This window comes from Macrotis lagotis, chromosome 2 (assembly GCF_037893015.1).
Source record: "Macrotis lagotis isolate mMagLag1 chromosome 2, bilby.v1.9.chrom.fasta, whole genome shotgun sequence".
NCBI classification, from domain to species: domain Eukaryota; kingdom Metazoa; phylum Chordata; class Mammalia; order Peramelemorphia; family Peramelidae; genus Macrotis; species Macrotis lagotis.
Window position 1 is genome coordinate 135595554 of NC_133659.1, and position 115121 is coordinate 135710674.

The 115121-nt window shown below is 37.8% G+C and overlaps 1 protein-coding gene and 1 long non-coding RNA gene across 3 annotated transcripts; both read right to left on the minus strand.

Moving 5' to 3' along the window:
* Positions 1-6518: 6518 nt before the first annotated feature.
* LOC141513235 (uncharacterized) lies at positions 6519-46243 on the minus strand. The gene is made up of 3 exons (XR_012475744.1): positions 13864-46243; positions 13303-13514; positions 6519-8787 (listed from the first exon to the last, which is right to left on the minus strand). It is a non-coding gene; the product is annotated as an uncharacterized LOC141513235 (long non-coding RNA).
* Positions 46244-49694: 3451 nt separating this feature from the next.
* DESI2 (desumoylating isopeptidase 2) lies at positions 49695-89448 on the minus strand. 2 transcript variants are annotated; one of them, XM_074222859.1, is made up of 6 exons: positions 88963-89446; positions 70552-70651; positions 61116-61188; positions 58834-58927; positions 57257-57398; positions 49695-51565 (listed from the first exon to the last, which is right to left on the minus strand). In XM_074222859.1, exons 3-6 carry the CDS (start codon positions 61180-61182, stop codon positions 51332-51334), a joined length of 537 nt encoding a protein of 178 aa, XP_074078960.1. In that variant the 5' UTR covers positions 61183-61188; positions 70552-70651; positions 88963-89446; the 3' UTR covers positions 49695-51331. The 2 variants fall into 2 exon arrangements, with proteins under 2 accessions (XP_074078960.1, XP_074078959.1); XM_074222858.1 differs by lacking the exon at positions 70552-70651 and having other exon boundaries at positions 88963-89448.
* Between the last annotated feature and the right edge of the window lie 25673 nt (positions 89449-115121).

Genomic DNA, 115121 nt, shown 5'->3' on the forward strand with positions numbered 1-115121 from the left:
ATCTCTTGAAGTGTGCACTAATGGTGAAAAGGAGTTATCATTAAACATTAATTGCCCAGCATAGGCTGGGCTCTTAATAGATTATAAGATAGATGGTTCTGGCCAAGATGCAGAGGGAGGCATGGACTGTCAGAACCCATCTGTTCAGTTTGACCAGCTTTCTGATGGATGACAATAGCCATATCTAGCTATAATGTAGATGATTTTAGAATACTGGGATACAAAGAGATCCTGCTATACAGAATTCACAGAACTCTGCCTCCAGTACAGTAAATTTTACTGAATATTTTGTTAATCATGTTTTGAAATACCACTTTCATTCCTGAATTTGGTCCTCCCCCACCCAGAGAGGTATCTCTTGTAGCAAAGAATTAAAAAAAAGAGAAACGACCATTTCAGTAAAACTAACCAACACAATGACAGCATTTGCAGTATTCCACAGTCATCATCACCCACGTTTGCAAGGAATGGAGGAATGTGTATTCTCCTATCTCTTCTTCAGAGATAAATTTACAAGTACATAGCATTCATTACTTGTAGTCACTGTGCATGTTCTTCTGAATCTGCTTGATTTACTTTGTACCAGATCATAGAAGACCTCTCAGTAAGTGAGATAGACTCATCTGAGAGTTGCAGTTTGAGAACAAGAAAGCAAGGGATAAAGAAAAAGCATTCTTGGAATAAGCCAGGTCATTCTTCAGATTGCATCATTTTTTAATAGGAGTTATATAATTATTACATTCATGTACCATAATTCATTTGGCCATTTGGCAAATGGACATTTATTTTGTTTTCTGTTCTTTGATACTACAAAAATGCTGCTATAAATATTTTGGCATATATATGAGTGTGTGTGTGTGTGTGTGTGTATGTTTTTTGGTTTCTGACTTTCAAGCATGGCACTTTAATGATAGTCTTTTTTTTTTTTTTTTTTTTGCAAGGCAATGGGGTTAAGTGGCTTGCCCAAGGCCACACAGCTAGGTAATTATTAAGTGTCTGAGGCTGGATTTGAACCCAGGTCCTCCTGACTCCAGGGCTGGTGCTCTATCCACTGCACCACCTAGCCACCCCAAGCATGGGCACTTTAACAAAATGTCTTATAGAAAAGTGTTAGGAAGTGATACAAAAGAAGATATGTCCTCTATTTTAATGATATATATGCTACTGGCCCAGATTATGGCTATAATTTTGAATCACTTGTATTGATTCCAAAATAAGATACTAGTAAAAATTTAAGTGCGAATAAAAATAATTTTGTGGTCTATCTATAATAGAACAGTCTTTTTATTAGAATTTTTAGTATGAGAAGAAATTGGACCTGGGAGATGAAGAGCTTATATTGTTGTTAGTGTTCATCCTTTTTTTTTTTCCTAAAGAAGACCAATGACATCACAAGATATGTCTTGATGTGCTGTAAATTAGATTTAAACAAGTTAGAGTTGAAGAAACTTGTCAGTCTCACTATCTCTTCCAGAATCACCGAAGTCCAATGACAAGACTGGTGATGGGCCAAGATGCAGTGAATGAAGCTGATGTCTTCAATGTCTGACCAAGCTCCAAGTGCTCAGTATTTAACCCTTAAGAACTCATTCATAGGGGCAGCTCGGTGGCACAGTGGATAGAGCACCGACTCTGGAGTCAGGAGTACCTGAGTTCAAATCCAGCCTCACACACACTTAATAATTACCTAGCTGTGTGGCCTTCGGGAAGTCACTTAACCCCATCTGCCTTACAAAAATTGAAGGAAAAAAAGAACTCATTTATGCTATGATCACTTTAATGGTGTGTGAAGGAGTAATATATGTTAACAAGTCATAAGTGTTTGAGTTGGGATTCAAATCTGAGTCTTCTGTCTTGAAATCTAATTCTCTTTTTACTGAACCATACTGCCACCCCCTATGTTTGGAGTGGGTTCTTTCTACCTTTTGAAATCCTCCTCCTTCAAGTTCCTATTTAGCTATCACTTCCTTCATTAAGGTTTACAGAGTCTCCTAGGCTGAAAATTATTTCTCCCCCCCTTTTTAGGTTTTTACAAGGCAAATGGAATTAAGTGGCTTGCCCAAGGCCACACAGCTAGGTAATTATTAAGTGTCTGAGGCTGGATTTGAACCCAGGTACTCCTGACTCCAGGGCTAGCGCTCTTACCTACTGCGCCACCTAACCGCCCCATATTTCTCCCCTTTTTCAAACTATCCTTCCTCTAGATCTCTTCTTTGCCTCTGTTACTCTCTACTTTTATCATACCTAACTTGTAAATGGTGGGCAGGGCCACAGAAAGAACTAGAATATAGTTATTAAAAGTCAAAAGGATTAAATATGGAAGATCATTTTCCTAGCAGCAAAAGAAGTCCTATTAAGGGGAGGTTAGGTGGCGCAGTGGATAGAGGACCAGCCCTGGAGTCAGGAGTACCTGGGTTCAAATGCAGCCTCAGACACTTAATAATTACCTAGCTGTGTGGCCTTGGCCAAGCCACTTAACCCCATTGCCTTGTAAAAACCTAAAAAAAAAAAGTCCTATTAGAGCTCTAGGAATCTTAGACCAGATGGAAATCCCAACTAGGTTGTTGTTTGGTCATATCCAACTCTATGACCTCATTTGACTTTTCTTGACAAAGGTACTGGAGCGGTTGGTCATTTCCTTCTCCAGGTCATTTTATAGATGAGGAAACTGAGGCAAACAGGCTGAAGTAACTTGTCCCTAGGGTCACACAGTAAAGATCTGCAGCCAGATTTGAATCAGGAAGATGAGTCTACCTGATTCCAGTCCTGTATTCGATCCATTGTGTCACCTGGTAGACTGTAGAAGGGAAGTCTCTACTTAGATTCCCATATGTCATAGTGAGGGCCAGAGTAGCTTAAATTCAAGAGTAAATAATCACTCAACATCCAGGGTCATCTCCAGTCATTCTGATTCATAGCTGGCCCCTGGACCCAGGTGACTCTGGAGGAGAAAGTGAGGCACAGTACCCTTCACTCAAATACAATTCACGTGCTTGTCATGGCATCACCTCCCTGATGTCATGGTCTTCTTCCAAAATGAAGGACAAACAACACTCAATAGTATTAAGGACCCATTATGGTCCAGGACTATGTTAACCACAAAAATGAATCAGTCCCTCTCCTGAAGGAGTTTTCTAATAAGGGAACAACATATATAGATATAAACACATATAGATATATATCTAGATTTATCTACATATGCACATACAGATATAAGTGCATCTACACACATTTACATACATGAATACACATATCCACAAATATAAGTGCATATATACACAGATCCAACCACACATAAACATACATATAGTTAAAAGTAGACATAGTTACACATATAAAAGTGCAGATATTCACACAGATACAGATAGACATGCAAATATAAGGACATAGATAAACCCATATAAGGACATATATACACATATACATACATACACAGATATAAGGATATACCACACACAAAATTAATAAAAAAATTAGTTTTGGGGAAGGGCTCTAGTTGCTGAGTGGAATCAGGAAAGGTTTCCTCTAGAAGCTGAAAACTAAGTCTTGAAGGAAACCAAATATTTCAAGAGACTAGGGGTTGGAAGTGAGTATACAATCCCGGGAGATAGAAGAGATCTTGTGTGCAGAATAGGTGGTAGGACAGTGTTGTTACATCATAAAGTCCATGGAAGGGAATGCTATATAGGAAAAGTAGGAACAGGGCTGGTGGTGAAGAGTTTTAGGAGTTAAACATTGGAATTATATTTAATAACAGGTAATAGGAAGTTATAGAAATTTATTCAGTTGGAGATGATGGAAATAACTTTGAGTCCTACATAGAGAAGGTCCAGTTGGTAAGAAATAACCATTGAGTGCTTTCTAGTCAATTATATATCCATGGAAGTAAACATTAGTTTATATAAAAAAAAAAAACCCTTTATTTAATGGATTTAATGGCAGGAGGGACATGGTGGAGGATCAAAATGAAACTTTTAATAACTTTTATAAATGTTGATTATTAACTTGTTCATTCTCATTGCTTCAGCCTTCTCCATTCTCACTTTTGTTGTAAGGTCCTCTATGAGACTTCATATTGTAAATTTTTTAAAATGTTGGCCTCAGAGAGCAGAGCACATCATTTAGTAGAGAAAATTTGTGGGTCATTTCTCTACCTGGGATATGGAATAGAGGGACTCTGGTAAGAAAGGAGCAATGGCAGCAGCTTGAAACCTGAAGGGAGGACCCCGGTGATCTGAGACCTGAGTTGAAGGGAGGTATAGGATACAATAACCAATGCAGACCACTGAGGAAGCAAAACAAGGAACATATTGCTTCATGTTTGGGGTTAGCATAATAGGTAATAAGAGGAAGAACTCAATGCCATGTAATAAAAGATTTTATAATAAGGAAACCTGGGAGGTGGAAGGGGGAAATATAGGAGATATAATAACAGAAGATATCAATGAGTTTGCTTTAAAAATAATTTTAATTTCTAAGCACTCTGAGGTTTGCAAAGAACTTTATAACTGTAAGTTCCTTTGATGCTCACAACCAGCCTTTATCTTAATTTTTCCCTATCAATTTAATAGGTATTATCCATATATATATGCATATATGGTGGGCCTATCTTGTGGACTTTTGTTCTCTCCAACCTTCGGTCGCCCATACCTAAACTAACCTGACAGGTTTGTGCTGAATGGTTTGACCAAGTTGGTCAAATTAACTGGTGGGTTGACACTTTCATATTATGAGTATCATTTAAAGAAAATGGGGGTGTTTAGTCTGGAGAAAACTGAGGAACACTGAGGAGGGGAGGCAATGAAATTTTTGTTGTTGTTGTTGAGTCATTTCAGGCTTGTCTCAATCTCTATGACCCCATTTGCCATCTTTCTTGGCAAAGATACTGGAGTAGTTTGCCATTTCCTTTTGCAATTTATTTTATAGAAGAAGAAACTGAGGCACAGGGTTAAGTGACTTGCCCAGGGTCACACAGATAGGAGGTATCTGAGACTGGATTTGAACTCTGAGTTTTCCTGACTTCAGACCCTGCATTTTATCCACTTTGCCACTCAGCAAGTATGTGAAGGGCTGTCTTGTTGAAGAAGAATTAGTCATGTTTTACTTGGTCCTAGAAGGAAGACAGAATTATAGGTAGATGTGGCAATGAAATAAATTTAAACTTATACACAGTAAACCTTTTTAATGTTTAGAGTTGTCCTAAAGAGAAAAGGGTTGCCTTAGGAGGTGTGATGAAGGTTTCTTCCCCTACTCCTTGGAGTTCTTCCAATTTATCCTGCATATCAATTTTTTTGTATATTATTATTATTTTAGGGGTTTTTTTTGCAAGGCAATGGGGTTAAGTGGCTTGCCCAAGGTCACACAGCTAGGTAGATTATTAAGTGTTTGAGATCAAATTTGAACTCAGGTCCTCCTGACTCCAGGGCTGGTGCTCTATCCACTGCGCCACCTAGCTGCCCCTTTTGTATATTATTTTATACATGGTTATTTCCAATAACATACATTTTTATCTCTGCCATTAGATGGTAAGCTCCTTGAGGGCAGAGACTGCTTTTTACTTTTCTTTGTAGTCATACTGCTTAGCACAGTGCCTGGACAGAGAAGTTGCTTAATAAATGTTCACTGACTGAATTCAACAAAAGTTGGATCCATTCATTGGATATGTAGAGATTTTTTTTGGGGGGGGAGGGCAGGGTATGGGTTGGACAAGATGATTGCTGAAATCTCAATATAGAGATTTGGTGATTCTGAATTAAGTCAGACTAAGAGAAACAGGAGAGAGTTTTTAAAAAAATATGTGTGGATGGGGGCTGCCTTGTTTTCCATTGATGGTCTGGAGAACATTCTCTGGCCAAGAGAAACTGGATTTTGCAAATTCTTGCTCCCTCCTTCTAAGGGTCCTGTTATTTTATCATATTACTGTACAACTTGAGGTCAGAGACTATTTGGATTTTGCCTTTGCATCCCCCCCCCCAGGACTATCAGAGTGCCTGCCTTTAATATAGCAGATGTATATTTACTATTTGCAATAATAATAGCTAGCTTTCAGATGTTTTACAAATATTATCCTATTTTACCCTTGTAAATTTCCTCTGAGGTAGTTGCTAGGATTATCCACATTTTAGATATAGGGTATCTGAGGCAGGCAGTCCTTAACTGACAAGGTTGAATAATGAATAAGTGTTTGGGGTGGGATTTCTTGCCTCCAAGTCTGGAGCTTTATAATTGTGCCAACTAGATGCCATACATATAACACAACAGTTCAATTAAAAACATCATAAATTCTAAGAGCTGGTCAGTCTAGTAGTTGTACAAACTAGACACACTTATTCAAACAATCAAGCTCCAAAGTCTCCGTATTTTAAAATCACTCCCTTCTACAATTTTAAAAGAAATATAATTTCACTAAGATTAGGAAGAAGGTGAAAAACAAGGTGCAAATTATTTTAGTAAATATTCTAAAGGATTATTTATTAAATTATTAAATTCACAATCACTTGGAATTATATTTGCTAAGATTTCAAAACATGTTGAGTCATCAAAATGCAATTAAATATATTACTTTCCTTCTACCTACTCATGTCATTAAATAGATCAATCAAATGTGATAAAAATAGTTGCTCAAGCCTTTTTAAAATCTGTTTTTAAATGAATTGCCTTAACTCTACATTATTTAGAGACAAGTATGCTTAGTCACTAATGATGACATCTCTTTGATTGAAACACAATGGATTCTGGAACTTTATCTAAACAGGATGATCTCCTGTCATATGAAAAGCCACATGATTTTGATCTGGACATTGACCCTCATGCACTAAATGTTGCTATGTTGGAAATGCATGTGTAAGTGCTATGGTGAGGAAAGATGCATAATATGACATATAATATAAGGGCTATTCCTTCTGCTCTATTCAAGATTCACTTTTTTTCTTTTTTGGACTTAGGATGCTCCCAGGAAATTTGCATATATAGTCACTGTGAGTGGAAAACTATCCTTGAAGGGTTTTCTGTCCCTTGATGTTATAATCTAAATAAGGAAAATATTATTATTCCCATAATACAGTCTAGATAGCAGAAGTTCTAGAAAGCAAAGGGATTTGTCTGATATTAGGAAGTAGTAGGTACCAGAACTGGAACTAGGACTTGGGTCTTTTGACACCTACCACCAGGGCTCTTTCCACTGACTATATCATGATATCTTCAAATGAGAAAAGAGGATAAAAGGGTGATGTAAGAATGATGACAGAGGGATGGCTAGATGGCATAGTGGTTAAAGCACAGGCCCTTGGAGTCAGGAGTACCCAGGTTCAAATCCGGTCTCAGACACTTAATAATTACCTAGCTGTGTGGCCTTGGGCAAGCCACTTAACCCCATTTGCCTTGCAAAAACCTAAAAAAAATCAAAACAACAACAACAAAAAGAATGATGACAGAGCAATGCAACCCCAATTATTAAAATGAAAGATTAAATACACTAAGGGGTCAGAGGGCATGGAGGGCATAGGCTAAGGAAAATGAAGAGGTGTAGACAGATTTAATTTGATGATAATGCAGCAATCTAACAATCAAACCCAATTCAACATCTGGAATTTCAAAAAAACAACAACCCCAAAACCAAACCCAAATAATTAAAACTTGGTAGTCAGTTGATTTCTCCCTGTTTCTTTTCCTCCTGCTATTTTTTTTTCTTTTAAATGTGGAAGTTTTCCTCCATAAATATCTCCTGATTGGTTGCAGCAAGCTAGCTCTCACACCTAGCCCCTAGGAGTATAGTACCCAGGATCACAGCATTGAAAGGGGCCTTTGGGATTCATCTGGTTCAACTTCATTATGGTACAACTGAGGTCTAAAAAGATGAAGTGATTCACCCAAGTTCATGCAGTTATTTTTGGAGCAGAGCAAAGATTTAAAACCAGATCTTCTGACTGAATCCAACTCACTTTCCATTACCCTGTAGTTACCTCCTCTAGCTCTCTGAGGGTAGGGGACACCTAGGAGCAAAGGGGGGAAGGTGGGAAAGACATTTGGAACCAACAGAATTAGTCACTACCCTAAAACGTAATAATTCATTGATCAAATATTCATTAAGTATTGTTGTTCAGTTGTTTCAGTTGAATCCAATTCTTTATGACCCCATTTGGGCTTTTCTTGGCAAAGATACTGGAGTGGTTTGCCATTTCCTTCTACTATACTCCAATCCTGTGAGACATGTAATGTTGTATACAAGAAAAGTTATTACCTAAAGTATCACCATAATTTAGCTGGCATCTTACTAACAGACCACAGGAATCATGTTGAAATAGTGAAATATTTAATTGAGATAGAATTATGAAACAACACAATAGAAAAAATGTCTCGACATTAATTTCCAAATAAGCAAAAGCTCATTTCTGATTCTTATCAAAGTAACATGGGAAAGCAATTTATCCAGGGAGGAGAGCTTTTTTGGCAAGACCATTTTTTCTCTCTGTAGTATTAGAACAAGGCAGGTGGAAGTCTCTAAAGCAGGTATTTTTGGCCTTGAAGATTAAGTCTGTTGGTGTTAAGATGGTTTGGTTCATCTCTTCCTCTGGGTAGCTATTCTTGGTAGGTTCTCTCCTTGTTCCATAGGGTCTCAGAAACAAACCAGGAGTCTTGGGTTCCTGGACCCTGACAACACAATCACAGACAGCCCCTCACTCAAACCTTATGGACTTGCTTCTTTTTTTCTTCTCTCATCAAGCCATGACCGATACTCCAGTGCCACAGATACAAAATCTGATGAGAAAGAGCAATTGCTCTCTGGGCCTAAAAAAAAAAAAATGAAGTTTCTTTCCTACCTGGGCCATAATTGTTGAATAATTACTAGACAATTCAGTGTTATTCTGTATTGACTTAAAAATAAAAGGAGTGTGGAAAAGGGAGAGGTCAGTGAAGGCTTGAATGGGGGAAAGGTTTCCTGCAGGAAGGGGGCCTTGAATTAAGGACTCAAAAGATGAACAGGATTTGGTAATGCAAAGGAGAAGAGGGAGGCTATTCCAGACAAGAGGCTTAATTTGACTAAAGTCAGAGATGAAAATAAGCATGCCCCAAAAACTGAGTGTGAGTGTGTATGTGTGATATGAAGAGTCCACACAGTATACGAGAAACACTACTGGATTTGGAATAAGAAGAAATGGGTTTAAAGTCAATGTCTTGGGGGTGGCTAGGTGGCACAGTGGATAGAGTATTGGCCCTGAAGTCAGGAGTACCTGAGTTCAAATCTGGCCTCAGACACTTAATAATTACCTAGTTGTGTGGCTTTGGGCAAGCCACTTAACCCCACTGCTTGCAAAAATCTAAAAAAAAAAAATAATAAAGTCAACGTCTGTTGTGGATAACAGGGTTGGGAGGAAGGTCAGCATAATGAAAACATTTTAATTAGATTAGTTTGAAAGGGGATGGATTAGAGGTGTGAATTTATCTCAATAAAAGAGTAACAATTAAAAAAAATTCTTTTCAGTTTCAAATTCTCTTCCTTACTCCACCCCCTTATTGAGAGTGCAAGAAATAGGAGGCCAATTATACATTTAATTTATGTAAAACATATTTTCACATTAGCCATATTCTGAAAGGGAAAAAAATGCTTTAATTTGCACTGAATCCATCAATATGATGGATGCATTTTACATTATGAGTCCTTTAGTGTTGTGGCGAATCACTGTATTGACCAGAGTTAATAAGTCATTGTTGATTAGCTTCAGTATATTGCTGTTATTATATAGATTGTTTTCCTGGTTCTGCTCCCTTCACTTTGTACCATATAAGTTTTCTAAGGTTTTTATGAAACCATTGAGGGGTATCAATTTGAATTGGTGCGATTTCTTTGTGTTCTCAGGATTAAATTAAATTAAATCCTCAGGATTAACTGAGCAGTGCCCCCCCCCTTAAATTTCTGCTTTTGTTGCAATTGTCTCTTCAAATGAGTGATTCTGTGGTAAATTATTATTCATAAAAGGAAGGAGGAAGGAAAACAAAAACAACTGCACAAAACTTACATTACATATTCAAGTGAAATTCACTGAAAAAATTCTATGGATTTCAAGCTTTCCCCTTGCATATGTGAAAAGTTTTATCTCTGATGTGTATTAAAGATGCTTGCTCATTCCCATGTGTAATAAGACAATTAGTGGGGAAAGGCTGGGGGAATAACACCTCAGAAGATCTGCATGGTTTTGTCTTCCCAAACACCATGCCTCCTGAATGGATAACCTGGTAGCCCACTCCCCAATTCTTCCTTCCATTAGATTGCAAGCTCTTTCAGGAGGGGCTATGTTTCTTTTTTTTATTTGAATCCCCAGTGCTTAATAAAGTGCCTGGACTATATAGTAGGCATTTAATTAGTATTTGTTGAATTGAATTATCTTTTACTTCAGCTCCCAATCTACCCTTATGAGCTCTAAACACAGTTGTTAGGATAAAAGGGTAGAGAAAGCTAAGGGGAAGAATGAATGACTTCATCCTATGGCTAGTTCTCATAGCCACAGGAATCTGCTCTTGGGGCTTTGGCTGGATGGACTGTGAGCAACTCTCCCCTGGGTCCACACAAAGAGACAAAATTCGTGATCTGAATTTAGGAGTAAACTCTTAACTCTCTTAAGCCAAACTTCAGACTCTAAAGTGGGGGAGAGGACAATGATTGTTCATATTGACTGGGGGCTTTTTGTTAAGTACTTCCTACTGGAAGGTCTGGCATCTATAAAGTGGGCCAGTGGAAAACTGCTCAGGATTAGACCTGACCCCAACAGAGATGTGGAAATTCCTTGAGGGCAGGCATGATTTCTTATTATCTTTGTCCCTCCAGAGCTTTGGATGTAGGAGGCAGCTAAAAAAAAGTTGCGTGGTTCAAGTGGGAGAGGTTTAAGTCAGCAAGACCATCTTGGAGGCCAGAGCAATAATTGAAGAGATGGGGGATGAGAGGGCTAGACAAATGTGGTAGCAGTGGCAGAGAGGAGATGAGAGAGAGAGAGAGAGAGAGAGAGAGAGAGAGAGAGAGAGAGAGAGAGAGAGAGAGAGAGAGAAGCCTGGAAAAGGTAGTAGCAGATGACCAACCAGTTGTGTAGAGATCCTGAGAAATGTTAGAGAGGCACAGAGACAATGACAGCTAGTCATATGGAATTCTGGGCCAGATGAAGTGAAAACTCCCTCATCAGTGGCTGAGACCAGATAGTTGGGAATGGAGTAGAGGGAAGATAGGAAATAAGAGGAAAAGAAGAATTAATGGGCTCTGACAACTAACTATTAGTATAACAATAACAATAATAATAGTTGTCCTTTCTTGAAGAAGAACATGACATCAGGGAGGTTGTTGTCATGACAAGCACATGGATTGGGATAAATGTGAGGAGGGTTGTATTAAGTTGTATTAAGTCACCAGCCTCACTTTCTCCTCCAGGGGGTCCTCTGGGTCAGATATGAATTGAAATGACTGGAGATGGCCCTGGATGAGAGACAGTCAGGGTTAAATGACTTGCCCAAGGTCACTTAATAATTGTCCAAGGGTGGATTTGAACTCCCATCCTCCTGACTGCAAGGCCAGTGCCCTATCCACTGCACCAACTAGCTGCCCAACTGTTAGTATAGGCAATAAAAGAGTAGTTTGATAAAACTAATGTGCTTCCCCTAAGTACTTTGCTTAGGGTCAGGGAAGGGTTAGGATACTAAGAGATTGGGTGGACTGTCCTGAAAGGCTTATGTGTTTTGTTCTTCTCCCTAGCTCTCTCATTTGGTCTTTGGAAATTCTTACTATGATATGAAAAAAAGCAGGTTTCAGATGAAGAAATTAAAGCTATCTATAGACATGAAAAAATGCTCTCTCAGTATTAATTACAGAAATGCAAATTAAAACTCTGAGGAATCACCTCACACCTCAGATTGGCTAATATGACAGAAAAGGGAAATGATGAATGTTGGAGGGGATGTGGGAAAAATGGGACACTAATGGAGGAGTTATGAACTGATCCAATCATTCTGGAAAGAAATCTGAAACTAGTAATACTGTGTATATCTTTTGATCCAGCAATACCATTACTAGGTCTGTATCCCAAGAGATCAAAAAAAAGGGAAAAACCCACATGCATAAAAATATTCATAGCAACCTTATTTGTGGTAGCAAAAAATTGGAAAATGAAGGGACACCATCAATTGGAGAATAGCTGAACAAGCTTTGGTATATGTATGTAATGGAATGTTATTGTACTATAGAAAATGACCAGGCTGATTTTAGAAAACTCTGGAAAGATTTACATGAACTGATACCCAGTGAAGTGATCAGAACCAGCAGAACACTGTACATATTAACAGCAACATTATGTGATGATCGACTTAGCTCTTCCCAGTAACACAAAAGCCAAAGACAATTCTAAAAGATTTGTGATGGAAAATAACCAACCACACCAAGAGAAAGAACTATGAAATTAGAATGCAGATTATTTTCACTTTTTAAAACTTGTTTTTTGCTTTTTCTTTCTTGTGATTTTCTGTTTTTGTTCTGATACATCCTTCACAACATAAATATGTTAACTAAGTATGTCCCATAACTAAGAACACAATTGTGCATATAAAACTATATCAGATTACTTGCTATCCTGGGGAAAGGAGGAGTGGGAGGAAGAAAATACAAATACGAACATTGAAGGGCAGCTAGGTGGCACATTGGATAGAGTACTGACCCGGAATCAGAAGGACCTGAGTTCAAATTTGACCTGAAGAGATGTGTGACTTTGGGCAAGTCACTTAACCCCACTGATGCAACCCCCCCCCCCAAAAAAAAGAATATTGAAAATTATCTTTACATGTAACTGGAAAAACAACCAAATAAATAAATAAATAAAAATTCTTATTAGTTAAATTACTTGGATTATTTAAATTTATGGTTCACTCAGTTCCTCAGTACAGAGATAGGAAGAACCAAAGAGACTTAGTAGATAAGCAGTAAATGAAGAAAATGTGAAGAATTCAGAAAATTAGGAGAAGATAGAGGCAGCATGATATAGTAGATAGGGAATTCTATCTTGATACTTGATAGTTGGGTGAGCCTGGTTAAGATGCTTGCTCCTCTGAGCCTCAGTTTCCTTATCTGCAAAATGAAGGATTTAATGGCCTCTAAGGTCTCTTACAGTTCTAAATCTATTTGGTTGATGCTGATTGATATGAGCAAAACCAGGAGAACAATAGATGACCAGAATAATGTAAATGGAATGAACTAAAGGATGAGAAAACATTGTGTAATTATAATAAACAATGTAGACAATAGAAAAAAAAGAGATGAGAAAATGTACCTACCTTTCTTTTTTTTCTTTTTTTTCTTTTTTGCTTTGCAGAGAGGTAGGGTAGTATGGAAGTGGAATGTTGTGTAGACAGGGCTTCCTAAAAGTCTTACTGCCGTTGTAAGTTTCTAAAGCTTAAAACTGCAATAAAACTTTTGGGACACCCTGTACCATTAGGTGCAGCTGAAATTTTCTTCTCTTCTTTTTTCTTCTTTGTTACAGGGTTTTCTGGGTAGCAGGGAGGGATATATTTAGAAATGCAGTTAACAACAAAAAATGAAAGCTGTCAATAAAATTTAAAAAAAATAGCAAATGAAGGAAAAACCATAGGAAGTAATAGATAGAAAGTGCTGGATGTGGAATTGGGAAGATCTGGGGGAGGGGAGACATCTGACCCGGGGCAAGTTATTTAACTTCTATGGTTCTCAATTTCTTCATCTGAAAATCAGGGAATTGGATCTGATGACCTGTAAGGTTCTTTCTAGCTCTCTATTTATAATTCTATGCCATTAGTCAGGTAATAAATGTTTATTGAGTGCCTCTGACTAGCTGTGTTGACCTTGGACAAGTCACTTACCCTGATTGTCTCCTCGCATTCAGGGCCATCTCCAGTCATCCTTATTCATCTCTGGCCACTGGACCCAGATGGTTCTGAAGGACGTGATACTGGTGACTTAGCACAGCACCCTCTCACTCCATTCATGTGCTTCTCATGGCATCACCTCCCTAATGTCGTGGTCTTCTTTGAGAACAAAGGACAAGGACAAATTAAGTGCCTACCATATGGCAGGCACTTGTTTACTACAAAAAGAACAAGACATAATCCCTGCCCTCAAGGAGCTCACAATCTAAAGGAGGAGAAATGCAAACAAATATATACAAACAAGTAATATATACAGAATAATTAGCAAATGATTCAGAGAAAGAAGGTATTAGAATTAAGAGGGGTTGGGAAAGGTTTCCTCAGGTCAGATTTAGTTGGGACTTAACACTGACAGAACCATGGAGGTGGGCAGCCTACCTGGGAAAGTTGGCAGCTGAGGACACGCCGATGGGGCTGTCCTTCAGAAAACCTGTGGCCAGAGATCAAATGACTTGAGTTTGAATGAATGGACCTTTGGATGAAGTCTTTGTTGTTTGTGGGGAATGAATGTCGACTTGAAGAGCAAAGGATTCAAGGCAGTGATCAAAGCACTGCCAAAACCTGCAACTAAATGGGAGGTGGTTGCCTGGCAACTAGAGCCAAATGGATTGTGACCTTAAAAAAATTACGCCAGGGCCCTGCAAGAAAGAGGTTGGATGGGCTTCCCTCTCTGCTCCCACCTCCTCCATGGAGATGGAGCTCTCAAGAGCTAATCATGCCTAGTCTGCGTTTACCTATGTTTACCAGTGTCCAGCTCACAGGAGACAATGTTGCTTGGATGACCGACTGCTTGGGCTGGCTGCCCAGAGTGGGCAGGTGTTTGCCCACTCACCTGTTGGCTGGGGAATGGAGATATATTGAAATCATAAACACAAGAAACAATGGATATTTACTGAGAACCTCCTACCTATAGAACTCTGTTGTAATAGGTCCTGGTTATATTGGGGTGATTCTCAGCTTTTTTCTGTAATGGATGGTATAACTGTATTACTACTACTAAGAATAGCAAATCTCAGATTTATAAAGATTTTGTGGGATAGGGCAAAGGGTATTAGACCCACTTAACAGAGAAGGAGACTGAGGCCACGCAGCTAGTAAGGGTTACAAGTAGCTGGTGCTTCCCAACTCTGATTTTTGGGTTCTTGCCCCTAGAATAGTCTCTCACTAAATACACTCAAGATGCAGTAATAACATGGTGCTTTTTTAGACAAAGGTCAAGCTGTTGCTTCCCCTCCCCAACCCACCTGTAGCTTGAGACAGACATTGTTGATCTTGTCCATAACCCTTTGAATCATTCATTGATTGACCAGTCTTGCCTCCTTGGAGTCAGAGACTGATGTGTGAGGAGGATGGCTGTGTTTAGGGGAATGGTTTGTGGAAAGAAATCTTTAAAGTGACTGACTGACCAGGAATTCTGGTCTAATGTTTCTAAAGCTTTGACTCTAAGGAATGGTTGGTCAGGACAGAGAGTGACAGCCAGATGGGTTTTCCTGTGCTTACAGATGTGGATATCCCTATGTTGTTTAGATCCCTGAGGGGGTTTGCCATCTGATGTTTTTTTTTTAATATTTAAGGCAATGGGGTTAAGTGGCTTGCCCAAGGTCACACAGCTAGGTAATTATTAAGTATCTGAAGCTGGATTTGAACTCAGGTCCTCCTGATTCCAGGACTGGTACTGTATTTACTGTGCCACCTAGCTGCCCCCCAATGTTCTATACTGTGGGTTGTTGGTTGTCACCAGGCCCAGGCTTTGCAGAGGGTTGTGTCTTTTCTTCCCTTAGGTATCCCGTGACAGGTTGTGGGCATTTATCTCATTTATAAAGGCTATTTATCTCATTTATAAAGGCTGCATTGTATAGTCCACTCTGGGGTTGCTCCAGCTCTGGAGTCAGGAGAAGCTGGGCACGTCATTTAACCCTGTTTACCTTATTATCCTCAGTAAAATATCTGGAAAAGGAAATGGCAAATCACTCCAGTGTCTGCCAAGGAAACTCCAAAGTGAGGGTCATGAAGATCCAGGAAAAAACTGAAACAATTCAACAACAATAAATAATCCACTCTCCTATGATGTTCTGAGTCTTCCTGAGTCTCAGAGACTTTTTCATCACTCTTCAGGGTATAACTTCTTCTTCTTCTTCTTTTTTTTTTTTTAGGTTTTTGCAAGGCAAATGGGGTTAAGTGGCTTGCCCAAGGCCACACAGCTACGTAATTATTAGGTATCTGAGACCAGATTTGAACCCAGGTACTCCTGACTCCAGGGCCGGTGTTTTATCCACTGTTCCACCTAGCCGCCCAGGGTATAACTTCTGGAGATATTTTGTATCCTTAGCATTGTGGTGCTTGGTGTTTGATGCCCAGAAAAGGAAAAGAAAGGACAGTAGAGGGATAAAATAGAATTCCGATTTGTAGAAAAGGATTTGAACATTCTCAGTTATATTATCTCTCCTCGTACGTTTATTCACTTGCACACTAGACACTGGAATAAAAACACTTTTGAACTAAACTTCCTTTCACAGAGTAACAGAATTCTGGGAGGAACCCTTAGCAATCATCTGGTCCAGTCTTCCGTCCTCATAAATTAAGACTAATCTCTTCCTTTTCCTGAGGCCTAGGGAGATCAGATGACTTTCCCAAGTTCACATAATTAATCAGCTATTTTTTTTATTATTAAACTTCTGTTATGTTCTATCATAAGCTAGATGCTGGGGAGGTAGAGACCAAAAAACAAACAAATGCCAAATAAAATAAAAAACCCAAATCAAATCAGTCCTTGACATCAAAAAGCTTACATTCTATCCAGGGAGATATGTGCATAAAATGTTCATTCAAAATACTATCCACATCCAGAGGGAAAAAACCAGGGAGTCTGAATGCAGACCAAAGCATCCTATTTTCCATTTTAAAAATCTTTATATTAAAAATGCTTTATATTTCCCCCCCTCTCATGGGTTCCCCCACCCTTGTTCTGATTCTTCTTTCACAATATGACTAATATGGAAATGTTTAACATAGTTATACATGTATAGCCTATATCAAGGGGAAGGGGGACGGGAGGGAGAAAAATGTACAACTCAAAATCTTACAAAATATGAATGTTGAAATCATGTAGTTGGAAAAATAAATTTATACCAAAAAAAATATTCATAGACCACGAGATAATTTTGTGCATTTGTAGAAGCTACTAGGGTCAGGGAGGATCTGGAAATGTTTCATGTAGAGGGTGACAACTGAGCTTAGCTTTAAAGGACACTAGAGAGAAGGGAAGGAGGGAATAGATTCCTGAATGGGGGACTGCCTGGAGGTAAAGGATAGAATGCCATATTCAACAGATCTCTTGACTCTAGGCTATAACAAAAAGTTGGGACAGATGGTATCTTCTTCTTAATGAGCTCTGGGGGAGGGGGATGGTGGTGGGGAGATAGTGAGATCACTCAGATAGCCAAGACATCTTAGGATCAAAGATATAGAAGGCACCCTGGAGGTGCTTCTTCCTCTCAGCTCTCCCCCAACCCAATCTATAGATGAGGAAATTGAGGCTCAAGGAGGCTAAACAGCTTACTCAAAGACACATGTAATAAGCACCAGAGTTGGGATTTGGACCCCCTCATCTTCTGATCCTAGAGTCAATATTCTTGTCAAGACATCACTCTATGACGCCATTGGTCCTCTTCAAAACCAAAGGACAAACAGCAACAATTTTTCCTTTTTTTTCCCATTGGATCACAATTCTTATGGATGACTGAGAAACACCAGATGCAAGCAAACTAAGCTAGAATATGGTTCTTTTTTGAGTCAGTGCTTCATATGAAACTAGGAGACAGAATATCAGAAGGAAATGACTCTTTAGTGGGTGGCTGTGGCTGCTCTCTGCAATCTTCCAGTGTAGTCTGTGAACCCTAAAATTATGAACCTTAAAACTTGGGTTAAAAATAACATAACTATAAATATCTATCTATCTATATATAGATAGATATAGATATATTTATAGATGAGACAAGAAGTTTTGTTCTCTGGGTTTTACCAATTCAGCTCTAGGGAATAGAGACTAACTAAAAATGATTCCCCCCAAGCTGAAAGAGATCAGAAAATTTATATAGCAACAAGGGAGGGGAACAGAATATACATAATAAGAGTAGACAAAACCTTAAACTGGCTTGGTGATTATTCTATTATTTGAAATCAAAGAGGCCCATCCTTCTACAATTCTATTTTACCTTGAGGGAGGTAACTTTTTTTTGTTTTGCAAAGCAAGTGACTTGCCCAAGGAAACAAGGAGGAAACATTTTTTTGATGAGTTTAAGTATCAGGAGGGAAGGATAAGTTTTTTTTAGGTTTTTGCAAGGCAATGGGGTTAGGTGACTTGTCCAAGGTCACACAGCTAGGTAATTATTAAGGGTCTGAGGTCAGATTTGAACTCAGGTCCTCCCCACTCCAGGGTCTATGCTCTATTCACTACACCACCTAGCTGCCCTAGGATAAGTACTTTTCTCAAAATATAAAGCTCACAATTCTTTTCTGGACTAAGGAAGACACATTCCATTCCTTATAATAGCTAAAAAAAAAAAATTCACCTTTGACCAGAAATTGTTGTAAAGACTTATAGTAATCATTATACTCTGACAAGTCTAATGGAAGTTTCTGGTCAGATAGTGTTCTTTGCAGGAGGTTAGCTCAAGCTCTCCTTGAAAAATGAGTTCTTTCAGAGGAAAAAGGAAATGTAATGTCTCATATCTGCCCAACTAAACATCCCATCATGGAAATATTCATGAGTCTGTCACTTGAGGGAAAAACTAGGGATTGCAAAGACAATCTTATTCTTTTGGCTTTCCCCAGTGGATTCAAGTTCTTTGAGGGTTGGGCCTGTTTTTATATTTCATTTTTTTTCTAGGGTCTACCCAGTGCTTATATAGTAAGTATTTTAAAATAATAGGTATTTAAAAAATGTTGACATGCTAAAGGAATGTTCCATTCTTCATGAAGAATGTTAGACATGGGTGGAGGCTAGGTGGCACAGTGGATAGAACCAGCCCTGGAGTCAGGAGTACCTGAGTTCAAATCTGACCTCAGACACTTAATAATTATTAAAAATTACCTAGCTGTGTGGCCTTGGGCAAGCCACTTAACCCCATTGTCTTGCAAAAACTAAAAAAAAAAGGTTAGACACAAACATACTTCTATGAAAGAATAAAAAATATTTATGTTTGCTTCTTTTTAGAACTACAAAGAAAAAAAACAAATCAACCTGTAGTCCCCTTGGGCATCACTGCTATTTCTGACTCCAAAACACTTGGTTAGCCATTTTTATAGCACAGATCCTATCCTGTCAGTGAGATTTCCCAAGCTCTGAAGAACCAAAGACCTGGAAGGAACCTGGACACATCATCTGAGACATAAAAATAGCTACCTCCTGACAGAGCTACCCAGCACAACAGGATCAGGAGCACTGTGATTTTCTTGTGAATTTGGCCTCTGTGGTTAAGTCCATCTGGAAAACTCAGTCCCTAAATTTGCTTTTCCTTAATTCACACCAGCAGGTTTTTTTTTTTTTGGCGGGGGGAGGGAAGGGGCAGGCTAAGTGAAGAGTGATTTCCTCTGGATAATTGCAACCATATAACCTAGAAATGAGAGAGGCAGTCAGGTTTTTTCTGAGGGTACAATAAAAATAAGACTCTGGCTTTGGAAAAACCCAAGTCCAAATCATACTTATTTTACTGAGTTATCGCCTTTGTTCTCTTTAAAAGGAAAGAATAAGTTTTCTGCCTGAAAACTAAAGGAATTTTGAATAGTTAAAAAGGAAAAATGTATATTTGTTTATATGTGTTAACAAAAACAAATAAATATAGATATAGACATCTATACACACATACTTATATAGGTACATATATTTCCTGTTAGCCCCTACATGATGATTGATGTTTATCCTTCCTTCTGAAAGACCATGACCTTGGGGAGGTGATGTTAAACCATGTAGGTGAGTTGGATTTAAATGAGGGGCTGCTGTGCAAAATTACCAGCTTCACTTTTTCCTCCAGAGTCCTCTGGGTTCTGTGGCCAGATATGGATTAGGACAACTGGACATGGCCCTGGATGCAGTGGGAGTCCTTGACCTATTAAAACTAGGGCCTTTCCTAGGACACTGAGATAATGCCTATCCAATGATTTAAGGTTAGGTAAGAAAGAAATGAGGCCAAGAGGTCAAGAATGGCTATTCCCCTCTTCAAAACAAATCTCAACCCGGGAAAGTAAGAACCCCAGAGGTTCTGGTCCAAACAAACAATTTCTATTTTTATTCATTCTGAATCAATCAAGGCTCAAACAATGACAGAGGGGGCTTAACCTGAGACCCACTGCTGGTCAACCAAAGAGAGTCAGAGTAATTTGGGTTTGTGAGCTTCCATATACTTGTATGTCAAGAGATGACCTTGAGGAAAATGAAAATAATTGATCCAGGTAGGTACAGGCCAGAGGTAATTATAGAAAAGTTTTGGTTCTGGCCAGGGCCAGAGGAGCTGGGCCACAAGGTCACAGGCGGTATGTAGAAGTTGCCTTTCTCAGATCCACTTTTCTTGACCATGGATCAGCCCCCAAAAGAGTATGACCCTGAAATCAAGGTCCAGTACCCTGGCAGAGTACCTTAAGACAGTATCTTAGCTGGCAGAGCTAAAAGCACAGAGACAACATCTGTTTCTTTCTAACAACCTCCCTTTCTCCTCCTCATCCCCCAAGCTCTCAGGCGTGAGAATAGCTTGAAAATATTCCTCTGTAAAAGATAGTTAGGGAGGGGAGCATCCCCAAATAAATGTTTGTTTTTCCTCGCAGCTGCAACTAGGTTTCCTTATGGAAATATTTGCCACCCACACAAATGTTTTCTTTTGGAAGTATGTTGGTTATCAAAAATGTTAAATATTTGTTTGCTAAATTTTGTTAGGGTTTCCTTGAGATAATGCATGACAAATACAAATTCTGGCCAGGTCTCAATGACATATGATGTTTCTTTCTTTCTTTCTTGACTCCAGGGCTGATGCTCTATCCACTGAGCCACCTAGCTGCCCCCCATATGATGTTTCTTTCCCCTCCCTTCTCTACTTTTTTTTGTATGTAAAGAAGCTTTTAAGTTTATTTCTGCAATGTTTCTCAAATTTTTTTGCTCACATTATTTCATACAGCATTATATGTGGGTGAAGGGAATTGTGACTTATTAGGGGAGTCTCATATGCACATGTGATTTTGCAATTACAAGTTCCACACAATTGGAGGTAATCAGGCAGGTGATTGCAGATGTAGCTTAATATAATTATTCCCACAGCTTGGATCCTATGAGAGCCAAGGGAGAATTCAGGGCCAATACTCTTGAATTCTGGGCATACTCTTTGAGTATCAATGATGTTAGGGGAAAGAGAACTGAACCTAGAATCAAAAAACGTGTATCTAGACCTGGCTCAGTCTCTAGTTTATCCAGTTATGTAACTTTGACCCATGAGTCTAAGTTTCTTCATCTGTAGAGTGGGAATAAAAATCCTAGCTTACACCATAGGGTGGTTGTATTGATCAAGTGATATCATGGGTGATTAGATACCCTAGTGAAAAAGTGCTGGGGGTTAGTGGACTGCAAGTTCCAAGAGTCAACAATATGGTACAGCAGCCAAAAAAAGCTAATATGTGCTTAGGCTGCTCACCCTCACTGTTGATTTATGTAGGGTCACAGATTTAGAGCTAGAAGAAATTTCAGACCATGTCATTTTTATAGGTGGGGGAGGAAGGTCCAGGGCAAAATTTGAACTCAGGTCTTCTGATTCTATGACCAGTGCTGTTTCCATTGATGTTTGGTAAATATTAGTGTCCTATGTCTTGCAAAGATATTATTACATTATTATCTATGTAATCTATATCTTGAGTTGCATAAATTCTTAGCTGCTAAATTAGTTTAAAGTGAGTTTTGCATTTAATTTTTTGTTGTTAATCAGGGATTTTAGTCCAACTCTTCATGACCTCATTTGGGTTTTTCCTGGCAAAGATACTGGAATGGTCTGCCATTCCCTACTCTAGCTTATTTTGCAGATGAGGAGGCAAATAGGGTTAAGTGCCTTGCTCAAGGTCACACACTAATAAGTGTCTGAGACTGAATTTGAACATGATGAGAGACCTTCCTGATTTAAGACCAGTGTTCTATCTACTGAGCAATTTAACTGCTCAACGGTATCTTCTACAAGATGCCTTTAATAATCCCTCCAGATCTGGGCATCTTCTCCTTCATGAAGTTATTTAGTATTCATTGTATTTACTAATTTGTGTGAATGATGTATCCCCTCAACAGAAAGGAAGCTCCTTGAGAGCAGGTTCTATTTTTTGCCTTTTTAATTCCCCAGTCTCCTATTATGGTATTTTTTTTGTATACAATAGAGATGCTTAAAAAGTTTGTTGAACTGAATTATCTCTAGTAATATTAGGCTTAATGGCTTGAACAGTTTGATAAATTGATTGTTGTTAGATTTGCTTGATGAACCTATCTGATAATTTTTCCAATTCCGCATATCACTTTTCATGGAGGAGCAGTTAGTAGGGTCTGCATAGCCCCGAGTGTTTGTGAAAGGAACTAAATGATTCAGGCTGGTGGATTTTGTAAGAATTTTCTAGCTTGGGTCCTATGAGAGCCATGGGAGAATATCATCCACCATAAAGTCTGCAAGGCTAATAAAGGATCAAAAAGGGGAAAGTCAAATTGGGGGAAAAAGACTGATTAGAATGTCATGGAAGATGGCTTGAGCTAGTAGATGCTTCTAAGTCTTAAAAGTGTAAATTGGATTTTTTATAGCTTTTTAGGATAATTAGAGTATATAGCCAATGGGGTGACATTCAATGGCAGAAAGGAAAATAGAGGAATTCATCACCCTTGCAATCCTAAAAGTTGATAAGCATCAAGTGGATCTTCAAGTGGGAAAATACATTTCTTTATAGCTCTTCACTTTTGAGATAGTAGAGGCTTCCTTCAAGTTTTGCTAGGAAGGAGGGGAATAAAATATCACCTGAAGATTTCCATTAACACACATTTATATCTCTGTGCTTTTGGCCTAGTTTTTTAAAAAAATTATTTATTTAAGGCAATGGGGTTAAGGGACTTGCCCAAGGTCACACAGCTAGGTAATTATTAAAGCAAATATGATGCTTGGTTCTCAAAAAATGCTTATGGACTATGTTGATGGTTCACTGATTTCATCACATTCATAGATCCTTCAAGTTAGGTATCATTAATTCAACTTCACTGAAAACCGTCTATTTTATTGGTGGTAATCATAACAAGAAATCATATTCCTTTATCATGTTATGATTTTTTGCAAAACACTTCTTTCACAACAATGTCATGAGGAAGAAGGGGTAAATAGTATCATCTCCCTATTGCTCATGAAGAAACAAACTCAAAGAGGCTGTGATTTGCCCAAGATTACTCACCCAGTGAGTGAGCATAATTACTGAAGACAGGACAATACAACGCAAAGAGCCCTGTCTCTATAGTCAAAGGAGTTGGGTGTGAATCCTAACTCTGATGCTTAATACATCCCTGGGCCTCAATTTCCTCATCCATAAAATGAGGGAATTTGATTAGAAACCAGGAGCTCTTAACTTTTTTTGTATTATGGACCCCTTTGGTGAAGTCCATAGACCCCTTTTCAAAGAATAATAGTTCTAAAAATGTATAAAATAAAATAAAAGGATTAGAAAGAAAATCAAAAGTTAGAGAAAATAAAAATCCACATTTACACTACCTGAGATGGCTCTCTAAGGTTAAGAACCTCTGAGGACCCTTACAGCTATAGAGCTATATTGTTCTTAAAGAGTAAGCCACTGATTTTATGGAACTTCTATTTGCAATGGAAAAGCCAGAGTTTTTTCCTCAGTGAGCGACAAATCTTCTTGACAGAAAAAAAATTCTTTCTATTCTCCAAAGAGAAACAGAGGAATTCCATTCTATGAACAGGAACAGAAGAAGTTTGTTCTATGAGCAAAAAAAAGCTGAGAACCACCCAATAGAGTAGATAAGAAGAAAAGAAAGATTGGGGCAAGGCTATATGAGGGATTTGGGAAGGGAGAGAGAAGGGTCTCTTTCTCCTATGTACATTTGGGAGTAGCCTTGAGAATGAGAGCAAGGCTTCATAGAGGAAGTGGTCCCTGATTTAGACCTTAAGGTGTACGATTTCACCAGATAGAGATGGTAGAAGGGGGTGGCTGACCATTTCAGGTGTAGGGGACAGAAGGAAAGAGGAAAGAATATAGGGGAAAAAGTCAGGGCAGAGGAAAAGTTGGAAGACAGCCCATAAAGGGGAGTAGTTTTGAAAGGTAGGTCAAAGGAGGTATATTGTTGTTACCCTCTTTCAGTGAGGGGGGAGGAGGTGGCTTCCTGGGGCTGGCTGGTCTACCTCCACTCACCATAAATCACCAAGACTGAAACAATCGGCTCTGATTTGTTCCTAAATACAGTTCAGGAAAGTTTCCGAGAGGGAAGGATTACAGAAGCTGTGATAACAACCAACCAAATAGTCTTAGGTATAGGAGCTAGAGAACATCTCCAGAGAAGACTCTAGTCCTAACCCAAGTACCCAAGGCCATTTTGGTTCCCTCTGGAGTCACCCAGAGCACCAGACTGAGGGCTGGGGGAAATCTCGGTGTGAGCTTCCCCAGCAAAGGAAGCCCTGGAGTTAGCAGAATCAAAGGCACCCCACCAGTGTTCATGAGCTCAGGGCCTGCAGAAGCTGGAAAGAAGCCCAAGGTCAGGGAAGCTGATGAATATACTCTTGCAACAAGGAGAAGCAGCTAGGAGCCAGGACCTTTCACAAGGCTGATTCATTCAATGTCTGAAGTGCCTTCCTTGGGAAAGCTCACATCGACTGAATAGAAGGACCAGGGATCATTTGGAAGATTGCACACAAGCATCTCAAACAAGGGAGAAGCTTGCAGGCCATTAGGGAGTATAAAGAACCAACAGAGGGAACTTTTCCCAGATAATAAATAATGTTAAGGATATACCCAGAGGTGATGAGGAAGCTGGGCTATTCCCACAGTCATTTATTTTCACTCTCTCCTTGTCTACTGGCTCATTTCCTGTCTACAAATGTGCCCATGTCAATCCTCTATGCAGAAAAAACCCCTTCCTTGATCCTTTCATCCCTGCTATTGCTCTGTATTTCTTTTGCTCTTTGTGGTTAAAATCCTCTAAAAAAGTCATTTACAAAAAAGTGGCTCTAGTTTCTCTCCTCTCATTCTTTTTAACTCTCTACAATCCAATTTCTGACTTTTTTTCCCACAGAAACTGCTCTCACCAAAGTTACCAATAATCTTAGTTGCTCAATCTCCCTCCTCATCCTCCTTGATACTCTCATCATTCTCTCCTGGTTCTTCTTCTATATATCTGATCACTACTTTTCAGTCGCTTTTCTCATTCAGATATTGCCCTCTATCTGTAGGTGTCTCACGGAGTTTTGACCTGGGTCTTTTCATTTTTCCTCTTTACTATTTCACTTGATAATCTCATAAACTTCTACAGATTTGAGTACCATCTCTATGCTGAGGATTCTCAGATTTATCTAACCTTCCCTGTCTGCTGACCTCCAATCTCACATATCAAACTGCCTTTCAGACATCTCAAACTGGCTATCTAATTTTAGACAATTTAAAATCAACATGTCAAATATGGAATTCATTATCCCCCCCGCTCCAAACCCTCCTTTCCCCTCCTCTTGTCCTTTCCCCTCCTCTTGTGCACTCCCTATTGCTATAGAGGATACCACCATCCTCCTGACCCTCAAGCTTGCAACCTAGGAGGCATCCTACCCTTCACCACCTCCCAGCCTCCATTTCCACTCTGTTGTCAAGGCCTATTGATTTCATCTTTATAACTCTTTCAATATGCCCCCATTCTCTTCTCTGACACCACCACCATCATGCTAGTTCAGAACCTGGACTATTAATATCCTGCTGGTGTGACTGTCTGCCTCTGGTCTCTCCACATTTCAATCTCTCCTCTATTCAGTCGCCAAAGTGGTTTTCCTTAAACTGTAGTCTAACCATGTCATTCCACTATTTAATAAACTCCAGTGGCTCTCTATCACCTCCAGGACCAAATTCAAAATGCTCTATTTGGACTTTAAAGTCCCTCTTAACACCCCCCCCCCCCATTCCAGTCTTACACCTTACTCTCCAACACATGTTCTTTAGTCCAATGACACTGGCTTCCTTCCTTCCATGAACATGATTCTCCTCTTAGCTCTGGGCATGTTCTCTGGCTTCCTCCACCTAAATGTCTTGCCTGGCTTTCCTTCAAATCCCAAGTAAAATTTCATCTCCTACAGGAAGCTCTTCCCAACTCCTCTTCATTTTAGTGTCTCACCTCTAAGAATAACACATTTCCTGTTTACCCTGCATATATATATATATATATATATATATATATATATATATGTATAGCGCCTATATGTTGTCTCTCCCCTTAGACTGTAAGTTCCATGAGAGCAGGGATGGTTTTTTGCCTCTTTTTGTATTTCCAGGTTAGCACATTGCTGGCAAATGGCACATGCTTAATGTTAATTAACTAAATGATTCTCCAGATCAGAAAGAAGTTAGAAATGCTCTTAAAGATGCTATTGGAAAGCATTCTGGTTAGCTGATCTGGCTTCTATTTGTTCCTATTTGAGATGCAATTAACCACAAGTGACATGAGCACAGCCTAGGAGTCATTTTATTGATATGGGTCCCTCAAGGTTGGGCTGAAGAAACTTTTGGGCTGAAGTACTCTGAAAGAAAAAATAGCTTCCTGAGATGTTGTTTTGTTCTTCATTCTTGAAGAGGACCATGATATCAGGGAGATGACACTGCGATTTGCAAGTGAACTGGATTTGAATGAGGTGGGGTGCTGTGCAGTCACCTACCTCACTTTTTCCTCTGGGGCCATCTGGGTCCCGTGACCAGATATGGATCAGGATGACTGGAGATGGTTCTGGATACAGCTTCTTGAGATGCTGTTTGTCCTTCATTCTCGAAGAGGACTATCACATCAGGGAGATGACACTGACATGTAGGTAAGTGAGGGGAGGCTTTGCAGAGTTACCAGTCCCCTTTTCTTCTTCGGGGTCATTTGGGTCCAGGGGCCAGATATGGAGATAGCTTTCTGAGATAGGGGATTACTGAAGATTGTACAATTAGGGTTTGTTCACATCTACTTGGAAGCTAATTTTCTAGAAATTAGTCTCATTGAAACAAGTGGGATACGAGAGTTCTCCTATTCCATTCTTTTGTCTTCCAGGAATAAAATGCCAAAAGTTCAATATTTCTTCCCTACTGTATTTCAAGTCAGCTGGACCACTGTCTATGAACACTAAATAGAGACAATGAATAAGGATGACAATAAATTACCAAGGAGGGTTATGGAATCACCTCCTCTGAACACTGTTTAACAAAAAGTACTCATCTAGTACAGTCATACTTCAAAGCTGTATGGTATAAGGGCACTGGATGTGAAATCAGAGGACCTAGCTTTTTTATTACAGAACTGCCACTGAAAAGCAGATAGCCCTAGCTTCTACTAACCCCCTCAATTATCTCATTTATTTTATATACTTATTTCTATATGTGTTGTCTCCTCTAATAGAACATAAACTTCTTGAGGGCAGGGGCTATTATATTTTTGTTTCTAAAACTCTGTCTAGCACAATGGCTGGCATTTAGTTGGTGCTTTATAAATGTTTGTTAATTTTAAGACCTTGAGCAATTCATTTTCTCTCCCTAAGTTGCAGTTTCTTCCTTTATAAAATTGGAATTTTGATCAGTTAATGTCTTAGGTTTCTTTCAGTTTTAAAATCTATGATTCTATGGGTTTTCAAAGTCCAGTCATCTCAGGTCATGTCTATAGAATACTAACATCCAGCTGACTTATTTGTTGATTGAAAAAATTATTTTATTTTGCAGCAAAATAAATCTCAAAACTAGTATTCTCTTTGCTTGTGACTATTTTTCAAAAGAGGTTGTGTTGTTTAAGTGGAAATAGTTCTGGATATAAACTATAAACTAAACAACTGGTTGAAATGATTTTTTAATGGAAAAATTTTATTTTCTGGAAAAATCCTCCAAAGGAATACTCTCCTTCTCCCTCACATCTATTTACAGGAGAGAGCTTTGCAATGTACAAAGAGTATTATCTATGGAGTCTGAAAACCTGGGTTCAAATTCTGGTTCTGCCATTTACAATCATGTATGACCTTGGGTGAGTCACTTAATTTTCTAGGTCTCAATTTCCTCCCTTGTAAAAAAGAAGAGTGGAACTAAGAAAATTCCCCTCTAGCTCTACACTAGATGACAGAGGATGCAGGGAACGAGAGAGGTGGAAGGAAAAGTATTCCGTTGGCTTATTATGTAGTCATGAAGGCCAATGATCTCATCAGTGCTGCCATGGCAACAGAACAAATAACTGAGAATAAGTGGGTGATTGTGACTTACTCTCTCCCACTAAGGTCTTTGTGGGACCTGGGGGTGGGGGGAAAGACGAGGCAGCTACTTGCCCTTTTTCTGGAGGTAAACCCGCTGTGGCAGTCGGTCCTTGTAAACAGGGTCTGCCCTTGATTTCTCATCCTAAGAAACAGCCCTGACCCTACTCAATGAATCTCTGGAAGCTTCCTGCAGGAGACAGTCTTTGAAGGGTCACCTGAGAGTACCAGAAGCCATCCTAGACATGGCGGAGAGTACTCATGCTAGTCTGTGCCCGAATGTGACGCCCTTGATGGAGAAAATGATCTGCCTGAAGGAGAAGAACCTCAGTTGGAAGGTGTTCAGCCAAGCTTTCTGCAACATCCAGTTCCATATTCTTAGAAAAGCAATGCCCCAAAGCATGGGAGATGCTGGTGCCTCCAGCTGCTGGTGGTGGTGGTGGGGAAGACTCTCCAAGATGAGGGCTCCCAGAGGACCCCGGAAGAAGAAAGCCAAGAAGCACTGGTGCCAGGGCAAGCAAGGGAAGAAGGAGAGGGGTCCGTGGGTCCACTCTTCCTTCTGGAGGTTGTTTAGGATGCTCAGAACCTGGAGGCAAGGCCACTCAGAGTATTTGGACGACGGGGAGAAACTGGAGGAGATTCCCCTCCTAGTACTGGATGGGTCCAGTGACAAGGATTAGGAAGTCACCCTCTCTCGCTTGTCCTGCAAAGGGGAGCTGGCTCTCCTCTCCTTGGCGGGATGGTCTTCTAATTGATTGACATACAGCTTTCCTTTCTGGTTTTTTGGGTAGTTTAGTGGGGTGGAGAGAGAAATGAAAACAATAAATGATACAAAACCATTATCCATTGACACCTTTTTTGGGAGGGTGGTACTACAGCCTTCTGTGTAAGTTAAAGGTTTCTATTTGGAGATATCTGGTGACACAGTTCTCTTGGTGATTACAGTATCTTAACACCTCGTCACCAACTTTTTTTTTCCTCATCAGAAGGTGTTGAGGCAGTAACCGAAGATAGCACAGCACCCAGGCAAAGTCACACATTCTTTTTTGGACTCTCAAGATCTCCCAAGGTAGTTCCTGCCAGGACAGGAGTAACTGAAGGTCAGAGCTATCTCCAATGTTTCAGATGGATATTTTTCAGGCTGTAAAAATTTCCAGGGAAGAAAGTAAAAGAGAAACTTCTTTAGTATAAAGATCATGGAATAGAAAATGAAGTTACCAGGATTCTAGTATGGTCCTGGAATTCCTCCTCTCTGTGAAATGAAACTAAGAGTAGCCATCTCCCATTTAATCTCATGGAATTTTTGGAAGAAAAAAATGAGATATGAAAGGTGAGAGTACTTTGAAAATGTTAGAAAAAAAATCCTGTGCATAATATAATGACCAAGTTTATCACCAAAGAGATGAGAAAATGCATCTCCTCCCTTCAGTGGTGGGGGGTTACTATTATTGTGGAACATTGCAAATCGCCTTACTAGTTTTCTTTCTCCTTTCTCTCTCTCCTAAGGGATGGGAGGGAGAATCAAGTCAAAGTAACAAGAATTAAGCATCTATTATGTAGCAGACATACAAGGAAAGTAAAAAAATAGGTCTTACTCAAGGGAATTTAGAGTATAAGCAATTATGTTTAAACACCATTTATCTGGGTTAAACTGGAGAACTCTCCAAAAGAAGGTAGTATTGAGAAGGGAAATATTTGGAAATGAAGATGATAATTAAAAACAAAATATAGCAATTAATTAAAAATGTGTTTTTAAGGCCTAAAACTACTTTTAGTCTTCTGTGGGAATCTGCCCCCCCCTTTCCTAAATAGATTGAGAAGCACTAAATACTCCTCCTTTGGATTTGCTGAGAACTGTTCCAGATCACATATGACCCTCACCTGAAGTTGCAGAACAAGAGCAAACTAATGGGATATTGGTCAAGTGAGTCCCCTGGTAACGACCTCACTATCTGCGACAGCCCATGAAATCATTGACAACCTAAGGAGATAGCTCTCTATCTCTCTTTCTTTCCTGATGTTGAAGACTTACTTTCCTCAGGACAGGAAGACTGGCTCTTTATCCCAGACCAATATTAGTTTATTTCTTTGAGGCTCAGGATGGTGAATGAGTCCTTGTGACTTTGAACAAATTATTTAACTAATTTTAGCCTCTGCTTCTCATATGTAAAATGAAGGTGTTGGCCCACTATGGTCTCTTCCAAGTCTAAATACAGTATTCCATAATAATTTGAACCTTGTGTAGATTTGAAAAAAAAAGTTTTGCTTTTTGTCTGGAAAGCTATGTCTGTGTCTGATCTAGCCACCCTTGGATTCCCTTACCTCTCAGGATACTCTCCCACCAGTCTTGTTCCTCTTCTAGAATTCCAATATTTGGAATTTTCTATGCCCAGAAACTTCCAAGCTGGAAACTTTCAGATTCTTGGTTAATTGGGACCTCCCCTGTTTATGACATTAGAAAATACTCTCACCTTTCCTATCTCATTTTTTTTTCTTCCAGAAATTCTATGAGATTAAATGGGAGATGGCTACTCTTAGTTTCATTTCACAGAGAGGAGGAATTCCAGGACCATACTAGAATCCTGGTAGCTTCATTTTCCATTCCATGATCTTTCCAATGTGTCTTTTCATTACTCAGATATGTTTGGATGTGACTATCTTCTTTATAGTTTGGCTTTTCCTCACTGCTCAAACTCTTAACTCCTTGGTAGTAAGAGCCTGTTCTAAGGATGACAAACCAAGTCAGAGCAGACCATCAGAAAAAAAAGAGCTAACACATAGTGTTTTAAAATTTGCCAGATACTTAACATTTATATACATTTTCCTGAGGCTCTGATACTTTGGGGGTGTCAGTTTAGGTCCCCTATAGTGTAGAGGATGGAGGCTACTTTAGTTTTCTTCCTTGGAAACTCTGGAAAGTCCTTTCCTCCCCCAAAGTGGTCCCTTAGATATTTATCCATTTTATCGGCACTGACTGGCTCATTGGAGTCTTTTTGCAAAGTCCCTTCGGATGTGAGTAATAAACTCCAACATTCTCCCAGCATAGTAGGGGGGAAAGAACACTGTATTTGGAATCAAAATGTATGTATTTGAATCTTGAATTCCTGTATGTCTTTTCACTACTCAGCTTTATCCTTTGTAAAATAGAGCTTTGGACTATATTCTATCTAAGATGTCTTTCAACTCTCTAAATTCAGAGTCCACATTGGCCCTCTTATCATTACCTTTTAAAACGGGCAATTTACATAAAGGAAAACTTTGTTCCTTGGCCACAGAATACACTAATAAATGTTAACATATAATCACTGGCTGCAGGGAACTTGAGCCCTTAACTGGCTCTGTGATAACCCATCTTCCCTGCTGGAAAAAGAACTCATACAGAGGATTAATTGAGTCAAAACTGAGAAAAATAAAAGAACATTTCGGCCTAATGCAAACATTTAACTTATTTAGGATGGTAGCTTAATGTACATCATCTTTCTCCCTCTCCCTCAATTTTCTTGGAAATGCTTCATGCATATTACAATAAAGTCTGAAGAAATCAGTAATAGTGTCTGCCCAAGCATGATGTCTCCCCATGCCATTGATTAGAATGGATTCTTTCTCAGAAGAGAATAGCGAGGGAGTTCTTGCAGAGAGGAATCTCACTGAACAGTCTGTTCTTGCTTAGGAGGGTCAAGTTTAGGGGAGATGTGGACTGTAGGCACAGATGGATGTCACATTGGTGTGTCGGGTTGCTGAGGCTACAAACTTGCATATCTCTCCTCAAACTCTAAGAGGTGATTCAAAGAATTATGGAATCTTAAAATTGGGAGGGACTTTAAAAGTTCAACCTTCCACTTCCAGTGTGGGTATCTCTTCTCTAGTTTCTCTGACACATTTTTATGCAACCTCCTCTTGAACACCTCTTTTGTGACATGGAGCTCACAACTTCCTGAGACAATGAACCAATTTTGTTGTTAGACATTTACAAAGTTCGTCCTTCCCTCTAGACATCAATCATCTTGTGACTTTCCATACACATTTTCTGGTTCTACCTTCTGTAGTAACAAGGGATAATTCTAAATCCTTTTCTAAACGGAGAATTTCCCCCAAGTCCCCAGTTCCTTCAACCACTTCATTTATGATGCTCTCTAAACCATTAGTCACAGTCCTTTCACCATACTCCAGGTTTGTCAATGGCAACCCCAAAGAAAAATAATCCATCACGGTCACTGATGGCATGACTAGCCCCAGGCAACACACTCATGTTGGGGAAGACTATGGAGGGCTCAGCATAGCCCATCACCACTATTAAGGAGAGAGCTCAAAAGCACATGCTCTATTCTTGGCCAAGTCATGTCAAGAATCTTCCAGAAGAGGAAGTTGAGGGGGAGAAGTCACTCCTCAGTTTACCTTTTTTGTAAAACAGAGCTTGGGACTTTTTGTTTAAAAATCCCCTTCAGTTCTACAAATTGAGTAGGGGGGGGGGAAGCAGCAACTTGCCCTTTGAGGAATGATCATGAATATTCAAAGGTGTTTTTCAGGTGAGAGATCATATAATTATATGAAGGAAGAAGGAAGAAAAGAATCATGGCAGTGGCTGACTCCCTAATAAAGGGTGCTGAGGCACATATGTGTCAACCCAGTGGCAAGAGAAAGAAGTCTGTGTTGTCTTTCTCAGGGCAGGTATCCAAGACGTGGCAGAGAACATCCCAAGACTTGTCATAATAGAGGACTCCTACCCACTTTGGGTGATTCATGTGGGGAAAGATGATATTGGCAGAATCTAGAAAACATTGCTGTTAGAACTTATCTTGGATTTGGATTCAAACCTCTTAGGTTTAAAATTCAGCTCTTCAGGGTCACCTATGGGATCTTGAGTGAGCTATTTAATGTTTCTGGGCCTCAGTTTCCTCACCTGTAAAATCAAAGGGCTGGACTATGTTGTGAAGATGGTATCTCAGGTTTCTTCTAGTCTTAAGTCTATAACCCCAGGATCCATAAAATACCCATGGGGTGGGGGAGGAGGAGGTAGGAGGGAGGTACCCAACAGCAAGAAATGAAGGCCTGAATAGCCTAGTGAGAAATGAAGAGATGGTTGGTCCAGGCACCCTCTCATTCCTTCCTTTTGTTGGGAGCTTGGGGAAATTTCTTTTTGTATTTTAGACAGGTAGGCTTTGGGGAGAGGACAGTGGCTAAAGATGAAGCATCCTCATTTGGGTTGGTGGAAGATCCGAATCAGAAGGCATGGTGGTAATCTGAGTTTTTCACCAGTGGCATCATTTTGATATCTAAAAACCAGAACCTCCATCCATCTCTTTTCTAGGTTGCAGAGACCCATTGTTTTTAGTAGACAAAATTCCTCATTGTAAGGAGGGGTGCTGTTAAAGAGGGGCAACTAAGGTGGCACAATGAATATAGAGTCAGGGAGACCATCCTCTGACATATAATTAGCTGCATTAGGTCTTTGCTTCAGTTTCTTTAACTATAAAATGGGCATAATAATGGCATCTACCTCACTTGTGAGGTTTAAATGATACAATATTTGTACAACTTAGTGCCGGTCACATAATAGACACTATATAAGTGTTAATTATTACCACTATTGGTATTTTTATTATAGATCACAGGATTTCGGAATTGGAAAGGACTTACTCAGAGGTTATAGAATTCTACTTGTTGCTGGATAGCAATGTCCCCTCCAACATACCTAACAAATGGCTAATTTTTTTAAAGGACTAATTATTGAGGGAAAATTCACAGCTATTTGAGAAAGCTCCACTTTTGGATAGTTCTTCCCTCTCTGATTCCCTCTCATGTGTAAATATTTTTGTATGCAGCTAGTTATTTATATGCTGTCTTTCCCATTCGAACCTTCTTTGCACCTTCACTGCTAAGCACAATGCCCACTTCATCTATGTTTTCTTCCCACCAACTTCCATTTACCAGTTCTTAATTTTGCCCTCTGGGGTCAAGCAGTATAAGTCCAACTCTCCTCATGTGATAGCCCTTCAATGGAAAATTTGTACGAATTTCAAAGCCATGGGAAACTGCCTTTTTTTTTGCTCCTTTAACAACCACCAATACTACTACCACCATCATCTAGAGATTTGGGGAGATTTTAAATATATCATAAAGAGGAGGATCAATTTGCTGATTAGTGCTTAAAAGACAGACTACAAATCTGGCATGAAGGCATAGTAGAGTTGTGGTGGGGGATTTCTAACTATTTGTGTGATTTTCCCAAGGTCACTCAGCTTATATGGATCAAGGGATTTCATATGAGAAAAAGGACACACATAATAAAGAGTTAAAACCAAAAGTGTCTTTACTTATTGTGGCAATGGTAATAAATTACAATAAAACAATTCTGTGTAGTGTTGTAAAATTGCTATCAAGATTAGCCACAAAGAAAAGATATGACAAGACCTTTCCTTTTTCCCAGAGATGGGGAACTGCAGGCATGGAAAACTGCTGAGAACATTGGCTTTTTTGATATGCTTGGGGTTAGCTTTGTGGGACTTTTTTTCTCTCACTCCCCAATATAAGTATGGAAAGAATTGATTTTCATATTGATTGAAATGATAGGTAGAATATACTATTAGTTTGGATTTCTCAGAGTTCCTTTTTCATAGGCAGACACTGGCCTGGGAATCTGAGAGAATGCAGCAGTCTGGAATAATCTGTTAATCTCTCTGTTACTGAAGCAAATCAGAAAAATGTATACAACCTGTTCTGCACCTAAACAAAACAATAAATTACCCTCAAGACTATACAGCAGGGGCGTAGTGGATAAAGCACTGGCCTTGGAGTCAGGAGTACCTGGGTTCAAATCCGGTCTCAGACACTTAATAATTACCTAGCTGTGTGGCCTTGGGCAAGCCACTTAACCCCATTTGCCTTGCAAAAACCTAAAAAAAAAAAACTATACAATAGGTAGCACAGTAGATAGAGCACCAGCCCTGAAGTCAGGACCACCTGAGTTCAAATCTGACCTCAGACGCTAATAATTACCTAGTTGTGTAACCTTGGGCAAATCACTTAATCCCACTGCCTTGCAAAAAAAAAACCCAACAAAAAACCCCCAAAGACTATACAATCAACTTAATCATTCCCATAGGATTTGAGGACCCCTGTGTTGTATATACTTGGGTGGTCAAGACTCCTCAAACTTGCTGTAATTATTGTATAGTCCTTCAGCAGTGCGCTCATTCTAAGAAAACCAGGCAAACCCTGAAAACTTATTGATGCAGAGAATTAAGAACCTGAGAGATTTGTAATTAGAAACAAATTTTGTAATCCTTCATACTGTTGTTGTTCCATTGTTAAATATAAAATTTGTACTGTTTCCTCATTTCCAATCCCCAGCTTTGGGATTCCAGGTACCTGGAATTGATGGGTCAAGCTTATGCTGGCATGACAGAAAATAACATGATGGACTTAAGGGTCATATATCCTGCGACAGGAAGGACCAGTATGTAGCTTGCCTATGGAAGAACACCTGAGCCAGGTGCTGGACCACTCCCCAAGCACCATCCTCTGTCCAACCCACGATAGAAGTGCATTCAAGTACAGAAGCGAAGCGCTGGTCTCCTCTCTCTTTTTTGAACCTACTTCCTCTTTGCAAGGATGACTATCTCTCTCTTTCTTAGGCCATGTGCTTCTGACCTAGGCCCTGCTGGAGAAACATGGACCTCTATGCCATGGCTGGACTAAGCCAGCTCTTATAGTTGTCTATCCTTTCTCCCTCACATGAGCCTTGCCAAGCCTTATTTACTTTGGTCTTCAAAGTGCCTGCTGTTTTTCTAGGAGGAGAAAAGTTTTTAATCTCATCTTCTATAATAAATCCTGAGCAGTTTTAAATCCCAAGGACCTATAGTGAATTCATTCACTATTCATGGCCTCTCAGTCTTTATTTGGCAACTCCAATCTCTCCCATAATATTATGACCCACCTTTCCCCTTTCTTCCCTTTTATGATTGTCAATATAATCTGCTTCCAACACACCAAGGCGGAGAAATCCTGATCTGCACACTCTTCCTTGCAATGAAAGTTTGTAATTGGTACTTGATTACTGACTCTCTCTGACCTGCTCTGTTTTGTCCCATTTACCAAATGACTCAGTAAAAATTCTGTTAACATAAAGGTTGGCTTTCTGGGTAGGGCAGGAGAAGGGACTGGGAAATTATAGGTGTCATAATATCAAAAGATGACAAATTAAAAATATTTTCAAAGGATGTCTGCTAAACAGCAGAATATATCTTTATACTGGGGAGGAGGGAGGTACCTTAAGTCATGACCCATGAACCCCAAATCTAAAGAGGTGGGGAAGGTGTTTTTCCAAATTATACTATTTTTAGATGAAGCTGGCTGCCATTCAATCATCAGGCAATGGTTAGGTAATTATATAATATAGGTAAAAAATGGTTACTCTGCAGATGTCATGTAAGGGTTTTACCATTGGGATCTAATTTATCACACAGACAGCCTGCTTGATTAACTTCATCCTCTCTTGTCTTCTATGTCTTCTCCCAAGTTATTGGCCACTAGCATTGTGGCCAATGTCATCCTGTTTGAGGACTCTAGGACTATTAAACTTTTTAACTGGCTACACTGGATTTTATCAATATCCCTATTTCTGTCCTAGACCCTCACATTTGAAACTTGAATTCTCTTTTTGCTTGTTGCCTCTTCCTCAGTATCCTCCCCTACTTTCTATACTGGTCAATACTGGTCAACTCTATCCTCACCATCTCTCTTTTGTCCACAACCTCCCACTGTATTGAGCCCTTCGTCATCTCTCACCCTGACAGAGACAGCCCCTTATCTGGTCGACCTGTCTTCAGTCTCTCATGGACCACAGCAAACTTCCTAAGATACCACTCAGAGCTTGTCAATCCTCTACTTCTCACTGCCCACAAATAGTGGCCCTCCACCATCGGGCTCACTTCCCCAGCGTTAGCTACAACTTCTCTTTACATACTTCCCAATCCAGTCAAACTGGACTTAGTTGTTGCCACTCTCATTCCTGTCTCCAGTCTCCAAGTCTTTGCTTAGGTTGATCTCCATGCCTACCATCTCATCCTACAGGTGGCCACTTCTTCCTTGAGGTTGTTTTTGAATGCCTCCAGCAAGCTCTCTGATTATCGCAAATCTAAAACCAATTTCTCAAAATATTTTTTTCCCAATGGAAGGGAATGAGTGGAAAGAAGGAAACTCCTCAGAAAATCAAGTTCCCCCTCTTGAAAGTTTTTAGTTTATTTTCAGACTTTCACCTTCCTAAATTTCTATTCTGTGAATTAAAATAGTACTACCAACCTGTATATAGAGTGAGGCCTAAAAGTAGGCTTCTAGAAAAAATAAAACCAAGTGGAAAAGTCAGCTTTTAGCACAGTCTAGGATCTGCATCACTATAGCCTGAAGCCTGCCATAGGTCTCTGGGGGCCAATAAGACCTACCAAAGCAGAAAATTCCTAGAAAACCTGTGACTTGTGTAATGAACATAGGTGGACATTCTTAGGATGCTGTGCCCAAGAAAGAACCGTTAGTTTGCCCCAGGTTGGTTCTGGTGCTAGGACTTTAAATTAAAACCATCATACCGGCCTTATTGTGATGATGGGCACCATTTTCTGTAATTTACAATATTGATGTTTTCACCAAAGACAGCACACTCTCTACCACTGATCCGATTCTAGCCCTGGGAACATTGGACTGTGAAAAGTGAACTTTTTTGAGCCATTTCTAAACTATGCTGTCATACTCACACCTTTCTCTCCTTTCTATAAGCTGCATCAAATGCTCAACCTGTTTTCTGTAAGAGAGAGAGCCAGCTTGAAAAATGAAAAATGAATGAGGTCTTGATAAAACTAAATATTAAGATTTTTTGTGTTGGGTCACAGAGAATAGAATGGGAGTTGCTGAGAGGAGGATTTTCAACTGAGGGAAAAATTGGGCTTCCTCAGGAGTTCCCTTCTGTCTAAATACAGGTTTGCTAAGATTGGGGAGGGCAGCTAGGCAGTACAGTGAATAGAATTAGTCTGAAGTCAGGAATTCTCCAGTTCAAATCCAGCCTCGGACACTTACTGGCTACGTGACCCTGGGCAAGTCATTAAACTGATAACTAATAAGTTTCTCATTTATAAAATGAGCTGGAGAAGGAAACGGTAAATCACTTTAGCATCTTTGCCAAAAAAACTCCAAATGGAGTCAAAGAGTTCAATGTGACTAAAATGACTGAACAAGATCCCAAAGGACAGGAAAAGGAAAAGGGGGCAATCTCCCATATCTACCATCTGTGGTGCTGGGGGGGAATGCCCAAAGACCACCTGCTTGGATGTGGGACCCTTAGTCACGGCCCTAGTACTGGGGAGGAGGGCAAGTCCTGAAGCACTGGACTTTCCCATCCAGTCCTTGGGAGGAAGGTGAGGTAGGTGTGATTGCTGAGTCATAGCCCTGGATATTTGAGGCTTCTTACAAGAAAACTGGTCTGGCTGTAAGGAAGAACACCATCAGATAAAACCCACTGTGGGAGCAGGTGTTGAGATTCACATCAGGGAAAGGTGATCAGGGACAGGACAGTCCTTTGGGATTGTGGATGGAGTTAGGCACTCAAAATGAATGACATAAGGTGGGCATTTTAGAGGTTTTTCTCCAAGTCAAACAGAGTTAGGGGAAAGGATAGGGAGCTCAGACCAGGGGATGTAGGTTGAAGTTCAGGACTAATGCTGATTCAAGTAAGGTAAAGGACAAGGGCACCTTGGGAAATTGGTCAATCTTTCCATTGGCAGGAAAGCGGCTTCAAGAGTTACTGCAGATCTTTCTTACAGGGTGACCTAAAGGTTTTGGGCTTTACCAGGGTCTACTTCATTAGTCTAGGTGAGTGGGCTCACCCATCACTGTTAGAAATTCTCATTCAGTGAGCAGGACTATTTTATCGAGGTATTTATTTTCAAGTATGGGTTGGACAAGATTGCCTGAGGCCCCTAAGAAGCCCCTCTCCAAACTTAGCAAGGCTGATCCTCAGAAGTCACACACATTCACAGTTGAAGGGACTATGCAGGTCCCTCTTGTCCAATTCTGCCTTTTCAAACAAGGAATTAGGTCTAGAGAGGTGACTTGGCTAAGCTTGTGCAGGTGTAACCAATACTTGCCCAGGTCCTCTGACCACCCAATCTTTTTCCAATGTACTGTGCTGTTCCATGACTCCCTATAGTTCATAGAACTTGCTTTCCCAAAGTAGTATGAAATGGTTGTGGTCTTTCTCTAATCTCTAATTTTCTTTAGATTTGAGTTTAGCTTTAAGAGAATCAATCTTAAAAGTCAGAAGATGGGGCAGTTAGGTGGTACAGTGGATAATGTCCTGGAGTCTTGGACCTGAGTTCAAATGTGACCTCAGACACTTAATAATTACCTAGCTACATGACCTTGGGCAAGTCACCTAACCCCATTAGCTTGCTAGGCTTCATTAGAGGGCAGATTAAATTAAATCTGGTCCACAATCACAACAGTTCACCTAAGCCTTGCTCTATGCAGGGTGGTAAAACTTCCAGATTTGAAGGTGAGCCTCAAAGTCCCATTAGCTCCCCAAAAATAAATAAACAAAAAATGTAAGTCAGGAAGACTTGGCTTTAAGTCTTGACTCTAAAATCTATGAGACCCTGGGGAAGATGCTTCACAATGAGAAGGCAACTTTCTAAGACACGGGTTTCAACACTAGGGTGGGGTCAGGAAGACCTGCATTCAAATCCAGTCTCAGACCCTAATTAGTTAAATGACTATGAGCATATCACATAACCTGTCTGATTCAGTTTCCTCAAATGTAAAATGGAGATAGGAGCACCTACTTCTCAGGATAGCTGGTAGGAGCAAATGAAATGCTATTTGGAAGGCACTTTGGACAGAACCTTGCAAAGAGTAGTCTCTTCATGAGTACTATTTCTTCTCCCTCCCTCTTTAAGATGGGATTTACAGTCTGTGCCCAGATTTCAGGGGCCCCGAACTTTGTTTTCCTTTGTAATCCTCAATGTAATCCTATCTATTTTACACATTCAAAACCATTATTCCTAGGGGGAAGGTGTAGACTTTGCCAGACTATCAAGTGGGATCTATGATATGAGAAGATTATGACCTGGGAGAATGAGTTTTCTTGCCTGAGAAATCAAAGGTTTCCCTTTATGACCAACCATTTTAACTACAATAGTTCAATCCCACAAATTATCTAAATGTTCAGTATAGAGGAAATAAGAAAACAGAAGCATATTCAATCCCTTACCAAAGACCCAAGCAGTCTTTTTCATCTCTACTGAAATTCCTAGGTTTAAGTTAACATGGTACCTTTTGAAAACCATTAGGACAAAAGGAACAAGGGTCAGGTACAGATGGCTCCCTTTTTTTACCTAAGAGAGTTAATTAAGAACTTTTTTTTTTAATTCTTGCAAGGCAGTGGGGTTAAGTGATTTGCCCAAGGTTACACAGCTAGGCAATTATTAAGTGTCTGAGGCTGGATTTGCACTCAGGTCCCTCCTGACTCCAGGGCCGGTGCTCTGTTCACCTAGTTGCCCCCTAAGAACTTTGGCAAAAGCCCAGTCTGTTCTGTGCTTTTCAAGCACCCGAGGACCTGCTATGGTTTATATTCTGTTGCCCAAGCCTTTGAGAACCCAGGGTTACAGACACTCTAGGAGGTGGCATCTGGATGACTTTTCTGGAGGATTCCAAGAGCTGTTCTCCTAGTGTTGAGACGAGCCTAGACTCAGAGAGTGACTTGTCTGAGGTCACACAACTAGTAAGTAAGTGGCGAAGCCTGGACATGAACCTGAAGCCTGACTCCAATATACTATAACACAGATGTGGAAGGTGTCCTGGTACAGGCAGTTGGGTACAGAACTTGATAGGAGGAAAAGAGAAGATTGCATTACAAGTGAGTTATGCAGCACTTTCATGGATGTTAAACTGCTTTCTGAAACAAATATGCATTTTTAGGCAATCAACAGAAGTCCTATTATCAACCTAGGCATCATTAGAAGGCAAATTAAATTAAATCTGGTTCACAATCACAACAGTTCACCTAAGCCTTGTTCTACACAGGGTGGTAAAACTTCCAGATTTGAAGCTGTGTCTCAAAGGGAAATGACCCAAAACACAGGGTCTGGAAGGCAGGTTACTCAGATATCTTTCTCAGAAAACTTCCTCAGACTGAAGAGATAGTTCTCCTGCAAAGACCTAGCAGTAATAGTCTGCAGCTCCTTACTTGCTATGAATCTGCCCTTCAAGCTAGATCAAAATCAAGCCTGGAAAGGATCTAAACCACTTGGTTCTGCAATTCCTAGAATGAATGAAAGAGGACAAACACTGATAATTAAGTCCCACAGCCTAAAATCATACAGCTAGGCAATTAAATCTGAGGCTAGATTTGAACTCAGGACCTCCTGACTCTAGGGCTGGTGCTCTATCCATTGTGCTACCTAGCTGCACGAATTATATTATTCTTAACCCAATTTTTTTTGGGAGGGGGGATTGCTGAGGAACTCCCTCTACCAGTGAAGACTGGAGCTTACAGCTATGGAAACTAAAGGATAGAGAATTAAAGTGACTTGGCCAAGGTCATAGGAGCCCATATCTTCTGACTCTTTGAAGTTCAATTTTATGAATTTACAATCCCCCCCTGCAAAAGTAAGAAATATTTAAGTACTAACTGGTTTCTCAAACTCTAAAAAATGTGGTTGTATGTCTGAAAATTTTAAGTTCAACAATTCCATTTCACAAATATTTCTGTTAACAGGTTGGTCAAAGAAAAACTGTCTGGAAGCTCAGGTTCTCAAGTTGTCATTTTTTTCAAATTCTTCTTAAGGAAACTTCTACAAGAATACCTAGGCTTTGAAGAAACAAACAGTCTTTTCAGAACAGATTTGCTCTAGGAATCAAAATAGTTTAAGTTAAGATAGTTTTTGAACAAGAAATAAAAATATTTCCAAAATCATTACATGAAGGCTATCTATAATTAAGCATTCCTTTTTGGGTGAAAGGGAACTCACTAATGACCACAACTCAGACAAAAGCCAAATCAAAGTCACTGGTAGACTACAAAACCATCATCAGTAGCTAAGTTTGAAGCTTACTGGTACTTTTTGAAAGCCTCTCACACTGTGAGGATTCCAAGAGAGAAACAGCTTTTTACGTACATTTAACATTCTAAACTTTACTTTAAAATGATTTAATAAGGATAGAAAATGCATATAACAAAGGACTTTGCAAGAAGAAAGGATGATATAAATTTGAGTCCATGCTGAGACACACTGAAGCAAATGAGGCTCTTCTGTACCAGTAAAGCCTGAGATCTTGCATGGATAACCCTGGGTAAACTGCAGTAATCTCACCTGAAGATCAAAAGGCAGAAGTGAAATATGTACCAGAAAGAGTTACAATTCAGATTCAAATGTAAGCTGCTTCACTTATCAGGAATAACATTTTAATGGCACAAATGCATATTAAAAATGCTTCAATAAAAGCATTAATAGGAATTATTAAAGGGAGAATGAAGACTGAGGACAAATGATAAAACACACACTGGATAAAATCCATCGCAACTTATTAGAATTTGCCCTTGTTTCATGTACTGACTAGTGTAGTTAATCATTATTTAGGAAAAGAAGTTGTCCTAAGGGAAGAGTTTCTTTCAGGCAATGAGATTCCTTCCCATGCAAAAATTCACGTTTAATATTATTCGACATTGGTAGGCCTTCCTAGCCCATTCATTTGTCCCATTTCTCCAAGTGTATATTTGATGTGTTTTTTTTTTAGGTTTTTTTTTTGCAAGGCAAAAGGAGTTAAGTGGCTTGCCCAAGGCCACACAGCTAGGTAATTATTAAGTGTCTGAGACCAGATTTGAACCCAGGTACTCCTGACTCCAGGGCTGGTGCTCTATCCACTGTACCACCTAGCTGCCCCTGATGTCTGTTTTTTTTACTACTGATTCTCCTCATTCCTTCCCAGGCTACAATTTATTCCTTTTCTTTACTGAAACTGCTATAATAGCCTCCAAATTACCAAATTCAGTGGTTTGTATCTTTTGGCTACTGAGTAGTTCCTTGGAGGGATTCCCTTCCCATTTGGCTTTGCACACTACAATCTTCTGTTTCTTCTCCTCTTTCCTGTGGTCTGTTGCCTCTGTTGGCTCCTTATCCTGTTTCCCTGAACACAAAGTAGTTTCTCCCAAGGGTCTGTCTTGGACTATCTTTTCTTTTTATACTATTCCCTTGTTTATCTTATTCATTTGCATAGCTTCTAACACAGTGCCAGATGTGCCTCATGTGCTTAATAAATGTCTTTTTCACTTAAACATTTATCTATGATTCCCAAATCTTTCTTTCCATACTGAACTCCTGAGTTCCACAAGCACATCTTTAATTTCCTACATCATATTTCCATTTGGATTTCTCACCAGTAACTTAAAACACACGACCAAAACTGAGCTCATTATGTTTTCCTCTAAATCTGAGCCTTTAACATTTTTGGTATTATTCACTTAGTCTCCCAAGTCCAAAGCTTTGGAATGGTCCATGAGGCTTCCTGCTTCCTCACCTCTCCAGTTTTTGGATCTTGTTGATACTACATCATTCCCCTCCTCTCTATTCCCACGACCACCATTTTAGTACATGTGCCCCCCTCTCTAGTTACATTACTTTTTTTTTAGGTTTTTGCAAGGCAAATAGGGTTAAGTGACTTGCCCAAGGCTACACAGCTAGGTAATTACAGTGTCTGAGGCCAGATTTGAACTGTTACTACATTAGGATAGAAAGTTTCCTTCCTGCTTCTTTTTCTGTCCCTTTCTTATCCATCCTTTAGGCCATTTCCACAATAACCTTAACCTCTATCAGATTACTCACTATCATGGAAAGGAGGCAGAAAAATGAGGAATTCAAAAATCTTACAAAAAATCAATCTTTACATGTTAGTAGAAAGAAATATTAAACTAAAAAACAGGGGCGGCTAAGTGGCATAGTGGATAAATCACCGGCCCTGGAGTCAGGAGTACCTGGGTTCAAATATGGTCTCAGACGCGTAATAATTACCTAGCTGTTGGCCTTGGGCAAGCCACTTAACCCCGTTTGCCTTACAAAAAACCTAAAAAAAAAAAAAAGAAAAAATCTTTAAACTAAAAAATAATAAATGACATAAAAGTGGTCACCTACTGCTTTATTCAAATCCCTTTATAAATTAGTATAACCCAACCTATGGAAATGTCACCTTCAGGAAACCTCTCCCAATCTCCATGGTCATTAAGGGCTTTTCTCCTAAGATGCCATATTTCCCTAATGAATTTATTTTGTAGTATTTATTCATGTTGGCTACTTGACTGTAAACTTTCTGAGGGCATAGACTTTGTCTTATCTGAAGTCCCCCCCCCATGCCTGCTTAATGTCTACTATATTATATTTTAATGAGGTCTCTACCAATCAAACTTTAAATTTACTTTCTTAGACAATAGGCATGATCCAAGTCCCACAAAAGCTAAACTTGAACCAATATCTGCAGTGGAAACCCCTTTCCCCCACAAGCACTCCTATACTTGGCATTGTAAAGCATCTTTATACATACTTATACTTACTTTATACTTTCATATTTATATACTTGAGTCTAATTATCACACTAACCTCTTTGAGGTTAGATAAATATTATGTAAATATATATATCTAATCACTTTGCCTTTGTTAGAGCAAATATTTGTCAACTAGTTTTTCAACTTATTCACACTGCTTATGCAGCCTCCAAATATAGTAAGTTGGGAGTTCCCTGTCTTACAGTGTGATTTTTGGAGAGCAGTCATTCTGAATTCACTAGTTTAAAGGAATTTAATGCAACTCTTCTATTCTAGTTGTCTTTACCTCTTCGTTGCAAATAAACACTTCTATGTAAAGGTTCATTAGTATTATTCTCTTCTATTATTTTAAGATTGCATATTATTGTATTCTTTTCACCTCCAGTCTGTTCCTTCTCTATTTGAGTTTTATCACTTCACAAAACTGCTGGAATGAGCTTCTAAAGCATTACCACAAATCTTCAAGGAAGTTATTTTTCATTAGACCATATTTGCTTTTGATCCATGTCATTTCAAGACCCTCCGGTGACTCCTCATGGCTCACCAAAATAAAAACTTATTACCCTGAAATTCCCTTTATGATCAAAGCTCAAACTTACCTTTTTCTGCCTTAGTGTACTTCACTCTACTCTTTTGCATACTACATGCTGCAGCAAAATGGGACAATTCTCCGTACCCCATTCTCCTGTGTTTTTTTTCAAGATTTTTATAAGAGTCCTTGTCATCAATAGCTGTTAAAATGCCTCCCTCTCTCTTCAAGGCCTAACTTAGACGCCCCCTTCCCAAAGAAGCAATCCTAGGTTACACTTACTATATTGGCTCTTAGGGATACCTGAGGTTTATTCAATCTCCCAGGTTGTGAATTTGGTATTCCTATTGCTGAGCAGTGTATTTTTGCACAAAGTGGACTTTTTAAGTGAATGGTAACAATGAATTAAGATTAAGAAGCTCATGTCACAAATGAAAAATATTTCATCATAAGATGGAAACAACATCCAGAAAATATTTAATTCTAAGCTTCTGAGCTACTGCCGTGGTTGCTATAATCCTCCCATTTTCCCTAAGGATGAATGATGGGATTCAGTTTAGATTTTTTGAGATTATTTTATAAGACATAATAAGTGTCCAACTATGGTCCAAGATAATTAACAGGTAAAAGTAGACTTTTAACCTCAATGGGCAATGCCTTTTCTGACACCTAATGTCAGTGCTGCAGTAAGTCATAGGAGTGTGGAGTATAAATCCAGATATGAAAAGCAAAATTGCTGCCCCTCCCTTCCAGCCCCCCCCCCCCGCCCCATTTGCACCATAACATTTCTTTAACTCAGAATTCAACCTATGAACAAAATTTAGACACTATCACTCCACTGAGCACGGAGCAGAGAGGGCTTTTGTTCAGTCAGTAGTTACTTGGCTTCTACTTTATTTCTAAGATTCTGTGATTTGAAAATATACCTAAAAACTTACTGGTGTTTTTACATAAACCCTTAAATGTAAGATTGATGGAACCAATCTGGACCAAAACAAAAAAAAAAGTCCAATCCTATCAAGCCTTACAGAATTAGTCAATATTGTGTGACTTAACATATTCAGGAATCTTATATTGCTCTTAGTTTCCCTCCTATTTACACTGGCAGTCTCTGATGCGATCTTAGGTTTGATGGCTGAAAAGAAAAAAAAACATCTATATGTACAAAGATGTTTATAGCAACTCTTTCTAGTGGCAAGGAATTGGAAATTATTGGGATGCCCACTAGCTGGGGGGAACAGGAGAGCAAATTGTGATCTGTGATTATAATGGAATGATATTCTACTATAAGAAATAATGAACCTGCAAAGACTTACATGAGTTGATGCAAAATGAAATGTACTCTATACAAAGAAACAGCAATAACGTAGGATGATCAGCTGGGAATAATCTAGTTTTTCTCAGCAATACAATGAACCTAGATAACTCTGAAGGACTTTTGATGAAGAATGCTGTCTATCCCTAGAGAAAGAGGTGCTGATGTCTGAATACAGATTGAAGCAGACTTTTCTTTGGAAGGGGGAGGTCTATGTTTTCTTTCACAATATGACTAATATAGCAAAGTTCTTCATGACTACACATTTATAACCTATATGAAATTGCTTGCTTTCTCATGGAGGAGGGTGGGGGCAGGAGGAAGGGAGAGAATATGGGACTCAAAAAGTTTTAATAATGAATGTTAAAAATTGTTTTTACATGTGTCTGGGGGGAAAAACTAAATTAAAAAGAAAAAAAAACCTAAGAACTTGGGTCTTATTTAGTACATTAAAGTTTGTTTCTTATTATTGTATTGCTCTCAGTTTTGAAGGCAAAGCTTCAAGGCAAGAGAACTCCTTTCAAAGCTATTGCACAAATGATAAACTTCTATCTTGTGGGTTGGGACTGAGTGTATATGCTCTGGAACCAATTAGCACATTAAAAGCAAACTTACTTTAATGCAACAAGTGCTTCACTCACTATTGAAAGGCTGCCAGCTGTGGGGATGAAAAATAGTCATAGGGCTTCAAAAATCAAAAGGAAAAAAGAGCAAAGGAAATATTATTCTGTTGAAGTTAAGTAAAAAAACCTCTGTAGCAACAAATGTCCCCAGTTGTGCCCAGCAACGCTTCTCTTGGTGAAAGTGGGAGGGAGAGCAGAAGAGTGTGGGATGGCTGGAGGGTCACCAGTCACCTTCTCAGGTGCCTGATCGCCTCCCGGGCCACCAAGCCACAATAAAGTAGAACAAGGAACAATGCCCAAGGAAAGCTAATGACATTGGTAGAGTTTAAAATGGCATTCTGAATTTAAGACATCATTTAGGAATTATATTTAGAAATTCAGGCAAATAAAATTCCACCCATCCTCAACATGGCATCCCCCCTTACCCTCGCAGAAGCCAGAAAGCACTATAAAACATTTCTTAAAAAAGTATTTTTTTTAATAAATTGATGTAACACGATAGCTTACTGCCATGTTAAGGTAGCAAAAGTCAAGATTCTCTGCATTTCTTTTATATAAATACTATGAGTGACAGTAAACTTGTATACAAGTTCACAAAATTTCTCTTTAGGTATATGAAGATTCTTCAGCCACTTTGACACCTTTGAAACAGTGAAAATCAATGTGCACTGATTCTGATTAGACATCTAAATTGAAAGAATCCAGTTGCACAAAATAAGACCATATTAAAGAAAAATGGAAACTACAGTATGATGGGATGCCTTTGGGGAGAGGAAGAAGAGAAAAAGAGGAGCTCATCAAACAGAATACACAATCAAATAAAGATGACTTTGTCATTTAAAGAAAACACAGTAAATATCAAAAGTACAAAGTATCTTACAGAAACTGAAGAAATGGGAAAAAGAAGGCAATCAGATAAGAACCTTCAAACAGTGAATGTGTTTAGACCCATATTAGGACAGAAAGAAGCCACTGAGAGAGTCTAACTCCTTTGGGAGTTAGAAGCTGTCTTGAACACACAATGCTGTCCATTAATTAGAACCACAATTCCCTGCTCTCTAAAAATGCTGGTGAAGGGCAACTTGAACTATTGCTATGAGTCAGAGCAACAGATGGCAGGTTTTGAGGCATCAAGTGGAGTCCAGGTTTAGAGCACATGATCACAGGTACAGCACCATCACCTTCTAAGAGTCCACAAGGAGCAAACCTTCTAGAGCAGATGGCATTTTCAGAGGATTTAGAGAAATGAATACATTTAAAACAAATGGGAAAACCAACACATTAATATCACCTGAACACTATACTTGTGAATGAGTTATTCATAAAACTTGCACCTACCTTTAAGAAGTGATTAGTTGTTTTCTTCCCTAAATGAAAAGTAAGTCCTTGCCAAATACATCCTTGCACTATTCAAATTTAAAAGATTTTTTAGAGTTTAAGTAGCAAGGACAAAAATATTAATTTATCCATTAAAGGCCAGGATTCTCTGAAGAGAATGATCTGACCCCAGTCATAACTTTTCTGAAGTCATAATATTTATTTCCTGACCTGAGGCAGTAACTATCTAAGCAAGTTGTCAAGAATCTCCTTTGTACAAAATTTTATATTCTCATCCTACATACTGATAAGCTAAGACCACTGTTCATTTTTACTAGGGCCTTCAAGAATGAATTTAATCTTCAAATGCCACAGTTAAAAAAAATTATAAAAAATTAAAAAAGCATACTGTACATTTTTATTGTGGATTAGAGTCTGATAAGTACTGATGAATTGTTTCGGTCATTTACCAGGAAACTGTCTAATAATTACTCCTTTAGATTTGTCAGCAGCTCGAATTAAACTATGAATATCTAAATGGATTAAAAAAAATGCATAATTCCAAAAAAAACCCCTACTTCTAAATGATGCAGGTTTTGGTTATAAGAATTTTTCTCCTTTTATAAATAATAACAGTGTGGCTATTAGTGTCTTATTTTAAGTCATTTTCAGACTCTGAAAAATTTACTGGAAAGTTATCTGTCCCTCTTTTTATTACATTTGTGAAGAACCCTTTATAGACTAAGGGCCTCTCCCATTCCAGAAGTGAGAGTAATTTTTTTAACAAGGGTTTTCTTTCCGGGAAATTGAACAGGTCAAAGGACAAATTAAGTTATGTGCTTTGCCTTTCCCTAAGACTTATCCTTAAAACCAATGAGTGATCTCTCCCCATGACAAAGTTCTGTGAAAAGTAATAAAAACAATCAAAATCAGAATATGGAAAAGTGAAAATTGCAGTTTACTTAGTGCTCCACATATTTAACACAGGGCAGCAGCTTAAATAAAGGTTAAACCACTTAAAAACCAACAATATTTATGAAGTTTAAGTCACTGCCTTGAACTGTTATAAATTTCATCCAATTTTATTGCAGGAATTCATTGTTAAGGCAGAAAAAGTTAATATTACATGTAAAGAATGATTTTTACAGAGGAGGGCCAAACTAGGACTTCAGATTCCTGGGCACAGGCACCTTCAGGAGATTACATATTTTCTGTGACACCATGTGCTTTTTATCTGTTGTCACAATTTGGTTCTTAAGTGGATGGATTTACATAAATAGACATTTTAGAGATTACAAAAAGACCAAAAAAATGAGTATTGAATGTCGCTGAAAAAAATAAATGTAGCCAATGGAAACACATTAATAAGCTGTCAACAAAAAATGTCTATGAGAGTATGATGGCCATTTACTTGTGAGATGAAATGGTTGTGCACATAATTCACGCATAAATGACCAAAGGCAGCACATGGCTGTGAGAGGGGCTGGACCAAGTGATCCATGTTTAGGTTGCCCCATGTCACGGCCTGTCTTTCTGATATGGTAGAGATATCCTGAAAATAGCTGAAGTCCAACAGATACTTTACTACTCTGGACCATGTAAACCCAAAGAATTAACAGCCTCAATAGTTGTAGGAATCTGGATGGCAAACTAAAACTGCTGACATTCAGGACATCCCTCAAGGCATTCCCCAATCTTTTGCTTAAGCACTATCTGAAGTGGACAGGATTTCAAATGAGTAGGTTTAAGGAAAAACAAACACTTTTGCAGTTTAATAAGTGACTGCATTAAAATAAAATTGAGCTTTCATCACATGTGTGCAGTTACTGGCAAAATAATCAACCCTTAAGAAATTCTTAAGCCATGAATGTGGGACCAGGCCCCAAGCATGCCCAGCTCTTTCCTGGTGCACAGGGCAGAGTGCCCCCTTGGGAGGGGGTAGGGGCCATAGAGAGCCGTAAGCACTTCCCAGGAATTGTTCTTCCCACCCTGGCCCCTGCCCCTCCAACACCAGCCATGGCTTACTGATGGACACTCTCCTCTCAAGCCCAGCTCGCATGGGTTCCTTGTTTTCTGATGCTTTTTTTTTAAAACCACAATTCTTAAGCAGGTGATGGTGACCATAACTGTAAGAACCTGCTCATGTACTTGGTATTCTGCTGTTTATGCCACAGCTCTGGCAGCAGTTGGAAGTGTAGAAAATTGACCTGCCTAATTTATGAAGACATTAAGGTTTTCTTCTTTCATGGCGGCAGGGGTCCATGCAAGATTTGTAAACAGCAATATAAAATACTGTAAACATAACTCAACAGATCTTGTATAAAACAGAAGTAAATCCAAATTTACAAGTGGGTAAAAAAAACCAGAGGATGGCTTCACACAGAGTCCTCCCTCTTTTGTCAGGTGATTCTTTGAAATTACAAATATAATCCTGAGCTGAAAAAACGGGATTTGGGGAAGAGCTATTGTTGCATACAAAAGGAATGTCCAAAAAAGAAGTTTGCTCTCTTCTTGCTGCTCTCTAGTGAAATTCAACTGCCAGACAAAGTTCTGAATGGGTTACTTTGGAGAAATTTATAGTTTAGTGTGGCGCCCAGGTCTGGACCCTGCTGAAGCACTTGACATGACGGCTGCTGCGGCTGCATCCTCCGCTTCCTCCAGCTCATCCTGGAGCTCCTGGCTGACACTAGACTGAAGGGCTGCAGGAGTGAGCCACTCCTTGGGAAGGCAGCTTTGGAGGAATGGTATACAGGAGCTGAAGTAGGCAAGTCGATTGACCCAACGAGGAATCTCTTTCCCACAAAGAATCTACAGGAGGGGGGGGAAAAAGGTAGGTTTTGTGTTACAAGAAAGATAAGGTTAATCCTATCTAGTGTTGAGGAACATGGGAGAATCCTGCATAGGCCACATTCCAAGTGCCCTGTGGCAGAAGCTGCCTACCCAATGAGTTTGGGGGTCTGGAACTCTATAAAAAGGTCACTTTCTGAACTTTCCACATCTAGAATATTTAAGTATCATCTTTTGCTCTCCTCCATGACTTTCACAATTATACTGTGAATCATCTAGAAAAGCTGGGATGGCTAAATGAGATATCAATCGATGTATTACCACATCTGCCACTTTCAATTCAACCTGTAGCTCTTTGTGTGTCCCTGGGCACCTTGCTCCAAGGGGAGTCACCCTGTCCTTGGTTGCTGGCCCCTGCTCACATGGCTCAGCTAAGGCAGAATTTCTGAAAGCGTACCAGATCTTCTTTCCCTGTCCTACCTAGAAAGCCTGGGGTCCTATCACCTGGTTTCCCAATGCATCCTAAAGACCTTGGACCATGCTTCCCTGTCCTAAGTGGTACCCTGTGGGCTACCAAGGTGACCACCTTGAACTTTCTTGAATGTGTCTTCCCTACCAATCCAAGAGTATGATCTCCTCAAGATCTGAGGCAATAATTATTCTATTCATATTCCTAAAGTTTAGAATATGTATTTAAGAAATGCCGATTCATTCATTTGACAAATGTTCTTTCTTTCCTTCTTTCACTTCATTCCCAGGCCTGAAAACCTACTTCATGAGGTTTATTAAAAATGCTGGAATTGGGGCGGCTAGGTGGCAGTGGATAGAGCACTGGCCCTGGAGTCAGGAGTACCTGAGTTCAAATCCGGCCTCAGACACTTAATAATTACCTAGCTGTGTGGCCTTGGAGAAGCCACTTAACCCCATTTGCCTTGCAAAATCCTAAAAATAAAAAAATAAAAAAAGCTGGAATTTATCTAGGAAAAAACCTCTTCCTGGACTATAGTAGTCTTAGTTGTTTTATGACTCATTCCCACAAGGATCAGACAAAAGTATTAATTCCTAGTTTATTTTTATTCTGTATTCCCTTTGGAGCATGAAATCTAGACAAGGGATCCCATCTGGTTGAGAACCTGCTTCCAAACTAGGTCTCCTGACCTTTCTTCTGCCTGCGGGCTATAAAAGCAGGAATTGTTACTACACTGGATCTCAGATGATTTAACTTTGCTCTTCTTTTATCTTTCTCCTCTCCCATCCCTTCTCCAAGTAGCAGGGATGAGAGGCAAGCCTGTATGAGGAACAGTGCAACAACTGCCTGAGAGGAAGGAAGGATATTCCCTAAAGGGTCAGAGTATAGTCTCAACAATCCATTGGGAAGAGGAGACTCTGTAGGTTGGTTGAGTGGAAGGGGATACATTCAGTCAGCAATGCCATTGTTATCTCTTTGTCAGACAACAAATTCTCTGGGAATGAGCTGAGAAGTGAGAACAAACATTTCTGCCTAGGTTTATTCCCCTAAAGAATAAGTTAAAATTCAATGGAGATTTTATACCTGAAAACTTCATTGAGTCACATAACTAAAATCCTCCATAATGAATGAAGGAAAAAACTCACTACACTATGTGCTCAACAAGATTTCTCAGCCTACGTTTTAGTAAAATCCTTATGTACTATATGTAACAAATTTAGGCCATTTGACTTTATTTCTGGCAAGAAAAGACCAGTGAATTTTCAAAGATACAAGTCTTAAGGAGTATTTTCAGAATCTTTTGCTTTCACCCCTTTATTTCAACCTCCATGTTCCTCTCTTCTTTTTAAGATGCAGCTCAGGCCCTATCTTCAGTTTGAAGCCTTTCCTGATTCTCCTGCCTCTCACCCAGCTGCTAGGGTGCTCCCCTGTAAACTAGCTTGGGGAGAGCTAGGAGCTGCAGTGCAGAGTGCTGGACTTGAAGTCAGGATGAGCAGAGTTTGAATCCTGCCTCAGAACCATACTAGTTATGTCACTTAATTTCTCCCAGACTCAGTTTCTCTATCTGTAAAATGAAGACAACAACAGCATCTAGCTTCCACTGGATATTGCATGGATCGAATGAGATAACATGTAATGTATTTTATAAATGCTACCGTTATCTAATTTGTATATGTTTATGTTTTCTCACACTCATTAATTATAGATACAGGTGAAGGTAAGCCACATATGGGCAAGAATTGCTGTTTTCTATAGGTAGCCAGGGTATAATGGAGAGAGCACTGCACTTGGTGTCAGGAAGATCAGAGTTCAAATCTAGCCTCAGAGAATGAGTGATTTTTGACGAGTCATTCTCTTTTAGCTGTTGTGGGAACCAAACAGGAGCATCTATGTAACCTATATGTTAGTGATCACTGCTTGTACCCCCGCCCCCGCCTCCTAGCATAGGAGACACAGAAGGTATTGAGTAGCTGAAGTTTAAAAATAGTTACATGTCTGTTTTAAATGGGAAAGATGGAATGGTGACCAACTACTAGGACCCAGTCTCTGGGCTAGGCACCGGGAAAACAAAGACCCAAACAAAAAGAGCTTAAGATTAATTTTGGAGAAAAAATACAAACACAGAACATTAAATACAAAATATATGCAAAAATATTTCTAGGGTGGGGTAGGGGGGCTCAGAATTCTTAAATTCTGAAGGCTTATTTGTTTAGGAGGTGGAGAAGCAGGTAGGAGCTGCAGACTAGAGGTGCAGACTGTGCTTTGGGCTGTGGGAGCCTGGACCAATCATTTCAGCCCAGAGCTGCTGTTTAGGAGAGTGTTATGGTTAAATACTATCAAATCTAAACTTGATTATCACCAACCTTGAGGCAGTGCTAGAGAGGCAAAGATCTAAGGAAAGTAAGGGTGGAAAATGGGAGAAGTGGAATTTAGTGGCTCCAATGAAGTTTTTTTTCTGAGTCAAACAGTTGGTAGGGGAGGAGTTAATGGAAAAGCCACTGACACTGTCTACCTCTTATGTATACTAGCAAAACGATGATCCTGGTTTATGAATTTATTTCAAACATATTCTTGTAATTTAGTTAATAAAAAATTAGAAAAATCTTTATATATTTCTGGAAAAAATTCTTATCAAATAACAAATAATTTTAAAGTGAAGATTAAAGTTATGGAGACTAATACTATTATAAAGTCTAAGCTAATGAATAGAATGCAGCAAGATTATCCAGATAAAATTCTAAGTCAGTTCAGATCTTTATAGTTGGAGACAAAAGACTAAATAAATAAACCTTGAGAACTGAAGAACTTTGATGAATGCAGTGACCAACTAAGACTCCACCAAGATGGATGAGCAAGCCTACTTACTGGGAGGTGACAAGACTTAAGATGTAGAGTAAGATAAACTTTTTGAAATGGACAAAGAGGGAATCTGTTTTGTTAAGCTATGCAAAGAGCTTTGGTTCTTCCTCCTTGCAATGGGGATAAAGGAGTTTGTAGGTGGAACAAGGAATAGGATAGTGTAGTTCTTTCCAAGGCTTAAAAAACAACCAAAAAAACCCAAAGAAGCTCCAAACCAAAGATCATTGGAGCATTTTTTAAAAAATGCATAGAAAAACAAAGGAAGGCCAGCACCACAAATAAGAAAGCTTTTGAAAGTGACATGTTTAATTTATTATATTTTTATAAGTAAGCTGTACATAATAAAGATTTAGTATTTCATGTACAATTTTCTTTTTCTATTATACCACTTATATGAAAATGCTTGTTGTACTGGGTGTATGCTAAGTTTGGGATTTAAAGTCTGAGTAAGTTCAAGTCTTAGCCAGATATGCTCACTGCAGAATACCCCGCCCCCCCATATCAAGCTGCCTCTTGGGCTCCATCTCTTTGAAAATACTTCAGTAGTTACTGGGGCCCAGGTTTAGACTACAACAGTTAAAATCTTGTACAAAACCCCCAATAAGTTGGGAGTAGCATTGTGTTATTAGGAAAAGCAATGTGGCTAAGAGTCAGAAAGTCTTGGATTTTTAGCTCTGACCCTTTGGAGCCTACTATTCAGCTGTTTCGGTTCTCAAGGCTCTACATTTGTTAAGCAAATATCAGTGATTTCTAGTTTCTGATTTCACAGGTAAAAACGTTAAACAGGCTTAATCACTAAGGCATATGAATTCTGAATGCATGGGAGATACCTAACATATCATTGCGTGTGTGTGTGTGTGTGTGTGTGTGTGTGTGTGTGTGTGTATATATATATATTCTCCTTGGAGGAGAAGAGAACCCATGATGGCCAACAACAAAAATGTTAATATTATATAGCTTTAAAGGAATTTAATTATATAGCATCCTTCCTATTAGATGTCTCTGAGATATAATTGGGAATACTGGATAAAGGGTTGGACTTGACCATCACATGACCAGGATTCAAGTCTTACCTCAGTTGTGTGATCTTAGGGAAATCACTTATCTTCCAAAACCTTAGTTTCCTCATATGAAAAATGTTAAATGTTACAAACTTTTCTCTCTTCAAAAACACAAATGATCAAATAGTAGCAGCATACCACATTGAACCTCTAGGACAGAGATAATTTCAGAGCTGGTGCTAATCAAGGAAATGGTGAACTATCTGACTAACAATCTGAAGGCGAGATAACTAAATGATGATTCATCTAAATTATATGAACCATATGGAATGATACTGTGGGTGTATCAAGTCATTACTTCAATATCCCTAGAAGACTGGATACAGTTCAAGAATACAATGAGCAATGACTCTTCCTGTCACCAGTGAAGCAACTTGATAAGAAATAAGTAACGTTTTAAAAGAGAATCAAAAAATTATCTTAAGATGTGACTAATAGTGAGGTGGCAAATTCTTGGCAGAGAAGAACAATGGATCAAGCAGAGATATGGAAGAAGTATCAAAAATGCGCCTTATTAGTAGTTCAAAGACTGATAGTTTAGACCTGGAAAGGCCATAATCCTCTCACTTTATATAGATGAGGAAATGAGGCTGGGAGAGGTCAGTTACTAGCCAAAGTCACAAAAGTATTATTGAAGTGGAGCTGGGAATTCAAATTCCAACACATTTACTGACTTCAAATCCAGTACACTTTCCATTCTACTTGAACTCCCATTAGACTGTAATTAAGTAGTTCAGTCCTTCCAGAATTTACTTGTTCTGACTTCAAGAACCTAAGTGCTAATTATTATTAACCAGACTCCCAAGAACTATTCCTATTCTATACAGTCTAGCTTATTTTAAAGGAGCAGGCTTTAACTATTCCACCAGTTGTGGGGAAAGCCTGTTGAGAGTGCATATATGCAATGTGGGTTGGAAGGGAACTTCCTTCTGGGAAGCAACCCAAGCGTGATTTTTGCATCCTCGAGTACAATGAAATTGTAAGGTTAGACAAGGGCAGGCCTAAGTTTGCACAAACAAGGCATACGATAAGTATTTATTGATTTGTGGAATTTCACTGTTTTGGGAACACAAAAAGACCAGACTGAGGGAGACAGCAGAGTAGAAATGGCACCACACTAAGTTAGGAGTCATAACCTCTGGTCTGCTCTTAGTTGTGTGACCTTTACCAAATCACATAAATTATGTTATCAATTTGTTTTTATATAAAATAAACAGGTCAGAAAAATAAAGCAGTAAAGTAAGATGTAATTAATGAAAGCAAGAAACAAATACTAAATAGCATTGTCTACTTGGAAGCCCTTTCAGATACAGTTTCATTTACCTCTGATAAAGCTGAAGAAAAGTGATTGCAGTTTTTATGCATCAAATGATAAGCATTGCCTCTGTACTCTTTGCCCAATTCTTCTACAATCTTTTCTAAATCATTTTCTAGGAAGTCAGTGCTTCCCAAAACAACAGCTTCTCTAAAACAAAAGGAAAAAATATAAGTACACAGTATTTAGGTATTTATAATAGGCTTGTTTTTTTAATAACCTGGTAGTCTTAGAGTACTTTGATCAATATAAGAAAAGGAACTATTAATAAAAAAAGACAACCAGAAAAAATAAGATCTTTTCCCCCATTCTAATTGTCTTAGATTAGGAGTTAAAATATATGAACCCAAAGTATGTTAATCTTAACTGTACAAATGTAAAATAAATATTCTTTTCCTATCTCAACAGTCATTCTATCCTTAGTCCTTGATCCATCCTAGTGATATTCATGCTAAGTAAAGTAACAAAATGTGTTTCTGATGAACCCTACTTGATATTACCCTCCAGTTATTTTAATAAGTGTTCCATTATTAGGCACCAGATCTATACAAGGTGGTAGTTAAAAGAAACCTAACAAAATCTTGATTTAACTACCCTCACCATTAAAAGGTTAATTATATTATCTTTGCAGTAATGTATTTAATTTACTTAAAATTGTTCTGGCAAAGACATGTAACTACTAAATAAAATATTGAAAAATTCTAAGTAGATGTCATGAAAAAAAATTATAGAACAAGCTCAACAACAACCTCTTTTTTCTGGAAAACAGAATATGAATTTAGACAGCTCCAACTGGGTATCAAAGGGGAGTTTTACTGCTATGAGGTTTCAGGTTATGCATTTAGAATAGCATTAGAGTACTCTGCCATCAGGATGGTTCACACTGGTATTTGGGCTTAGTGAAAAAGAACTAAAAATCTACCACCCCACACTTTCATTTTATTCTTTGAATATAATATATTGAGCTCTAATTTAAATAAAAAATCTTACTTAGAAGCTGAAAAATAATGACTCTGGTTGTTAAATATTTTAGATTAGGCTAAAAGTATACACATAACAAATTTTAGTTTATTACAGTCACTTAATGCAAATATGCCATCTCATTAATGAACTTTACTATGTCTAGTTAATTATGCTAAATTTCTATTTTATTTCACTTTCACAAGAAAAAGTGAAACTCTCAATACTGTTAACACACAGAAAATACTGACAAAAAAAGTTAAGGTGTAAAATAATTACAAAATAATCATATTTGATATCCTTTTACCTTCAGAAAAGTACCAAAGGTAACAAAAGGTAACATCGAAACAAATATTTTAAAAAATAGGCAGAATAATTAATGTTTAAAAAATAAATAAAAATACTAAGTAATAAAGGCTGAATTATTTCAATTACTGGTTCAATTTCATCTCTACACAATAATTTCAACCAATTTAATTTATAAAATGTACAAACAGGTAAAAACAGTAATAAAGAAGCAAAAGAACAAACTAAATTTACAGAGATGTGATCTATATTGTTTTCAAATAAGACAAGTTCTGGCAGCTATGTATGACAATGTAGTAAAATTATCCTCCCTACTTACTTAAATTTAAATGTTTCTCCTAGTTCAGAAGCATTTCCTGGGGAAATTTCAAATATTCCAGAAAAGGGGTAAGGATGACCACCATAAGCAAATTCTGAAAAGAGAAAACTCATGATTTTTAGTATTTTTCACAAAATTAAAATTTAAGTCAACCAGGATGCTGAACCTTCCTTACTACTGACTTATATCAAATTATTATATGCAGATTTGGTGTAGAGGATTTGAGAATATGAAAATAAAAGCATTTCAAATGAAGTCCTTTTGTTGTTAAATGTTCTAGTCAAGGAGGACTGAGTTAAATGAGTACTCAATGAGGAATGGAGCTATTTTTATTAATGCTAATCTCCCTCCCTCAGCTATTAAAAGGCTATAGTTATTCATGTTTATAGACTTGTCTGTGGGCAGGCATTTCTATAGCTTAACCCAAGTATTCTTTTAGACCCAATGAACTTTTATCCAGCATAACAGAAAAAAGAGTTACAAACAAGGAAGACCTAATAAAATTCCAGTTTCACTCCTAGGACCTTGGGCATGACATTTGATTTCCAAAGTAACTTTCAAGTGACAAATTTAAGTTAATCTAATTTTGAAACTCTCATAGAACAATGAATGATAAATAACAAAGCAGCCCACAGAACCAGGGATTTGGAACTAGGAGGGATCTTAGATATAACTTAATCCAATCCCCTCAAGATAACAGGTAAGGAAACAGCCCCTGAAAGGAAATGACTTACCCAAGGTCACACAGGTAATATAAATGGCAATATGGGAATATGAATATAGATTATTCTTTGACCAAAATCCAATGCTCTTTCCATTGCTAAAGTAATTTTTTGTTTTCAGGACAATGAGTTCCCTTCTTCAAGGACAGGAGGTCTTTTTTTTTTAAGGTTTTTGCAAGGTAAATCGGGTTAAGTGGCTGCCCAAGGCCACACAGCTGGGTAATTATTAAGTGTCTGAGACCTGATTTGAACCCAGGTACTCCTGACTCCAGGGCCGGTGCTTTATCCACTGAGCCACCTAGCCACCCCTGACAGGAAGTCTTTAAGGTTCTGCTTTAGTTCTTCAACATTTCAAAACCATTATATCAAAAGTAGCAATAATCAGGTACCTCTGCCTTCCTTTCTTTTCAGAATGAAGGTGACGGACCTCACTAATAACCACAACTTAGACAAGAGTCAAATTAAAGCAAATCGCTGGTAGACAACAAAACCAACCATCAACTATGTCTAAAAAGTATTGCTATTTTTTGCAAAACCCTCACATTTTTTTTTTGAGGACTGCAAGAGGGAGGGCAGTCTATGATGTAGAAAGGAGCTTAAAGAATGGTCTTCAATAAACTATCTCACATCCTAAAACCTGGGATTATAAAACAGGGATTAATGAATAAGGAAAAAGGGATGGAAACAAAGCACTTTGGAATCATAAAGATATAAATGTAAGTCTTTAATAATGATGCAAATGAGCCCATTTTGTAATTTTGTACCTTATATGCAGTCATTAGGGATAACTTTGGGTAACCCTGAATGAATTGCAATAATCCCATCAAAAATCAAAGGCAAAAGTGAAATATGCATCATAAAGTTACAATTCAAAACCAATTATAACTCTCAATTAAGAGGTATATGACATTTTAATGACATAGTTAACACTGAACAATGCAATGAACTAAATCTGCTTAGTAATATTTACATTCAAAATTGCTAATTATATAATGTAAAAATATAATTTCCAGTCTTAAATCCTCATCAGAATTTTTTGTTCATTCATTTTCATTTTTACCTCTTATTAATCTGATATTTACATAACAGAGAGAGGTTGCATGGGATGATGAAGGAACAGTCAGGAAATCCCAGTTCACTCTATTTCAAATACCTAATAGCTGTGTGACTTGCTTAATCTCTCAGATTAATCAACTCAGATTATTTAAATTTCACATTAGCTTTACTGGTGGAGGAAATATGTACCCCAGCAATTTCCCACAATAATGAAATGACAGGTTGAGACTTTTAAAAAATGAAAACAGAAAGCTTTAGCTAAAAATGAACATTCTACCACAATTATATAGCTTATTGATTTCTACCTCCTCACCCCAAAGAACTAAGGTCTGCTGGAAAGATTAGTTAACAAGTTTGGGGAATGAATGTTGAGGGTTTTTTGGGTTCATTTTCTGAAATAACAGTTGTTTAGTAAGTATGCACCCAAAATCTCAACTAATAAAGAAGTTTCTTAAGAATCACATATCTTTATAAAGTAGATTTAAAGATACTATATATACATACCTCTACCATACACTTCTATTCCTGAATGGAAAACTCCAATTCCAATGGATGAGGTGTATTCATTCATCCAGTACTGAAGAGGGAAAAAAAATCCCATCATAATCATTTAATTTCTAATCAAATTCAACTCAATGCTTAGCAAAAGACATTTATTTGTAAATTCATGCTAATCTTTTTTTTCATATAAACAAAAGAATAGTTTAATAAAAAGCAAAAAGCAACATTAGAAAAAATTGTAGAAAAGTTCATTTTAGGGAATTAATTCTACAATCAAGAGAAATAAAAATGAAACAAAAGGGCACAAAATCGTCATGTAAGATCCATCATGTTTTGAGTTTGAACAAGCAAAAATAATTTATATTTATTTCACAGATATGAACTCAGAAGTTTACTTTAAGTTTTTAGTATTTATAAATGCTCAATTAATACTCAGTTTTTCCTGTCTATTAAAAATTGGTATTTCTGATCTCAAAACTGATAAATAAAATTAGAACTAAAGTATGCCTTCATGATCTCATTATACTTGTCTACTGGTAAATTATCCCACTTTCTCGTTTTTCTTCAAGAACTATCATTTAGCTAAATTTTAATATAGTTTTAACAGTACGGGGAAAAGCATTACTTAGATAAAATTTTAGTGTTAAAGGAAAAAAAAACTACTACTTAAAAGAGAATTTTGGGAAAATTAATTCGGTAGATATGTCCCAGGTTGAGTTAGACATTTAGACATTTTTCATTAGCATAGTGCCTGGCCCAAAGTGATGTTTGTGGATAATGTAGAATAGTGAGACTATACTACTATAATTCATATTAAAGCTCAGTGAGAAAACAAATCAATAATCAATCTTAACAGTGAAATTTGGTCATTTTTGTGAATTTGAAGTTTGTAAGACATTCCTTTCTAGGGAAACATTCTAGAGAACAGGTGTGGATAGAATTATGGAGACACAACTATATATTTGTAAACTAAATAGACCAGTTTGGGTATTTCAAAGCTTATATTGGTACTGTGGGAATGAAGATCAGAGGTATGCGTCAAGTGGCTTGTAAGGGTTTTATTTTTATACACTGGGAAGTCACTGAACAAGGGAATGAGATGACCAAAGTGAGTTTTTAGATCAGTCTAGCAACTATGTGTAAGATGAATTAAAAAAGAGAACTATAGACAAGATGGATGAGGATGAAAATTACAGGAAATAAAAGCATGAAATAAGGAATTGATTATAAGAATGTAAAAGAATGAACATGGCAGATTTCTGTGAAGAGTAAATGTGGTTTGGTGAATAACTGCAAACCAAGAAGGAGACAAGAGTGGGTCCAAGAGATAAGACAAGGTAGTTTCATGAAAGTCAAAAGGAGAATTTGGAGAAGAGGAATGGATAATCTATTTATCAAAAACTGCAGAGGTAAAACAGAAAGAGGGCTGAGAAAGGGACCTGAATTTGGTGATTAGTTTTGAATAATAAAAAGCAGTAATAAAAGAGACAGAATTCTATTAAATTAGAGTAAGATTTAAAGAACTACAACCACCTCAATAACCCTTACAGTGTCAGTGATTAATAATAATCCAATGCTTTTCCTACTTATGCAATGATGTCATATTTTTTAGGCCCCCCCCAAATCAATGAAGAATTGTGACCCTTGTTCATACCTATGAAAGAATATACTTATTGTTGGCTTGAGTTTACATTTCAAGCTTTAAAACTGATGGCAGGATTTATATACAATAAAAATTTTTAAGAAAAAAAAGGCTTCTACTGTTTTTTTTAATAAAAAATTCTCACAAATAATTTTCTTAGATAATATTTTATTCAAATAAAAACAAGAATTTGATAGTTTTATAAAATTGACAAATATAAACACAATAAAATATTAAAATAGATATTTCAATAATATTAAAATAGTTATTTGTTGAAAATGCCTTATCCATTCATATTTAGAAATACCTAGGTCTTTAAAATGTTAATTGTTTCTGGAGGTTAATCAAGTGGTCATTGCTTTCTTCTACTTCATTACAACATATTTAAAATATTTTTATAATCATATCATCCATAACTCTAGCTTTTTCATAAAAAAGCAGTCCATATATCTTTTTGGATTGGAATATGAATTTGACTACCCTGCACTGACTCTTGAGTACTCAGTTAAAATTTTTTTTTACCCAATTACTTATAAACATAATTACTGACATTTTCTTTCTTTTTTCTAAAGTTTTGAGTTACAAATTTTATACTTCTCTACCTCACGTCTCTGAAACGGTAAGCAATCTGATATAGTTTTATACAAGTGTAATCATGTAAAATATTTCAATATTAGTCATTTTGTGAAAGAAAACTCAAACGAAAAACAAGAAAACAAAAATATTATACACTGGTTTGTTTTCAGAAACTATCAATTTCTTCTTGAGACATTTTTCATCATGAGTCCTTTGGAATTGTCTTAGACCATTATATTGCTGAGAACAGATAAGTTATTCACAGTTGTTCATCCCATTCTGCTCTTCATTTCTTATAACACAATAATACTCTTTTACAATGATATACCATAACTTGTTCAGCCATTCCCTAATTGATGGGCATCCCCTCAATTTCCAATTCTTTGCCAACACAAAAAGAGCTGCTATGAATATTTTTGTGTAAACAAGTTCTTTTCCCCTTTTTCTGATCTCTTTGGAATACAGAGGTGGTACTGTTGGATCAAAGGGTATGCACAATTTTATAGTCCTTTTTTGAGCATAGTTCCAAATTGCTCTCCAGAACAGTTAGATCAGTTCACAACTTCACTAACAGTGTATCTGTCCCAGTTTTTCCACATCCCCTCCTCCAATGTTCATCATTTTCCTTTCCTGTCATATTAGTCAATTTGATAGTTATGAGGGAGTATTTCACTTTTAAATTGCATTTTTAAATTAAGAGTGATTTAGGGGGCAGCTAGGTGGTTCAGTGGATATAGAGCACTAGCCCTAGAGTCAGGAGGACCTGAGTTCAAATCCAGCCTCAGACACTTAATAATTACCTAGCTGTGTGGCCTTGGGCAAGTCACCTAAGCTCATTGCCTTGCTAAAAAAAACTAACCCCCCTAGAGTGATTTAGAACATTTTTTTCATGTGACTACAGATACTTTTGATTTTTCTGAGAACTATCTGTTCATATCTTCTGACAAGTATATATAGTTGAACATACTGAAAAATTAACAACCACATTAACCAGTTTTTATTTTTACTATTATACTTTTGAAAAATGTTTTTAACTCAAAGATCCTTTGAAGTTTTTGGCACAAGAAAACAAATTTGTTTACAAAATAATATAAATGTAATTTATGCTCTGATCCTATTGTCACAATTGTTCAAAGAACTTTCTTTTTAAAGGAGTTTAAAAAATAAATTTGATCACTTATTACAATGCAAAGAATTATTTATAGGTTATCGCTTATATTTCTTCAAACAATTTTCTGTGTATGCTCCCAAATTGTATGAGATTTTAAACTAGTATTTATAGAATTTTGCTTCCCATCAATGCTGATAGAGCTTTGGCAGTGCAGAGTCCAATATTCCCTCTTTTCAAAAAATTTTTGCAAGGTCACACATCTAAGAAAGTATTAAGTGTCTGAGACCACATTTGAACTCAGATCCTTCTGACTCCAGGATCAGTGCTCTATCCTTTGCACCACACCTAGCTGCCTCTTATAGAGGCAATTATATTGAGACATGGTACTGTTACCGAAAGATTTCAAAAAACATTAGATCTTTTGTGAAATAAGTTTCAACAATAAATCATAAACCTGTAACTGATATCTTTAACTACAACTGTTGCTTCATTCATTTAAAAGGCATGACAAAATTTTTGTTTTTTTAAAGGGTATCTAAATTTTCAAGCTGCCCTTCAAATTTATTAGATTTCAACCTATATGTAAGCTAAAAGCAAACAGTAATTTTTCCTGCACATCAATAGTAATACTTATGAATTCCAATTATAAATAATTATAATGGATCATATTTTCTGTAAGGGATCACCATCTAGCTCAGGCTGGAAATAGAGAGGCTATTCATGGGTTCAATTCCATTGCTGATCTGCATGGGAGTTTTGACCTGCTCTGAACTTGGTCAATTTGATACCTTTTGACCAGTGGTCTCCTCCCCGAGAGATTCATCATATTAATGACAAACTTAGTGAAGACACCATATCAGCATAAACTGTGGCTCAGCTCTTGAGTTCAAGAGACCTATCTACCCACAGTAGATGAGATTTTACAAGTGTGGACCACCATACCCAGCTGGGATCAAGCTTAAATATCCAACACAATCTAATACTATTAACATTCCAACCTTTTTGTATTATAATCCTTCATACCCTATTCTTTGGCCAAACTGGACTTTTACCCTTCAAATATGACCCAGATTTTCCTACCTTTTTGCCTTAGGTCTTATACTGTTCCCAATGCCTAAAGTATTTTTTCTCCTTTAAAGTTCAACTCAGATAACACTAGAGCTTGAGATAGGGTTAGGTGACTTTTTAAAAAATAGGATGGGGTATATCTGAGCAAATTGTGGACAACAGGGAAAGAAGATAGTGACATTGAAAGTGACAGAGAAGGAATGATCTAGGAAGCAACTTCCTAGAAAAGACAGGAGGGGATGGTTTTGACAAAGACTTCCCTTCTTCCTTAGAGAAGAAGGATAGGATGAATAAAAATTCTGAAGGGTTTTAGGGTATGGCACAGAAAACATAAGAGTCTGATTGATGGCCTAGATCTATCATCTCAGGAGAGTTGGAGATAGGACATCTGCTCAGAGGGGAATCTTAGGAAGTGTTAGGGGATTGAAGTGAAAAAAAGTTTTGAAAAACTACTGCGAAAAGTGGGATAGAAGTTTAAAGAAATCAGATAACATGAATTTCTAGTGGCAAGGTGGTAGGATTTCCTTCAGCTGTCCTAGTAACATGGGAATAGGAAAGAAGATGGATGGTGGTAGATGTGATTTTACAATCAGAATGGTGTGAATGGTAGGACAAAATTCTGAAAAGAATAATATATTTTCTATATAGCTGAACACACTGAAGAAAGTTAAAGGAAGGTCAGAGCAGGGATGATTGTCTTGAATAGGAAAAAACAGAATGAATAGAGGATTCAGACTGAATTAAAGGGTAGGAGTAAGGCAACCGGAGTGAGAAAAACACAGGAGATGTGAAATTGTGTAATAGGGAAGAATGAGAAAATTTCTGAGTTCAAAATTATTTAAGTGACAGAAGTGATAAAATATATGGTATTATCCCAAGGGCAACTAGATGGAGCCCTGGATAGAGCACTGACCCTGGAGTCTGGAGGACCTAAGTTCAAATCTGGTCTCAGAAACTTGATACTTACTAGCTGTGTGACCTTGGGAAGTCACTTAATTCCATTGCCCACAAAAAACAAACAAAAAAAAGAGATTAAAAAATCTATGGTACCACCCTATTTATTTGTAGCTAAGATACTCAGATACTATTTGATAATTCAGTGACTATATTTTGAATGCCCATAGTAGCTTAACCACTCAGATCTTATATCACATTTTCATTTACTTCCACACAAGATTAGGGGATGAGGAGACAGTTTATCTTACTGCATGGATTAGAAAACTGAGGTCCAGAAAAATTAGGGGGACACAGGAAACTTAAGGATAGAGTGAAGTAGAACAAGACTCTTAAGTATCTAACTCTAGATCTAGGCAGATTAACAGTGTGAGCTATATCCAGGTTTGTGAATACTCTAGGGTAGAACCAATTATGAACAATAAACAATTTGAGACTTGAAATATGCTTAGGGAACTTATAAACCCTGGATATTCTAATGGTAAAGGAAGGGCATTAGGAAATCACCCCATGTCATGTCTTTATAGACACATAATTTAACAATATTTTAGGAGTAAGCTCACAGAATTCCTAATTCAAATCATAAAATAATTCTCTCTGCCATCAGGTCAGATGGTAGACCTGGCTAATGGGGGTAGAGAATTTGAACAGGAAAAATCTAACTCTTGCCTGTTTGGTTGCCCTCATAAACTCTCCTTTTCTATGCTCAAGAATATGCAAAAACAAAAACATGTAATACAGTGACCTATATAAAAAAGGCTCTTAACATTCTTTTTTAAAATTGAAGAAATATAAGCTTTTTTAAATGTAGTATAAATTTTCAAATTTAAATATACATAAAACTGTAAGAGACTTTTTCCAACCATAAAACATAATTCCAATATAGGGTTATTCTTTATGGAAGATATATTCTAGCAAATCTGGTTATAAACTACATTTTTATGAAGTGAAATTTGTTTTTTCAATATAATAAGATCAAGAAATCTGTTCCCATGGAAAAATGAAAAAAAAAATCCCAAGAGTAATTTTTGAGCAAGAAAAGGGTTTAGCACAATGGAAATTCTGAGATGGGTAATGCTTTGATGGCATAATCTTCAAGATGATAGGATTTTTTAACTTTTTTCTTGGATCACAGAAATTTTTCTCATGTTCCTCAGGGTTAATTACTCAACAGAATGTATCTATACAAATTGCTAGTAGGTGTTGCCATTGAAAATCACATGGTGTGAAAAATTCCTTAAATTCAAGACTTTAGGAAGCTGGGTGGTATGATGGATTGAGCATTGAATTTGGAAGTAATGAAAAATAGTTTAAATCTGGCCTCAGATGTTTAATTAGTTGTGTAACTCTAGACAAGTCATTTGTCCTGCCTCAATTTCCTCATCTGGAAAAATGGGGGTGAAGGGGAAGCATCTATTTCTTAGGATTGTTGTGAGGATAAAATAATCAGTTGTGAAGCTAAACGTGTTATATGTTAGCTGGAACTTACTGAAATGGAATATGTCCTATATAACTGGACCCTTATAATGTTTCCAAAGGATTGCTGATATACTAGAATAAAAAATGAATACTTAATAGCTTTGTAAGTGGGTAGTGTTACCTCCTTCCTAGAGATGGAAAGTTGGACAAGATCAACTGATTTTTCTTAAAGCTACAAGAAATAAAGTTTAAATTGCTAGGAATAGGACTTCCAGGCTATCACCCTGGGAAGAATTAAAAATAGATCTATGTCTATAAACTATTTCAAAACAGTCACAGTCATTATTCTGTGCCACTAAGAAATTTAAATTATCATGCTAATGGAGCTCATTGCTAGAATGTAATAAGATACTCTCATTAATTCTCTACTTTTCATATTTCCCAGAAAAGTCCCAAAGTTTAAAAGCAAGTGAGGTTTTTTTGTGTGGCTAAATTAATGTTCACTAGATTATCTCTTTCAGAAAGCTATGAATATAAAATACAAGTAAAAGATCAGTCAAGTCCCACTAACTCCAACAGAAGCACACTGTCCTAATTTGCAAACACAGACCTAAGCTGTTCTATAAATATCTCACATCTCTCAAAGATAATCTCTCTGCTTGATACACTGCAGTATGCACTTTGCAAATAAGAAACACAATAAACCATCTCTATCTATTACTCCCAAAAAACCACAAACTATGACATTATGAAAAAAAATCTGTTTGCTGTTAGCTAAAATAGATGGTAGAAGTAGTTTTATTTTCCATAGAAAATAGAAATAATAAAATTAGCAGATCATCTAGAAAATACCTATAACATTTTGTTACCTGGTACTTCTGGCTTAGTAAAAAGAATCTTAAAAATAGTAGTAGCACCCAGATCTAAATCTTCAAATAAGGCTAGAGGTGGCAGTGGTTTCCAAACCTTCTCTAATCAAACTCTTTAAATTAGATTAACTCTTATAATTAAAATGTGCATTCCTAACTCTAGTTAGCCATCTCTGCAAATGTGTTGTTGATGCAAAGAATGACTAGCTTAGTGTAAGCTATCAATTCAAACTGGAAAAGAAGTCAAATTACATGTTCTTCCTGATTAGGTTTAGTGTCACCTCTATATCCTAGTTTTAGCATAATACTTAAGAATTTTTAGAAACCAGATTGTCAGAAAGATGGAATTGTATATCTCTTCAATATCATCTTTTTTGGACAGAGTTATGTTCTCTAACTACAAACTTAATTCCTTTCAAGGCTGCCTGTGCAATGACTCCTGCATATTATTATTAGACCATGAGTCTCGGTGGCTCAATCCTTCCAAATTGAACTGGCTGCCTCCAGACTTCACCAGCTTAATTCAAGGTCAGGATATTAATAATGACCTAGCTACATCTATAAGATGGAAGCTGTCTATGCTTCAAAGGAGTATTAGTGACACTAGAACTAAATGTCTCTTATGATTTCAGTTGCAAAATTCCATAGTGATAGTGACCTAGTACCATTAGCTATTCTTGTTGAAGCCATCATTTTATATTAGTATGGTTACTGGGGGAGCTAGGTGGCGCAGTGGATAGAGCACCGGCCCTGGAGTCAGGAGTACCTGAGTAGGGATCCAGCCTCAGACACTTAATAATTGCCTAGCTGTGTGGCCTTGGACAAATCACTTAATCCCACTGCCTTAAATAAATAAAATGAAAAAAAAAAGTTTACATATATTAGTATAGTTATCATCCAATTACTATTAGTGCCTGTTTCTCAAACTGATATTGTTTTTTTTTTTTTTTTTTTAGGTTTTTGCAAGGCAAATGAGGTTAAGTGGCTTGCCCAAGGCCACACAGCTAGGTAATTATTAAGTGTCTGAGACCTGATCTGAACCCAGGTACTCCTGACTTCAGGGCCGGTGCTCTATTCACTGCGCCACCTAGCCGCCCCTAAACTGATATTGTTTTTTACTGATATCATTTCCCCCCCAAAAAGAGCAGTTTGTTAAATATTGGCTGTTAAGTATTGGCCCTGATTCCCACAAACTTAAAGATCTGTGGAACCTCCACCGGGACGAAGACATTGCTTCTTTTTTAAGACAATGAGATCTTTTATTGTTTTCATGGAGTTGGTATGTTTTTGTAGAACTCCTAGTGTGGAAATGATGCTCAATAATTAACTCTTCTTTAACAGTCCTTAGAGAACTGTCCAGCTCAGAAAGGTTAAAGCATAAATGAGCATAAATATAGCCTGATGCAGGATCTGAATTCAATTCTTCCTAATTCCAAGTCCAGTTAGGTTTCCTCTCAATATCCCTATTTGGAAAGCTTAGCAAACAGTCCAATAAAAGCATAGAAGAAGACTGTTGCTGGGACATGAAACATTAAAGATATATGTACTTTTTGTCTTTAATACATCCAAACTAATTAAGTCCCAACAACATACAATCAATAACCCAGGGAAAAGAAAGAAAGAAAAAATCAAAATTATACTTTCCAAAGATCTGAGGCAGCATTCAGAATCTGGTTTAAAGCTTGGTTTCCCTCAAAGTTTCACACAATATATCAAAGATATACCAAGTACAATACTAAACAAATTTAGATATTACCACAAAGTACTATTCCACAGACCAAAGAACAACAAAAAACCAACCACAACAATGGCATGTCAACAATCCACTCAATCCTTTGTGGCAGAGTCACGTTCCTGTGGGTTGTTTAGCTTAATCTATGGAATCTGCTTCATGGTCATTCTGGAAAGACAGAACAATTATCAGGCTACCTGTGAATAATTCAGAAAGGTAAAAGCTTACATGAAAATATAATGCTATAAGTTCAGTCCAGTAAATAGTTTAAAATTTATTTTATTTTGATTTAATATCATATTCATTTTCAAATACATATTACTCACTCTACTTATATACTGATTAAAGGAGGCATTCTATTCACAAGACTTCCTTAAGTGAAGCATTTCCACTGGGAAAAGGGATAAAGGAAGTTACAGTTGCATACACACACACACACATATATGCACATGATACTATAACTACCCCATTTATGTACAATCAATATTATTAAATGAAATGAAGTGCAACCTAACCCAAAGATTTAAAAAACACTAAGTTGAATGTTTATTTTAATTGTTAAAAGGAGATGGTACATACGAATTCAAGTCAATTAAACACAGGTTTTATGAATTTTACCAGAGAGAAAACTGGTGCAAGTGTTGAGGATACAAGGCAAAAACAAAACAATCCCTACCTCATGGATGGATTGGATGGGTGTGTGCGTGTGTAAAATTCAAAGAAACGAAAGCTTATTTCAAGAGGGACTGAGAAAATAGGAAATGCTTTATGTAGAAGATGGCACTTGAGCTGTGCTTTGAATCTTTTCTGTGAAGTCAGGAATGAGTAGTACCTCTGAGACATAGAGGGATCATTTATGGAAAAGACCACAGCAGAGGTAATGTCATAAACATTGACTAGAGTATAGCATTGGGATTAATAGAAAATAAGACTGGAAAGGTAAATGGAAACCAGCCTGCTTAGGGCTTTAAATGTCAGACTGAGGATTTTATATTTTAACCTAAAAACACTAGGAAACCATTGAAGACTTTTGAATAAGGGGGCATCATAAAATTTCCTATGCTTTAGGAAATTAGATCTGACATAAATGACTGCAAAAGGAAGACTAATTTAGGAGGCCCCTGCAATGGCTGAGATGAAGGTGATAAGGTATTGAACTTGGGTGCTTTGTGCCTGGAGAAAGAGAAATAAGAATTATAGGTTATTTAAAGTGGGAGAACTGAAAAGACTTGGCTATTTGGTTGGATATGGAGAAGTTAAGGGACAACATGGAGTTAAATATGACTGTAAGGTTGTGAACCTGAATAACTGGAAGCATGATGGTGTCAGGTGAACAGAAAGGCAGAAGTCTGAAGGAGGGATGGTTTTGTGGGAAATCTATTATGCTGTTTGGGATATGTTCTTTGAAATACTCATGGGAACACCCTGGATTTTCAGCAGATAATTGATAATACAGACTGAAGTCAGGAAAGATTTTTTTTAACCCCCCCCAACAATATAATCTAAAATGTTAATAGTAAATATTGATGATCATCTTCATATATAAAAGAAAGCACATACCACTATCTATAGGGTAGGACAGAGGGCATGACAGATCCATCCTATTATAAATTATGTTTTACAGTGAATGATGCATTACATGTTATATATACATTTGGTGCCTAATATAATGCAGAAGAATTAATAGCCACTCATGATTGGGGTCTAGTATGTTATTTAGAACTTACATGATGTATATTTTAAGTTGTTTGATTTTTTTCTCAATGAATGAAACTCACATTTTAGAAATAAAACATTTGATGGGTCAAGGAATATATTTATAATTAATTTTATATAATTTCAGGATGGACACCACAGGAAGGTGGGAAACAGATAATTGGAAATTGTTATTACAAGAGGGCAGGCAAATACAAAATTTTTTGTAACATTATGTATTATCTCTACCTGAAAATACTAGTGATAGGATGACAACTTTAATACAAAATGTCAACCTCAATGTATTGTTAGCATATCTAACATACTATCAAGATATATATATATATGTATAATTAAAGGCTAAGCATACATACTAATAAGGGTATATTTTCTTCTCTTTTTAGTTATTTGCAATTAAAAAAACTAAACTTTTTTCCTCTGGGTAGAGTTGTTAAGCTCTATTTTGCAGAGATCTGGGCAAAATTACAGTGATGCTTCATGAAATTTGGAAATTTAAACAATCTCATCCATTACTACTCACTGGAAGCTTTAAGACTTTCACTATAATACATAAGGTTTAATTAACATAGACTAAAGTATCTATGTGATTCAGGAAATATTGTTTGTTGAAGTGAAAAATCCTTTCCCTATTTTTTTCTTCCTATTATTCCTGTGCCTCTTGGCCTATATCTACTTTTGTTTTCTCATTTTGCCCTCTGGAATTCTGGACTCTACTTCATCCTAAATTATTTCACATGATTCTTAGCCAACCCCTTTTCCAGTTTTCATTGTTCCTTCTGTCAAACTCCCCAAGACTAGGATGAAAACTAGGCTGAATCTTAACTCTCTTTACTGCCAATTTTAGAGCCTTCCAGCTAACAAAATTAAGCAATCACTCCTTTGAGGATTCCTATATCATCTTCCCCAAACCCTTGTTATAAATCTTGTTACTGTAATATCCTGGCCTTCAGGTCAATCTCCTTCCTAGAGTTAAATATTTGGTTCTCATTCTTTTCCTCTCTCCCTGTCCCTACACCAATATTCAATATACAAGTTGATGTCTGCTCAAAACACCATAGTCCATGTCTCATCACCACAGGCATTAGATTTAATCATTAACCATAACTATACCTGACCTCGAACTCTGAAGGATCATAATCTGCCATCCTATTTCTTCCTCTACTTAACTCCTGAAACCATTCTCCATTCTTACCTCATCCTTCCTTTTATTTTCCTTCACCACTCCTCCCCTAACTCTGCTTTCATGAGAAGAGCAGACTGTTTTCTCCCAAGGCATCCCTTGCTGTTCACACCCTGCCAATGTGAAATCCCACAGGAACTTCTATTTACCTCTACTCCTACTTGCCACTTAACTTTCTAGCTCCTATTCCTGAACACAGATGGAAAGTCACATACTACCAAAAAAATTATCTACTACCAATTGGTCCCTTAATTGCATGGCAAAATTTGTATTTTTCCCTTTTCAACTTTTTCTTCTTTCCCATCTCCAAACCCCCCTACTGCTTTACAGTTCTCTTGTCCTTTATATTCCTATCTCTGAATAAAAGATGGGTAGAACTATATATCTACTATGCACTGCTTTTCATTTCCTTCAGGGGTCTGACCTATCCTTGAGGTGATGAAGAAGTGCTTTTCATCTCTGAATCACATAGGTAATACCTTTCTCTCTCAGTGGCTGTCCCATGCCTCACCTCTGCCAAGACCAGAGATCCAATGGGTTTGGAATGAGTTTCTCTCAAGAAGAATCTATTCTGCATTTGATAAAATAACAAAATACATTTTTTTTGGGAAAAAAAAACCTACAAGAGAAATAATGTAAAAAACATCAGGAATGAAGGGAAAAATGGAAGACGGAAGGAGAAGGGTCTACTGGTTTACAGGCCCTATGCTGGACACCTTCCAAATACCTCCTAACTTCATCATCAAAACCCTGGAATTAGCATAAAGCTTCATTTTATAGCTTAGGAAACTGAAGCAGACAGACATTGTGACCTGGCCTTTTGAGTATCCAAGGCTGAATTTGAACTCAGGTCTTCCTGACTCCAGGCCTAATGCTCTACCTACTATAAATTACCTATCTGCCTCATATTCTATTATAGATCTCAGAATATAAAGCAGCAGTCCAAAACTATTTAGTACTGATTAAGAAAAAGAAAAGTAGATCAAAAGGAACAGATTATACAAGGGACAATCAGGAATGAGAACATCTGATAAGTTGCTCAATCACAAATTACTTAGGAAAGAACTCTACTGAATCAATTAGAAAAGAATGAAATCATACTTTTTATAGCTATGGATTAGAAATGCATTTTAACTAAATCAGAGATAGAAGCAATCATAAAATTTAAAATCAATAATTCTAATCACATGAAATTGAAACACTTTTGTACACACACAAAAATTAATGCATATAGGAAAAGAAAGGAAGTTTTGGTGAAAAACATCTTTGAATCAAATTTCTTGGTGGTTTGGAATCCTAGAAATCTAGACAACTAACAGGTTGTTAAGATTCAAAGTCATAATTTAATAGATAAATAACTTAAACAGTTCACTCAAAAAAATGGCAAACTATTAACAAACACATGAAAGGGCACTCAGGAGTAGTAATAGAAATACATGTTAGTTGGAACTATGACTCAGTGTTACAATTCTAGAAAACAATTTGGGATTATGAAGTGACTAAAGTGACTAATATATATCTATACCCTTTGATCCAAAGATTCCATGAAGCAGATACCCTTAAGGAGGATGATGGTTTTAAAAAAATCTATTTGTAACAATATTTTTTTCTGATAAGAAAATAGAAACAAAATAGTCTGGGGAATGACTAAACAAACTGTGGAATATGAACATAAAGGAATATTATGGCACTGTAAGAATTAACTAAAAAGTCAAAGACATAGATCATAAAGACTAAATGATTCAGAGTAAACAGATCCAAGGGAATAATATATACAATGATTTTAACAAGGTAAAAAAGAATGACAAACACAAAAATGAATATTAAGAAAACACAAAAAAACAAGTATGGCCAAAAAGGGGAGATATGAGCCGCCACTCCCATTCCACTCCAATGCAGAGGGGGGAAGTTCATGGCTGTGGTATATTGCTTTAATTCCAATCTATCGATATATTGATCCAGTTTTACTGGACTTTATCTTTTCTCTAAAAAATATTTTTTATATAAAAACAAAAGATATCAATAAAAATATCATTTTAAAAAGAAGTTTGTTCTGCAAAAGCAGTACTAGGAAAGGTCAACCTGCACTACAGGCCCTGCCTTGAGGAAATTTTCAAGAACCAGGCCCAGGTTGCATGCCCCATACAAGACTGTTGATTAAACTTCTCTAATAACCCATTCCAATATTGGTTGAATTTCTGATTGAGGTATGAGGCAGCATACTCCTCCTTTTCCACCACAGCTTCCAAAGTCTCTCTTTCTTTATCACCAATAGCAGCCAAACTCTCCTCTGAAATTCATGCTATTCAAATGCACCACCTAATCCAGAGTCTAAATTGGTCTACAATTCCAGGACATTCTCCTTTTTACCCTTAATCAGTTCAGCACGTGGCTCAAGATTCTTTTCCAACTCAATTCCTTAGCTCTGTGATTTTCACATACATGTTGATATTTGCTCAAATACTTGAACTTCCTCATTCCTCGCTCATGACCTACCAACTCTCTCAACTATACACAGACACAGTTACACTCTAGATCTTTCCATCACTTAAAAAATGATCCATTTCTACAATGAAGAACCCTGAATTTCCTATACTTAATTACTTTTTATCATTCTGTTCCACGAGACTCAGTCCTGGGCCTTCTTTTTTCCCTAGAGGTCAAAGGATACCAACAAAGTCAAAAGACTGCAAAAAATATTCACAACCACATGAAAAAATGCTTCAAATCACTAATAATAAAAGATACAAACCAAAGCAACACAGAAGTTTCACCTACATCTTGCAAATTGGCAAAAATTACAAAAAAAAAAATAAAAGATGAAACTCAACATTGGACAGGTTGTGGAAAACTAAGCATACTGATACATGGTTAGTAGACCATTGTGAAAATTAATTTGAAATCATGCATAAAATAATTAAAATGTCCATATAATCTCTGAACCAGAGACTCCATTACTAGGTTGATATCTCAGGGAAACCACTAAGAAGAAAGTTTCCACAGATAACAAAATATTTATAAGCAGCACTTTTTGTGACAGGGAGGGAAGAATTGAAAACAAAACAGAAATCTATCAACTGGGGTATGGCTGAACAAACTGTGGAATGAAATGGAGTAATACTATGTTGTAAGAAATGATTTGTGTAATAAACAGAGTTGCACAGAAAGATCTATATGAAATGATTCTGAGTGAAGTAAACAGACCCAAGAAAATATACAGTATAACTACAACAATAAAATTGTGAAAAAATCCCACCAAAACAATGCTACAAGTGACTATTACAAAATCACAACGATCCAGTAGGACACAGATGAAAAAATAAGAAAACAAAACAAAATTACTCCTTTGTGGAGGTTGAAGTATGCAGGTATTAGACATTGCACAGGTTTTTGGACTTTTTCAATGTACTGATCAATTAAACTATTTTTTTCCCCCCTTTCTTAAAAAAAACTATCTATTCTTAGGGATGGCTTTCAGGAAAAAGGTGGGGAAGAAATACCTGGGTTAACTATGATAATGTAAGAAACAGAATCATCAATAAACCTTATAAAAAAACACAATCCCTTATTTGCATGGAGTTTATGTTCTAAAGGGAGAGACAAGTACATTTATGCAGCATAAATACAAAGTAGTTTAAACACAAGGCATGTTTGAAAGAGAGGATTAGCAATTGAGGCCTGGAGGGAGACCAGGAAGGCTTCATGTTGAAGACAGTGCTAAGGCTGTATCTTAAGGGAAGAGAGGGGACTATTTGAGACAGAGCTAAGGAGGGAGGTGCACTTCAGGGAGGGAGCTGACAGCCAAGTGCAAAGGCACAGATGGGAAAATGTGTGTGTAGAGAACCAGCTAGGAGGCCAGTTCAGGATCAGCCTTTGGAGGCCATAAAGTTAAATAGAGGAGTTTAGAGTTTGTCCTAGTGGCAATTAGAAGGAGCCCCATGATCAGTTCTTCCCACTTACATCCATACCCACATCTGTGCAGCACCTCTACCCTCTGGCTGGGCAAGTGACTGCACCCCAGTGTCTAGTCTAGTCTGGGTACACAGTAGGCACTTTAGAAGGTGGCTTTTTGCCACTAAAAGATAAATACAGAAGCTTAGACTTGAGGTCAATTAATCAACAAATCAAGTTGTTAAATCAGCTTGGTATGTTACATAGAATAGAACAAAATGTGGGGCTTGGGAGTCAGGAAGCCCTGGACTTGAATCTTTCCCAGCCTTCAGCTGTGGGACCTTGGATTGTCACCTACCCTCAGCAGGATCTATTTTCCTCACTTGCAAAAGAACAGGGTAGAACATGCCATGTCCTCTCCACAAAGTCTAGGATCCTATGATAAGGGTCTACCATATAAAGTTGAAGGGAACAAGCATTTCTTATGCCCCTACTTTGGGCTAAATGCTTTACAAATATTATCTCACTAGTGACATTGTGTCAGGCACCATACTGGGTGGAAGGGATGCAGAACCAGAAAATTATAGATAGTTCTAAGCTTCAAGGTGTTTATTTTCTCATTTGAGAATGTACATAAATAAAATGCAAAATATAATGTAATGAGGGAGGAGGAGGATCTAACATCCCCTATAAAAAATGTCAGCATAAGATGAATGAAATACAGCTAGAAATGTTTGTCTAAAAAAAAAATCCTAAAAAAAGGTTTCAGTGTATTGAAAACTCAATGTGTAGTAAGCACACTTTAACCATGGCTTGTTAAATTTCCATAATTTTAATAGGATAGCTACTAAATGCTCTATGAATGTTGGAGTTTTGGTGACCCATTTCCTACTTGTATCTTTTTTTTAAAAATTATCTATTATCCATTTTCTTTATTACCAGATAATCTAATGAACTTAGAGATAAGAATCAAATACAATCTAAGCTTGTTCTTGTAATAATTCATATTTATAAAAGAGTTAAATATAATTTAGAAATCAGCACTGAACATCACTGGAAAATAAAAAATCACAATGGATTAGTTATTACTTACTGATAGATATGTTTGTGGGGTTCTGAGCTTTACAATATACTAAATACTTAAGGAAAGCTAACTGAATTCCAAGTCAACCTAGAAAATACTCACAAATGATTTTGTTGTGCCTCTTTCACACTTAGAAAAATCGAGAAAGATAAGCAAGAAAAAATTAAGAATATGAACAGAATTTGAGAAAAATTAATTAAGATAGATTTCTGGTAATTACTAACTTAAGTAATATACCTATTTTTCAACAATGCAAAACAATTTTGCAGTTTAAAACTGATCATGTCCTAAGAATACATTAGTTACAGTTCATAATGCAATAAGAATTGTAAATAAATGAAGGAAATGTGAACAAAAGACACAGAGATTAAATAATTATCCTAAATAATAAGTTGCCTGAAGAGAAAAAAATCATAAAAAAATGAAAATGAGACAACATATCCAAAGTTGTGGCATGTACCTAAAGCAATCTTTAGGAAACTTTATCTGTGAGCACATATTCATAAGAAAGAAAACACCCACCATTTGAGCATGCAGCCCCCAAAATCTTAGATTTTCATCAAATTTATCACAAAATAAACACAAAAGTAAAAATTTTGGAAAGAAAATAAAACCTAAGGGAAGAAATAAAACTACTGTTAAAAAAATTAATATAATAAATCAGTATCTAATTTTTTAAAACAAGAAAATCATATAACCAAAAATAAAAAAGAAAACCATCAGAAGTTATTACTTTCAATAAGATACTTTCAATAAGATAAGGGCAAATCAGAAAATTTCAATATAATATTTAAATGTAAAATACTCAAATGAACACAACAGGATATTGAAAATAAAAGATAAATGATGAATTTGTAGCTGAATTCTAACAAATATAGGACAAATAGTTCCTATGCTACACAAACTATTTACAAAAATAGAGGAAAAAAAAACCTTACCCAATCTTCTATGACACAAAAATGATCTTGAAACCAACACCAGGGAGAGACAGAGCAGAGAAAGAAAACAATATACCAATATCACTAATGAATACTGAAGCATAATTATTATATATTAGCAAGACTATAGAACTAGTTTAAAATTATTCAATAAGCAGGCTGGACCAGGTATGCAAGGATAGTTCACAATGTTATAAAAATCAGAAACATAAGAAACTATTAATTAAAAAAAAAGGTACTATCAACCAAAGCAGGAAAAAGTCTTTGAGAAAAGGATTTATTAAAAACACTGAAAGAACAGGAATAAAATTTTCTTTAATATGACAAAAAGTATCTAAAATTAAGCTCTAACATTATTTGTAGTAGAAAAATAGTTTTGGGTTTCCTCAATAAGATTGAAAAGAGAATGCCACAATCTAAACCAGTGGTTCTTACCCTAGAGTCTGTATCTTGTTTTAAAAAATATTTTGTCAACTGTATTTCAATATAAATGACATCCTTTGTAATACTACTTATAACCTTATTTTGATAAGAGGTTTATATAAGCTTCTCCAGACTGCCAAAGGAGGTCCTACAACTCACAAAAATGGTTAAGAATCTCATAAATCATTATTTGATAGGGATACAGAGGCAAAGAGAGGAGGCAAATTTGTAGATGATAGGACAGTTTACTTAAATAAGGCACCCTAAAGAATCCATGAAAAAATAAAATAATGAACACAGCTTCATTAACATAAGTACACAAAATTAATTCACAAAAATCAGCAGCCTTGCAGTAAATGATTAATAAAACCCAATAGGAATAGGTTAAAAGTAAAATTCCATTTAAGATAGTTAAATGGATTAAATATCTGAGAATTAACTTAAACCCTACACATAGAACTTTGATTACTGCAACTATGAACTCATTCTTATATAAATAAGTATCCTAAGAAATCAATATTTCCGACACTCATACCTGGGTTTGTACCAATATAGCATAAATAACAACATTAGGGAGCAGCTAGGTGGCACAGGGGATAGAGCACCACCCTGGAGTCAGGAGGACCCCAGTTCAAATCCAGTCTCAGACACTTAATGATTGCCTAGCCGTGTGACCTTGGGCAAGCCACTTAACCCCATTGCCTTAAATAAATAAAATTTAGAAAAGTAACTAGATTTTAGAAATTTAGTGGGTGCCAATCAAATCACCAAAGATTCTTTACTGCACCAACAAACAAAACAACAAAACTCATTTGGAGGATTAAAGGTCAAGAATAACAACGGACTGAGATACAGAAGTTTAGGTATATCGGTAAAGGGAACTCCCAGATGAGGTTACTTCTACCCAAACAGGTCTGCACCATCTCTGAAACTTAAAATATCTTAGAAAGCATCTCAGAGAACTAAGAGCTAAGTGACTTAGCCCTGTATTAGGTCAGAATGCAAGAGGCAGGAGATATCAGAGTTAAGGTTACAAAAACTATTTGATATTGAATAAAAAAAATGACTAATACAATAAACTAGATAAGCAAAACTAAAAAAATATAATCAATAATCTAGTGTTCAGTAAATTCAAGAATATAAACTATTTGAAAAGACAGATTATTTCAAAAGAACTGCTGGGAAAACTGGAAGACCATCAAAAATAGATTTAGATAACCACATGTTAAACTCAATTAATTCAAAATGGATAAATACGTTATTTTAAAATCACCCCTTTAAAAAATTTTGAGATAACTCACAATAACAGACATGGGAAAACTTTGTAAGCAAGCATACCAAAAAAATATCATAAAAAACAAAATAGATCTATAAGAACTGAAAAATGTATAAGATCCATTCTCCAACAGACTAGTTAGAGGTGAAAGTCAAGAACAGTTTTCAAAATAAGAAACAAACTTTAGAAAACACAATAAATTGAAACAATTTAAAATAAAGCCAGAGAAAAAAATACATATTTTTAAATCACAAAAAATCAGAAATGTAAATTAAAATAAATTATTAAACAAGTAATAATGATAATTTATAATAGCTATCAGGAGCAGTACAGGCAGTTAGGTGGCTCAGGGGATAGTGTTGGACCTGGACTCTTCCTGAGTTCAAATCCAGGCATTGTATAGCTCTGGGTAAGTCATTTATAACCTCATTTGCCCCTTTGTTTCCTCATCTAGAGAAAGAGCTAGAAAAGGAAATGGGAAACCACTCCAATATCTTTGCCAAGAAATCTCCAAATGGGAATCACAATGAGTTGGACAAAACTGAAATGACTGAACAACAGGTGCAGTGGGGCATAATGGGTAGAACTGGTGTCAGAGTCAGGAAGGCTAGGGTTCAAATCACTTTACCTACAAGTCTCCAGACAACTTTTGAAGAATATAAATAGCAGAGCAGGTCCTGATCTGCAATGGTAAATTGTCAGATGTTACTGATGAAATCCCAAGTCATCAAAAAAATATTACTATAACTAACATTTATACAGGGCTTTAGAATTGGATAGTGTTTTACATTTAGATCTTTACTATCATCCAGGGAGGTGGGTACTATTATTATTCCTATCTTGCAGGAAAGGAAACTGAGGCTCAAAGAAATTAAATTACTTGAGAGTATTTGAACTAAAGTTTTGATTCAAAACTCCATTAATTATGCCATGATTCTTTTTCTTAAAAATGAGAAAATTCATTTTTGGAGCAGCTATGGGAAGACCAAGCAAGCTGCCTGGCATTCTATATTCTGCCTCTGAGATTGTCTGGGCTACCTGGTTGGCTGGAATGCTCTCTCTTTAGTATCATTCTCTGCCCCTAATGGTGCAGAAATTCCCTGATGGCAGGAACTGTCTCAATTTTGTCTTTGTATCTTCAGGGCCCAGCACAGAGTAGGAAGGTGCTTAACCCAGGCTTGAACAATGTTGGAGCTGTGAATTGAGTCAATGTGAAATTATTCAAGAAAAGTTACTAGAGTATCCATATCTCAGATCAGAGACCCTACCACTTCAAGGTAGTGGAGGGGATTCCTTAAGTAGATAACCGAAAGCATACAAATACGTTCACAGTGGCATTATTTGTGCTAACAGAAAGCAAGAGATATTTAGGAAATACAACAGCTAGGAAATGGCTGGACAAATTATGGCATATGGATCTAGCATAACATTACTTCCCCTTACAGAATGATAAGAATTCAGAGAACATTTAAATAGCAACATGGTGGTGGTGGAGGGAGGGAAGGGGGAGAATTGTAAAATAAAAAACCTTACAAAAATGTTAGGTAGAAATTGCTGTTGTATATAATTGCAAAATACATAAAATATTAATAAAGAAAAAAGAAAAAATAAGTATCTGCATGAATAGATGCAGGATGAAGAAAATAAGATATATATATAAATACAAGGACGATATAAAAAGTCAATCCTAAAAAGCAACACGATTTCGACTATGATTTTTAAAATTAGGTTATTATCAAAGGTAAAGGAAACACTGCCCTTTTTTTGTTAACAATTAAACTGGTTAAGTGTGCAAAAATGAAATTTATTAATAAATTAAAAAGAAAGGATTCTTTTTTCATCCTTTCCAAAAATCATGGAGTGTCTAAGCCAAGGCTGCAAAGACCCTTAGAAGGAGAACTGTATGGAAGAGGTGTACCAGACTGTGCCTCCTGAGAGTCTGTCTATTCAGGGCAGGATTGTATGAGACTAAGCACTGGGCCTTGTGGCTTCATACAACACTCAACCTGTGCCAGTCCTCTCTGAGTCTCCCTCCTTTGCAGCCATGATTCACTCTTGCATCTCAGACCATTTCTTCCTTCGGGTGACCAGAATTCTGGGACTCTAAGCTATGACCAATCACCCTTTGATTGGGCAGGGGCTGTTTTTGCTTTGTGACCCTATTGCTTAGTGCAGTACCTGGTCTAGATGAAGAGCTCAATAACCAGTCCTACCAGTCACCCACCCTTACCCTGTAGGTCCGATCTCAGGACCTCCACAATAGTCTCTCTAGCTGTCCTTACTTTAGGCCTCCTCTAATAGGCCGCTTAACAGATCTTCCTTAAGGTCTGATCAAGTAATTGCCCCAACCCAATGAACCCTGTGACCCCCTACTGCTTCCAAGATCAGCAAACTGTCCTCTAGAGGTTTAAAGCCTTTTACAACCTGCCTCTCCTGGATTCTTAACTATACATATAGCACAGTTCCTGGGACACATAAATAATTGTTCTTCATAATGATAATGATTCATTTTATATACACTAAAGATCTATATGAATTTGCCAAGTCAAATTAAAAATAAAACTTTTTTTGGAGTCATATTTGGATTTGGAGAAGATGAGGGGTTCAAATCTTGATTCTATTACTACCTATTTGTGGTATGACCTCTGGGCCTCAGTTTTCTTGTCTGCAAAAATGTGAGGGTTGGCCTAGACGGTGTCTAAGATTTCTTCCAGTTCTAAGTCGATGAGCCTATGATTGGATTACCTGTATGATTGTAACAAGACAATGTATAAAAAGACTTGATATTTCTTAGGCTACATTCTTTTCTTGGTCATTTTTGTAGTCATAGTCTGTGTAGTCAGTCTCTCTCTCTCTCTCTCTCTCTCTTAGTTTTTGCAAGGCAACGGGGGTTGCCCAAGGCCACACAGCTAGGTAATTATTTAAGTGTCTGAGGCTGGATTTGAACTCAGGTACTCATGACTCCAGGGCTGATGCTTTATCCACTGTGCAACCTAGCCGCCCCGCTGTGTAGTCTTAATAGGTTTGAATTCACAGATCTGTAAAATATAAAGGTAATGTTTGGATACAAGAATATAGAGGTACAGAGAAACATCTGGGAAACGTGCTTTCAATTGTTTAAAGCGCTAGATGAGACAGGAATAAGAGGTATCAACTAACTTGAACCTTTCCTAATATTACCTAACCAAATCCCATGAAAAGGTAGGCACCACAGAATACCCATATTTCCAACTACTAACATTCTTTAGGTGGAACTTAGATAAATAATAGGTTTAAGACAATTAAGACAATCTCCTACCTCTGGAAGGGTCCCTAGGGCAGGAACATGTTTATTCATAGCTTATGTTAGGTTTTGTTGGGGACTGGAGTTAGCCTGGGCAGATGAAACTGTGTTATGAGTACACTTCAGGAAATGTTGATCCACCACTGCCTGATACTGGATTAAGCGTCAAAAAATAATGAAAAAATTTTAGAGAAATAGATAAAGACTTGAATACTGAATCAAAGATTTGCATGGGAAATAAGTCCCTCTCATCTTAAAAATGAGTAAATTGAAAACCAAAAAAGTTAAGTGACTTAAGGATTCCAGGTCACAAAAGTGGTTGTCAGAAGCAAAATTGAAACTCAGGTGCTCTGATTCCAAATTCAACATTTTCCCCTATGGCTATAATTGTTCAGATATTTTTCAGTTTTATCTGACCCCATTTGGGATTTTCTTGGTAAAGAAAAGTTTGGTAAAGTGGTTTGCTATTTTCTTCTCAAGCTCATTTTGTAGATGAGGAAATTGAGGCAAAGTTAAGTGACTTGCAGGGTCACACAATTACCATCAGAGGTCAGATACTGTACCACCTAGCTGCTCCTCTTTCCATAGAATTAAAGCTGAAACCCTAATTTTAATCACTTGCCTTGTTTGAATATATCTATATACTTGTGATGTCTCACAGCCACCTCAAATTTGTTATCCTAGATGCTTGCTTCTGCCTACACTGAGTTTATATTTGATCCTCGATGACTTTTGAAGTTGACTAACTTGATTAGATCAGGGTTTTAAGTAAAAATCACTTTTATCAGTTCCCATTGAATGGATATATGTATGTTATGTATATACATGCATGTACACATATTCTGGGGGGAACACAAGATTCTGGCACTGTGGGGAAACATTCAAATAAGTAGGGACACAAATTCTGTTTTGGGAACTCCCTCTACACATGGAGATAGTGACTGATCTCTTAATTTAGCCTTAAAAAATTGCATGAGGTCACAGAGAGGTAAGAAAATGTGTCAGAGGGGCGGCTAGGTGGCACAATGGATAGAGCTCTGGCCCTGGAGTCAGGAGTACCTGACTTCAACTCTGGCCGCAGACACTTAATAATTGCCTAGCTGTGTGACCTTGGGCAAGTCACTTGACCATACTGCTTTAAATAAATTTTTAAAAAAAGAAAAGAAAATGTGTCAGAGAAGGTGCCTGATATTAGGTTTTCCTGACTGCAGTATAGGCCCTTGTTAGAGTAATTAGTAGACATTTTATTCAGATGGGGACACATTTTGTTTTCTTTTTTTAAGGTTTTTGCAAGGAAAATGGGATTAAGTGGCTTGCCCAAGGCCACGCAGCTAGGTAATTATTAAGTGTCCTAGACGGGATTTGAACCCACGTACTCCTGACTCCAGGGTTGGTGCTTTATCCACTACGCCACCTAGCCGCCCCTGGATGGGAACACATTTTACCCCCACCAAAATGTGTGTTCAATTTGCCAGATTTTTTTTTGTCACCTCCTCCCCCAACTCCCCAATTATCCTTCACATAATGTTTCTGCCTTTTCCTGCCTTCTTGCAGTTTTCTATCTGTCCCTGTCAGAGGTGTATTTACTCCCAGAACACTTTTAAGTTTAATGTGCATTATTAATATTTTCTTAAATGTATAAAATCAACAAAACTATAAATCAAGTCCTGATTTGTAGCCTTAGCCGATTTCTGAGCTGTAAATGCTCCCACTAAACATTTTATATTCAGGCAAGATCAAGGCTCCAAGCAGATATAGGATTCTCCCCACAGTGCTTTTTGTTCACTGCCTCTTCCATAAAGCCTTCTGCAAATCTCTCATAAACTTATCACTGGACTAGCTTTTATGTACTTATCATATTCTAATATGTATACTGTATTAATTTGTGTAATCTTATTTATTCCCTTGCCAGCTTGCAAGTTCCTTGAGGGTTCTCCAACTCTGTATCCCCCAATGTCTGTATGCCATACACATGATAGGTATTAAATATTTATTAAATCTGAATTCCCTATACAGAGAATATCTCAAGAACATTCTTTTTGGAGGATGGAATCCCCCCAAGTCCTACACAAACAAGAAGAATACAGTTTTCATTTATAGAAAACTGCAGAATGTACAAAGCCCTTTATATAAATTCATATTATCATTTCAATTAACCTAAAATTAACCTATTCTTTTTTTTTTGCAAGGCATTGGATTAAGTGACTTGTTCAAGGTCACAACACAGCTAAGAATTAAGTGTCTGAGGCTGGATTTGAACTCAGGTCTTCCTGCCATCAGTGGTGGGCTCTATCCACTGTGCTACCTAGCTGCCCCTAATGCAAGTATTCTTATAACTAAATATAAACTCTGAGGGAACTTAATTTGACTGGTTTACAACTAGCAAGTGGCAAAGTTTAAACAAGTCTTTTCAACTAAGTTCAATGAATTTAATCATTGAGGTAAAAGCACCAGCATTCAAGATGTCTAGATATTCTCTGAGGACTACATGGATTCTCTGTGGAAAATTAATAGGCAGGGGAGGCTAGGTGGCACAGTGGATAGAGCACCGACCCTGGAGTCAGGAGTACCCGAGTTCAAATCTGACCTCAGACACTTAATAATTACCTAGCTGTGTGGCCCTGGGCAAGCCACCTAAGCCCATTGCCTTGCAAAAAAAAAATACCTTAAAAAAAAAGAAAATAGGAAGGAGAGAAATCAAGAAAACTATAGATGGAAAGAAAGTGTAGCTTAGTGTAACTCGAGGCAAAAGGAAGTTTGAGAAGCAAAAAGACGGCTGAAAATGGCAACAGATTCCGTCAACACTAACTGCAAGCTAAAGGTCCCTTTTCACATATGCACTGTGAAAATGATAATGCACACCTGTACACATGAATAGAAACTACATAGTCTTCCTTAAGCATGTAGGTAGTAAATGAATAAGGCATATATAACTGAATTAAGGATAGGCCAAAAGCAAAAGAAGCCAAAATCATATTTAAAGTTTCTCCAGGTGATGTCAATTGGAGGAAAGATGAGAACTAAGAAAATAAGCAATAAACAAAAGCCTAAAAAAGATGCCTTAGCCTATTAGGAAAAATCCATAAATTGAAAGGAATCCCTGTCTTTCAAATAAACTAAAAGTGGCTCTTAGGAAGGCTAAAACAGTTTAAAGTTGATAATAGCCACTGGCCATCTGATAATCATTGAAATCCTTCTCTAACAGATTAAAACTATTAACAAAGCAAAGTGGAATCATATTACAGCTAAGAAAATAAAACAAGTTCCTAATTTGACTATAAATGCTAGACTGGAAGCCAGAAAATCTGGATTCTAGTTCTAGATAGCTTCTGAGGAAGCTCTGTGAGTGGTTCACATACTCATCTTTTCAGGATCAGAGACATTTCTGCCAGTTTGGAAAGTTTCACCAATATTTTCCATATTTATGATAAATCAGATTCTCTGGGCATATTAACTTATATAGCCTAAAGAAAACACATCATTTCCAGCCTTTGTAAGCATGTTTACTTGCTCTTAGAGTAATTTCTTTTAGGACCTGGATCAGAGAGTGACTTATTCTCTCTAGGAATTATGGGTTGAAAAACAGAATAAATCTGGCTTATAGTTTTATAAATATATATGTATATACATTCTCTCTCTCAGAGAGAGAGAGAGAGAGAGAGAGAGAGAGAGAGAGAGAGAGAGAGAGAGAGAGAGAGAGAGAGTCTTCTTCAGTTGAGAGAGGGCAAACACAGGATGACTATCTATCCTAGAAAATGAATGCAATTATTCAGAAAGTTTTCGTTTTTTTGCAAGGCAATGGGGTTCTGCGGCTGGCCCAAGGCCGCACAGCGAGGCAGTCATTAAGTCTGAGGCCGCATCTGAGCCCAGGCAGAGCCAGCGCTCTACCCACTGCGCCACCCGGCCGCCCCTCAGAAAGAGCGTTAAAAAGAGGCAGTTGAGGGGTCTTGTCTTTGCTCCCGGGGTCACACCGGGTCGGGGGCCCCCGGGCGTCCCGGGCGTCCCTGGCTCTGCGCCGCCCCGGGTCTTCCCGCCACCCCACAGGGGCTCAGGCGCGGCTAAGTCAAAGCCAAGGGCGCCGATCCGGACCCAGCAGGGCTGGGCCTGCTGCGGCGGCCGCGCTCCGACAAGTCCCTGAAGTTGGGAGAGTCCGGGGCCGCGTGTGCGGACACTCCGGGGAGCGTGTGCGGACATCCCGGGGCCGCGTGTGCGGACAGCCCGGGGAGGCGTGTGCGGACACTCCGGGGCGCGTGTGCGGACAGCCCGGGGCCGCGTGTGCGGACAGCCCGGGGCGGCGTGTGCGGACACTCCGGGGAGCGTGTGCGGACATCCCGGGGCCGCGTGTGCGGACACTCCGGGGAGCGTGTGCGGACATCCCGGGGCCGCGTGTGCGGACACTCCGGGGCGCGTGTGCGGACAGCCCGGAGCCGCGGCGTGACACCCTGGGAGTGCGCTGTGCGGGCAGCCCGGGGCCGCGCGCGCGGACACTCCGGGGCGCGTGTGCGGACAGCCCGGGGCCGCGCGGGTCTCGGGGGGCGGGCAGGCGGGAGCCAAGTCAAGGAAGCCGGCGCCACCTGTTGCGCCCCCGCCGCCCCGGAGCGGGGCCCACGCCGCAGGCCCGGGCGGCGGCGGAGCGGGGGAGGGGCGCCCGCGCCGCGGCGGGGGAGGGGCGCGGGGCCCGCACTCACCATGTCGTACACGTTGAGGACCACCAGCTGGTTCGCCCCCATCCTCCTCCCCGCGGCCGCCGCGTCTTGCCGGAACGTGCGGGCCCTCCCGCCCACCGCCCCGGCTCTCTCTCCCGCACGAGCCCCGGCGAAGGCCGCTGCTCCCCCCGCCGGCGCCTCGGGGAACGGCAGCCGGGGCGGGCCCGGCGATCAGCGTCCGGCGCGCAGGAGCATCGGGGGCCGGGGCGGCGCGGCCGGGGCGGAGAGGGACGGCGCCTGCCCCGGGGCGGCGGCAGGACGGGCGGCGCGGGGCACCGGCCGGCTCCCGCTCCTCCGAGGGGGCGGACACGTGGGGGGAGGCGGGGCCTGGCCGCGGGGCGGCCCAGGCGTCCCCTCCGGGGGCGGGGCCCGCCCGGCGCCCTAGCGGAGCCGGCCTCGGCTTCCGGGCCGCGGCCCCTTCGAGGCCTAAAATGGTGGCCGCATCTGCGAGGGCCTCGTCCGCCTTCGGGGAGGAGCTCCGAGGGGAGACTACAGCTCCCGGCGTGCCGCGCGAGTGCCCGCCCCCGCGAAGACTACACTTCCCAGAAGGCAGCGCGCAGCCCTGCCCCCCCGGATCCACCCCTCCGACTGTGACTATCCCTCCTGCGACTCCGCCCCCCACCCTCCCCCGGCCCCCGAGGAGCCGGCAGGAGCGCTTTGCATGCCGGTTCTTGCAGTCTTCGCCCCTCGCACCGCCCGAGTGGGGTTCCTGGGAAAACTGCCGCCCGGCACTGCCGCCGCGCAGGTGTCGAAGTCCGAAAGACGGGTGTCCTCACGCCCTCGACCCTCGAGTCAGGAGGAGTCAACCAACCCTCCGTGGCTCTAAACCTCGCCTTTTACCTGTGCATAGGGAAAACCTAAAATGCCGGGCAGCTGATGATCAGTGCCTGCGCCTCACCTTACTCCATTCTTCTCCTTGCTCCCCCTCCCCTCCCCTCTCTCTCCTGACCTTGGTGGATGTCGCATCCCCCACGCGTGTCTGTGGCGGAGGATGCTGCTTGTTGTAGGAGAGCTACCCTAGCATGGTGGAGAGAGAGGGAAAGTAGAATCCTACTATGGAGGGTAACGGGAAAAAAACACATCCTTTCCCAGGGGCCTTGTCTCTGCTTAGTTAGTTACTGCCTACGTCTGTTTGTAAAACACATGAAACATAGCAATCTGGGGAAATTCATACAATCTGGTTGATATTTGGGGGATTGGGAAGAAAAATATTGATGGAGAAAAGTATCTCTGTCTATGGAACAGTGAACTCATCTCAAAGGATCTTCCAAAAACCAATGGCTTCCACAGGTTTCTTGAGTATAACTCTGCTTTGGGCATCGTTGGTTTTTTCTGGGTGTGTGGCTGTCATCGGATGGGTTCATCCTTCAGATCCCATGGTGTGATCAAAGGAAAAGAGATCTTCGGGTCTCAAGGACACCAACATCTATTATACTGTAAACTCCAAAGAATAGATATCAGAATATATATAAGCAAATGATTATTTTAACAAAGAGCTGGATAAATCTAAATCGAAAGCAGGGAGATTCCTTCTTCAGTAGCCCCCATCACTGCAGACTCTGGATATCAACATTACAGGGTTGGATCCAGAGGTGGGCTCGTGTTCAGTAACTGATTCTCCTTCACCTAAAACAACACACTTTTAAATTTGACATGCATTGTTAGCATTTTTTGCATCACCTAAGTTTTGATAATCAGCAAAGTCCAATCCACACAGCCCACCAAAGCAATAAATCAAGCCCTGATAATTGTATTTGCTGATTTCAAAGTAAGTGCTCATACTGAATACTGAAACATTAACCCAGTTTGAACTGTCTCCACTATACCTACAGATATATATATATCTGAGACTCTGAGGGTCTCAGTCTTCAGTTCAAAACTCTTTCTCCACTATCTCCTAGGAGTTAGGTTTTTCTCTATAGTTTCGATGCTAAGTATTCTCTTAGCTTATATGGAATTATGTCTTCTCATTCTCTGCACATATCACACAGGAGAGTGGTTCTGTCTAACCATAACCATATATATAAGACTGTGTATAGATTAAGCAGATGAAACTATGTTAAAATTGGTTCCTTATTAATGCTAAAAAAAGATCATTTTAAAATAACATCATTTTAAAATAATATTTGAAACATAGATAAAGCATACAATATCAGTCAGTCATCAAATACTTATTAAGTACCTACAATATTCCAGGCAACATGCTAAGACTGAGGATACACATCCAAAGAATGAAACAATCCCTACTTGTAATGAACTTAACATAATGGGAGAGATAGATATAGGAGTATATGTATATACACATATACATGAACATGTATGTGTGTGTAAATATAAAATTTATAAATACATAGCAAATGTATACAAGGTAGTTAAATATGCAGTTCAGGTGCATGGACTTTTGATCACAAGATGTACCCACCATTATGATCCTGATTTAGTTCTTCATTCCACAGATGAAGATGAGTCTAAGAAAGTAAAATGTTTTGCCCAAGGTTACATAACTAGGGTCAGAATTTGAAATTAGTTCTCCCATTTCCAAGTCCAATATTCTTATTTTTCCTTGCCCTAAATAATGTCTCAACTCTTGAGCTTCAAATCAGTGCTTTCCACAGACTGGCTCAAACTTAATTTTCTAATCATTTTTCATACTTGTTTCCCCCTTGTATGTTTTACTTTCTATCTAATTGTACTATTTTTTCCATTTACTTTTGAACATATTCCAAAGTTTTCAACTTTAGTGCTGATATGCATTCTTTCCTATGAATGCAGTGTCCTCTCACTATCTCTGTTCTGCTGAAAACTTATTCTTTTTCTTCAAGGCTCAGGTTCCATATCATCACTTCCTAGATGAATTCTTGGCAACCTTCCTTCCTCTGTGCTACCTCCCCCTCCCCTCAATCAGACACATATCCATAGAAGTCATCTCAATATCCTTCTTAAACAAACACTTTGCACATTCTAATTTTATTCATATCTGACCATTGGACATAGATCTGGAGGAGAAAATGTGGCTGGTAACTTAGCACAGTATCCCCTCACTCAAATCCAATTCATATGCTTGTCATGACATCACCTCCTGATGTTGTGATCTTCTTTGAAAATGAAGGACAAAGGAAAATGATCAGTGTTGGAAGGGATGTGGGAAATCTGGGACACTAATGCATTGTTGGTGGAGCTGTGAACTCATCTAACCTTTCTGGAGAGCAATTTGGAATTATGCCTGAAGGGCCATAAAAATGTGCATATCCTTTGATCCAGCAATGCCACTACTAGGTATGTACCCTGTTTGTGGTGGCAAAGAATTGGAAATTGAAGAGATGACCATCACTTGGGGAATGACTGAACAAATTGTGCTATACGTACATTATGGTACGCTATTGTTCTATTAGAAATCAAGAGGGATGGGATTACAGAGAAGCCTAGAAAGACTTGCATGGACTGATGCTGAGTGAGATGAGCAGAACCAAAAGAACATTGTATACCCTACCAGCAACATGAGGGGGATGATTAACCTTAATGAACTTGCTCATTCCATCAGTGAAATAATCAGGGACAATTTTAGGGTATCTGTGACAGAGAATACCATTTGTATCCAGAGAAAGAAGTGTGGAGTTTAAACAAAGACCAAAGACTATTACCTTCAATTAAAAAATAGTTGATTTATGTACTACATAATTTTGCTATCTCTAATATTTTATTTTTTCCTCAAGGATATGATTTTTCTTTCAACACATTCAATTTTGATCCATGTATAGCATGGAAACAATATAAAGATGATCAAACTGCCTTCTGGTGGGGGGGGAGGGAGGGTAGGAGAAAGTGTGTAAAATTTAAAACCTTAACAAAAAATGATAGGTAGAAACTACTATTCTATATAATTGGAAAGCAAAATATATGATAAAAAAGAAAAAGGACAAACATTATTAATTCGTGTTATACTCATTTCTGTACTTGTCTTAGCCTTCCTACTAAAAGGTAAACCCTCTTGAAGGAGAGACCATGACATTTGTCTACATATGTCTTTCATTGTTGTGGTTGTTGAGTTGTTCAGTCATTTCCAAATCTTCATGGCTCTGTGGACAGTAGCATTCTAGACCCTTCCTTCATCCATTATTTCCCAAAGTCTGCCCAAGCTCATGTTAGTTGCTTCCATGATACTATCCATCCATCTTATACTCTGTTGACCCTTTTCCTTTTGCCTTCAGTCTTTCCCAACATCAGGATCTGTTCCAATGAGTCTCCTTTTCTCATTACGTGACCAAATTATTTAAACTTCAGCTTTAGTAATTTTATCCTCCAGTGGATAGTCAGGTTTAATTTCTTTAAATATTGACTAATTTGATTTCCTTCCTGTTTAAGGAACTCTTAAAATTCTTCCCCAGCACCAAAATTTGAAAGTGTCAATTCTGTGACTCAATTTTTTTTTTATAATCCATTCCTCATGGCCAAACATTACTACTGGAAAAATCCATAGCTTTGATTATATGGAACTATATGTCAGCAAGGCAGTGTCTACTTTTTAGTCTGCTATCCAGATTTGCCATAGCTTTCCTTCCAGGGGAAAGCATGGCTATAGTTACTGTCTACAGTGATCTTTGAACCTAGGAATATAAACTCTAACACTGCTACCATTTTTTTCTTTGTTTGCCAGGAAGTGATGTAACCAGTTGCTAAGATCTTTTTTTATGTTAAACTTTGAAACAGCTTTTACATTTCCCTCTTTCACTCTTTGTCAAGAGACTTCTTAATTTTTCATCACTTTCTGCCATCAGAGTAGTATTGTCTGCATATCTGAAATTGTTGATATTTCTCCTAGCAAACATCCTGTTGATATTTCACCTTAATTACAGTTTTTAAATTGTACAGTCGGCATTTTTGTATGCTGTACTCTGCATATTAAGTAAATAAGTAAAATAAGTAAGGTGGCAATATACAACCTTGTCATACTCTTCCCAATCTTAATCAGTTGTTTCAGATTCAGTTCTTTTACTTCTTGATGTGTGTAACAGTTTCTCAAGAGACATGTAAGATAATAGGTACTCATTGAGGACTTCCCTTATTTTGATCCACACAGTCAATGACTTTAGTAAAGTAGATGTTTTTCTGGAACTTCCTTGCTTTCTCTATAATCCAGTAAATTTTGGCAATTTGGCCTTTAGTTCCTCTGCCTTTTCAAAAAGGCAGTCTGGTGATTCATATACATTCTATAATATTCTAGCTTATAGAATATTAAATCTAACTTTCCTTGTGTGTGAAATGAGTGCAAATGTTTGACAATTTAAATATTTTATGACATTGCCATTCTTTAGAAGTGGGATGTAAACCAATCATTTCCAATCTGGTTGCCACTGTTAGTTTTTCAAATTTGCTGGCTTATTGAGTGGGGCAGTTTAACAGCATCATCATCTTTTAGAATTTCAAGCTTACCTAAAATTCCATCTAGCCTAGTTAACGATGCTTTCTAAGGCCTAGTTGGCTTCATTATCCAGGATGTTTGGCTTTAGATCAGTAACCACATTACTGTGGTTGTTGGTGATGTTAAGATCTTTCTCATATAGTTCTTTTGTTTATTTTTACTACCTCTTAATTTCTTCTTTCTGTCAAGTTTCTACCATATGTCTCTTAGCATTTGACAAAGTGTTATTCATGCAGTAAGTACTTAATAAATTTTTTATGGGCTCCTGCAGGGGAAAAAAAAAACATTTACAATGAGGAAAGACTTTCTGATTAGTAGGTGCCATATTAAGCCTTTAGAGAAGACCATCATAAATTATTTCCACATTCCTTCCAAGTTCATTAACCATTTCAGGAGCACTCAACCTAGCCTAAACCTCAACTTCAGTGCTCACAATTTTATTTTTTAGGTTTTTGCAAGGCAAATGGGGTTAAGTGGCTTGCCCAAGGCCACACAGCTGGGTAATTATTAAGTGTCTGAGACTGGATTTGAACCCAGGTACTCCTGACTCCAAGGCCAGTGCTTTATCCACTATGCCACCTAGCCGCCCCTAGTGCTCACAATTCTGAAGGAAAAGAAGGAATTTGTTCCTGGTGGTCATGAGTGTGCCTAACATAATCATAGGCATTTATATAGCACTTTAATGTCTCAAAACACTTGCAAAATATTATCTCATTTGAGAATCATGACTAGTTTTTAAGGTTTAATAACAGCCATTATTAAACCCAATTTATGAAAACTAAGACTCAGAAAGGTTAATCAGTTATCCAAGGTCACACAAGTAGTGTTAGAATAGAATTTGAACCTAGATCATTCTTTCTAAAAACAAACAATTGTTATTGTCTTTTATCTACCTTAGCCACTCTCCAAGCCATCCCTTGTAAAGAAATAAAATATTTAAGCAAAACCAATCGATAGTCTTTATATCTTAGAGAGCACAACACCACAGTTTTCCCAGTTCTGCAAGTCCCACCTTTCTACCTAGAGGAGGCATACATACTTATTAATTCTTAGAGTACAAGATTTTTAATTCACAGACCATCTTGACTCCAAGTCCAAGATATGGTTAAACAAATGTTAGGACTGATTTTCCTACAGAGTTAACTGGTTGTTTGGTATTTACCTTAATCATCTTGATTCAAAAGTCATGAAATTCTTCTTTGTCTTGTGTATCTGAGGTGAGAGACGGAAGGAATAGAGAGTTGGCCGCTGCTCCAGTAACCCAGAAAGACTAGGGTCTTGGGTCCTTGGCTAATTGACACTGAGCAAGTCATCAGATCAAGTACTCTGGGAATCTTTAACACTAAGGTGTAGAGAAGGTGCCCACCCACCTTGGCAGAGAGTTTTCTCCCCTAGGAAATCCTTGCACCAATGAATTCAGAGGTTCAATTGCTATTCTGTATCATGAAGTACAGGTCAAAAACAAATGTTTGCCTAGTCAGATGCTACAAAGAGAAGCAGGTACATCACCTCTCTGTGAAGAGGTGCAGTAATTGTAGTTGACAATGTCTAAGGTGAAAGACAATAATGGGGTGGCTAGGTGGCGCAGTGAATAGAGCACTGGCCTTGGAGTCAGGAGTACCTGGATTCAAATCCAATCTCAGACACTTAATAATTACCTAGCTGTGTGGACTTGGGCAAGCCACTTAACCCCATTGCCTTGAAAAATCTAAAAAAAAAAAAGACAATAACAAAAACCCATGAACTTAAGTATCTATATATAAATGCAAAGTGTAGGCAGTAATAAAGAGGGATTAGATATCTTGGTGCAAGGAGATAAATTTGACCTCACAGGCATCATTTAACACAGGTGAAATGTGTCTCATGATATATTATTATGGAAGGGTGCATCTAATTCACTGAATAACACAGTCCTAGAACATTAACACTACAAAGGGACTTAGGTCTTAGTACAATTCTTTCATTTAAAAATTATGCTGAACTGGAGGCATATTTTTGTTAATGGTAATGCTTAAAAATGCAATATACTTCTTGGGGAAATTACTATCCCACTTCTAATCCTATAGAAGTTAATGTTATAAAGCTAAATTCATACAGCAAACTAACTGGAAAGTGTGAAGAATCTTGGTCTTATGGTTCAATCCAATAAGCTATTTTATATGAAATCCATTTTATTAAAAAGAAATTGTGTAATCAGTTTTTAAAGCTAGCAATAACTTTAAGATCATCCAATCCAAGCTTCTCATGTTGAGGATGAAAGAACAACCTGTCTAGTTATCAATACCTTAGTCAAAATCATACAGCTAATGAACAACAAAACTTTGGGCCTTTTGGCTCCTAGTCAAAGCATTAATGTTAGTGCCTTCCCTCTGCTTATTATCTCTAATTTATCACATATATATTTATACATATATATATATATATCTTGTTTATACACAGTTATTTATATGTTATCTCCTTGTTAGACTGTGGCTTCCTTAAGAGTAGGAGCTCTCTTTTACCTTTCCTTGTGTTCCCAGGTTTTATCAAAGTCAGAAAAAGGAAGTGTGATAAATCTGACTTGGAGGCATGAATTTTAGTATCTATTGGGGAATTTAAATTATCCAGGATCCACTAATCTATAACAGAATCAGTGTTCTCTTTTCCCCCTCCTCTTCTTTTCCTCTTCTCCCTTCCTTTGCTTTCCCTTCTCTTCTCCGCCCCCCAGACCCCCCAATATCCGATAAATCCTTGACTTCTTGACTTGTTTTATTTAATGTCCTATAAATGTTCAGAAGCTCATTTCTGTTCAGAAGCACATTTTGAAAACCTCTTCTCTGACTTCATCTGTGTGAGATCTGAGAATATCATTATATGATGTTCCTGCAAAGTTAAATACTTGTTCCCTTTAATAAGCACTCAGTCCCCAAAGGTTCAAAACAAGCTTTATTTATTTATTTATTTGTGGATATAGAAAGAACAAATATGCAAGTACCAGAGAGTGAGGATTATCTTTCCCAATTCAAGAAGGACAGCCATCCCTCTAGAGATCCATCCAATCCTTGCAATTTAATGTTATTCTGGGTATGACCCTAGGAAAGGGGACAGTGAGATTTGGGTTTATTCTTTTCTTTCTCTTTTTTGTCCTCCTCACCTCCTATAACAATTTTTAGCTTCTTCAAGCTGATGGTCACACATCACATAGACCTGACTCATTGGCTTCTAAAACTATAGCTTTTGTAACACAGCTCCTAGCCCAATTGTCCATAAATAGACTCCTTTTGCTGCCAATACTTTTCAAAAGATGGCATCCATTCCCTTCCATAACTGTGCACTTAGACTAAGACTCAGGTATTGCTCAATTGTTTTCAGTTCAAAAGTACACTGCAGGCAACTGTTCTTAGACAATTTCTTTTGTAAAATTGCTTTCCACAACTTTGCATGCATCTTTAGGTGGATGTAGGAATAGTTCTGTAGTAAGGCTTTTGGAAGTCTGCCAATCTCACTTATAGATCATCCTTCAGCCAACTGTTTGTTGGATTAAATAAGAACTCTTATTGAATTTTATCATCTTATTACAAATTATAACTGTTCTAGATAATCCAGGGGTATGTGTGTGTGTTTCTTTCCTCATTAATTAATAAAACTTTAATATTCTCTCAATCGACAAGGCTGAGTCCTCACTAATTCATCAAAAAATTACTTATTTAATGAAATGGAAACTCTCCTTTCCTAAAAATAGCTACTAATATCTCTCCATACATTAATTCTGTCAGTCTCCTTGGAAAGTCATTTCAAACTCCCAAATGAAATGGCAAATAACTTCTCTTTTAGTATATGTGCTGACAAAGCAAGCACTAAATAACTTCTCTTTTAAGACTACACTCCCATACCATTTAGTTCAGTCAGAAAAGTAAAACTTCATCACAGGAATACTTTGTGTCCTTCTTGCCTGATAAAGAAAGTAAGTCTCACTCTCTTCTTCCCTCACTATCCAACTTCTCTCCAGCAATGACAAAACTCCTGGGTTTCTCTTAAGTCATCACTCTTAATCGTCTTTCCAAACTCAGTCTTCATAAAATTCTCCTCATGATGTTTCTCCATAAAACATGAGTTCTAAGAATAAAAAAAATTTTTCTTCATCTTCTTTTTTCCTGTCTTCTTAATAAATTTTTGATAGATCAAAGTTAAAAAAAATGCTCTTTCCCTGAATCCATAGGGAGAAGCATTTATCAGAATGACAGTTACAACTCTCACTCCGTTTATCTATGCTCTGTAAAAAAAAAAAGAGCAATAGTTTCTCTTGAACCACAGTAGTTTCTGTTTTCTATTCTTGGTTTTCTCATGTCGACTTAGTCCTATTTGCCTTATCTTTCCTCTCCCCTAAGTCTCCTGAGAGTAGAGGCAAAGAAAGAAAGAAAGAGACACAGAGAAAGACAGAGGCAGAGAAACAGAGACAAAAAGAAAGAGAAGAGACAAGAGATATAGAGACAGAGAAACAAAGACAGAGGGATTTGAGGGAAAGAGATGATTGTTTTCTATTTCCTCAGTTTGAATGAATCACAGAGATTCTTTTCTTAAGAGATTATTATTAAACTCCCTAAAAAGTAGAGATTAAAAAATGAATCTGAATCATTTATAGATTCCCGTGAGCAAAAAATGAACCTATAATGCTGATGATGGAGGAAAAGAGGCTTGGTATGTAGGGAACTGAGTCATCTACTTCAGAAGCAAGCCTTAGTAACCCAAAGATATCTCCTTTTAGTTGTCCTCTTATGCAAGCAAGTTCAAAGATCCTTTTCCTCCTAACCCTCAACTCCCCACTCTAACCCCCTGGATCAACTCAAGTTCACTTGAGAAAAATTGGGTAAATGCTTTATCAGGATGATCTCCTTGTATTTGGGAAGATATCAGAAGAACAAGAGGAAGCAATTAGTTTTGCTAAAGCTGTCAAGACCAGTACAGTTCTGCAGAATCTCTGTCCTGAGAAATTAAAAAGCACTTGTAACCTGTTCACATTTAAAGAGCTATTGAGACTTAAAGATTGTTTCTGGGATCTTATGGTTATTATCTGATAATTGTGAAGAACTATTTTATCATTGTAAACCCTCTCAACAATCTCTTCTGTGTATATATTGAGTTTAAAGACTCATAAGCAGAAGAGCAGAAAAGGGTAAATCCAACTTGGTTCTCTGACATTTAGAGACAGTTGTCTTCATTGCATATTTATATATTAGAAATCACTCTAGTTGGATGGGAAATATGATGATGAACTTACTTACTGAGTAGCTTTTGCTAATCCAGGAAACTGTCGTGCTCCTTTGTAGTAGTTTTTAGAACTTTTACAAAAAATCAAACTGACTGGGGCAGCTAGGTGACACGTGGATAGAACACCAGCCCTGGAGTCAGGAGGACCTGAGTTCAAATCCAGCCTCAGACACTTAATAATTACTTAGCTGTGTGGCCTTGGGCAAGCCACTTAACCCCACTGCCTTGCCAAAAAAGAAAAGAAAAGAAAAGTCTAGCTGACCAAATTATACTAGAAAGCAAAGCCTTTATTTGGCATGTTTTCACTCAAACAACAAAGGCTTCAAGTCTTAAAGGAGTAACCTCAGGAAAGGGAGTACCTAATGAAGATGAAGGGGCAATAAGGAAAGGATACAACCAAAAAAAGTTATTACCTGGAGTGCAATGATCTTCTGAGCAGTAACTTGAGATAAAGTGGGTCCTGCAGAAAAGATGTTTCTCACTTTACTGTTCCTAGCTTCTGCTTTTCAGTTGTTCTTCCTAATGGGTCTCCAGTGTGATAGATGACTAATTGGATCCTTATTTTATTCCAAAGAGTAATAGGGGTAGTGATTATAAGTTTTGCATATTAGGCCCCAGAGTTGTGATTTATGTTCTTTATCATCAGAAGATAAGGTAGAGGGTCTTCATCCTTGTTTTTACTGTGTTATGGTGGCCAAGTTCAGGGTGGCAGAGTCAGTGGCATGATAAGACCTTCAGCTCTTTTTGTTGCTCTTTCATACCTCATCATCATCCTATTGCCCAACATGGTGAGAAGGCCATTAGCATTTGACCAGTGGTCTTACTTACCAGTCTATGACTTACCTGTATACTGACCCTTTAGCCCATGTAGATGCTTTAGTATCTGTTTATCAACTCAGCCTGTTCATTGTCTCAATAGGATCTCCTGAAAGGTCAAGATAGGTTTGTTAAGGTCACCTCATTGATTCATTTCTGAACCAATGGAATTCTGTATTTTGTATAGACCCTCTTGGAGCTAGGCTGAGAGCTATCAACTAATAAGACTCTTTATTTTACTGTGCCTCTTCTGTATCATCTGAGCACTATAAAACTAAGACTCTAGAGCAAAGGGACATCACAGATAATGAGGAAAATTTGAGGTCCTCTTCATTAGAGGAGGCCACGCACCCTTATTAAAATGCTTTTGGCTCAGAATTCTACCTCAGTTTCTTTTATTGTAGGTTGGACAATTTTGGACCCCACACTGTTTTATTCACCAAGACAGCATAGCAAATCTTCCACTGGAACCTAACATTCCAAAAACTGGGGTCATCAGAGAACACTGAGAATAGGGCAGAGTGTGATGTACCATAGATTACATACTAGGATAAGCCACATAGATGGTCCATGTATTTTTTTTTTTTGTGATGGGAGTGAAATCTACCTCCATCACAGATGTCTGAGATTGGGAAGTAACAGAGAAGAGCTAAAATACCATTCCTGTAAAAGTTTCCAGCATGATTAGAAATCAGGAAGGACAGAATTCAAGGAAGCCTGGAAGGATTTGCATGAACTGATGCTGAGTGAGATGAGCAGAACCAGAAGGACATTGTACATCCTAACAACAACATAGGGGTGATGATCAACCTTAATGGACTCGCTCATTCCATTAGTGCAACAATAAGGCACAATTTTGGGGTATCTGTGATGGAAAATACCATCTGTATCCAGAGAAAGAACTGTGAAGTTTGAACAAAGACCAACTATTACCTTTAATTAAAAAAAAAAACAAACCTGTTATCTAGTTATGTAATTTTGCTATCTCTTATACTTTATGTTTCTTCCTTAAGGATATAATTTCTCATCACATTCAACTTAGATTAATGTATACCATGGAAACAATGTAAAAACTAACAGTTTGCCTTCTGTGGGGGGGTGGGGGGGAGGGAAGTGATTTTAGGGGAAAATTATAAAATTAAAAATAAATAAATTAAAAATTAAAAAAAAGATTAAAAAAATTTTCCAGCATGGAATGGAAAATTTCAGCAAAAGGAAAAGGTTATTAGGCAGGAGGAAGAAGGTGAATATGAGATATCCTACTGCAAGAAAGGTTAGATTCATAAAAACAAAGAGGTCTTTTGAAGACCCATATAAGTCATCTGTATCACATATTGAGGTCAGTCTAGATACCTTCAGACAGTTTTGTACAGAGCAATGGCCACCAGGCATATGTCAATAAGGCCTCTCTATCAGTGAAATCTATTTTATCATATCAGCATATCAGTGTCAGAATTCTTAGCCTTAAAGTAGCCTATTACTAAAATGTATGTAGATCTTGATTTCAGATATGAAAAGAAAACCATACACTGACCTGCTAATTTGGATACCATTAGCCAACTAATTTGGATACTACATTTAGTGTGACCAGGTAGAACCAACACTGATATGAATACCTTGTCCTGGGTGTACCCACATCATGCCCATGGAGGAAGTCAAGGAGATCAGTGACACAAAAAAAGTAGGATTTCTAATTCCAGAAAGCTTGAACATGAATTGTAAACCTTCAGATCAAATTCCAAGGATGAAATAAAATTTTGTAGTTTTGAACAAATCTCTGCTCAGAAACTGCAGACAGAACCAACTAATGAACAAAAGTCTATGAAGTTGATTGAAGGGGTGGCAGAAGTGGGAGCTCTGTCATGGAGTCCTGTATTAGACTATACCTGTTCCTATAAAGATATGAGAAAGCAGACACTGACACCTCAAACAATCAAGCTCATTGATTCATCAGAAGGAAACTTCAATGATAACTGAATATCTGGACCATGAGAATTGATCAGTCAATCAATTACCAGAAAAGTATTTACTTAGCATATACTGAAGTAGGTAGACTCTGTTTTAGGTACTGGGGATTGAAAGATAAATATGAAATATGCCCTGCTTCCTAAGGAGTATGCCTTATATCAAGAGAAAACTCTGAAACAGTGGTACATTTTCTACTTGCCCCAGATAGAAAAAAAAATATAGTATCTGCTATACCTAATTATTAAAAGTATGTATTACTATCTTGATCATGAACAACATGAGAGGTGATAAGCATAGATTTATTATAACTGAAAAGAAATGAAAAGACAGTGAGTACCACACCAAGTGATGTACTACTTTAACCATAATGAAAAGGTCTACACAACCAGGAAACAGACTGTTTCCATAGTAACCAAAGCACTTGGGAAGTATTTCTCAATAAATAGATTGTTCGATTGGTTGTTGTCCTTTCTTATCAAAGAGAACCAAAATGGCATCACTATGTTAGTGTCAAGTTACACTGTGACTGACTGTGGCTGATCAGACCAAAACAAGCTCAGAATGCTTTACCACAGGTCAGTTATAAAAAAGGCCATGGGAATTTTTGGAGTAGATTCTCTATGTATCATGTGTTTCTCTTTAGCTACTTCAGTTCAGCTTTACTCACGGGCACAGATTGGTGGTCCTGTGGAAAACCATACACTGACCTGCTAATTTGGATACCATTAGCCAACTAATTTGGATACCACATTTAGTGTGATGACCAGGTAGAACCATCATTGATATGAATACCTTGTCCTGGGTATTTGCTCTCTGCAGTAGTAGGTTTGAATACTTGACAGTTTAGTTTGAGAAAAAACCTCAGTGACTGGTATCTTCTCCTGCCAGGTGATCTTCAGAATCTTCCTAAGACAATTCAAATGGAAGTGATTCAATTTCCTGGCATGGCACTAGCAGACTGTTCAGTTTTACAGGCATATAATAACTGTATGTTTGTTAGTCAGTCTAATACTTTTGTTTGCCGCACTTTTCTTTGGAACTTCCTAAATACTGAGCTAGCCCTGGCAATGTGCATGTCAACCTCATGATCAATGTACATCTCTAGAAACTGTACTGCTAAGGAAAGTGAACTCATCCACAATATTGAAAATATAGCTATAGATCTGGTACAGGTAGTCTACCTTCCTTTGCTTTTGTTCCCCCATTAATTCCCTTGATATTCTTGACCTTTTGTTCTTCCAGATGGATTTTGTTACTCTCTTTTTTCTAGCTCTATGAAACGATTTATAGTTTTAATTAATATAATTTCAATTTAATTACAATAATAATAGTTTTATTGATATGACAATGAATAAGTGAATTTAGATAGAATTGCCATTTTTATTATTTTAACTCCACCTTCTCACAAGCAATTGAAATTTTTCCAGTTGTTTAGATCTGAATTATTTGTGCACAAGTGTTTTGTCATTGTGTTTATATAGTTTCTGGGTTTTTATGATGACTACAATTACTTAAAATGGAATTTTTCTTTCTATCTCTGGCTTTGTTGACCATATATGGAAATGCTGACTTTTATGTGGGATTATTTTATATTCTGCTACTTTGCTAAAGCTGTTAATTGCTTCAAGTTGAATTTTTAGTCGATTCTTAGTATTTTCCAAGTATTCTATTATATCATTTGCAAAGAGAGTTTTGTTTTTTTGCTGCCTATTCTCATTCCTTCAATTTCTTTTTAAGGTTTGCAGAGTGCTATTTATCCTTACAACCCTGAGGTAGGTGCTATGTCAACCTAAAATTAAGAACCTTAAAACATAGGGTTAAAATAATATATAAATTACAATCATAAAAATAGATTAGATAAGAAGTTTTATTCTCTGGAATTTACCAAACCACCAGTAGGTAGTGGAGAATGAGCTAAGAATGATCTCTCTAAGCTGAAGGAGATCAGGAAATTTATACAGCAACAAGGGGAGGGGAACAGAATATATATATATATATATATATATATATATATATATATATATATATATATATATATATGGTAAGAGTTGACAAAACATTAAACTTGCCTGGATATATATAGTAAGAGTTGACAAAACATTAAACTTGCCTGGAAACCAATCTATTTATTATTGATATCAAAGAGAACCATCATTTTACCTGCTATTTTCCTTGAGAGAGGTAATATTTTTTTGAGTTTTTGAGAAGTCAAGGTGAGTACTTTTTCAAATGGAGAGATGGAAAGAACAACAGAATTCTTCCCTGGATTAAGGAGGGCAGGAATGGATCTTTCTTCCAAATTATAAAGATGGAATTCTTTTCTCAAGGAAGGTCTGACAAGTCTTCCTTTCAAAGTCTAAGGAGCACACATTCCATTCCTCACAATAGCTAAGAAACATCAATATTTGACCAGGAATAGTTGTAAAAACTTATACTAAATTAAACATTGGCATATCCTTACCCTATTTTATAGATGAGGAAACTACTATATCTCTAGCCTTGGTAAAACATGACATCTAAGGATACTTCCCTTACTTCCTCTTATATTCTTAAATATGGGAACCTATCTCCAAGTATGTCATAGATGGGCATTGTTGGACAAAATTTATATACTGACCAATTTTAATACTTCTTTGGAATTGTTTCTGTCCTGTCTTCAGAATTGCATTTTTTTGTTTTTTAGATTTTTGCAAGGCAATGGGGTTAAATGGCTTGCCCAAGGCCACACAGCTAGGTAATTATTAAGTGTCTGAGGCCACATCTGAACTCAGGTACTCCTGACTCCAGGGCTGGTTGAGCAACCTAGCTGCCCTCAGAATTTCATTCTTGATAGCTTCCCGTCCCCTTTTGGCTAAATTTCCTAGGAGTCTAGTATATGAGATCCTATTTATCTTTTCTCTGAACTTCCGAAGTCTGCTCTTCTCAAATTTAGGCTGCCAGTCAGATGAATTTCAACTTTCCGCATGTACTTTAATCAGGTCATTTCAATTCATATTACTTTTAGGTTTCCTGGAAATGAGATACTTATTCTTTGTTATTCTTGCTAATATATCCCCTACAGAACTGAAGTAGAGAATTATGAATGTAGCTTTAATGCTTTTTAAAATCTTGTTGTGGAAGGCTATTTGCCCCCAAGAAGTAAACTGACCCTTGTTGATTGTATCCTGTCTTCCCTTGATCCTGTTTTGTATTTTGTCCTCCATTTTCCCCTTCACCTAAGCTTGGATGCTGGCATGACAGGAAATGACATGTTGAACTTGGGGCTGACCACCTTGGGACAGAAAGGACCAGTATTGGAAGTATTGGACTTGCCATTGGAAGATACCTGGTCCAAGGTGTAAGATCACTCCCTAAGCGCAGCCCCTTGTCCAACCTACCATAGAAGAGTATTTAAGAGGAAGCAGCTGCTTCTTTCCTTTTTTCCTTTTTTGACTCTAATAGGATGGGTTTTTCTCACACTCTTTCTTAGTCCCTCCAGATGTCATGTGAACAGACTAAGCCAAACCTCATGGTTGCCTGCCTTTCTCTCCTAGGAGCTTTAGCCTGTATATTTGTAATAATTTGCTATAATAAAATCCTAAGCAGTTTTAACATCCCAGAGAGCTTGAATTCCTTTGTCCTTTCAGTGGCCCCCAAATTCCTATGCTTATTTGGCTACCCCAGATGCCATTGACAACAGAAGTGCTATGGCAAGCTACTTGTAGGGGGTACAATTACCTTCTCATTAGAATATGACACTATTCTCACTTCATTTTGACAGCCATGCCTAATTTCTTATCCCTTTTAACTGACTCTTACATTGTACCACCAGCTACATTACTCTTCTTTCCATTTAAGTTATTCTCCTCTTCCTTCAGCTCAATTTCTTCTTTTCCATTTTCTCATTCTTCTTGAAAACCTTAATATTTTTCTTTTTAAGTCCTTCATCCTTGTCTTTTTCATCTTTTTTTCATCTTTTTTCTTTCTCTTCATACTTTTCTGCCTCTCCTCCTTCAGCTCTATCTTGGTTCAGAAATTTAGCATTATCTAGAAATTACAGTCATGTTTGGGAACCACATGGTTTTCCCATCTTCTGGGCCATATTATTGCCTGGAAGGGACTTGAAAATATACATTTCCAGGAAACTGAATCTAAGTTTCTGTGTTTAGTTCTTCCCCACCTGTGCCTCTTAGCTCTGATGCTCTCTGTGCGTTTTCCTTTTCATACACCTGTCCATCCTGTCAGTCCATCTATTTATGTAGCTAAGACTGGGTCAGTCCATCTCAATTGGGCTGAAAGTGTTGCTATGACTTGACTCCTGAAGGGTCTTTTGATCAATTCCCAAGTGGGCTGTTTTGTTCCAATTTAGGCAAATCTCCCTTCCCTTTCCCTTCCCCACTTCTACAGGGTCTCATCAGATTGGTTTAGCACACTGCAATTTAGAAGTGTGGAACTCAAGAGGAAACCTCGGCCTCCTTGTTGCTAGGATTATAGGCATGGGCCACCATGCTTGGCTGTATCCTTTAAAAATCATATCCAAAAGAATGACTGAGGTTCAAGACTAGTGGTGACTCAATCATTTTCAAATGTACTTTTTAAAAATGTGATTTTTCCTCCCCCCAATTACATGTAAAAATAATTTACAATACTCATTAACCTTTTTTGCATTCCAAATTTCCTCCCTACTTTCTATACCCCCTAAGATGGGGAAACATGAAATAATGATGACAATAATAATAATAATAATAATAATAATAATAATGTTTGTCCTTCATTCTAAAAGAAAATGACATCAGGGAGGTGATGCCATGACAAGTACATGAATTGGATTTGAGTGAGGGGATACTGTGCTAAGTCATCAGACACATTTTCTCCTCCATATCTAACTGGGTCCAGTGGTCAGATATGGATCAGGACAACTGGAGATGACCCTGGATATGAGGAGGCAATCAGGGTTAAGTGACTTGCCCAAGGTTATACAGCTAGTAACTGTCTGAGACTGAATTCAAACTCCTGTCCTCCTGACTCCAATGTCAGTGCTCTATCCACTGCACCACCTAGCTGCCCAGTTAGATGGCAGGCAATTTGATTTAGGTTATACATGTACAATCATGCAAAACATTTATATATTAGTCATGTTCTGATAGAAAACCCCTGAAAAAATAAAGTTAAGTAAAATGTATAGATTTGCATTCAGATTCTATCATTTCTTTCTTAGGATATAGATAGCATTTTTTGTCACGAGTTCTTTGGAAATATTTTGAATTATTGTATTGCAGAAAAATCTTGGTTGATCATTGTACAATATTGCTTTTACTGTGTGCAATGTTCTTCTGGTTCTACTCATTTCACTCTATATTATATGTCTTTCCAGGTTTTTCTGAAAGCATCTTGCTTTTCATTTCTTAGAACAGTAGTATTCCATCATATTCATATGCCATAGCTTGTTCAGCCATGCCCCAATATCCCCTCAATTTCCAATTATTTACTGCTACAAAAAAGAACTGCTATGAATATTTTTGAAAATATGAGAATTTTCCCATTTAAATTTTTTTTATTTTTTCCAATTACATACAAAGAGAGTTCTCAACATTTATTCATCTGAGAGTTTATGAGTTCCACATTTTTCTACCACTTGTCCTTTGATCCCTCTCCCCATTGAAGTGAATAATCTGGTAAATGTTATATACATGTATAATTTTGTTAAGCAGATTTCCATATTAGTCCTGTTATAAAAGAGGAATTAGAACTAAGGGAAAAAACATACCATGAATAAGAAGGAATAAGCATAAAAGAAATTTATATACATAGCATCTTTTTTTCAGCATTTTGACTCCATAATTTTTTCCTCTGGATATGGATGGCGTTTTTCATAACAGGTTTCTCAGGATTGTCCTTTTTATCACTGAACTTCTGAGAAGAACTGTATCCATACTATGCCCAAAGGGCAACAAAAATGTGCATACCCTTTGACCCAGCAATACCACTACTGGGTCTATACCCTGAAGAGATGAGGAAAAAGGGTAAAAACATTACTTGTACAAAAATATTTATAGCAGCCCTGTTTGTGGTGGCAAAGAATTGGAAATCCAGTAAATGTCCTTCAATTGGGGAATGGTTTAGCAAACTGTGGTATATATATGTCATGGGACACTATTGTTCTATTAGAAACCAGGAGGAATGGGATTTCAGGGAAATCTGGAGGGATTTGCATGAACTGATGCTGAGTGAGATGAGCAGAACCAGAAAAACACTGTACACCCTAACAGCAACATGGGAGTGATGTTCAACCTTGAAGGACTTGCTCATTCCATCAGTGCAACAATTGGGAACAATTTTTGGCTGTCTGCAAAGGAGAGTGCCAGCTGTATCCAGATAAGGAGCTGTGCAGTTTGAACAAAGTACAAGGACTATTCCCTTTAATTTGGAAAAAAAAAACCCAGATGTCTTATGGTTTGATCTGGTTACCTCTGAGAATTCTGTTCTCTTTAAGGATATGATTTCTCTCTCATCACACCCAATTTGGATCAAGGTACAACTTGGAAACAAAGTAAAGACTGCCGGAGTGCTATCTGTGGGGTGGGGGTGGGGGGGGAGGGAAGCAAGATTGGGGGAAAATTGTAAAACTCAAATATCTTTAATAAAAATTTAAAAAAAAATTAAAAAAATAGGGAGGAGAGCCAGAATTTAGATTTAGATCCTCATATTCCAAATCCAGAATTCTTGAAACCAAATAATTGACCTGGGTGTGATTTCTGGAAATTATTATTGATGATTTCTTATTTCTGTAGATGATTATTGATGATGTCTGATTTCTGGAGATGATTACTAATGATTTCTGGAGATGGTAACAGAATTAAATTCTGCCAACAGGAAAAAAAAATAACTATCCATTACAGTTGATCATCTCAAAATGTTGTTAATGTGTACAATGTTGTCTTGGTTCTTCTCCCTTACTCAGTATCAGTTCATACAAGTCTTTCCATTCTTTCAACCACTCATGATTTCTTACAGAATAATAGTATTTCATAGCATTCGTCTACCATAACTTGTTTAGCTGTTCCCCAATTAATGGACATTCCCTCAATTTCCAGTTCTTTGCAACTAAAAAAAGAGCTGCTATAAATACTATTGAACATGTGGAACTTTTTGTTTTTTATGATCTCTTTGGGACATGGACTTAGTATTGGTTTTGCTGGATCAGAAGGTATGAACAATTTTATTACCCTTTGGACATAGTTCAGAACTGCTCTCTAGAATGGTTGGATCAGTTCACAAGTTGACTAACAATGCATTAATGTCCCAATTTTCCCATATCCCCTCCAATATTAATCATTTTCCTTTTTTGTCATCTTAGCCAATCTGATAGGTGTGAGGTGGTACCTCAATTGTTTTAATTTGCATTTCTCTAATCATTAATGATTTGGAGTATTTTTTCATATGATTATCTGTAGCTTTAATTTCTTCATTTGAAAACTACCTGTTCATATCCTTTGACCATTTATCAGTTGGGGAATAATTTATAACCTTATAAATTTGATTCAATTCTCTCTATATTTTTAGAAAAGAGACCTTTATCAGAAACCTTAGCTGTGAAAATTGTTTCCCAGCTTTTTGTTTTCCTTCTACTCTTGGCAGCATTGCTTTTATTAGTGCAAAAACTTTTTATTTTGGATTTTGCAAGGCAATGGAGTTAAGTGACTTGCCAAGGTCACACAAGTTAGGTAATAAGTGTCTGAGGTCACATTTGAACTCAGGTACTCCTGACTCCAGGGACTCTATCCACTGCACCACCTAACTGCCCCTGTACAAAAACTTTCAAATTTAATATAGTCAAAAGCATCCATTTTGCAATTTGTAATGAGCTCTGTTTCTTGTTTTGTCATAAATACCTCCTGTTTCTATAGATTGGACAGATAAAGAATATTTCTTTATCTGTTTATTGGTCTATGGTATCACGTAAATCCTGAACCCATTTTGACTTTATTTTGGTTTAGGATGTGAGATGTGAGTCTATGCCTAGGTTTTCCCCCATACTATTTTCCAATGTTTCCAACAATTTTTGTCAAATAATAAGTTCTTATCCCAAAAACTATTGTCTTTGTGTTTGTCAAGCAGTAGGTTACTGTAGTCATTTACTACTGTTTCTTTTGTACCTATCCTCATCCACTGGTCCATTACTCCATTTCTTAATCAGTACTAGGTAATTTTGATGACTGCCAGTTTATTGTATAATTTTAGATCTGGTAGAGCAAGGCCACCTTCCTTTATATTTTTTTCATCAATACCCTTTCTATTCTTCACTTGTGTTGCTCCAGATGAATTTTACTATTTTTTCAAGCTCAGAAAAAGTTATTTGGTAGTTTGATAGGTATGGCACTGAATAAGTAATTTAATTTGTGTAGAACTGTCATTTTTTATATTAACTTGACTTAATCATGAGCAATTGACATTTTCCTAATTATTTAGATCTAACTTTGAAAAGTGTTTTATAATTTTGTTCATATAGTTTTTTGGTTTGTCTTGGAAGGTAGAATCCTAAGAATTTAATGTCTACAGTTAATTTAAATGGAATTTCTCTCTTGCTCTTGGACTTTGTTGTTCATATATAGAAATGCTGATGATTTATGTGGGTTTATTTTTCATCCTCTACTTTGTTGAATTTGTTAATTGTTTCAAGTAGTTTGTAAGATAATTTTCTTGGGTTCTCTAAGTATGCCATCATATTATTTGTAAAGAATGAAAGTTTTGCTTCCTCATTGCCAATTCTAATTCCTTAAATTTTTTTTCTTATTGCTAAAGCTAACATTTCTCATACTATATTGACTAATAATGGTGATCCTTGTTTCATCCCTGATCTTATTGGAAATACTCCTAGTTTATCCCCATCACGTATAATATTTGTTGATTTTAAAAAGATACTGCTTAGTAGTAGCAGGAGCCAATCAATCCTGTTGTTCTGGGTCAGGGAAAGTTGTTATAAATATCCATTAGCTCCAATGTATTATGAATAATATCCAGCTAATTTTGACAGAAACTCAAGGAATGTTTGATAACTCATGGTGGCACTCTCTTCTTGGTTTTCAATTTTCCAGCCTAGGAGGAGAAGGTATACTTGGTTATTCAAGTGAAAAATTTGGACATAGGCCTCATCATTATTTTTTGGTTTGTATTATAGTACTAGAAATTTTCTCAAAACCAATTCTCAAAACCAAGGTCCAAGAAGTACTTTTGCCAGAATGAATTTTTTTTTAGGTTTTTGCAAGGCAAATGGGTTTAAGTGGCTTGCCCAAGGCCACACAACTAGGTTAATTATTAAGTGTCTGAGATGGGATTTGAACCCAGGTACTCCTGACTCCAAGGCCGGTGCTCTATCCACTACGCCACCTAGCCGCCCTGAATTGTCTTTTAATCTAGCATTTTTTCTTTTTTAATTATTGCTTCAGTTTTACTAATCATTACTGAGTGATAGGAGGCAGTTAGATAGTATGAGGCATGGGCCTAGAATCAGGAAGACCTGAGTACAAATTTGGTATCAGTGATCCTGGGCAAGTTATTTAACCCCGTTTCCTTCAGCTCATCTGTAAAATGAGCTGGAGAAGGAAGTGGCAAACCACTTCAGTATCTTTGCCAAGAAAATCCTAAAAGAAGTTACAAAGAGTCAGTTATGACCAAATGAACAGCAATATGGAGTGATTAAAATTATGCTTTGATTTGTAATTTTAATAAGGCTAAGTGATTCATGGGAGGCATAGTTTCTTAAGAATCAAAGGAGAGGAACTGTGAAATTTAAAATTGATTTTTAATTCTGTTTTAAGATTTTATCATGGGGCAGCTAGGTGGCAAAGTGGATAGAGTACCGGCCCTGGAGTCAGGAGTACCTAAGTTCAAATCTGACCTCAGACACTTAATAATTACCTAGCTGTGTGGCTTTGGGCAAGCCACTTAGCCTCATTGCCTTGCAAAAAAAGAACAAAGATTTTATCATGCCAGCATCCATTTAATATTCTCCTTCCCTGTGTAAGTTTAAATCCCTTTGACCATACTCAGGTAACTTCTGTTCAATTCTTGTGACATATCTTCACCAGTGTAACTTCACATGCTGGAGAAATTTGCTTAAAGATCATTCTCTTTTATCTAAACTGTTGTTGCAACTCCTACTACCTTCAGAATAACATATCTGCAGACTACTTTTATGACTTGAGAAGTGATCTCATCTTCCAAGGATGTTGTCATGGGGAGAATCTGAGATGACACCTATGCCACTTTCTCATTGAAACATGTCAACAAAAATATACCAAATAGCTGATTTATCACTTTAAAAAAATCTACCAATTGGGATTCCCCTTGTATTCTTATCCAAATCACAAATCTTGTGATTAAGGGTCTTTCAGAAGGGATGGTCCAAACAATCATAATCTTAAATTGATGTCAGAGAATTTTTTAAAAAACTTTTTGGCCATTCATAAGACACACTGGTGTTGTTCAAGATCTTGCTTTTAACCACTTAACCACTTAAAAAGACCCTGTCCTTCCTCACTGGGGATCTTTGAATACTGAGGAGTCATTGACCATTTGTTGACAATTGCAAGCTAGCTAATAAATTCAGCATGCTTGGATCTTTGCTGCCTCGGTCTACCTTTGTCCCATTATGACAGTCTGTTTTCTCCAGTGTCTATCACCAGTCTATCATAAATAAAAATTACAAAGTATTATCCCCAACATGACTTGTAATGATTCTGCTCTGCATATCAGAACATTTGTAATAATTTGGTGGTATCTGAACTACTTAGCATGTGATGGTAAAAATTAAACTTTTTTGGAATGACTGCTGAGTTGAAACCAATAAACTAACTGCTTGGGACATTTGCACTCTTCTTCCTATTTGTGTTCAAGTAAGAGATATACTGAGAGACTCTGGGTCTCTCCTACCTGGGCTGATATGTGACCTATGAATAATATAGCTTCTGTTCCATTCATTCCTGCTTTTAGGTGACACGGTATTGGAGAATTTTGGAGTATTGGAGGGTATTGGAGTACTGAATGACAGAAGGCTGACAGCAGTGTCTCCAGTGTGCAAGCACAGCCCAGAGACCCATGGTTTAATTCCTGCATCCAAGAATCCTGACCCTTTAAGCAAAGGAATGACTCTTGCCACTGGCTATGCAGAATTCAGATGTGAATTTGGTGGATCAAATGCAACTGGGTTAAATTTGAGCCCATTCTGCCTATGGATTAGTAGAATAGGGGAGAATGTGTTACGGGTAATGCTTAGTAATTTCTTTTATTGCCATATGATCCCAATAAACATCCATTTGTTAGCTGGTTAAATGGAATGGGGGGTGTTAATGGTAATAATGAGGAAACCAGACTGCAAAAGCAGCATCCTGACCCCTCAGGGGTACTTCTGGAATTGAGGGAGGAAAAGTAGCTTTGTTCAGGGATCTGACATAGCTGTGAGAATAGGAACTGGGAAAAGGACTCCAGGATCTATAGGGGTTACATAAGGTAATGAATCTCCAGCAAATACAAGGAGATGGATGGGAGTCCACGCTTATGCAGTCTTGTCAGTTGATGATGTCATTCTCTTCCTCTTCCTCCTCCTCCTCCTCCTCCTCCTCATCAGTCTAATTTTTGGACTTTAGCCATGTTGTACTTCTAGTTTTGTCTCATTTTATTAAGTTAGCCATATTAGCATTCTAGAATTACTGAGCAAGCTATGTTAATAAAGATTCCTCTCTATGTACTGCGCTGCCAAGTTTCAGTTTTAGGCAGTACCCATTCAGTGGTTGTTAAGGTTAGCTCAGAAAGAAATGAGGTAAAGCTTTTAACCTAATTTTAAAAAAATCAATCTGGGAGAAGGCCCTCAACAAAGTCCAAGTGTGACTTGACCTGGGACCTACTAAAGGCCAATTAATGAGAGCCAGAGTGATTTGAGTCTAAAGCATATCCCTTAAGAAAGTAATTTAGCTAATTTCTTTGGAGGTTTCAGCAATCAAAATTTGGATTCCTTTGGGCAGAGTACTCATAGATAAGGGTATGGTATCCTATGTGGACAGAGGGAAGGGAAATGAAAGGGAAGGCAAAATAAAGAAAAGAAAGGAAGGAAAGGAAGGACGGAAGGAAAGGATGGAAGTTGAAACAGAGCTCTTTTTATTTCTTCTTTTCTATTTACTTTTTTCCTTTCTATGTTGTCAATTGACCATCCTTGAAGTAGCTCCTACTCATGAGGTCAATGTACTTCAGTGAAGTACCTTGCTGATGAGGTCAATGACCTTCAGTGAAGTACCTTGCCCCTAAATTTTTCTGGGTCAAGAGTTGATCTTTTAAGTGAATTCTACCCCTGAAGCCTTTTGGCAGTTCTACTACCAGATAGCACAAATTGATATAAAAGAAATGATATAAAGCCAACAGATATCTTTGGAGCTTTCAGGAATTAAAATTTTCATTCCTTTGGGTAGAATACCTATAGGTTAGGGTATGATATCCTATGTGAACAGAAGGAAGGGAAGGGGAAGTGAAGAAGGAAGGAATGAAGAAGGGAAAAAAAGGAAGAAAAAAAAGAAAAGACCCAAAACAAGACCAAGTGGGACTTGACCTGGGATCTACTAATTAATGGCTAATTAATGAGAGTCAGAGTGATTTGATCCAACTGGCCAGCCTTGGAGCAGCTCCTACTCATGAGGTCAACAAACTTCAGAAAAGTTCCTTG

What these genes read in the sequence shown, in the direction of transcription:
- DESI2 (XM_074222858.1), bottom strand. Translation starts at nt 89,004, where the DNA reads ATGGGGGCGAACCAGCTGGTGGTCCTCAACGTGTACGACATG. An exon ending in TCCTCAACGTGTACGACATG is followed by an intron (nt 61,189 to 88,962) that starts GTGAGTGCGGGC and finishes TTCCCTCTTCAG; the next exon opens with TACTGGATGAATGAATACAC. An exon ending in TTTCTTCAGCTTTATCAGAG is followed by an intron (nt 51,566 to 57,256) that starts GTAAATGAAACT and finishes CCCCTCCTGTAG; the next exon opens with ATTCTTTGTGGGAAAGAGAT.